The 128,429-nt window shown below is 37.6% G+C and overlaps 1 protein-coding gene and 2 pseudogenes across 4 annotated transcripts; 2 read left to right on the top strand and 1 right to left on the bottom strand.

Moving 5' to 3' along the window:
• Positions 1 to 817: 817 nt before the first annotated feature.
• LOC124101726 (palmitoyltransferase ZDHHC19-like) lies at positions 818 to 10,126 on the bottom strand (annotated as a pseudogene).
• A 110-nt stretch (positions 10,127 to 10,236) lies between these two features.
• LOC124101725 (polyadenylate-binding protein 4-like) lies at positions 10,237 to 15,686 on the top strand (annotated as a pseudogene).
• A 24,105-nt stretch (positions 15,687 to 39,791) lies between these two features.
• Osbpl11 (oxysterol binding protein like 11) lies at positions 39,792 to 119,894 on the top strand. Of its 4 annotated transcripts, none has more exons than XM_046457996.2 (14): positions 39,792 to 39,874; positions 40,575 to 40,822; positions 57,853 to 57,921; positions 62,831 to 63,006; positions 63,847 to 63,926; positions 65,412 to 65,588; positions 72,580 to 72,781; positions 77,063 to 77,208; positions 83,077 to 83,217; positions 89,144 to 89,642; positions 93,621 to 93,807; positions 109,149 to 109,331; positions 114,918 to 115,071; positions 118,214 to 119,894. In XM_046457996.2, exons 2-14 carry the CDS (start codon positions 40,626 to 40,628, stop codon positions 118,277 to 118,279), a joined length of 2,277 nt encoding a protein of 758 aa, XP_046313952.1. In that variant the 5' UTR covers positions 39,792 to 39,874; positions 40,575 to 40,625; the 3' UTR covers positions 118,280 to 119,894. The 4 variants fall into 4 exon arrangements, with proteins under 4 accessions (XP_046313952.1, XP_046313949.1, XP_046313951.1 ...); XM_046457993.2 differs by having other exon boundaries at positions 39,857 to 39,948; XM_046457995.2 differs by lacking the exon at positions 39,792 to 39,874 and adding an exon at positions 39,881 to 40,217.
• Positions 119,895 to 128,429: the final 8,535 nt, after the last annotated feature.

Below are 128,429 nucleotides of genomic sequence, written 5' to 3'. Positions count from 1 at the left end.
GATATACAACATACATGTATCAAAGACATATCTGAGTTAATTGATCCTGCAGATGCAATGTGTTTTAGAATTATTTGCTACTGATTATACATTTTAAATACTTTCTTTTGAAAGTATTTAATGTGGACACATTTGGAATGCTGTGCTATCATTAAGGTGTAAGTTCTAGTGTATTAAATAAAAGATAACACTTTCTTAATATCACCCCACGGATGAGGACAACTTGGGGTTTTCACAGTTGTAAAAAGCAATGGAACTGTTTACAAAAAGAATTTTGGTTAGAGAAAACCTGAAATAAGTTGGATTGGACTCACTATCACAGAGAAGGTTCAGGGTGGTATGACAGTGAAAACAGCACATGTGAAATATTTAATTGTGAAAAATATTCAGCTATAGAAAACATATTTTGTATATTTATGGGTAAAGATCCAAGAGAAACTTTTCCTAGTCTCAAGAATTTTTACAAATTTTAAGAAAAAAAAATGAGTTGTTCACAAATAATTGTAGTAGATGGTAAAGGTTGATCAGGACCATACTAAAGAGACAAATTAGTACTTGATAATTAGGGTTCTTCTTACAGTAGAAAGGTTTTATGGTTAGGGCCATGGTGAATGAGTTAAATGCTGTAAGCCCAAATTAAAGTCCAATTATCTAACGTCTGGTTAAGTATTTACCAAGATTCACCATATTTTTAAACCACAGAGAATGTTCTGACAACTTTATATAGATGACATGGTAAGAGGCAGGGTTAAATCTCAGGGTTATTTTTGTTATTTGATAGAGAGAGCTGCATCTTAAGAGGTGGGTCTGGAAAGGCTCAGGAGGCACCAGCAGGGCCAAGGGCAGTGGAGATCAGCAGCAGCAGGATGAGCAGCAGCAGGACGCCCAAGGCGGGTACATCCACTATGGAGCTGCGCCCAGGCTAGGAAGCCAGGCCACTGGACAGCTCCTCCCTGGCCCCTCCCCTCGGCCCGACTCCGCCCTCCCTGGCTCTTCGCCCGCGAGCCCCGCCCGCCCACCACCGTTAGGCGGTTAGCCCAGCACACCCAAGGGACACCTCACTCCACCGCGCTGTCGTCAGGCCTGTTCCTTTTCAACCTTCATTGCCCCACTCCCTGGCTCCGCTAGATTCTTAACTCCACAGTCCATCCTACCCCACCCATCTCCCTGACCCCACTAGCCTTCAACCTGTCCTTCACAGGTCCTCCCAAGTGGCTTCTCCGTCTAGCCCTGTCCACATCAGCCCTGCCCTCAGTTACCCCGCCTCTTGGCTGTCCAGCCCCTGGGCAGTCCGTCCCTCCCCACAATTCGTGTTCTTCCCACTGTGGGCCCTTGGGGCTGTGTGGACAGCCGTGGATTTGTCCAGGGAGAAGGACATGTGCCTCATGCGCTGGAGGAATATGATGCAGGTAAGCAACAGGGCACCCAGGTAGAGGCACAGGGACACGAGCAGCAGCAGGAAGATCCGGAAGTTTCGCTGACCTATGCAATTATTGACCCACTTGCAGTGGTGGTCAAACTCCTAGGGAGAGGAGGCAGGACTCAAGGGTCTATCTGGACGGGCCTCCATTGCGGCCCAAATCCAGAGGCCTCCCCCAATTGGCCCTCTAGGCCTCTTGCTCTTGGTTCTACACACTGGCATTTCCATTGTTAGAGCACAAGTTAGGATGAGGTGGCCCATCACCTGTCATGAATGAGGTCTTTAGAGACAAGACCTGCCTGGTGTCACTTCAAGCAGGATATAGAATAACTCTGGGTCTGGATTTTCTCAGATACTGGGGGGGATGAAAAGAATCTCTTGCCCAGCCAGACTTCTGCACTTGGAAACCCACGCAGGATGTGCACATGAGAGAAGAGCATTCAGAACCCAGGAAACCCTCCAACTTGGACACCCAGAGGTGGACAGGCAAAGATCCCCAGGACAGGGCAGCAGCTGGCCTAAATGTCTGGGTTTCTAATATCAGCAAGCCAGGGGATGGGACAGGTGCTGCCTTTCCTCCCCCTGACTCCACCAGGCTCAGCACAGATGAGATGCCCTTTTTCATGTCAGCACCTGTGCAAGCAAGGCCAGTCTCTCAGGTGCAGAACCAGAAGCAATAACAGATGTAAGTGACCAAGAGTGTCTGGGAGCCACTTTTAGCAGTCTGGGAAGATGGTCTCATACCCACCCCTGGCCCACATATGATGTGAGGTTCCTGGTCTTGGCCCGGTTCCCTGGGATGGGTTGGTGAGTGGACAGGAAGGAGGAGTACTCCCCTCCACACAGATGTTGCACCATGGACAGTGGAAAGTCCTTGGCGAGCAGTGGAAGTAGCACTTTGGGCACCACGGCATTTGGAATATCCTGCACACATCCCTGCCACATATGTCGTCTTGAGGGTCCTGTTAGAAGGGGTCTGGCATGAAAAGATTTAGGGGCAGTGGCAGGAAGTCTTTCCATCACTCTGGTGCTCGGGGCAGCCCCATAGCATCACTGGGCAACAAGAAGATGGGGAGGAGGTGGGCAGGGGAATCCCGGTCCCTGTTGAGCAAGCTGACCACTCAGATGGGCGGCAGTGAGAGAGAAGGGGCTGTCCAGCCTCAAGAGCTCTATTTGGAGCTCCCCCCTTAGGAATAGTGATCAGTGCTTGGAGTCGGGTGTGAAATGGGAAGGAGGAATGGTGAACTGCTGGAAGAGCCTGCTGGCCTCTCTTGCCAGCCTGCTCAGTCCTCTCTTTTAAAGCAACTGGAAAACCTCCAGGATTCTGTTTCTTCTCACCTCAGTGGCTTGGGAAATGAAGTGCCAGGGTCTAAGTAATGATGACATGGAAAGAAGGGATCCTGAGGCCACAGGTGGGGTTAGCATTTTAGAAATCACCCCTATAGGCATCAGCCCTTGGACTGCCACCTCCTTCTCCCAGGGTTTGAGGCCTTGCCTCGATGCAAGATACCAGGATCTGAGACATTTAGACCTATCAGACTGTAGAAAGTTAGGACAAAGAGAAGGCCCATAATCACTGGAAAGGACTACTGTCCATTCTGAGCCAGCCATCTGCATCCGAAACCAGAGGCAGACTCAGTTCAGGTCTGGGGCAACCCAGAGCTCCCAAGAGGCCTGGTTCACCTGAGGTAGGACTCACATGCCTTAGGGACAGATCTAAATATCCAGGCTAGAGACAAACCTCAGAGACTCCACCAAATGTCACCAGCATTATCAGTCACCCGCCGTTCCCTAAATGCACCAGGCACTCCAGATTTCTGTGCTTGCATATCAGGTTCCCTCTAACTTTATATACCCTCCTTCCCCTCCTGACCCTCTCTCTCCACTTCCCTGCCTCTTCACTATCGTTGTCTGTTTTCCATTCTTTTTGTAAGAAACCCACAACTCATATGAGAGACTCATGAGAATGCCAAGAAGAGGTACTGAAAGTGACCAGCAGCACTACATTAAATGCAGCAAACAGGCTTGGGAAAAGTCCTGAAGTCCTATTGCTTCCCCAAAGCTGTGAAATCTGTCAATGGGTTAATCCCTCTAATAAACATATCCACCCTCCCAGATACCAAAGAACGGATGTAATCTGGAAGCAGACTGGCCATTAGATTTTACCCATATGCCTGGAGGACCGAATTCAAAATATTTACTAGCTCTGGTGGATACATTCAGTGGATGGGTAGCAGCTTTTCCTTCCAGATCTGAAATGGCTGTTGAAGTTGTAAAATTTCTACTTCAGGAGGATCATTCCTTGATTTGATCTCCTTCAAAGTCTTCAAAATGATAATGGACCTGTGTTTAAGGCAAAAATAACACAAAACTCTTTCAAGCATTAGGAATTAAATATCATCTTTTTTTTTTTTTTAAAGGAATAATTCGTTTTTTTTTTTTTAAGAGAGAGTGAGAGACAGAGAGAGAGAGATAGTGAGAGAGATTTTTTTTTTTTTTTTTAATATTTATTTTTTAGTTTTTCGGCGGGCACAACATCTTTGTTTGTATGTGGTGCTGAGGATCGAACCCGGGCCGCACGCATGCCAGGCGAGCGCGCTACCACTTGAGCCACATCCCCAGCCCCTAAATATCATCTTCATTGTTCATGGAGACTTCAATCTTCAGGCAAGGTAGAAAAAACCAACGAACTTCTTAAGAGACTCTTAAGAAAATTGCTTCAGGTAACTAAAATCCCATGGGTTAAACTTCTGCCCTTGTCTCTGATAAGGCATGGAAACACTCCTGGCTGACAGGTCTAAATCCATTTGAGTCCCTGTACAGAAGGCCTTTTTAGTCCAACAATTTACTTTTAGATATTGAAATTTCTCTTAGTATCCCATGTAACTCAGTTGGCCAAGTTTTAACAGATTCTTACAGAAATTGAACAATAACTTCCTGAGGGAGATCATCAAGGACCCCCGCCCCATCTTCTGTCCAGGAAATCTTGTCCAATTGGGAGAGTCCTTACCCAGTTATCACCCTGAATACATCATACCCACCTTAAACCCTGGAGACCCTCTATAAAGTCCACCACAATGGAGGCTCCTACAGACCACTACCATAGAAGATCTCAAGTTTCTTTTTAAACAAGCTAAGTGACATGGTTTGATTTTATTGGTCTTTAATTGCAATATCATTGGTTATTGGGTTAGTAAAAACAGCTCCACAGACTGGGATCCTATCCATAAGCTATTCCTAGCCTTAACCTATTTAGGAACAATAATGCTGTTCTGTGCATTAATCTTATACATACTAAATCTAATTTTAAAAGCCTAATTATGACTACAAGCTGTGCACTATGCACAAAGATATGTCGCAGGAATCTTTCTCCTGGGAACCTGGACTGTGGTAAACACATGGACTCACGGAATGCCTTTAACTCCATCCAGCATTACACTTGTCTCACTTGTATGGACCTACGATACTAAGGTGTGGATACAAGATAACTTCAAATGCAATAGTTATAAGAAATGTGTTTTTGCTAATTGGTCTCTTTCAGCAAATGCTCTTGTGTGGAAGAGATCCCCATCTTTGCATGCCTTGGCACAGGGAAGGCTTCCTTTTACACTGGACATTATGTCAAATCTCACCTTGTCATGCTGCAATGTTTCCTCTTTGTGGCCCACTCTTCCTGCACGGTATTGTTCCTTAGCCAACAATTGCTCTGGTAATCCTGTCTTTAATGGTACTAATGAGAATGTTACTATAAACAAACCACAGACTATTTTATATACTAATGCTACAGCCATCCACAGTTGTATAGTGTGGGTGGAGTATGTTTCTGTTTTGTTCAATATGACAATGTACAGCCTCCACAAATAGAGTTCCCAGATCTTGTGTAAATGGACTCAAATTTATCAGAAACATCTGTTACGTTTTAATTTGACTTTTCCTATTTTAAAACAATGTAACTGGAGAAAAAAGAGCTTGGTATGATACCTTGCTTGGTGGAGCTGGAACTGGTTTGGGCATAGTAAATTCAATTGACCTTGAGAGCTTGGCGGGCAGACTACGCAGTGGCGGACAAGATGTGGCTCAAGTTTTGACAATTAATGGTCAATGGCTGCCCACAATGATCCTGCCTCACCAAAATGCTCTTGACTGTACAACAACTGTTAACTGCTAGAAATGATATCACTTTTAGGAAGTTATTTTCTACTTATATTCCTTTGACCCACTGGATGGCTTTATAGTCACTTAATATACAATGCTCTGATTTATTTTATACAGGGACTATACAGCATTATGAAACCTAATCAACACAAGTTTTATGTAATTTTCATGTTATACCTTTTGTTCTACATTCCTACTTTGCCTCATTTAATTGGTACCCATGCAGATGAAACAGATGTGACTTATTCTCTATCTGAATGTATTATTTGTGATCAGGGATGAGTATGTGGCTGTTAGAGTAGACAGATGGAACCCTGTCAACTTAACTATTCTTCTAATTTATGTGACCTCACTCTGTATCCTGTGCATAACTTTTCTATGCTTTTTGAAGTAATTGTTCAACATGTCTGCTTAGCAACTAATAATCGATCTGATTTAAACTTTTTAACTTAAGTTACTTCTTTTGCTGGGTGTGTAGAATTCCTAGAGGTCCTCCATTGACAGGGTGACATCTTTTACCTGACAAAGTGGATGATGTTACTCTAACATGGAACCCAAAACCATTACCTTTACCCCATATGTATATAAGTTTACAACCGTTGATAGATGTCCTTAATGAAAGTACTGTAGTTAAAGATTTGTTAATAATCAACATCAATTAAATCAATTATATAAAATACATATGCAAATTATAGCTAACAGGCTGATTGATATATCACATCTATTACTACTAATACCAACTATCATTGGAATAATTTTCTGTTTTTCTCCAACTGCATAATGATATTCTTTTGCTCTGTTTGCCTTAAAATAATATTTGCTTTAGTATTAATCTCATTTTCTTGTTGTAATATTTATCTGTATGTTAGGATCAGAAGAATGGCTATACAGATGAAACTCCACATAAATATGCTTGCCAGTTTCTACCAAGGACCTCTGGACCATTCTTAACACAGCTCTTTGCCTTGACTTCTCCTCAGGACACCCTGACTCAAGCTTTACAACGCCCCTTTCCAGCTTGAAGTAGTCAGAGCGGTCATCGTCCCAACTCCCAACAGTAGTCAGGGTGTCCTCTGAGAGGGGAAGTTGAGAGAGTGATAGAAGGGCTTAGGCAGTCAGGACAAGATGTCAAGTGAGGAGGGTCAGGGGCAGGACCAGAACAAAGGAGCATGGAGAGGATCTTCTAATGAGGTCAACTTCCTGTTGATGAAAGTGCTTATGGACACATGCAGGGGCCCAAGCAGACAGACACTTCCAAACTTGTGCTCCTAAGTGGGAGATCCAATAGAAAAACAAAAACAGATGCATGGACAGAGCGGGCACTGATCAATAATAGTGAGGAGCTCATGGACAGCGAAGGGATAAGGAAAGGAGACCATAAAAACAATAGACCAAAACTCCCCATTGGATTCTCAGCTCTGGGGCCCCTTCTTTTTGGAGAAGTTTATCTCTATATATCTCTTTTCAATAAACCTACTTCTTGCTTGCTATCTTTGTGTCCTGTTCAATTCTTTGCTGAATGGAGACAACAAACCCAGCACCCCTAGATGGTAACCCCTGCTGCGGAAATAAAGATTTTTCCTCAAAAACAATCCCCGGTTTGTTTCCTCCAAATCCTGTGTTCTTAACTCCTAAAAGTGGGAGATTTATGCCATTGTGGTAAAGAAGAGTTTTCAGTTGGGCATGGTGGCACATTCCAGTAATCCCAGTGACTCAAGAGGCTGAGGCAGGAGAATTGCAAGTTTTGAGGCCAGGCTCAGCAGATTAGCAAGGCCCTAAAAAATGTAAGACCCTGTCTCAAAATAAAAAAAGGGCTGGGAATGTACCTCAGTAGTAAAGTGCCCCTGGATTCACCCTCCAAAAGGAGCAGTTTTTCAGCTGATTAGTTTAAAACTAAGTAATGATTAACATGTCAAGTCACCAACACAAAGAATTAAAAATACCCTCTTAGGTTATTTCTCTTACACTATAAATTTACACCCATAAATATGTCTTGCTCAGGTGAAACTAGTGCACCCTCTCCTACACCCACACTCTGTCAGAATGCTGATTCTTTTAATAGAATCAACCTATGCCTCACTTTGACCTGTGTTTAAATTCCTTTTTGTATGATGTCTAGTACCCCCATGACCTGTTTTGAGATTTACCTCCATTTGGGGACCACCTTGGGGTCCTCATCCCAGTGACACAGTCAGTCTGCACTTTTAAAATTGACTTGGAAACTAGAGTTATGGTCAACCTTAGATGACAAGCCCTAATGTCAAGGGCTGTCCATTCATGGCCAGTTGGAGGAGCAGATTGCCTGGCCATAGGTAGGTCCTTCTTATCAACTTAAAATAGAGCAACCAGAAACTAAAATGAAAATGGAAACAAACAGAAAAAATGATAAGATTTTAGTTTATCTACACCAGGTACAAGTGGTGTATGCCTTCAAACATAGCCACTTGGTAGGCTTAAGAGAATCACAAGTACAAGGCCAAGCTGGGCAATTTAGTGAGGTCCTATCTTAAAAATAAAAAGGCCTGGGGAAGCACTCAGTGGTAGAGCACCCCTGGATTGAAATCCCTAATATCACACACAAAAAAAAGTACTCTAGTTTACCATTCCTCACTTGCCAATTAAACACTTGTTTCTCAAGAGCTTAATATATGAGACAGGCTGTGTGCTAACTGCTGGAGATACAGCAGCCAATAAGACAGACACGGTTTCTGTGGTGGGCAGAATGGTGATCCCCAAAGATGTCCATAAATTTTAAATTTTAGAGCCTATAAATATGTTAATTTACACAGGAAAAGGGACTGTGGAAATGTGATTAGGTCAAAGATTCTTTTTCTTTTTTCTTTGATGGTACTGGCATCAAACCAGGGCTTTTCAAATACTAGGCAAGTGCTTTACCCTTGAGCCATACACCCAGGCCAGGTTAAGAATCTTGAGATGGAAGATTATCCTGGGTTATTTGGGTGGCTTCAATGTAATCACAAGGAGTTTTATAAGAGGGAGGAAAACAAATTTAAAACCCAACCAAAGCTGAGATTAGTATAAGGCAAGTTAGGGACTAGCATTTGAAGCAAAATTAAAAAAGAGAAAAGGGAAGGGAGGCCAGAGGGTCATATTGAGAGAAGGAGTTGTGAGGAGACAAAATAGAAGAAAAATAAAATCCCATGAAAGAAATAGCAATTATTTAATATTTATTTTTTAGTTGTAGTTGGACACAATACCTTTATTTCACTTATTTTTATGTGGTTCTGGGGATCGAACCCAGGGTCTCACATGTGCGAAGCGAGTGCTCTACTGCTGAGCCACAACCCCAGCCCCAAGAAATAGCAATTTAAATAGCACCACTCTGTATGCTAAGTCCATCCATGGCCTGGAGAAGTTAGGATGAGTAATGTAATTTCTCAGTTAAGATAAGGTCCTTTAGCTGTCCTTGTTCTTCTCAGAGTATGACTATTTCACCAATCTTACATAAGATTTAGAATACTTCCAAGGTTAATTGTGACAATGCTTGATTTTTGTGTCAAACACTTTTGAACCCAACCCCTATAAAAGCGACACTGTACACATCTGCATGAGATCTGTTATGGTTTGGATATAAGGTGTCCCCCAAAAGCTCCTGTGTTAATGTGGGAATGTTCAGAGGTGAAATGATTGGACTGTGAGATCTGTAACCTAATCAGTTCATCCTAGTTTGAATGAACTAGGTGGTAACTATAGGCAGGTGGGGCTTTGGCTGGAACAGGCGATTCACTGGGGGCAATTCACCGGGGGTGGCCCTGGAAGGGTTCATCTTTTCTACAGCCCTTTCATCCTTTTTTTTTCTGTTTCCTGGCTACCATAAATGGAGCTGTGCTCCTCCACCACGCCCTTTCTCTGTGATGTTCTGTCTCACCTTGGGCCCAGAGCAATTTGGCCAACCATGAACTAAACCTCTGAAATCATGAGGCAGAATAAAATTTTCCTCCACTAAGTTATTCTTGTTGGGTATTTTGGTCACAGAGACAAAAATTTACCTAACACTATGTCCACGAATATGCTGAAACTCAGTGCAAGACCAGAAACATCAGGATACTCTATAATATTTCAGGACAGAGGAAAGGAAAAAGGAAGGATCCTGGAGAGGGTGGAAGAGAAATTCTGGCTACAGATCATTCCTAATAATGATGGTATTCTGCCTTTTCTGAGATGATATTCACAGGATAACACTACTCTTCTTACACGTAATGTGGGCCTTAAACAGTAGCCATTTGGAAGCTACCCTTTGTAGCAGCAAGTGTGGTCTCTCTGTTCTGAACATGGTATCATGCTAACAGGGTCCTCCTTTTAGGGTCCTCCTTTCCATCAGTGGGAAACACCAGTCAGCTGACTCTATCCATGTGAACTATCCATGACTCCAAAATCTGACCTGAGCCATGTGTACTTTCTTTTCCATACGTGAACTTTAAAGGGAGTGGACCTCGTTATGTCTTCTCTCAAGACCAGGGGAACTTCAGGCCTCATTTCTCCCTTTACATGCTTGGGTAGCTTGTCTCCTGGCAGGCACTTGGGTTTCATGGTCCTGGTTGATAATCATTATCAGATTTCTCTTATCCACTGCTTCCTTACCTTGACAATAGAGTTTCACTTTAATGTCAAACCAATTGCTTCTTTGGACATTTAGGGTGATGATTCTAGCAGTGGTGCATCCCTTGCCTAGGAGAAAAGGAAAAGTGAATGGTGATTCTTCTGAGGTTAAAGGTTGTGGAGTTGGCACAAATAGCTCAGAATTGCCAGATAATTTCCATTCTGACCTAGCCAACCAAGGGAATGGCTACATTAAGAGAACATCCAAGCTCTTGCCCAGCTGTTCTCAGGCTGGGTAGGGCAGAGCTGAGACCATGTTATATACCCATTGTGGGGGCCTTTTAGCCCCAGCAAAAACATCAAAGCCAGAGCTGTTCATCTGTTGTAGCAGGATAGAAACTGGGGATTAGAAGGGCCATTAGAAGGGCCATTTTAGATTGTGTGTTTGTGTGTGTGTGTGTGGTACTGAGATTGAACCCAGGGGCTCTCTACTACCGAGCTATATCATCAGCTCTCTTTTTATTTTTATTTTGAGACAGGGTCTTGCTAAATTGCCCAGGCTGGCCTCAAACTTGGATCTTCCTGCCTCAGCCTCTCAGGTCGCTGGGTTTATAGGCATGTGCCATTGCAATGGGCTTGTGAGTGTGTGGGGGAGGATGCATGGGGTACTGAAGATCAAACCCAGGGCCTTCGCACATGCTAAACAAGTGCTCTACCACTGAATTAAGTCCCTAGTCCTTAGATTTAAAGTTTCATTTCTTTTAATTTACAAATGAAGAATTTAAGGCTCCAAAAGGGAGTCTTAAATGTTCGAATCTTGAACATTTGCATTGGGGGCAGAGATAATTCAGTTATTGTCTTTTGACCTCTAATTCACTATCTATTCCTCCACACTAGTATGTCCTGAACTGTGTTCAGCGGTGCTTTGTGTTCACCGTTTTCTTTATCACCAGACTTCTGAGCCTTTACTTCACCAATACACACTCTATCTTTCTAAGAGGGGCATAGAGTTTTCAGGCTTTTCCAAACTTTTTCTATCAGATTCCTTTTTTAGATATTGTGCCTGTTTACATTCTCCAGGAGAGGATTAATGGATTTTTCATAAAGACTTATGAAATGCTGCCCTATATCTGCTGTTATTGTTATGTGCTGCACAAATAAATTTCCCACACATGATCCCTACGATTCACATTATGCAGCACTGACGCCGAGACACGGGATACTTGGCCCATGGGCAAACTTCCCTGTCATGCTGCATTGGTACTGCAGTGGACTCTCTCAGAAGGCAGATGTGGGGTGGGGTGGGGGTAGGGCCATGAGTAGAATAGGCTTAATGGTCACCTCCTCTATGCTATGCAGACTCACTTCAGAATGTATGGGTTTCAGCCTTTGCTTGACAGGCATTTATTGTGCTTCCGTGATATGTCATAGACTTAACCACTGAGGCACATCCTCAGCCTTTTCCTATATTATTTTAAGTCAGGGTCTCGCTAAGTTGCTCAGGGTCTTACTAAGATGCTGAAGCTGGCTTTGAACTTGCAATCTTCCTGCCTCAGCCTCCTGAGCAGCTGGGATTATAGGCGTGCACCACCACACCCAGCAGGACTATTTTTCTTATTCATTTCCTAGTCCTAGAGCTTATTCCAGTGCCTGGTCCATAACAGGGGATCAACAAATGTTCACTGAATGAGGTTTGACTGGGAACTAGGTGATCTTGTCAAATTTCTTTGCCTTTTGAAGTGTAAGCTTTCTTAATCTGCTCAATAAGGAAATGTTAGCTCTTCCCCAAGAATGTTATGAGAACTAAATGATAAGTGAATATAAAAGCTTTCAGCATGGCACCTGGCTAATAGGAGGCAACACCTACATATTTTCTAAGAGTGAAAGAGGATTCCAAAATGCATCTGTTCTAGCCCTCTGCTCTCATGTCATCAAAAAGTGTTGAGGGGCCAAAGTTGTGGCTCAGTGGCAGAGCGCTTGCCTAGCATGTGTGAGACACTGGATATGATCCCTGGCACCACATAAAAGAAATAAATAAATAAACAAATAAAATAAAGCTATTGTATTCATCTACAATTAATAAATATATTTTTTTAAATGTTGAGCCAATCTCCTTATTCTCCAGGCTAAATACCACTTTAGATTAAAAGAAGAAGATGGTAAGGCGGTGCTCACTATGGGAATGCATATTAGATTGGGTTTCAGTCCAGAGAACAACCCTTTCAAGGGCAAGATCTTCAGAGTGTGTTCTGCCTTGGTCACATCTAAGTAGGTGAGCACAGCTGACAGATTAAGAAAGTCAATTGCTTCTCTGACTCTCATAAAACCATCATCATTCCAGACTTCTACCACTCTCTGAATCAGGAAGGAAAGAGGAAACAGAATCAATGGTGCCAGGCATTATGTCCCAAAGATAGGGTGCTATTTCTAAACTGTCTCCCTTCAATCCTTTTTACTTTCCACTTTCAGGATAATATTCATTTGCCTTTCTAATTGGGAGTGAGGAGACAGGAAATAGGCATAATTGTGCAAGAGAAGAGAAGACAGGCTTGGATGTACTGGCTATGGTTTTATTGTAAAGAGGTGAAGTTTTCTTACCCTAAATTTTCCCTTTAAATAAGGATGGAAGCCACAGAAGGTCTTTTTTTTTTTTTTTTTCTTCTTTTGGTGCTGGGGATCAAACCCAGGGCCTTGTGCATTTGAGGCAGGCACTCTACCAACTGAGCTACATCCCCAGCCACAGAAGGTCTTAAGATCTAGCCACATGAGCCTATTCTAGTCTGATTTAGGACTAGAATTTGGCAAACTGAAGAATTCTACCCAAACCCAGGGCACAGAGCACCATCTTTTGCAGGTGTCTGTGGACACTGCTGTTCTGAACTGAACCCAATTCCTTTACTAACCCTGGAAAAGGCCAGTGATTCAAGGCCAAACTGTTGGAGCAAGGGAAAAGATTTATTTGGAAAGTTGGCAAACCAAAGATGGATAACTATCACCAACAAAGGCCATCTGCTTGAGGCACAAGGCTTATATGGCAATTTGGGGGAAGTATGTTTTGAGTCTATGAGTCTGTGGGGGAGGGTTGTAAATTCCTTCCACCTCTGTCTGCTTTTCTGATTCACATGTGGTTGTTATCTGAAAGTCACTCAGTATCCTGGTTCTGTAAATCTAGGGAAAAGTTAGTGATTAGTAAGTTCTATGACTCATATCATTTTAGTTCCTTTTCCCCGGAATAGCCAACCTTGCAGTTTAAGATACAGAATAGTGTGGAGAACAGAAAGCAGCTTTTTTTTCTGGAGAAGAGCTTTAACCTGTTTGGTGGCTTCAGTCAGAGGTGTCATCTACAGCAAAGCTGGTGGGAGACTAATGATTAATTGCTCAGCTGTGTGACCTTCCAAAATAGTGATTTTAATAGTCTATTAGGGACTCAGTGTAGAGAACTTGCTTAGCATGTGTGAGGCACTGGGTTTGATTCTCAGCACCACATATAAATAAATAAATAAAATAAAGATCCATCAATATCCAAAAAACAAAACAAACAAACCAAAAAAAACCTTAAAAATAAAAAAAGTCAACTAAATGCCTATGTTAGCTTCCATCAGCCAGCCACCACTGAGCAGACCTTGGATACCATGAACTTTGAAGTGATTAAGGGAAAACTGATCTGTATCATGTGGTCACAGAGGTATCCCTCTTTGAGAAAATCTGGACAAATCTATAGATAAGAAGGTACTTTATGAAACTTTGTCTGCTTTTGGGAACATTCTGTCCTGCAAGGTAGAGTGTGATGAGAACAGCTCTAAGGGTTTATCGCCTTTGAGACCCAAGAGGCTGTGATAAGGCAGTGGAGAAGATGAACAGCATGCCCCTCAATGACAGCAGAGTGTCTGTGGGCAGATTTAAGTCTCACAAAAAACAGGAAGCTGAGATGGGAACCAAAGCTAAAGGATTCACCAATGTTTATATCAAAAACTTTGGGAATGGGGCTGGAGATATTAGCTTAGTTGGCAAAGTGCTTGCCTAGCACGTATGAGGCCCTAGGTTCAATCTCTAGCATCACCACCAACACCACCACCAAACAAACAAACAAAGAAGCCACTTTGGGGAAGAGATAGAGGATGAGAGTCTGAAAAAGCTATTCAGACAGTTTGGTAAGATTCTGAATGTCAAGGCAATGAGAGATCCCAGTGGGAATCCAAAGGCTTTGGCTTTGTGAGTTGTGATAACCACAAGGGCTTTCAGAATTCAGTTGTAAAAAAAAAAAAAAAAACTTGTAGGATTATATTTATTTTAATTTCATTTTGACATTAATGTTAAACAAAAGTTGCCACTAAATGTATGAAACTAAGCAGTAGTAGTTAAAAGTGCATAAATGTCGGGCTGGGGTTGCAGCTCAGTGGTGGAGCACCTACCTTGCATATGTGAGGCACTGGATTCAATCCTCAGCACCACATAAAATAAATAAATAAATGAAATAAAGGTTTTGTGACCATCTACAACTAAAAGTATTTTTAAAAAGTGCTTAAATGCATCATAGCTTATTTATTTCAACAAAATGTGATGTCAGGAAAATATTTGGTCACCAATGGTAGACATTTGTTTCCATATTATTGTTAAATAACAAAAACACAATATATCATAATTATAATATATAATTAAATAAGTCATGTTTATTATATAAATATATGTGTACACACTTTCAGTTTAAACCTTGATACGTAAGAAATTTGAAATATACTACTTCAATTTTTATGATAAATAAAATGCCAAACAGAAAAAAAGAAAAGAAAACCATGAGGATGCCAATAAGGCGGTGGAAGAGATGAATGGAAAAGAAATCAGTGGGAAAGTCATATCAATAGGCCATGAACAGAAGAAAGGAGAACGACCGGGCACAATGGTGTACATCTATAATCCCAGTGGCTTGGAGGCTGAGGCAGGAGGATTGTGAGTTTAAATTCAGCCTCAGCACTTTAGCAAGGCCCTAAGCAACTCAGTGAGACCCTGTCTCTAAATGAAATACAAAAAAGGTCTGGGGATGTGGCTCAATGGTTAAGGGCCCCTGGGTTTAATTCCCAGTAAACACCACCCTCCATGAAGAAAGTAGAACAGCAGGCTGAATTAAAACAAAAACTTGAGTGCTGAAACAGAAGAGAACAAATCAATACCAGGGGGTGAATCCCTATATTAAGAACTTGGAAGACATATTGATGATGAGAAATTAAGGAAAGAGTGTTCTCCTTTTGGATCAATCACCAGTGCTAAGGTAATGTTGGAGGATGGAAGAAAGCAAAGGGTTTGGCTTCATCTGCTTCTCATCTCCTGAAGAGACACCCAAAACAGTTCCTGAAATGAATGAATACATCATGGGTTTGGGGGGAAGGAAGAGAGAAAGGCCCACCTGACCACTCAGTATATGCAGTGGTTGGCTAGAAGGAGAGCGCTCCCTGCCAAGGCCATCTTAAATCAGTTCCAACCTGCAACTGGTGGCTACTTCATGCCAGCAGTTCCGCAGCCTCTGGGAACACCTCCATATTACACACTTAACTAGTGAGCACAGATGAGGCTGGCAGCAATGTGGGAGACCTCAAGGCTTTTAAGGAATGACAAGTGCTATATGCCAGTCCATGTCTTGTCTTACTCTTCACCATCTATCTCCAATGGTAATGCTCTGGCCTCTTGTGGCCTCCTTACTGTCACTCAGAGTTGTGCCAAACCTGACACTTCATGCTGGAGTTGCTGCTGATGCTCCTCCAGCTGTGGCACCACATAAGTATTCCTCCAGCACTCACAGCCCTCATCCTGCCATACAGCAGGCACTCACCCTGCAGTCCATGTACAAGGACAAGAGCCTCTGACTGCCTCCATGCTGGCTGCAGCACCACCTCAAGAACAGAAGCAAATAATAGGAGAACATTTGTTTCCACTCGTCCAAATAATACATTCAAACCTGGCTGGAAAGATCATGGGAATGCTTCTGGAGATCAAAAATTCTGAGCCATACACATGCTGGAGTCCCGTGAGTTTCTCACTCCAAGGTGGATGATGCTGTGGTCTATAGGCTCATGATGCCAAGAAGATGGGCACTGTTGCTAGCTCTTAGACAAAGAAAGGCCAATTCAAAAGTCAAACGACCCCTTGTGGATATCAGCTCAAGGTTTGAAGACTTTCTGGTTTGTCTATGGACCTCAACATCAAGAACCACAAGTTGCACATTTATTGGGTCATTTTGAACTAAAAGGTCAATTATGAGATGCCTAGAATTTTTCAATTATAAGGCTATATTATCTGAGTTCTGCTATATCCCAGACAGTTTTATTTTTTCCCCCAGTGGGATTTGATTCCCCCCCCCAAGATGGTTTTATTTGATGTACCCAAATCTTAAGTTTCTTAACAAAGAAAAATTTTCCATAAAAAATAGTCAACTAAAGGCAAGTGAAGCTAGAGGGTTTATTTAGAATTTTTTCTCAGTGACAGTTCAACACTTATTTACTGCCTTTTTACCTTGGGCCAGGCACTGTGCTAAGAGCTGGGAAGACAATACTAATAAGATATGGTACTTGGCCTAGGACAGTGACACATACCTATAACCCCAGTGACTCAGGAGACAGAAGGATCACAATTTCAGGGCCAGCCTCAGCAACTTAGCAAGACCCTGTCTCAAAATGAAAAATAAAAAGGACTGAGGATGAAGCTCAGTGGTAAAGCGTCCCTGGGTTTAATCCCAAAACCAAAACTAAAACAAAAAGATATGGTGCCTACTCTATTGTTATCCTAATTTTACAGATGAGAAAACCAATATATAGACAAGGTAAGTAATCACCCCAGATCACAAAATAGAAACAGGGAGAACTAGACTCCAAAGCCAGAAGTCTGTTTGGTAACTTCTAGGCTACTCTGCCACTTAGGCTGATCAAATGCTCTTCTGGTACTAACAAGCCTCAAAACTGCTGGGGCTCAGAATAGAGAGTTCATTAAAAGATTCCACCAACTAAGACCAGCTCTAGCTAATGACAGTTTATATTTTTGTCTTAAAATAAGAAACTTTGGTGAAAAGACCTGCTGAACTTGCTGATGTTATATTTAAACTTTTGAGCAAATAATCTGACTCTTAGAATGACTCATCTAATACTGGGAATACAAGAGTGAGCGATCACTTGACTAAGTAATACAGGCCTCTTTGGCTGAACAAGGCACTGTAGGGAATATGATAAAAGTCACCATGCATTTCTATATTGATTCCCCAGACACTGAGGAACAGGTTTATACAGAAAAAAGAAAAAGAAGAGAATCCAGCTGGACACTGTGGTGCACACCTGTAATCCAAGGGGGTCAGGAGGCTGAGGCAGGAGAATCTCAAGTTTGAGGTCAGCCTCAGCAACTTAGCAAGACCATAAGTAATTTAGTGAGATCCTGTTTCAAAATTAAAATATAAATAAATAAAAAGAAAAAAATGAAATATAAAAAGGGCTGGGGATGTGGCTCAGTGGTAAAGCAAACCTGGATTCAATGCCCAGGACCAAAAAAGAAGCGAATTCAGACTGTAATTTATAAATGATCCATATTGGGTGGGCTAACATTAAAAACACTCTTAGGGGCAGGGGTTGTGGAGTGGTAGAGCACTCACCTAGCATGTGTGAGGCACTGGGTTTGTTTTTCAGCACCACATAAGATAAATAATTAAAGGTATTGTGTGCATCTACCACTAAAAAATATTTTTAAAAAAACACTCTTAGACTAGTGCCTGATACTTAGTGAGTCCTATGTGACTGCTCACTCAATAAATAAAATATAGACAAATAGATGTATAGGGAGACCTTGTGATGACACCCACACTAAGGTGGCTCTGAGCCTCTTTTCATATCCCTGCCCCCAAGTGGCCTTAGAAAAACTGTTTTGTGGCAGGGGGCTGGGGACTGAACCCAGGACTTGGAGCATGCTGGGCAAGGACTTGTCCATGGAGCTACATCTCCAGCCTAAAAAAGTATTCATTTCTGAACCATAGTATTCTTGCCTTAGTACTCCATTTCAGGTGTAAAATCAGGCTCTATCACTGTGCTATACCCCCAGCCCTATATTTTTATTTTTGATTGGCATATAATAATTGTACATATTTATAGGGTACAGTGTGATATTTCAATACATGTATACAGTGTATGATGATCATATCATTATTCCCATTTAATCCACAAAAAAAAAAAAAAACTTGGTCTCAGGATATGTAGTTTTCCCAAGGTCATGCAACTGTAAAATAATGAAGCCAGGATTCAAACCCAGAGTCGTCTCACTCTATTCCATGGTCTTTCAACCAGACCAGATATCTCCACTACTTAACCTTATGAAAGAGCCATGCTACTTCCAAGATGTAGACAGGAAAAGAAGGAATCAGTCTCGAAAGTAGAATAACAGCTGGGTGTAGTGGAGTATGCCTGCAATCCCAGCAACTTGGTATGCTGAGGCAAGTTCAAAGCCATCTGGGCAACTTAGTGAGGTCCTGTTTCACAATAAAAAATAAAAAAGACTGGGGGACTGGGGCTGTAGCTCAGTGGCAAAGCACTTGCCTAGCATGCACAAGGCACTTTATCCTTAGCACCATATATAAATAAAATAAAGGCATTCTGTCCATCTACAATTACAAAAAATTTTTTTAAAAAGGACTGGGGATGTAGCTCAGTGGTAGAGCATCTCTAGGTCAAACCCCATATATTTTGTAGGAAAATTCTATTCCCCTTGGAATTATGCTTTTAGCTGTCTGACTAAATGATGGATATTTTATTGGGGAGATGTTTGTCTCTGTGTGTGTGTGTGTGTGTGTGTGTATATATATATATATATATATATATATCACTGTGCTACACCTCCAGCACTGTGTTTTTATTTTTGATTGGCATATAATAATTGTACATATTTATGGGGGTATATATATATATATATATATATATATATATATATATGTTGTAGATGGGCACAATACCTTTATTTATTTATCTTTATGTGGTGCTGAGGACCGAACCCAGTGCCTCACTCATACTAGGTGAGTGCTCTACCACTGAGCCACAACCCCAGCACAGAGATGATTATCTTTCTAATTCATTTATTCAGAAAAGATTCATTGATTGGTTCAACATGTATTATTTATCATACCATGCATTTTTCTAGGTGGTATGGAAAGAAAAACAAAAAATAGTGCTCTATTCTACAACTTACATATATGTTATATTTATTTTTTTCTAAGAAAAAAATAAGCCAACTTGCCTATGGGATTTACTTTCCACTGGGGCTGTAGAGAGTATTGGAGGGTACAGAAGTGTTGGTGCTTTGAACAGTTCTAGCAATTAGTTCTGAGGCAAGTTTACATCCACATGCAGACAAAACATCCTGAAGGAATTCATTTTCTGTTAATTAATTGACAATTATTTTTTGTGTGCCAGGGATTGAACCCAGGGGTACTTAACCATGGAGCCACATTCCCATCGTTTTTTATTTTTTATTTGGAGACAGGATCTCCCTAAGTTGCTGAGGCTGGCTTTAAACTAGCGATCTTCCTACTTCAGCATCCCAAGGAGCTGGGATTACAGGTGTGCGTCTCTGCACCCAACAGGAATTCATTTTGAAATATTTTTAGATTTCAAAATTGTGTTGATAACAGGTTTATACCATAAAGATCCCATACTGTGCCTACCTGGGACAAAGCCAAATGAGAAGAGAACTGAGTATGGGGTCAAACCTGAGATAAACCTCAAAGACATAGACTGTATCTACTGAAGTACCCCAAGTCAGAAAATCTTGTGCAGCTGAGGAACACAGAGGAGTTTCATTGCTGTGAGCAGGAAGGGGCCTTCCCTCCCATTTAGGCTGATCTTGAGCATTTTACATGAGACCTCTGTGGGGAGCCGCTCTGAATGGCCACGCCTTCCACTCCTGAAGCAGGGGGCTCTGACCAATCACTACATTTCATAGTGACGTGGGCATTGTCCCAGCTGGGATAGCAAGGCGTGTCTCCAGGTGTAGGTGTACCTGCCGGGGTTGAGTTACACTTACCTGCTCCCTTGTAATCCTACCCCTTCTGCCCTTTTATGGATAGCACTTTCTAAGAACCATGCCCCCCCCAAAAAAAGCTCACTTCCAAATGTGCTTCCCTCTCTCTTCTCAGCCTCTCTTGACTTTCTCTTGATCTCCTTTTTGGGGAGCTTGAAACTGAGAGCCAGGGAAAAGCCATCATGATGCTTGTGTAAAGCTAAATCGTGACTGTATTTTATTTTGTGTCACCCCAAATTCACACGAGCCTCCCACGCTCTAAATGATTGAGTCTAGCTCAAAGCGAACAGTTAAAACTAGTGGAAAAAGCATTGTACATGTATTCATTCATTACTTTATTAATTTATTTGCATTTAACATCCAAAGAGGTCTGTCTTCAGCGGGGAATACTGCCATGAACACATCCATCAGCTCCCAAGAACATACATTCCATGGGGAAGGTGACGTGGACAAGGAGGAACCACAGCATGCACATCAGAAAAGAAACTTCATACGGTATGAGAAGAGACCAGAAGTTCTGTTGGAACATATTAGGGTGGGCTGAACTTTGCTAAGGATGAAGAAATAGTGATGCTTCAGTTTGATTTTGGAGGCGGTGGATGGACTGAAAGCAGAGAGCAGAGCCAGTGCAAAACCACGCGGCTGGGGTTTCAGAGGATCCAAAACAAGCAAAGTGTACTTGGAAAGCAGAATATAGGCATGTGAGACAAGCAGCAAATGTGAGCAGGGACAGGTCATGAAGGGCTGTTCCCTGCACCAAGGAGCTTGAAGCGAGGTAGATAAACAACGAGAAACAAACGGTAAGAATGTTTCAAGGCTGGAGGAGTAGCTTAAGGATAGAGCATGTCCTTAGCCTGTTATGAGGCCCTGGGCTCTGTCCCCAGCACCAAAAATAAAAGTAAAAGTTAGACCTAGAAATACTACAGTGATAATTGCATGTTGATAGCTCACTGAGAAAAAGTGAGAACTATTATAAAGGGGAAAAATAAAGATTGGGGACTCCTTAGAAAGGTAAGGAGATAACTCAATAGAAGTAATATGAATGTATTTTCATTATCAAACATTTATTAATAAATTTTAAGTGCTGGGGATGGAATCCAGGGCCTTGTTGCTGCTGGACAAGTGCTCTACCACTGTGCTGCAACCCCAGCCCTTATTGAAAATTTAAACAGTACAGAAGCTATTCCAAAAGTAGCCTACTAATGGCTATTCAGGTTGTTCCTAATTTTCTTATTATAAACTATAAACACGCACAATAAATTTACTGAACAAGTGCTCAATAAATTGCTTATAAAAAAGATTACTGAGACCAAACAAACAAAAAAAGATTACTGTACCAGCCATGGTGGTGCATACCTGTAATTCCAGAGACTCTGGAGGCTAATGCAGGAGGATCACAGGTTCAAGGCCAGCCTCAGCAACTTAGCAAGGCCCTGTCTCAAAAAATTAAAAGAACTGGGCTTAGTGGTAAAGTGCCCCTGGGTTCAATTCCCAATAACCCCCACCAAAAAGATAAATAAATTTAAAAGATGACTTCTTCAAATGTGTGAGTTTTTTGTTTGTCTGTTTGTTTTGGTTTTGTTTTTGTAATACTGGGGATTGAATCCAGATATGCTGTACCACTGAGCTACATCCCCAGCCCTTTTATTTGAAGTCAAAGTTTCACCAAACTGCTGATGTTGGCCTCAAAATTGTGATATTCTGGACTCAGCCTCTGGAGTCACTGATATTATGGTCATGAATCACAGCACCCAACTTAAAATAGTCTTTAAAAAAACTAGATAACCATCTTTTTTTTGGCTTAGCTAAAAACATTCTTTTAGGAGTTAAGTATAAGGTGATAAGATAATGTAGCAACGTTACTTAAGATCCAATTCACAGGGATGGGATTGTAACTGTGTGGCGGAGCGCTTGCCTATCATAGTGTAAGGCACTGGGTTCAATCCTCAGCACCACATAAAAATAAACAAATAAAATAAAGGTATCATGTCTATTTTAAAAAAATTAAAAAGAAGAGATCTAGTTAACATCAGCCAAAGCATGACTGAGATCAGGACTGCAAAGAACAGCATTCACTCTGTTAGAATATAGGCTGAAAGGGAAAATCTCCCTGGCTCTCACAGACTTGGGAAGAGAGGCACAAGGGGACATGGCATATTTTTCCTGTGAAGGCCTGGGCCTAAAGAGGAAGCTAGTGACAAAGGGGAAATTGGACTGAGGGGAAGAGAGAGTTTTTCAGAGCAATTCATCATGTGAAGCTGGTGATCCAGATGCATCCCAGGGTGACCAGGCCACCTCTGCTGCTGCAGTTAGCTGGCCATCAGTGGTACATCTTGGAAGACCATTTGATATGCAAGGTTTAAAGGAAATGCCCTCCACTTCCCTTCTCTATGGCAGCTCTCTTCCTAGTTAGTCCGTTAATCTGTGAAACAACTGAAATCCTTCCTGGGTCTGAGGTTAGGTTTGTTTGGGGGTCATATCTTCTTTGAGTTCTGTTCCAACCCCACCTTTGACACCCTGGCATTAGCTCTTTCCCTAAAATCCTGAATATATCAAGAATTTATAGGATCTTTATCACAGATCTCAGGTCTCCTATACTTTCATCATTAGAAAGACACACTATGTCTCCCACTGAAAGCTGAGGTCAGCCTTCTTGGTTCAGATTTTAGAGACAAGGATGAGGATTGGAGGTCAGTGGTGATATTAGAGATACAGCCTCACAGGAAGATGGAACCAAGGACACGCATAGAAACTTACGAGCACTGGACTAGACTAGGACTGTCTGCAGGGCTTCATCTGTAGAAGGTGAGTATGTGCAGATTTAGCAGTGGCTACTTCTCTTAACTAGTCACAGAGAGAGATTAGAAAATTCCCAAGAAGTACCTTAAAACCTTAGTGGCTGATCCATTTGTTATTTCTCTGTTCCTCTCTGTTTAGGTTATACATATGTAATATGACAGCATGTCATAAGAACAGGTGGCCAGTCTTCTTCTTTTTTTAATTTTAATTTTTAAATTTATTTTAATTAGGTATATATGACAGCAGAATGATCCATTGATTCATTGTACACAATTGTAGCACAACTTTACATTTCTATGATTGTATAGATGTAGCGTTGCACCATATGTGCAGACATACATGTACCCAGCATAATGATGTCCATCTCATTACACCATCTTTCTTACCCTCATGTCCCCTCCCCATCCCTCCCTCCCCTTTGCCCCATCAAAGTTCTTTCATTTTTCCCATGTCCCCCCCATTATGGATCAGCATCTACTTATCAGAGAGAACATTCAGCCTTTGGTTTTGGGGTATTGGCTTACTTCACTTAGCATGATATTTTCCAACTCCATCCATTTACCTGCAAATGCCATAATTTTATTCTCTTTTAATGCTGAGTAATATTCCATTGTGTATATATACCATAGTTTCTTTATCCATTCATCTATTGAAGGGCATCTAGGTTGTTTCCACAGTTTAGCTATTGTGAATTGAGCTGTTATAAACATTGATGTGGCTGTTTTAGTATAGTATGCTGATTTTAAGTCCTTTGGGTATAAACCAAGGAGTGGGATAGCTGAGTCAAATGGTAGTTCCATTCCAAATATTCTAAGGAATCTCCATACTTCTTTCCAGATTGGCTGCACTAATTTGTAGTCCCACCAGCAATGTATGAGTGTGCCTTTTCCCCCACATCCTCACCAACATTTATTGTTGTCTGTATTCTTGATAACTGCCATTCTGACTGGAGTGAGATGAAATCTTAGAGTAGTTTTGATTTGCATTTCTCTAATTGCTAGAGATGTTGAACATTTTTTCATATATTTGTTGATCAAATATGTATCTTCTTCTGAGAAGTGCCTGTTAGTTCCTTAGCCCATTTATTGATTGGGTTGTTTGTTTTTTGGTGTTAAATTTTTTGAGTTCTTTATATATGATGGAGATTAGTGCTCTATCTGGCGTGCATGTGGCAAAAATTTGTTCCCAAAATGTAGGCTCTCTCTTCACCTCATTTTTTTTCTCTCTAATAGTCTGTTTCTGTATATCTTTTTCTTTGGATTCTTCCACCAAGTTGGGTACATTTGAGGGTTAATAAATACTAGTTGCCAGGCTGCCTAGTGTAAATGCTCCAGGAACAGCCATATGAGGTTGGATAACCTGCTGCTACAGGCTGAATTGTATCCCTACAAAATTCATTTTTTTTTGTTTTGTTGTTTTGATTTTTGAGATGGGGTCTTGCTAGGTGGCCCAGATTGGTCTCCGATTCCCAGGTTCCTCCCACCTTGGCCTTCCAAGTAACAGGTGCATGCCACTGCACCTGGATCAAAATTAATACATTGAAGTCCTCTTCCCAATATCTCAGAATGTAACACTATTTGCATAAAGGGCCTTTAAATAAACATGGGTCATTAGGGTGTCTCCTAATCCAATATGACTGGTGTCCTTATAAGAAGAGGAAATTAGAACACAGGTACAGAGTGAAGACCATGTGAAGACCCAAGGAGAAGACAAACATCTACAAGCCAAGGAGACCTAAAAAATATTAATAATAAAAATAAATAAATAGATAATACCTTGATCTCAGACTTTCAGTCTTCACTCTAGAATGGAGAGAAAATGAATTTTTGTTGCTTAAGCCACCCAGCTGATACTTTGTTATAACAATCCTGCTATTTTTTAACCTCTTCTTTGCCTCAACACTGGGCTGGTAAACATGCTTTGTTTTGGTCCCCATAATATTTAATTTTTTTCTTTTCAGTGGTGGTGCTGGGGATTGAACATGGGACTTGCACATGCAAGGCAAGTGCTCTAGCACTGAGCCACATCCCAAGTCCTAATTTTTAAAAAGAGTACTGGATGGCTAGGCATAGTGACACACACCTGTAAATCCCAGCAATTTGGGAGGCTGTGGCAGGAGGATAGCAAGTTCAAGGCCAACCTCAGCAACTTGGCGAGCCCCTAAGCAACTTAGAGAGAGAGAGACTCTTTCTCAAAAACAAAACAGAACAAAACACTCAGATTTCTTCATTTTCTTGGAAAGTGTAAGATTTGGCTTCATGAGATCTTCCTGACAACAGGGCTTTGGAGTAAAATGATGGTCTTTTCTTTGTCTGGGGCATGCACTCTCCACTTACCTCCAATCCCCACCTGGCCTTCTGCATTCCTTTATGTGACTGTGTTCAGTATTTGTACACATGTCAAGTCAACTAAGAAGTCCCAAAATATGTTATGCACAAACCTTCAGAAGGTCAACACAGAATGTCTTTTCAATTGCAAAGGATACAGCAATTATGAATATAATATTTCCTTTGTATTTTGTTCAGCTAGCAAAGTCAATGCCACATTTTGATCTTTAGATCTTGATTGATAGCTGGCCATGAAACTTGGAGTGATACTATGAGAAAAGTCATTGGAGGATGGGGAGCTCAGGCTTAGAGGAAGTCAAAGATTGAAAATCAGAGGACTTGCTGAACTTGGCCTCCAGCAGCCTGACCAGTTGCTCCAAGTAATTATCTGCTTGGTATGCCAACAATACTGCATTTGCAAAAGGTAAATTAAACTGCCAGAAATAACAAGGAAATTGTTGCCTCAAGATCTCCAGAGTAGAGATCAGACACAGTATGTGACTGAGGATGCTGTCTCTCTCCTATGGTTCTCTGAAATGAAAGGATACTCTTGGACTGCAGTCTCCATGAAATGCCTTCATCTATTCTCTTCCTGGAGTCTATGAGAATTGGTTTGAGAACTGATCATTTAAATTCTAAGACATGCAGAAAGTTAAGGGTTGTATGTTTTCTCTTATATGCGGAAACTAGAGACAAAACAACAACAACAACAACAAAAAAGGAAAATAAAAAGGATATCCTTGTACCAGTGTGGTAGAGAAAGAGGACTAGGGTGATACTGCTGGTTACCAGTGACAAGTTCTGCTCCCTCAATGTTGAATGTTGAAGTATAACATTAGAGAAGCATGCTTAGGCAAGCATATAAAGCAGGGTTTATTTAAAAAATGGGTAACACAGACTTCTCCTGGGAGGAAGAAAGGGGCTATAGCTGGTATCCTGGTATCCCAACAGGTAAGGGTGTTCTGTCATTTTTATAGGTCTTAGGCTTCCTTTGTTCTTCTGCCCTCTTCCCCTTATCTTTCTCCTTCCTGACTAGACCCAGGAAATGCTTGGTGGGATGGCCAACAGGTGGGAAACAGGTGGGCTGGAGGGCTTGGGGAGGAGTGATCTGTGCAGAAAGGGGGTGTAGTTAACAATTCTCCATAGGGAGTGACAATCTCTGGGACAGGTTACCTTCGCAACAGGTTGGAGCAGGGGCAGGTTCTTGATAAGGGTGGAGGAAGGGCTCTGAAAGAATTAGCATTTCAATATCTCTCCAACTCCCCAGACCCAAATTGGCCTCCTTGTTCTGACCTGACTTGATTTACTTATCTATACTGACTGCCTCTTTTAATTCAGGCTTCAAGGGAAAGGAAGAGGGGAGGGAAAGGAGAAGGATAAAATCGAACAAAATTACGATATGTGAATGCCTGAATATGTAAAAATAAAAGTGAGTCTCTCTATTACGTATAACACATTGAATAAAATCAATTTCTTACTAAAAAGTAAAAAATAAATAAATTCTAAGACATGCAAGATATGAGCAACTATAATTGCCATAAAAAGAACAGCTTACAATGAAGGCAAAAGAGATGGAAGGAAGGAGTAGATGTTCCTCTGTGCCACATCCTTTGAACTGAGTAATTTTCCACAAGGCTGTACAACTGTCTAATTCCACTTTCAAGGCTGTAGCCATGGAAGAAAGAGAAGAAAGGAACAACTAGGAGAGAATCTACTTGCCTCTTTCTGGTGAGGAGTCAGGAAATTGAGAAAGGCATGGGCCCTATACAGATCACTTGGTCTCTTAGAATGATCTGGGGAAGAAGACTTTTTTTGCCAGTAGTTTCTGTTTTTAACTTAAACAGCTTGCCAGACCTGGAAGTGGAGCCAGGTATCATCTTTATACTTGAAATTCATCAATGCCAAAAGAAAAATTAGTCCTTCCAAGAAACAGATTTAGGAAAAGGGTATACATGGGCCCAGGTGGAAGTTGGATATGCAAGTAATGTACATTTTTTACCGGAAAAAAAAAACTATGCATATATGTATACGTATATATAGTTTGTTTGGTAGATATTTATTTTCTAAATATATATTTAAAAACCTTGAACTTGTGATCCTCCTGCCTCGGCCTCCCAAATTGCTGGGACTACAGGTGTGTGCTACTATGCCTGGCTTTGTCCTTCCATCTTAAGCAACACTAATCTCATTGTGTAATTAATCCCTTTGCTTAGAATCATTCAGTGCCACCTCTCTCTTAGGAAAAAGTCCAAATTTCCTGGCCTGGCATCTGACCTTTGGCTACCTCTCTAGAGTCATTTTGTTTATACTTTCTTTTTCTTTTCTCTCTCTCTCTCTCTCTCTCTCTCTCTGTGTTTTGGTGGCACTGGTGATTGAACCCATATAAGCTAGGCAAGTGGTCCACCACTGAGCTACACCTTCGGCCCTTGTCACACTACTTCTGAATTCTGTGCTCTGACCACCCTGGCCTTCTCTAAGTTCCACTTATACCCCTACTGTCTCATCTTTGGGTATATTCTTCTCTCTACCCAGAATAAAATTGTCCTCTTCTGCTTTAACTCATATTTGCAGTTATCAGTTTAAGTATCACTTTTCTCAAGAGGGACTTTTGTGCTGGAGTGTTTGTATAGCATGTGTGATGCACTGGGTTTGATCACCTACACTTCAAAAATAAGGGTATTGGGGGGAGGTGTATGGGGAGTTCCCTGTTCACTACACTACCTGCTCCCTTCTCCACACATCTACCTGTTCCCTTCTCCACACATTCCATACTATGTATATTTGTGTGTATCTTGCCACTTATCACACTTATTTTTATTTTATTTTACTTTTGGGAGGTACCAGGGATTGAAACCAGGGGCACTCTACCCCCAGCCTTTTTTGTTTTTGTTTTTGTATTTTATTTAAAGACATATTCTCACTGAGTTGCTTAGGGCCTTGCTAAGTTGCTGAGGCTGGCTTTGAACTTTTGATCCTCCTTCCTCAGCCTCCTGAGCTGCTGGGATTACAGGTGTGTGCTACCACCCATGGCTTGTTTTCTTTTTAATGTTGAGGATGGAACCCAGGGTTTCACACATGCTAAGTAGGTACTCTACCACTCAGCTATATCCTTGGCACTGAACCACTTATTTTTAATGCTTTCTTTGCTTTATCCATAAACTTTGAGGGCAGAGTCTATGTGTTACTTATGTTTTTATCCTTTACACCTACCATGTAAACCATGTACCATAAATATTTGTTCACTTAATGACAGCAGCAAAGATTTTCAAAGAAATAGGAAATAGCATTCACAACTTTGAATCTGAGCCCACCCTACCTTTTTCCTTTCAGCAGACCTCATTGTCGTTCAAGAAAATGGGAGCTGGGCATGGTGGTGCATACCTGTAATCCCAGCATCCCAGGAGGCTGAGACAGGAGGACCTTGATTTCAAAGCCAGACTCAGCAAAAAGCAAGGTCCTAAGCAACTCAGTGAGACTCTGTCTCTAAAAAAAATATTAAAAAAGGCTGGGGATGTGACTCAGAGTGCCCCTGAGTTCATTCCCCAGTACCAAAAAGAAAAAAAAATGAAATAAAAATAAAGAAAATGGGGCCAGGTGCAGGGGATGTGGTTCAGTGGTAGAGTGCCCTGGGTTCAATCCCTGGTACAAAAAAAAAAAGAGGCTAAATTTCTCTAGGAGAGGAGAAATCACTCTCAATAATTTCTGGGCTCCATCCGTGTAACCTGTGTAAAAATTTAACTTAAATCCATTCTCATTCCATCATGTGATCTTATCTCTTTCTTCTTGACAATGTTACCAAATGTCTAGCTCTTCAACAATAAATGTATTGTAAAAAATTTACTCTGCATGATTACTTGACTTTTCCTCTATGTTCTCTGTCTTGACAGACTCACCCATCTTCCAGCCTCTACCTAGACTACAAGTGGCTTGATTTCCTTCTTCCCCCTTCCCCTTTCCCTTGTTCTTCTTCATACTGGGGATTAAACCCTGGGGTGCTTTATCACTGAGCTAAATCCCAGTCATTTTTAATATTTTTGTTTTGAGACATGGTCTCCATAATTTGCCCAGGCTGGCTGTGAACTTCCAATTCTCCTGTCTCAGCCTTCTGAGAAGCTGTAATTATATGTGGGCACCACTACACCCAGCTATGGTTTGCATTTTAAGTGTCCTCCAAAGGCCCATGTGTTTAAGGCTTGGTTGGTCCCCAACCTGTGGCCTATGCAGGGGTGGAAAGACCTTTATGTGTTGGGACCTACTGGACGGAAGTCAGGTAACTGGAGGTGCACCCCTGAAGGTGATATGGGGACCTTTGCCCCTTCCTCTTTCTTGTTTGCTTCCTGGCTGCCATGGGGTGAGCAACCTTTACCCCTATGAGCTCTAGTCTTGATGTACCAGCACAGGCCCAAATGTAAAAGAGCCAAGTGACTGTGGACTGATTCCTTCAAAACTATGAGCTAAAATAAACTTTTCCCTTTTTTATGTTGATTTTCTCAGGTATTTTGTCACAATGACAGAAAACTGACTAACACATTTAATACTTTGAAAAATAGAGGTAAGAACCCTCCATGGAGGACTGATATTAAGGCCTGTGAGAAGATTTGATCCCTTGGCCCTGTGTAAGTGATCATATCATAAATGCCACCATCACAATTGACTCTGGGACTTCTGGAGCTGAGCAATCTCTCCCATAGAGCCAGCCTGAAAAATAGCATCCATCTGGGAGCCTGTGAATGCGAAGTGCTGGCATGCTGTGGAGGGACACGAGGTCAGGGAGGGGAAAGGGGTATTTTGCCATCTGAAAGGTCTATCATTCCTTCATTCCATAAACACAGAGGTCCACTCTGAGTCAGGTTATGTGTTGATGCTAACATTACATGCAGATCTAGTAATCTGCTCAGGGTCTGGGAGTGGGGAGAGAAGTTCTTATGAAAGAGATCATTCCTGTTCTTGTGTTATCAAAGATTGAATCATGTAAATGCAAACAGAGCCCCACATGAAACACAGGCCATAGGAGAAATTATTCAGCATCTTAGAGAAAAAGAAGACTAAAAAGAGGGCCCAAGGCAAAGCTATCAAATAGACAACCCACCATCCACAGAACCAATCTACTTTCAATTCTCTGTTGCCTTGGGTCTGTTAGTGGCAAGTTCAATTAGTTCCTTTCCTGTTGCTAGTTTCCCAATATTTCACCATCCTGAATCTCTCATGAATGGAAAAGAGACTGAGCCAAGTCTAGTTGTGCCAGGTAGAGCAGCAGAGGTATCCTCAGAATTCTTCTTTTCCTAGGCATCAAGGTCCTTTTCTAGGTGGATTTTGAGCACACCCATAAAGCACCATCACTCTCAAATAACATAAGTTTGAGAGGTGACATTTCAAAGCTTTATTTGGCTCTCTTTCATTTTTCACAAGTGGACATTCTTTATATTTGCTATTATATATGAGAAACATCAACATCTTTTCACTGGTTTGGGCCTCGTAAGTGCCGCTCATTCCCTGCCAGGGGCTTTATGGGCATATCTTCTGTCTCCCTTATCTTGATTCAAGATGCACATTTGCCTATTAAATCCTCCAAGAAGTTATACAATAAAGAAACTAGTTTTCAATCCCCAGCACCACAAAAAAAAAAAAAAGAAAAAGAAAAGAAATTAAAAGAGAAACTACTCTTACCAAAAGAACAATCACCAAAATTTTTCCAAATGTATCTAATCACAGCAAGAAATATTTAAAATTAAACTACACCTATTTTTTTCCTGCAATATTGTATGGAGCATATATTGAAAGCTGCTGTTCCAGGTGTATTTTTGGGGGGTGGGGGTGGGGGGTAGGGTGAGGAACAAAGCTTTTTCAAAAGAGAAACTAGCATACATTTTATACATCTTCTCAAATAAATCACTGCTTTCCTGTCAAATAACTCATTTCATGAGAACAATAAATTTGCATGCCATTTTGGAAGCTGATCCACATGAATGCTTCTTAGGATTCATATCTCTGTGATTTCATGCTAATAAGCATTAGTTGCTTTTTCTTTCTCTCCTTTTCCATGGTAACTCCTGGCATTTGCCACTTCAGATTTGTGCACATTTTGTTGAGCTTCTGTGAGTAAAACACTACCTGCCAAATGAGTCTAAAAATGGACAAGACGGACACATCACATTAAGGAACTTGTGCTCTCATTTTATAATACAGTTTTAAGAGCTAATTTTACTGTCTACTGGGTATTTAAACGACATACTTTGGAGTTCAATGCGGGGGGGTGGATTCAAGACAAATAATGGGAGAAAAAAATTCAGTTTTTCAAAATCTGAGCACAACAGCTCCTCAAGTTCCCTGTCTCCCTCTTTTCTCCTCTCAACCCAAGCGCAACTACCTCTATTTCTTTTACTCCCACAACAAGCTTTGAGCTTGGCAGGGAGTGCTTCCAGTGAAATGCCGCTCTCTTGGAGTCCTGGATCTGAATCAGCCCACTGGACTGGGAAATTGCTAAAGGATTTCTGCCTGCACAGGACAGGGTTAGGGAGGGTGGGAGCTCTGGTTAATTGTAAACTCTGTGAATGTGAACATTTCCTTTCCTTCCCTTTTTCCATCCTCCCTCTCTCCTGCTCTTCCTCCTTCCCTTCTCTCCCCTCCTTCCTTCCCCCTGCCTATTTTTTTTTTTTATGTTCCCATTCCTCCTGGTGTTATCTTCCTGGCGGGAGATTATTTCTGCTCCCCATGGCCTTGCTCCCTGCCCTTTTGCCCCCAGTTTCTCTTTCTCAAAAGAAAGCACGTTCTCTTGTGCTCCAGGGAAACAAATCACCCTTCCCTTGTCTGCACATCATGGTTAGAGGATATAACAGGCAGTGGTTTGCTCAGCACTAACCAGATGCCAGGCACTGTGCTAAGCACATCTAGGTGTTTTCTTATTTCATCCTATTTTTACTTTACAGATGAGAAAACTGAGGCTCACCAAAGAAACATTCTCAGATCACACACCAAATGGCAGTGCCAAGATTTGAAGTCTGATAACGTTATTGTTTAGAAAGTGCCTGTGTGAGGCAATGCAAGAATGTTCAGAGGTGAATGATTAGATTACAGAACTGTAACCCAATTGAATACATTGCATGGGTGGTCACTCTAGGCAGGTAGGGTGTGGCTGGAGGAAGTGGGTCACAGGGCGCGTGCCTTTGGGTTTTATATGTTGTCCCTAGTGAGCAGAGTTCTCTTTGCTTCCTGGCTGGTATGACCTGAGCTGCTCTCCTCTACCACATCCTTTTGCCAGGATGTTTTGCCTCACCTGAGGCCCAGAGCCATGGAGCAGGCCCACCATGAACTGAACCTCTGAAACTGTCAGCGAAATAAACTTTTCCTTCTCTAAGTTCTTCTTATAGGGTACATTGGATATAATTATAAAAAGGTGACTAAAACAGATACTAAAATGACTGTTCTTTTGTTTTGTTTTGTTACCAGGATTGAACCCAGGGGCATTTAACCACTGAGCAACAATCCTAGCCCTTTTTATTTTGAGATAGGGTCTTGCTAAATTGCTTACAGCCTCACTAAGTTGCTGAGGCTGGCTTTGAAGTTTCAATCCTCCTTCCTCAGCTCCCAAGCCACTGGGATGACAGGCATGCACCACTGTGCCTAGCATTAAAATGAATGTTCTTACCCATGTTAGTAAATTCATTCACTCATTTAATATGTGTCAAGCAATGTTCAAGTATTGAGAAATAAGGAAAAGAAAAGAATTAACTCATTCCTCATGGAGTTTACATTTAACGAGGAAACAGGCAAAGCACACACAAAAAAGTATATGATGTCAGATGTTATGAAAAAAACTAAAGCAGGGTGAAGGGATGGAGAATAATAATGGGGAAGCAACTACTGCTTTCTGTAGAGTGACCAGGGGAGGCATCTGAGGAGTTGACCTTGAAGCTGAAATGGCCCTGCACACCTGCATGTTCACTGACACCCACAAGCTGGTACTTCTGGGTACTGTTCTTAGGACTCTGCATTTACATAGATAGTTGGACAGGTCTCTTTTGATTTGACTATAGCTAAAATACTCCAGTTCATTGGGGAGACAAAACTGGCATTTTCCCACAGAAACATGTTAATGTCTTCAGAAATATGTTGGTTGACGCAACTGCAGAGCTGTCTAGCAGAAAGCTGCCCTCACCAAACACAACCATTTTATTTGACAGGTAAACCCTGCCCTTTGGATAACAACAACAGTTGTTGAGCACTGATCATGTCAGGTGTCAAACATGAATGTGCTTATGTCATTTCGTTTAGTGCTAACAACCATTCAAAGAAGGAGATTGTCTTAGTTTGGGCTGCCAAAACAAAATACCAAAGGCTGGGTGGCTTAGATAGCAACAATTTATGTTCTCACAGTTCTGGTGGCTAGAAGTCCAAGATCAAGGTGCCAGCATAGTTAGTTTCTGATGAGGGCCTTCTTCCTAGCTTGCAGGTAGTTGCCTTTTGTGTGTGTGTGTGTGTGTGTGTGTGTGTGTGTTGGCGATTGAACCTGTGTTGTAGGGACAGACGAGGCAAGGCACTGAAGATAGCAGGAAACAGTTTTATTTGGCTGCAGCCAGGTTCAGAGGGCACAGCTTTTGCTGTAATCAATCAATCCCCTGAACCCCGAGTTCAGGTAGATCCAGAATTTTATACCCAGCATGTAAGGGGAAGGGCTCAGAAGTTCCCAGTCTGCAGAAGTTCACATAAAAGCATCTTTTTCTTTCACTGTTCTGGGCAAATTAACCCTTCAAGGACAACACCTGAGAAGGGGAGAGCTTCTTCTCCCCTTTCTTTCCTCCCCCTGCCAGCTGTTACTATGGAGTCCAATTGGTAACTTCTCTTATCTTAGAAATGTTGACATCTTTATGAAGCCCAGCTCAAGGCCAGAGGCCTTGTTTACACATTTCTACAAACTACTGTACTGGATAAATTTTTGTGAAAAACTAGTAAGGGGGTGTCCAGCACCTGGACTGCAGTGCTGATATCTTCCAGGCTAGTGGCCAAGTAAAATAGGGCAACATGAAAACAGGAAGTTTATCTTTGTTGAACTCTTTTGTAGAGACTCTTTTGCTGACAGTCCTAAAATCAGCCATGGTGAAGTTTTCTGGAGAACTCCAGTTAAGATTTTTTTTTTTTGTGGAGAAAGGGGTGGTATTTCACCAGTGAACTACACTCCCATCCCTTTTTATTCACCCCTAGTCCTTTTTATTTATTTGCTACCAGGATTGAATTCAAGGGTGCTTAACCACTGAGCCACATCTTCAGTCTTTTTATTTTTTATTTTGAGACAGAGTCTCACTAGGTTGCTAGGGCCTTGCTAAATTGCTGAGCCTGGCTTTGAAACTGCAATCTTCCTGCCTCAGCCTCCTGAGCTGCTGAGATTATAAACATGCATCATCACACTGGGCCTTTTTATTTTTTATTTTAAGAGAGGATCTCGGGGCTGGGGTTGCGACTCAGTGGTAGAGCACTTGCCTAGAATGTGCGAGGCACTGGGTTTGATTCTCAGCACCACATATAAGTAAATAAATGAAATAAAGGCCTACAAACAACTTTAAAAAAAAAAAAAGAGAGAAGATCTCACTAAATTGCTGAGGCTGCCCTTGAAATTGCTTTACTGCCTGGGACCCTGGGATTACAGGTATCCTTTTTTTTGGGGGGGAGGGGGGTATTACTCAATATTTAACCCAGGAGCATTTTACCACTGAGCCCCATCCCCATCCCTTTTTATTTATCATTATTATTTTTTAAATTTTGAAACAGGGTCTTGCAGAGTTGCTTAAGGCCTTGTTAAGTTGCTGAGGCTGGCCTTGATGTTGGGATCTTCTTGCCTCAGCATCCCAAACTGCTGGGATTACAGGCATGTGCCACTGCTCCTGGCAATATCTGCCTTCTTGATATGTTGTCACACAGGAGAGAGCGTGAATATGTGTGTATGTGTGTTACAGGGGAACACCAGCTCTCTGGTATGTCTTCTTGTAAACTAATTCCAATCATGATGACCTCATCTAACCCTAATTATCTCCTAAAGGCCCCATCTCCAAATACCATCACATGGCGAGTAGGCGCAATTCTATCCATGCTACAGGTTATTAGTATTCCCATTTTATAGGTGAGAAAAAATAGACACAAAGAGATTAGTTAGGTTGCCTATCCAAGGTCTCATGTGTGGAATCTACATGTCAGTCTGACATCAGATCCTAGGGAGTGGACTACCATAAAATGCCACAGGATGCATTGATCTACATCTGGGAGGATTACTAGGGAAGGCACCTTAAACTTGGCAGAGATGCATGTGTCCTTCTTTGAAAGTTTTTGGAAAAGTACATTTTTTTTTTTTCAAATCATATCCTCTCCTTTCTCCTTAGGCACTGAATGAAAGTCAGACTCAGAAACTATTAAACACCGAAAGTTTTCATTTAAGAACAAAACAAAACAAATCATCTATCCAACCAACTCCCCTGGGTCTGATTGTATGAGCATCATGTAACCTGGTTACAATTTATTCTGTTGAGTTCCTCACACAGAATGATGAGCTGACATTCAGATTTGAAAGTTCTGGTCTGTATTTTTATTATTAATTGTTACCTGTCTTTCTAGTAGCTGTATCAGTCTGTTATGAGTTTGGTTAGCCCGAGCCAGTCTCCAAATCTCACCATTGTTGGGAGCAATGACAAAACAGTTTCAGGATCTCTAAAACTGAAAAGTACGTGTTGTCCCTTGACCTTGGATTGGCCTGTTCCTCCATCGCACTTGCCATTACTCTAATGAAGTCATTCACTCATAGGCTTCTTTTCCTTTATTAGAGTCTGGATAATCATGTATTAGTGTGGGTTACTTCTGTCACTGGCCGACCTTACTGATTATATATATATATATATATATATATATATATATATCTTCATTTCACTCAGCATTGAACTATAAATAGATACATGGCCATTACATATCATAGTTGGCTATTACAATGGCCCCCATACCATTTCCATTTTTCCTTGACAAAGGAGTTTGAATTTATTCCATATATAATGAAAAATTTGTTGGATGATTCTGAGTTTTATTTATTTATTTATTTCGTACTGGGAATTCAAACCAGGGTTCCTCTACCACTGAGCTACGTTTTGAGACAGGATATCACTAAGTTGATGAGGCTGGCCTTGAACTTGCAATCCTCATGCTTCAGCCTCCCAAGTGGCTGAGATTACAGGTGTGCTCCACCATGCCTGGCTGGTTCTGTGTTTTAAAGGGGCACAATCAGAGTTGTGATATGTCACATGCATAGGAAGTCTGCAAGTGGAGAGGCCTATAAGAACATTATTATTCTATTGCACATCCAATCCATTTGCAGTACTGTAGTCCCAACCCAGATACAGTTTGGGTCCTCTTACTTTTCTCTGTCCCCAAGGCCATCACTGTAGTCCAAGCCACTGACATTTCGATCTTATTTCCTATAATTGCCTTCTAACTAGTCTCCCGGCTTTTTCTCAATATAAAGTCAATACTTTATGTGACAGCAGATACTTTAACAATAACAATAAAGTTATTGTTAAAGTATCTGCTGCCACATAAAGTATTGACTTTATATTGCCTACCATAAATTCTCCCATTTGAAGTGCAAAATTAAGTGAGTTTTAGTGTATTCACAAAATTGTAACCATCATCACTATCTAATTTTAGAACAGTTTCATTTCCTCACCCAGTAGAACCCATACCCTTTAACAGTCATTTCTCATTCCTTCTTTCTCCTAGTTCCAGCAACAAGTAATCTACATTGTCTTTTTGTGTTTATCTGTTCTTGTCATTTTATATAAATGGAAGCACACAACATGTTACTTTTTTGTGTCTTACTCCTTTCACTTAGATTAGAATCATTCTGCCTGGCACTGTGGCTCATGCCTGTCATCCCAGCAGCTCCAGAGTCTGAGGCAGGAGGAGTACGAGCTGAAAGCAAACCTCAGCAAAAGTGAGGCACCAAGTAACTCAGTGAGACCCTGTCTCTAAATAAAATACAAAATAGGGCTGAGGATGTGACCAGTGGTCAAGTGCCCCTGAGTTAAATCCCTGGTACCAAAATAAAATAAAGCTTTCAAGGTCCATCTGTATTGTAGCATGTACCAATTCTTCATTCTTCTTCATGGCCAATTATATTCCATTGTATGGAACACTTCACATATTTGTTAAAAAGTATGAGGGTTCAAATATTTCCATATACAACAACACTGGTTATTATCTTTTTTTTTTTAACCACCCTAATGAGGTTTAAGCAGTATCTCTTTGTAGTTTTTATTTGTAGTTCCTTGATGACTAATGATATTGAGAATCTCTTAGTGTATTTATGGGCCTTTGTATAAACTTCAGATAAATGTCTATTCAGATCCTTTGCTTTTTGGGGAGCGGGGAGGTTATGGGGCACTCAATCACTGAACCACATCCCCAGCTCTTTTTTATATTTTATTTACAGACAGGGTCTTACTGAGTTGCTTAGTGCCTAAGTTGCTGAGGCATCCTTTACGCGTTTTTAAAGTGTGTTATTTATATTTTTACTATTGAATTGCAAGAGTGCTCTACATATTCTAGATATGTCCTTTATCAAATATATAATTTGCAAATATTTTCTTCCCTTCTATAGCTTGTCATTTCACTTTATACATAGTATTGATTAAAGAATAAAAGTTGCAAGTTGTGGTGGTGCATGTCTGCAATCCTAGCAACTTAGGTGGCTGAGGCACAAGGATCCTGAGTTCAAAGCCAGCTCAACAACTTAGCGAGGTCCTAAAGCAACTCAGGGAGAGCCTGTCTCAAAATAAAAAATAAAAAATTGCTGGGGTGTGGCTCACTGGTTACATACCACTGAATTCCACCCCTGGTACCAAAAAGAACCTCAAACAACAAAAAAAAAGTTTTTAATTTTCATGAAGACCAGTCTATTTTTGTTGTTGCTGTTGTTGTTGTTGCTTGGGTTTCCTAACATCCGCCCCCAACCAACCCTATAAAGGGGACTGAACCCAGGGGAACTTTACCATTGAGCTACATCTCCAGCTCTTTTTATTTTTCTATTTTGAGACAGGGTCTTCTCTAAATTGCCCAGGCTAGCCTTGGATTTGTGATCCTCCAGCCTTCACCTTTGGATTATTGGCATTTACCACTGTACCTGGCTTGCTGCTTGTTCTTTGATGTTGCATCTAAGAAAGCTTTACCTAATGTCAGGTCGTGAAGATTTATTCCTGATTTTCTTGTAAGATTTTTCTGTTTTTTATTTTTCTTCATGTAAGAGTTTTATAGTTTTAGCTCTTACATTTATGCTTTTGATATATTTTGAGTTTATTTGTGTATGGTATGAGGTAGAAGTCCAACTTTCATTCTTCTGCATGTTATCATCCAACTGTTCTAGCATCATTTGCTGAAAAGACTAGAGCTTCTAAAACTGTAAATCAGTTCACAAACCTCCTCTGATTAAAATCTTCCTTGACTTTCCATTTCCTCTGGCTCACTTCACTTTCATTTCACAAGGCTCTCTGTCATGCTCCAGGCTCCAGGTCTTTCATTTCCCAGAATAGGTAGAATTGCTTTTCCCTTAGCTTCTTCATTTTTCTTCATGTTTCACTTTAAATGTCATCTCCTTATAGATGACTTTCCTTGATGGCTCTTTTAAAGTAAGTTTCCATCCTATCTCACTTGTTTTCTATATCATACCCTCCCCCCCTTTTTTCTTTTTCCTTTTTGAGACTGTGTCTTGCTACAGCCCAGGCTGGCCCTAACTCCTATGCTCAAGTGATCCTCCTGCCTTAGCCCTCTGATTAGCTGGAACTATCGGTGCACACTACCATGCCTGGCTCTCATTCTCTTTTAATTTTTCTCCATAACCTTAATTATATCTGATTTACTTTACTGCTTTTTCATTTTGAGTATTACTTCTTTGCATCTTCCCTAGCGTTTTGCATACAGTTTACTTTAAGTTCAATTCACAAGTCATGATGGTAGAAAGTAGAATTTACAATTAGAAGGGGCTTTAGAAATCTTCTAAACAATCACTATTTTTCAAATGCAAAAACAAGGTCTAAAGAGGGTGTGGGACTAGTCTGGGTCAGGAAATCACCTAGCCTAGCCTTGGTTCTTATGGCTCTAACTTCCGAGACAGAAAACAAAATTTTTTCCATTTCTAAGACTGATTTGCCTCACTGCCAGGTTTTCCTTTTCTACAAAAGAAATGAAACAAAGAGGTGTTTTTAGTTTTCTTTTGCAAATGATTTTTTTTTTTTAAAGCTTTCTTCCTCGAAGACGTGGAAGAGTGCTTCAAATGGAAGGTTAGGACCTAGCAGGAAGATGGGAAGCCACTCAGGAGAGCACTAGCTCTGAAAAGGGGCTCCTTTGTTTCTCCCTCCTTCGCAGTTGCTTTTCTAGGTGCCGCTTCCCGCTGAGAGCTTTCTTTCCCTTCAGCCTCCTGGGCATAGCTTCCCCGAGGCTCCGCCCCCTTCAGGGCCCAGGTGCCCTAATCCAAGATGGCGCCTGGCGCTTCGGCTCTAAGGGAAGTGAGCTCACACTACTCCGGAAGGGAAGGCGGGAAGACAGCAGGCGGGTGGGTGACCCGCTGTGGGGCTGTGGGTGGGGCGGCGGCCGCGGCCCTGGTATTCCCATTTGGCTGGACAGAGGGTGAGGGATTCCCCCGCCCCTAGAAATCCAGCCGAGGACCACGACCCAGTGGCGTTGGACGAAGTCGCCCCTGAACAGCTCGCCTCTGGACGAAGGAGAGGTGGCCCGGGGAGCCGGCATCCCGCCCCCGGTGGCCTCCTTCCCGACCCTCCTCCGGGCTGCTCGCGCCAGCCCCTGTTCTGTCTCTTGTCTGCGGCGGGAACCGCCGAGCTGGCTGGACGGAATCCTCCCCTTTGAGGGTCGGCCGGAGGAGAAGAGGAGGGAGCGCGGTGGGTCAGCCCCGCAGCCCGGAGGTCAGGCCACCAGACCCTTTTCTGTGGTCCTCTGTCCTTCGCCCAGCCCTTTTAGCCCCCAAATCCGCTACCTCCCCCAAGCTCCTTCGGCTTCTCCTTTGAGTATGTCACCAAGCTTTCTTAGCTGGGTGATTTTTTTCCTTCTTGCTTTTGTCAGGAGGGAAATATATTTCTGAAGAATACCTGCTCTCAGGGCTTCCCTGCCCTCTTACAAGTTTTAACTTAAGAGGGAATGCGCATTTTGCTTTCCTGGATCATTGATGGTTCCCATTCTAGACGCAATCTGATTTAACAACTGGGATTATATTTAGCTTTTTTTTTTTTTTTTTAAAGCACCTACAAAACTCCTCTAAGGAGTTGTTCTCTCCCGCCCGCGAAGGGCAGATGGACTTTGGAGTTAAGATGCAGGGGAGTGAACCAGTGTCGACAATGAAAGTCTCCGAGAGTGAAGGAAAGCTGGAGGGCCTGGCCACAGCCGTGACCCCGAATAAGAACAGTAGCAACAGCAGCTGTGCTGGTGGAATCAGTAGTAGCAGCAGCAGCAGCAGCCGCGGTGGCAGTGCAAAAGGCTGGCAGTATAGGTATGGTCCTTCTCCAAGGTGATTTTCTGGGGTGGAGGTGGAGGTGAGTAAACTGGAGTCTGTATATTGCAGTTGAAGGGGAAAGTTTGTCCTCTGGCTTCAAGAAGCAACTGATAAATCTACTTGGACCTGGGACCTGACCGATCATTAGCAAGATTCAGTTCATTCAACAGGTATTTATTTAGGGGCTTTTGAGGAAGGCAGAAATGTATCCCTGAACTTCCTCTACAACCAGAGTTATTTCTTCCTTTAATTTAATTCTGTACTCACTTCTGTTTTTGCCTGTGTTGTAATTTGTTTACAAGCCTGCCTTCTCTGACAGACTGTGAGGACAGAACTGTTAAACTCAGCTCTCTCCAGAGGCTAACAAATACTGGGTGCACAAAACATTTGTAATAGACTCTTGCCCTCTGGATGTTTGTGACTTAGAAGAGGGGATATGCATACATAATTTGAATTCTCATAGGAATGAAAAACTTTTTGGAACAGGGAGAGAGTCTTGGAAAAGCAACAGAAGTTGCATTTTAGTTTTTGATGCTTTATACCTAAAATAGAATTAATATCTATTATTTTAAGAATGAATGAAATCAGAACGTCCCATAGTGTTGGAACTAAATGGATGAATTCTTAAGTGTTGGTTAATTGCCTGTGTGCTTAATTGTAGTCCTTTATGGCCCTTGTGCAATTTGTATTTGTGAAAAGTATGTGAAACTTGGAAGGTGTTAAAGCCAAGATTTTGTGTGGGATATATACTTACCATGAATATTATCCATATATGTGAAATATGTGTGACTGTATTAACATATCAAAGTGGAGTCATGATAACTTTTATTGGTAAATAACTGTAGGACAGAATATATTTAGTTACTGTGAGATATTTAGGCTCATTTTTGGAATCAGCATAATTTTTTTCTTTTTCTTTCTTTGTGTGTGTGTGTGTGTGTGTGTGTGTTTTTAAAGAGAGAGGGAGAGAGAGAGAATATTTAATATTTATTTTTTAGTTATCGGCGGACACAACATCTTTGTTTGTATGTGGTGCTGCGGATTGAACCCGGGCCGCGCGCATGCCAGGCAAGCGCGCTACTTGAGCCACATCCTCAGCCCCATGTGTGTGTGTTTTAATATTTATTTTTTAGTTGTAGTTGGACACAATACCTTTATTTCATTTATTTATTTTTATGTGGTGCTGAGGATCGAACCCAGGGTTTTGCACATGTGAGGCGAGCGCTCTATTGCTGAGCCACAACCCCAGCCGCTGTGTGTGTGTTTTAACACTAATCATAAAGATTATCAGTTGCTTTGAGGAATATTTTTATATAATTGAAGTAAAATTCCAGGTAGTCAGAAGTCAGTCTTCTGTTTTTAAAAAAATACCTTTATTTAATTTATTTTTTATACCTTCATTTTGTTTATTTATTTATTATGTGGTGCTGAGGATCAAACCCAGTGCCTCATAAATGCTAGATAAGAGCTCTATCACTGAGCTATACCTCCAGTCCAGAGGGTAAATCTTCTGATATCTTTAACTCTTGAAACTCAGTTTCAATTGAAATGGAAAATAAACAGATTTCTTAGCACTGGGAGAGTTGTCAAAAAGCCATCTACTTTAGTTCTCTACTTTTTGGTACTTGGGATTGAACTCGACCACTGAGCCACATCCTCAGCCCTATTTTGTATTTTATTTGGACACAGGGTCTCACTGAGTTGCTTAGCACCTCACTTTTGCTGAGGCTAGCTTTGAAGATCCTCCTGCCTCAGCCTCCCAAGATACTGGGATTACAGGTGTGTGTCACTGAATCCAGCTATTTCTCTACTTTTAATTCAGAGTCTTGTTATCCCTTATTTAGGATATTATTTAAGGGTTGCGTGATTTTCAAATTACAATCTATTAGAATCACTTACCAAAAAGTTATAGGGTAAATGTAACAGAGGAAACAGCAAATGACAATGTAAAACATTCAAAGATTTGAAAAATTAATATGCATGTACATCCTAGTATAGTTACAATGACTTAAAGTTTCCAGGGGAGTCCACTCTATTTAAGAAGGCAGAGAGCAACTAAGCTAGGAGGCATGCCTCTAATCCCAGTGACTCAGAAGGTTGAGGCAAGAAGATGGCAAATCAAGGTTAGCCTAGGCAATTTAGATCCCATCTCAAAATAAAATTTAAAAATGGGCTGGGCACAGTGGTGCATACCTGTAATCACAGTGGCTCCGGAGGCTGAGGCTGGAGGATCGCAAGTTCAAAGCCAGCCTCAGCACCTCAGTGAGGCCCTAAGCGACTCTGCGAGACCCTGTCTCAAAATAAAATATAAAAAGGCTGGGGATGTGGCTCAGTGGTTAAGTGCTTCTGAGTTCCATCCCTGGTACCAAAGTGAGGGAAGAGGAGAACCACAACACCACCAAAACAGGGTAAGGATGTAGTTAGCAGAAAAGAATACTTGCTGCTGGGCTGGGGTTGTGGCTCAGCAGTAGAGCGCTCACCTAGCAGTTGCGAGGCCCTGGGTTCGATCCTCAGCACCACATAAAAATAAACAAAGTTATTGTGTCCAAATATATATATATATATATATATATATATATATATATAAAAGAATACTTGCCTACTATGCACAAAGCTATGGTTCCAACTCTAGTGTATGTGTTGCACACACATGCACATGTAAAAGGCAGAGAACTGTGATACAGTGAACAAATTTAAGGAAAATAGCTTTTAAAACAAAAAAGAAAAAGGTGCTTCTGTATGGAAAATTTAATTATGTAGAATTCTTCAAGGATCGGACAAATAAGGCATTACTGTTGTTTTGTTTTTAAATTTTTTTAGTTGTAGATGGACACAATACCTCTGTTTTGTTTATTCATTTTTTTATGTGATGGTGAGGATCGAACCCAGTGCCTCACACATGTTAGGCGAGCGCTCTACCACTGAGCCACAACTCCAGCCCCAGCATTACTGTTTTACATCCTGAATATGTGTTTTGATTTTAATGTATTTTATTTAGGATATCAGGTAGTTTCCTCCATTGTCCTGCATTGCTTCCTCTTCCCTGGCTTCTCCTGAGATTAAGTCTGAAGATTTTAAAAACAAAGCAAGAATTACAGAACCCAGGTTTTCTAATCCTTCCTTTTAAAAACAGTTCACATTCACTGCCCCTCATTTATCACCCAACCCATGGCAGTTTGATCTGTTTTGCCTTTGAACTGAATAAATTGTTAGGTCTTTACCATGAAGATAAGAGGAATTACCAGTTACCTCCATCTGAGTAAAGCTTTCCATTGTACAAAATCATTTATAGGATAGCACCTAATTATAAAAATGTTTTAGTTTCATTGGTTTTATGAGCAGATTATGTATTATAATTAGAGCTCAAATGTGATAATTTTTTTCACTAGATTTCTTTTGAAATTATTAGATAAAGTAGGTTTGGGAAACTTTATTACTCAAAACAGTAAAGACTGAGGGTGTAGCACAGTGGTAGAGTGCTTGCCTAACATGCACAAGGCCCTGAGTTCCATCCCCAGCACCACAGGGGGGAAAAAAAGAATGATAAAGTCATTTATACTTGTACAGATTTTTTTTTTTTTTTTCAGTGCTGAAAATTGAACCCAGGGCCTTATGCTTATAAGGCAAGTACTCTACCTCTAGGCTATAGCCCTAGCCCTTGGAATTTTTCTCATCTAAGTTGTAGTGGAACAAATGCCTCCTGATTCAATAAAAAATATCTGGGGCTAACTTAATAAATTTTAAAAAGTCATAAGCCTGATCATGACTGAGCATAGTATACTATGATATTTTGGACCTTTAAGCTTTATATTATTTTGCATTATAGTAGTGGTAAATTTGTCATTGTTGGTACTTTTTATTTGGATGTTATTTTATAGTTAGGCTAAGGAATTGTCTGAAATACGTTTATGAAGATTAAACTGTAAGTTTGTGAAGGTGGGATCTCAGTGTAAATTTGTTTTTAAAAGTTGGTGGTATTCTTTGTTTATAATCTTTAGATAGATTGCAGTATATTGAAAGTTGTTTCTGAAAACTATTGGTTTGTGGATTTACTGTATCTTTTTTTTGTTTTGGTTGATATGCTGTATTTTGGGTATTTGTTTTCTTATTTGTTTGTTTACTTTTGCAGTGCTGAGGATTAAACTCATGACCTAATGCATGCTGGGCAAGTTCTCTACCACTGAACTATACCCCCAGCCCAGAAGAGAATATTCTTGATGTAAATTATACTACCTAGAGAAAAGGGAACATTTTTATGTTCTTTCCTAGCTAAGAAGTCTCCTGTATTTATTTTGCTTAATGAAGTGATTTGTGAACAGACTTATTCAGTAATAGATATTTTAAGAAAAAGAAAACTTGAATGTTTCAATTTGTTGAGACAGTGAACTAAAGAGAATTCCAGTTTCTCTGCTAATCTGGTTATGAGGACCCCTACCCTCTGACCTCTTTTCAACTTCCCAATACTAGCCTTAAACTTGTGATCCTTGTGCCTCAGCCTCCCAAATAACTTGAGATTTACAGGCTAGTGACACTCACCTAAGGAGGCGTTCTTTGTTATTATTTCTTGGATTGTGCTATCAGATAGACAACAATTAAATGCTACTGTAAATCTATTTTGGAACTAAGTATGGATTAAAGCCAGATAGAGGTATGTACTAAGATAGACATTCATTCAGATGGGGAAGATGACAGTAGGATTTTTAGTGACCTATTCTCTTGGTGTGAGATCCTTCATTGAAATGGCTACTGGGAAGATGAGACATAAAAAAATATGAGATCAGTGAAATATTGTACTAGAAAGCAATCCTTTTCTTAAACATTTTTAATATGAAATTTAATGTTGGCCTTATTTTGAGAATTAACTTTTGAAATAACAGTTTTCTGTTGAAAACAATGTGTAGAAACTGGGCACAGTGGTGCATGCCTATAATACTGGCAATTGGGGAGATTGAGGCAGGAAGATCACTTAGTGAGATTCTATCTCAAAATAAAAAATAAATAGGGCTGGGGATGGAGCTTGGTGGTAAAGCACACCTGGATTCAATCCATAGTACCCCAAAGAATAAAAAGTAAAAAGTAAAAAGAAAAAATATTTTAAGAGTTTTTCAGAGTATTGTATATATATTTTAGGCCAAAAAAGACATCTAACTAACAGAAGAACACTTACACAGAGATTTAAATTGATTTGGCCCAGGTCACTCAAGGTGCTAGTTAGTCAGAAAGTCAGAACTAGATAGATCCTCTACCCTTGGGTGCTCATTCTACAATGTAACAGCTAGTTCATACTTAAGTTTTAGAAACTTAATTTTAAATATCAGGGATATTGAAAAGCCTACTAGTCATGTCTAAACATCTTGTTGAGATGGGTAAGTTACATCCTGTGTTTGTTGGTAAACAATTGCTGCCAGGAGGCCAGTGTGAGGAGATGCCCATTTTTTTAAGTTGAGGAGTAAGAGTTAAATTAGTGCAGCTTCTTTGAAGAACAGATCAACAGTGTCTATAAAAGCTAAAAATGTGAGAATCTTTCATGTAGGAATTTCTTTGTTACCATATGTACAACTTGGTTTGTGGTAGCATTGTTTACAGTAGTAAAGGCCTGGAAACCAGTGCTCATCAGTAGGAGAACTGGTTAAATATATAACCACTATACAGTGCATTGCTAAGCAAATGTTAAATATGAATTAGAAACACTTGTAATGAAACGAAACATCCCTAAGAAGACTGTTCCATGTGAGGTATGGAACAGTGTAAATAATTGCATCCATTTGTTATATTTGTTATGAGTACTGAAGTCTCTTGTCTTTGACTCAAGAGTCTCATGTCTACTGCCAACATCCATGAATTGTGGTAGGCTAATTTGCTAGTTTGTAAGTAGGGTAAATCTCATATAGTTCCTGACAGGATACCTATTGGTGCTGAATGTTGAACCTAGGCCCTTGAGCTTGCTAAGCACGCACTCTACCACTGAGCTATACTCCAGCCAGAAATTCTTTTTTTATTTTTTATTTTTTTTAAAGTGAAGGACTTGTCCATTGTTTGTTTGTTTAATATTTATTTTTTAGTTTTTGGCACAACATCTTTGTATGTGGTGCTGAGGATCGAACCCGGGCCGCACGCATGCCAGGCGAGCGCGCTACCGCTTGAGCCACATCCCCAGCCCCAAGAAATTCTTTTTTTAAATGAAAAGAAGTAGAAGTCTCAGGGCGTTAGGTTCCAATATTCTCATTTGAAAGTGTCACGCTTGCAAAGATAAGAGAGACTTAGAAATGTGATCTAGAAAATGAGCCTTTTGCCAGCAGAAGTACTGACTTCCTAGAGTGGGAGAAAATCAATGTTTGTGAAGCACTCACCATGTTTAAGTATTCTTCAAACATATAGGGGTTGAAATATATAATCTCTTATTCTTGCTTCATTATAATCTACAAGATAGACGTTCCTAGTCCCTGTGTACAGATGAGGAAATTTAAGTATAGATGTGTTATCTGCCCAAGATCAAATTGGAATTCAAATCTAAATCTGTCTGCTGGTAATTGCATGCTCTTTTCACCATCATCAAACAGCTTTCTAACTTGGTGGAGGTGTTAGAGGTGACTTTCTACTTTGCCAGGTAGGAGTTTTTGTGCCATTTGTTTTTCAAGCTCTGTGGTCAAGTGTCTAGTTGTGAGAATCAGATTATGCACAGTGTATTCTTCTTTTTGAGTTTTTCCCCTTGGTCTAGGTGGGTGAACACTTGACAGCCCTGCTTCTCAAACTTTGTGAAATATCTCTAACAAAATTAGACAGTTGGTACCCTCAGGGCATCTAGTTTGTGATTAAGGTGGCTTGTGACTGGCTATACCTTTCTTGGAATTTTCTTGTTATCTTCAAATTTCAAAAGAATTTTATAGTCCACTCTGTAATGTCTATATCTATATATTTGTCTATCACTATACCTGTTATTCAGTTTTGGGGAGGCCAATAAATAATATTCTGTGTTCAGGACAAGCTGAGACAGAAAACTCACAATCAGGTTACAATCAAGTGGTATTTTTTCTTAGTGTGGTAAAATATAATAATATGAAATTTACCATTTAAACCATTTTAAGTGATATTTGAGTGGCATTATGTTAACATTGTTACACAACCATTCTACTGTTCATCTCCATACTTTTTTTAGTCATTCAGATGAAAACTGTCTATCCATTAAGCAAAAACTTGCCATTCCCCCTCTCTCTAGCCCCTGACAACTAGTAATCTACCTCATCTGTATGAATTTACTACTCTAAGTATTTTATTTAAGTAGAATTGTATAATATTTGTGTTTGGCTTATTTTATTTAACCTAATGCTTTTGAGGCTAACCATTTTGTTAACCATCATGTTATTTTTATTTATTTATTTTTAATCAGAGCTTTATGGTTACACATAGTAGTTGGTTTCATCCTGACAAACTCATCTATGCATGGAAATCTATTTTAGTTCACGATCCCTCCTTTTCCCTCCTGTTTCCCCTGCTCTTTTTCTCTTTCCTCTACTAGATATCTTTTTGCTCAACTATTAATTTGTATTTGATTGGTTCTTTATGTAATTTTATCCTTCCCTCTCCTTTTCCTTTAAGGAAAAGATACAGGTATCTCTCTGTATTATCTCTATTTTATTTTCTTAAAGATAATACAGAGAGATACCTGAGACAGCTTATAAAGATAAGTGATTTATTTTGGGGTTGGCCTATAATTATAGAGATTCCAGTCCAAGATCAGGGGGTATGGGCCTCTGATGAGGCCAACATCATGGCAGGAGTGGGTAGCAGAGTAAAAACCTCTTATATCACAAGCTAGGAAGCAAAAGGAAAGAATGAAGAGGAGACTAGGGTCCCCTCTAAGGACATGTTCCTAGTAACCTAAGGACCTCCCATAAGGCCCCACCTCCTAAGGTCAACAGCACTTCCTAATAGTACCCTCTGGGGATCAAGCCTTGTACACGTGGCCCTCTGGAGGACATTCAGCATCCAAACTGTAGCAACCGTTTTGTAGAATGTGCCAGATTTTCCTTCCTTTTGGAAGCTGCATAATCTTCCATTGTGTGTGTATATTTACATTGTTTCCTCCTTGGGATATTTTGAAATTGGTGTACAGGTATGTGTTTGAGTCTCTGCCATGCAGTACTTTTGTATATACCCAGAAGTGAAATTGATGGACCATATGTAATTCCATGTCTTAATTTTTTCTGAGGAACTGCCATAGTTTTCCATAGCAGTGGCACCATTTCACATTCTTACCATCAATGCATAAGGGTTCCAATTTCTCCCTATCCTCACCACAAGGGGGAGCAGTCAGGGTGGGGAGTGGTGGGAGAGGACAAGAGGTCTCAGGGCAAGTTCTCCACATGGACATGTGTGAGGAGAGAGCAAATATCTTTTTAACATTTATGTGAGTTTTGATATAAAAATGCTTTAATTTCTTACAGTCATGTAAATTTGTGCTAAAAAAAAAAAAATTGTAGTTTTTACCCTGTTCCACTAGGTACTCAGCCCAGTTTTGGGTATGTGTATTCTATTTTAGGAATTAAGGATTTATGGGAATCTCAGTTCTATATCCCCAAAAAGTATTGTTCATAGAGTCACACTGGAAAGTTCTAAAATATTTAATTTATGCTGGTGTGGGTATGTGTTCAGGGGAGCTGGGGATAGGACTCGGGTCTGGAGAATGCTAAGCAAGTGATCTACTATTGATCTATCCTCCAGTTCGCTTTTTAATTTTTATTTTCATATATTACTCAGGCTGGTGTTGAACTTCTGGCTCAAACAATCTGTCTCAGCCTCCCAAATAGCTGGGACTATTTGCATACACTACCTAGTCCTGCTCATTTCATAATGTTAATAAGTGTAAATTGCTCTGTGCCTGGTATTCCACTTATTTCAGATAATTGATCTTTTTCTTTTGGTACTGGAGTTTGAACCCAGGGACACCTTATCACTGAGCTACATCTCCAGAACTTTTAATTTTTTTATTTTGAAACAGGGTCTTGCAAAGTTGCTTAGGGCCTCCCTAAGTTGCTGAGACTGGCCTCAAACTTGCAATCCTCTTGCCTCAGCCTCCTAAATTGCTGGGATAACAGGTGTGCACCACCATACTCAGCAATTGAACATTTAAAAAATGTTTTATTTGATTGTAAAAATAATATGAAAATTGGGAAATGTAAAACATTAAAGGGAACAAGGTAAATACCACTGATAATTCTTCCATCTAGTGATAAACCACAATTGCTATTTTATGTACTTTTATTCTGTGCATACATTTTATATATTACATAACATTTTGTGACTTGCAATTTTAATGATCATAATAAACAGTACCCTTTGTTAGAAATTCATAAACATTTTAATTAGTGAATACTACTTCGTTTAGTTTGTCCCCCCTTTTATCTCCCTGCCACACACACTTCTTTTTTTTTTTTAACCACTATAAATAGTGCCATAGTGAACATAGTGGTGCATTAACTTTGTCTACAAAGTTGTGTTGTTTTTGTTTGGGTTTTTTTTTTTTTTTTAAAAAAAAACATTTTTAGCTGTAGATGGACACAGTATCTTTTATTTATTTTTTTATGTGGTGCTGAGAATTGAACCCAGTGCCTCATACATGCTAGGCAAATGCTGTACCACTGATCCACAACCCCAACCCTGTTTCAGGTTTTTGTTTTGGTCTACATTTCTAAACATTTGTTTTAGACTCATTATCTAGTAGTGAAATTTAGGCCAAAGAGCATTAACTTTTTTTTTTTTTTTTTTTTAAGACTCTTTGCAGGAGAGAGGACAGAAAAATTTTGCTTCTCTCTTTCTATCGTTTAATTCATTCAACATTTATTGAGTACCTGTTGTATCTCAGGCCATACTCTAGGTGCTAAAGGGATGAATAAGAAGTAGTCATTGCTACTGGGGAAATTAAAAAGTTAAATAAATTACAAGCTGGGCACAGTGGTACATGCCTGTAATCTCAGTGCCTTGGGAGGCTAAGGCAGGAAGATCCCAAGTTGGAGGCCAGCCTTAGCAACCTTGTGAGTGAGACCCTGTCTCAAAAGAAAAAATAAAAAGAGGATGGGGGTGAAGTTCTATGACAGAGCACCCCTGGGTTCAATTCCTAATACCAAATAAATAAATAAATAGTTCTTCCATGTCTAAATACCTAATTACAGATATTCAGAATTTGTATGTATATTGATAATGAGTGGTTGGGTTCCCTAGTTAAGCAGACTTAGAGACTTTGGGGCAACAAGTTATTCATTGAATGGAATCTTGGTGGCTAATTGGAAGGTTCACTGCAGTTAATTCCTTGAGCTGTCTGGATCTACTCTACATACACATATACCTGGGAGCAGCTCCCCCAGGATTCCAGTAGGCTGGCTCCAGTTCTTCTGGTCCATAATCAAGGAGCCACATCTGTGTTGGCTTTCTTGCTGACAGAGTCCCTAGGTGGCACAGGACATCACATGCAAGAGACAGAGAGCACACTTACAGAGTTTTTGTTTGTACAGCAGGAGGAGGTACCTATGCTGTAGCCACTACTATTACTTGATGTCAGTTGCTTTTTCCTCAGCTAAGTAAACTACTCCCTCCCTTCATCATGCTATTTATTGATTGGTTGATTGATTTATACATACATACATACATACATACATACCAGGAGTTGAACCCACTTAACCACTGAGCCACATCCCCAGCCCTTATTTGTATTTTATTTAGAGAAAGGGTCTTGCTAAGTTGCTTAGGGCTTCACTAAGTTGCTGAGGCTGGTTTTGAACTCTTAATCCTCCTGCCTCAGCCTCCTGAGCTGCTGGGATTATAGACATGCATTACCATGCCTGGCCATCATGCTCTTTATAGTCCATGAAATGAACCAAAACTATACCTTTTCAAAGGATACTTTTTGCCTCATAGAAATAGGGATTTTAACCTGTACCTTGACTGGTACCTTCTTTTTATTGACAACAGCTTGCATAAATTATTGCCTGTAGTTAAATGCTATAAGGTGTCTGTTAGGGTTCTTCCCAGGAATAGAGCCAATAGGATGTATTTATATATCTATGCCAACAGATATAGATTTGTGTCTTTTTATATGTGGGGAATTGATGGAGATTGAGATTCTGAGGAATTGGTTCATGTTATTATACACACTCAAAATACAAAGCTCTGCTAGCTGCAAGATGAAGACTGAAGAAAACTGGTGGTGTAATTTCAGCTTGAGTCTGAGGGCCTGAGACCCAGGGAAGCCAATGATTTAAATTCCTGCACAAGGCCAGGACATGACCAGTGTTCTAGTTCAGATAGGCATACAGGAAGGAAATGAATCTTCCCTCCTTCCATTTTTTTTTTTTTTATAAATACTGATTTTTTTTGTATACTGAAAAACACCTTCACAGACACCCAGAAATAGTGTTTATTATAGGAATCCTATGGCCCAATCAAGTTGACACATTAAATTAACCTTCACAGTATCTAATTCTTCTGTCTAGGCTCTGAAGCCCACCTGTTCCCCATTTCCCTCTTACTCCTGAGTCTTGAATCTTTTTACTCCTTCCTTCCCATTATGTACTTAGAACTACCCTCTTTTAAGCCCACTTCCCATCCCCTTAGCCATCCCTGTTTCTTCTAGTTGCTCTTCATTTATTGCCAGCTGGCCCTGTCCTTAGTAAAATTTCTCTAAACTGTCATCTTTGGGTTGTTAAAATCTAATAGAAATGTCTTAATCTTCTTCTTACTTATCTTTCTCTCAGTAGTACTTGGCCACAGACTTAAATCTTAAGACTCTGGTTACTGTATTCTCATAGTTTTCTACCTTCTATTTCTCAACTCCTGATCACTTGCTTCTCTTGCTTGCACTTAAGATTTTTCTTTAGAGTTCTCCTTAAACCCTGTTTCATCCCTCATAATTTACTTCCTAGGTAATCTTATTTGCCATCATGTTTTCAAATATTTTCTATGTATATATGCTGAAGACTTCGAAATTAATATCTCAGACATAAATATTGTCATCACCTTACAGGATATCTCCCTGTATATGTTCTGTAATACCCTTAAATCCAACATATTAAATTGGATTAATTGCAGAATTTTCTCTGCAACCTCTATTTCAGTAAAGGCATTAGTTACTCACCCTTGCCCTTTTTATTTTTTGTTTTGAGACTGAGTTTTCACTAGGTTGCCGAGGCTGACTTCACTTGGCAATCCTCTTGTCTCAGAGTCTTGAGAAGATGGGATTACAGGCATGCACCACTGCTCCTGACTCAATTTTGGTGGTAGTGGGATTGAACCCAGGGCCGGGCACATGCTAGGCACACAGAGCTACATTTCAGTCCTTCCATAGCATTTTTTTTTAAATACCGGGGATTGAACCCAGCATTGCTTTACTACTTAGCCACATCCCCAACTCTTTTATTTTTTATTTTGAGATAGGATCTTATTAAGTTGCTGAGTCTGATTTTGTTCTTACTATACTCCTGCCTTAGCCCCCACAGGTCTCTGGGATTACAGGTGTGTACCACTGTACCTGGCTTATAGTTTATTTTATTTTTTTAGTTTTAGTTGGACACAATACCTTTATTTTATTTTATTTTTACTGGTTGTTCAAAACATTACAAAGCTCTTGACATATCATATTTCATACATTAGATTCAAGTGGGTTATGTTTATTTATTTATTTTTATTTGGTGCTGAGGATTGAACCCAGTGCCTTGAACATGCTAGGTAAACACTCTACTGCTGAGCCCAACCCCTTATAGTTTATTTTTCAGTGTCTTAAGTTTTTTGCTTTTTTGTTTTGTTTTAGTCCTGGGGACTGAGCCCAGGGGCACTCAATCGCTGAACCACATCCTCAGTCCTTTTTTTGTATTTTTAGGACCTTGCTAAGTTGCTGAGACTGGCTTTCAACTCACAGACCTCCTGCCTCAGCCTTCTGAGCTGTGTCTTAAGTTTTTTCGACTGTCACTTCTACTTCATAGAACACGAAATAGTTTGATATAATCAGATATGTAGTGTGTTCCCACTTTCATAATTAGATTTTATTAAAATAGATACATTAAAATCTATAAAAACTGACATTTTATTTTTTCAAAAAAGACTACAATTTTAGTTTTTCTTTTTCTCCTTTTTTTTTTTAAGTTGTAGATGGACACAATACCTTTATTTTATTTATATATTTTTATGTGGTGCTGAGGATTGAACCCATAAACATGCTAGGCAAGTGCTCCACCACTGATCCACAACCCCAGCCCTCTCCTTATTTTTTATTGGTGCATTATAATTATACATGATAGTGGGATTTATTGTTACATACTTATACATGAACATGAGGTAACAGCATAATTTAATCAATATTGTTCCCTAGTATTTCTCCTTTCCTTCCTGCCCCTGGTCCTTTTCCTCTACACTACTATTTTCCCTTTGAAAATTCACCTGTTTTAAATGAGTAAAGCCGGAAGGTTGGAGGTACTATATGCTAACTCAGTCATAGGTTGAGTATCCTTTATCAGGAACATTTGGGGGGTTGGGACTGTAGCTCAGTGGCAGAGTGCTTGCCTAACATGTGTGAGGCACTGGGTTTGATTCTTAGCACCACATAAAAATAAACAAAATAAAGGCATAGTGTCCATCTACAACTACCAAAAAAAAAAAAAAAAAAAAAAGAAACACTTGGGACCAGAAATGTTTCAGGGTTCACAGCTTTCAGATTTTAGAATATTTGTATAGAGTTTATTGGTGAGCATTTCTAATCTGAAATCCTTGCATGTTTAACCTGTATCAAAGAATTTGGAGTGAACCAAAAAGATGTTGTCACATGGCTCTTTATGCTAGCCACCAGATGGCACAGTCATTCCATGTTAGCTGATTGCATTAAATAGTAGCTGTGGCTTGAGATACATAAAAAAGAGGAAGATGAGGGACAGTGCAACCAGCTGTTCCAAAGAATAGAATGTTCTTACTTTGACCCTTTGAAATCTGGGGACAGATGTTTTATTTAGTAAAAATAAGCCGAAAGTTTGTAGTTGCTTATTTGAATTTGGTCCTTTTGAGTCAGGCTTTATGCTATTATCAAATAAGCCATGACAGTATCCTTGTAATTTTTGTGAGAAAGTTAACTCTTTAGATATATGCATCGATAAAATATAACAATAAAAAATACACAAAACATTACTATATTGTGATATATAAGGGTACACTTTAGATTGTTTTAGTGTATGATATTGAAATTGTCTGCTTTTAAAAATTCATTGTTAACTACTAAATGACTGATAGTAATAACTTGGAAATGTGAATTATTGTTAGTAAAATGAAAGTAGTGACTGAGAAAAGGTAAAAGAAATGATGCATTTTCTTTGATTGCTTTTATAATTAATTTTTTTTTTTTTTTAATTTGGAGATGGACACAGTACCTTTGTTTTGTTTATTTTTATGTGGTGCCGGGGATTGAACCCAGTGCCTCACACATGCTAGGCAAGTGTTCTGCCATGGAGCTACAACCCCAGCCCCTGATTGCTTTTAAATAAAACCTTTTTTCTTCAGATATACATGTTATATGTAAGGTTTTCAAAAGATTCTCCCTATAGTTTGCATTATTTGAAGAATACATGCAGTTCTAGAACCTACAGTCCTAATTGCTTCTACTACATGCTAATGGCTATGAATTGACCCTTGTTTAGAACCAAAGACTTAGCATAAAGAACCTAGATTAAGGAGAAATTCCCTAAATAGTGAATTATGAAATATCTTGTCATTTTTTTTAATCTTTTTTTTTTAATTTTTTATTGTTGGTTGTTCAAAACATTACAAATTTCTTGACATATCATATTCCACACTTTGATTCAAGTGGGTTATGAACTCCCACCTTCACCCCATACACAGATTGCAGAATCACATCAGTTACACATCCATTGATTTACATATTGCCATACTAGTGTCTATTGTGCTCCGCTGCCTTTCCCATCCTCCACCATCCCCCCTCCCCTCCTCTCCCCTCCCCTCCCCTCCTCTCTCTCTACCCCCTCCACTGTATAACCCTGAGGGTCTCCTTCCATTTCCATGCAATTTCCCTTCTCTCTCCCCTTCCCTCCCACCTCTCATCCCTGTTAAATGTTAATCTTCTTCTCCTGCTCTTCATCCGTACTCTGTTCTTAGTTACTCTCCTTATATCAAAGAAGACATTTGGCATTTGTTTTTTAGGGATTGGCTAGCTTAGGTATCATTATGATATCATGGATTTAAAAAAAAAAAAGAAATATCTTGTCATGTTGAGGAAATATCTAATTTAGGTTATGTACTACCAGCCTTTTTGTGGATTGTTGGACAGTATAAATGTAGAGGTTATATAGTTCCAGGATAAAATGGACTAGTAAGTTTTATAGGTAAGAATAGGTTAGAGAAGATGAACTTAGGTGTTAAATACCTAAAACAGAAAACAGAGAAGGAATTCTGTGGAAAATTATTTTGAGACAGTCTCCATGGGCACTGGGATTCCTGTGATTCTCAAAGAGCTATTTAAGCCTGAACCTTGAGAAAGGTGTGGGAACCCGACAAGCAAAGTATTTCTCTGCTTCTTGAAGTACCAAAGGAACAGAAAGAAGTAACTTGGATGTGACTTGGGGATGGAAGTATAGAAACTCTAGCCAAAACCCCAAAGGGGTTTTCTAGAGAAGAATCCTTTCTTGCTAGGTGCCATGGCATATGCCTATAATCCTCGGGACTTGGGAAGGTGAGGCAGGAGGATTGTAAGTTAAAGGCCAGCCTCAGCAACTTAACAAGACCTTGTCTCAAAATAAAAAATAAAGAGGGCTGGGGCTGGTAAAGCACCTCTGCATTCAATCCCCAGTGGCCAAAAAAAAAAAAAAAAAAAAAGAGTGAGGAGAGGAAGAGGAAGGAAAGGGGTAGGGAGGGGACTTTCTTTTAGTTGCATGGTTTAGAAAATATTGAAATGAGAATTCAGCTGGTGCTGTCAGTTTTAATAACATGGCAGAATAGTGTTTAGTTATCAGAACTTTGGGCTGACATTTTAGAAACCTTTGTTTTCCTGAGATTAATGACCTGAAACCAAAAAGCACTTGAAGAGTTTCATTTAATAAACAATGTTGCTTGCTAACCATGGAATGGAAGAAAAATGCAGGGGGTGGGGGGACATGTACTCAGTGTTTACTCCAGCTACTCCAGGCACACAGAAGACTAAGGCAGAAGGATCAAAAGTTCAAGGTTGGCCTGGGCAACTTAGCAAGATACTGACTCAAAATAAAAAGAGAATAGCTAAATGGTACCCCATGCTTCCCTGGCATGTACCAAGATCCTGGGTTTGATCCTTGTTACTGGAAAACAACAACACACCCTCCAAGATTCTTTATTTTAGAAACCAAGGCTCAAAGACAGAGCTTGGCCCCTTGTATGTTCCACCAGAGTAAGGAGGCAATATTTGATCTAGATACCTTTTTTAGTTTATTTTTGAACCATAAAACTGGATTTTATTGTATAACTATTGAAGAAGTCTGACACAACATTTTAATTTATAAACAGCATACATCTCTATATGCTATGCATACATATCTATATATAGATAAGAATAGGTCAGAGAATATATGAAATTTTGTATTTGTATAATGATTTTGTTTTCAATAATTCTAATACATAATAATGTATGGTATATTACACTTGTTTTGAAGAAATCTAATAAAATAAAGTCTTATAGGTATGAAATTTGGGAAATTAAATGCCTCTGTTAACCCTTTTTTTTCCTTCTTTTTTTAAAAGTATTTATTTTTTAGTTATAGTTGGACACCTTTATTTTATTTATTTTTATGTGGTACTGAGGATCAAACCCAGATCCTCACATGTGCTAGGGGCTGAGCCACAACTCCAGCCCCTCTGTTAAACCCTTTTAACATTTTATTTCTAAAGAAAATTTGAAGCATTTATGGAAAATATCTATATCTATAGCCATTTTCAAAAGTTTGTAATTACCTTCTTGAGACTTTTAATTTTAATTGACTTTCTGTTTCTTTCTTTCTTTTTTTTAATAGTGATCACATGGAAAATGTATATGGCTATTTAATGAAGTACACCAACCTTGTCACTGGGTGGCAATACAGGTAAGTGATTGTTTATATGACATCAGTCTCTCCTAAGAAACTAGAAAAATGGGGCTGGTAGTTTTACATTCAGATATTACCTCAGTAAAAACATGACAGGAAACCTTTTAGAAAAGAATTTCTCCTGGGTTTTCTAAAGTTTGGTGACTTTATTTTCTTTCTTAGAAGGTGAGGGAGTTCAAGTGACAGCTTTAAATGCCTCAAAAGTACTCTTACGTTAGGATTAGAGTCATGTGTTTACCTGTCTTATGCTTTTTATACTTACAGAGCTTATGTTCTGAGGGGAAAGAAATAGGTATTTTATGCTGATTTCTCAAAACTTCTCTGGGACCTTGTAGAGATTAAAGAACCAGCCCAAGGTCATATAGCAATTAGCAAGTAAGAAAGCCAGCTGTGTCAAATACTTGTGGAACTGATAGTTGCAGGGCAGAGATAAAAATTAAAAAAAACTAAAAAAAACTTTTTTTGTGATGAAATACCAAAGATAGACCATTTTAACTATTATAAACTATTAGATACCATTAGATACACGTACATGTTTGTACAATTAACACCACCATTATTCATCTCCAGAACTTTTTTTATTTTTTCAAACTAAAAGTCTATATCCATTATGTAAAAACTCCCCTTCTACTGCCCCCTGGCCACTACTGTTCTACTTTTGTCTTCAATTTTGATTACTCCCAGTACCTCTTATAAGTGGAGTCACACAATATTTGTCTTTTTGTGACTTGCTATTTCACTTAGCACTATCTTCAAGACTCAACTGTGTTGTAGCCATGTGTCAGAACTTCTTTCTTTTTTAGGCTGAATAATATTCCAGTATATGTATGTAATACATTTTGTTTATCCATTCTTCTGTTGATAGACATTTGGATTGCTTTTACCTTTTGGCTATGGTGAATAATGCTGCTGTGAATAGTGGTGAATATTGGTGAATATTGGGTAATCAGTATCTGTTCAAGTCTCTGCTTTTTCTCTATACCCAGAAGTAAAGTTGGTGGGTCACATAGTAATTCTGTATTTATATATATATATATATATATATATATATATATATATATATATATATATATATATATGAAGAGGATTCCTCTTTATATAATAATAATTTATTATTATTTTTAAGGAGATGGGTTCTTGCTGTGTTGCCCAAACTTGCCTCAAACTCCTGGTTCAAGCAGTCATCTTGCCTCAGTATCCCAAGTAGCTGGGACTAGAGGCATATACTACCATGCATGGGTGGCTCATGTTTAATTTGGGAGTGAGGGACTCCAAACTGTTTTCCACAGCTACCATACTATTTTACATCCTCACCAACAATGTACAAGGATTCTAATTTCTACAACTTTGCCAATATTTATAATTCTTTGATTTTTGTTTAAAATGGTATCCCATTGGTGTGGAGTGGTATTTTATTGTGGTTTAGTGATGAAACTAGAATTTGAAATCAGATAATTCTTACCCCAAAGTCTTGTTTTTATAGACATTATTTTTTCAAAGTTGTATATGTTAGTTATATCATGCTGTTTCTTTCTTTTTTTAAAAAATTTTTTTAGTTATAGATGGACACAATATCTTTATTTATTTTTATGTGTTACTGAGCATCGAAACCAGTGCCTCACATGTGCGAGGCAGGCACTCTGCCACTGAGCTACAGCCCCAGCCCTATCATGCTGTTTCTAATTCACATTTACCTGGAGACTTCTACTTTTGGCCATGATGGAATAACAGGAGGTGGATTTGCCTTCCTACCTTAAGTAACTTGAAAATGAAAATAATATATGAAAGAATGGCTCTTGGACACTTTAGAGAGCAGTAGAAGCACTGATGAAAAATGTGATTCTTTTTTTTTTTTTAAGAGAAAAGGTTAGTCCTTGTTTAACTTGAAGGATTGTTAGGAAGGATTGAATAGAGATGGCATTATGAAGTTGGAGGTCATATGAGAGGTCAAAGCTGGGTAGGAAAATTTAGAAGACACTCCTTCCTACTAAAGTGAAAAGTAAAGTCTTTTTTTTTTTTTTTTTTTTGTGATGGTGGTATTAGAGATTGAACCCAGGGCATTCTATCACTAAGCTACATCCAAAGCCCTTTTTATTTTATTTTTATTTTGAGATAGGATCTCACTAAATTGCCCAGGCTGGCTTTGAATTTGTAGTCCTCCTGCCTCAACCTCCTGAGTAGCTGAAGTAGCTGGATTATAGTCATGTGCAACCATGTCTTAGCCTCCTGAGTAGTTAGTATTATCGGTGTGCACCTCTGCAGCATTTTTAAATGAAAAAATTTTTTAAATAAAAAAATTTCTAATTTTTTTATTTTAAAAAAGGGGGGGCATGTCAAGCCTTTCATTTGCATTTTTCCATCTCAGGTTTTTTTTTTTTTTTTTTGTGAGCTTTTGAATATTCACACATTTAAATAGTACACAGCATTTTAAGAATTCCTTGTCTTTTTTTTTGTTGTTGTTCTTGGCAGTACCAGGGATTGAAACCAGGGCCTGGCACATGCTTTTTTAAATTTATTTTGATAACAGTCTCACTAAGTTGTCCAGGCTGGTCTGGAACTGGCAGTTCTCCTGCCTAGCCTCCCAGATAGCTGGATTTATAGGTGTGCACCAGCATGCCTGGCTTATCTTTTTTCTTAATGCTATTCTTTGTTCTCTTAGGACTTTGTGCACATTAAATATTATTAAGAAAGCCTCACAAGCCTCACAATTAAGAAAGCCCCAAATAGATTTAAGCATATAAGGCTTAGTATATATAACAGGTTTTATGTTAGTTTTTTCACTTGTGCTATCAAAAGACCTAACAAGAACAATTTAGAGGAGAGAGAGTTTATTTGGCTCTCATAGTTTGAGAGGTCTCAGTTCATGGATGGCAGACTCCATTGCTCTGGGTCCAAGTGAGGCAGAACATCAGGGCAGAAGGATGTGGAGGAGGAAGGGCATCTCAGGACATGATAATCAGGAAGCACAGAGAGAGCTGAGCCCTGAGCTTCAGGGACAAAATATATACCCTGAAGGCATGCCCCCAGTCAGCAATACCCTACCTACCTACATTTACCACCTGGTTAATACATTTAAGTGGATTAATATATTGATTAGGTTAAGGCTCTCATAACCCAATTGTTTCACCTTGAAACTTTCTTGCATTGTCTCACACATGAGCTTTTGCGGGTACACATTTCCAAACCATAACAGATGGCATTTCAGATTAGTGGCAAGTTGAGGCCAGGGAAGAAGGCACAACTGTTTATATTATTGCACAAGGCCAGTGTAGCAGCACCAGAAGGTATAGGAATGAAGACAGTCCATTCCTGTTTGCGACTGAAAACACAGAGCCCTTACTCTTTGCCAGTTTGTCCAATCATAGAGGTCTCAATTTGTCACATCAACTGCTGTAGGCCCACCTTGATTAAAACTTCCTTTTCCATTTTCTGTGTATCTAGCTGGAGTTCTTTAGGCACAGCATAGTTATATTGGATCTTCAGCATAAAGCAAATAGGTGGAACGATGAGGAGGGAACAGAAAGGTTAAGAACATGTTGAAAGGCCATAGGCTTAGTAGGCCTGTCCTTTTGCTTGCTTACCCCTTTTTCCCACATCCTGCAGAGGAACTAACAAAAGCATTGCACCTGTGCTGGATACTCATGACAGTTTCTCTGTGATCCTTTATTAATTTATTTTTTTCATTTTCATTACATTTCATTTGCATTTTTCCATCTCAGTTTTTTTTTTGTGAGCTTTTGAATATTCACACATTTAAATAGTACACAGCATTTTAAGAATACCTTGTCTTTTTTTTTTTTTTTCTTGGCAGTTCCAGGGATTGAAACCAGGGCCTGGCACGTGCTTTTTTAAATTTATTTTGATAACAGTCTCACTAAGTTGTCTCAGGGCCTCATGCATACTAAGCACTCAATCACTGAACAATATAACTAGCCCTATTTTGTATTTTATTTAGAGACAGGGTCTCACTGAGTTGCTTTAGCGTTTTGCTTTTTGCTGAGGCTGGCTTTAAACTCGTCATCCTCTGAGCTTCAGCTTACCAAGCCATTGGGATTATAGTGCCACTGCACCAACAAGAGATCATTTTCTTGCTAACAGAATTTTCCAGGTTGCAAGAGTAATGTTTTTAGATTAATATGGACATAAAGGGGAGGTCATATGTCTTAGAAGTGTAAGATAATGTCAATAGCTATTTTATGTTAATTTAAATAATCCCTTCAAATCTTTGGGAAAAATAAGCACCGGCATTGAAATAGGGCAAAGTTAAATAGATGCCTGTCCCTCTGTTTTGTGTTTTTATTAAACTCACTAAACTTTGCCAAAATTTTTACTGCTAGGAAATCCATCATAGTGTTTCCAAGTGCTACTTCTGGAAATGCTTTTGAATTTTCTTTTTTTAGTAACATAACCCCATTATTTTGTTTTTATTTTATACTAGAGATTGAACTCGGGGCCTCATGCATGCTAAGGAAGCACTCTATCACTGACCTACATCTCCAGCCTCTGCCCACTTTTTTTTACATAGGGTCTTGCTAAATTGCTGTGACTGGCCTCCAACTTGGCAGTCCTCCTATCTCACCCTCCCAAGTCACTGGGATTACAGGAGTGTGCCACTGCACCTGGCTAACCCCAAGGATTTTAAGTGACTGAAATTTGCTTTGCTTTGGTTTGGCTAGGGGAAGTGATTAAAAATTATAGTTTCTTGGGGCTGGGGATGTGGCTCAAGTGGTAGCACACTCGCCTGGCATGCGTGCGGCCCGGGTTCAATCCTCAGCACCACATACAAACAAAGATGTTGTATCTGCCGAAAACTAAAAAATAAATATTAAAAATTCTCTCTCTCTCTCTTTTCTCTCTCTCTCTCTTTAAAAAAAATAAAAATTACAGTTTCTTAATATTATTACAGGTTTTTTGTCTTAAACAATGAAGCTGGGCTATTGGAATACTTTGTGAATGAACAGTCTAGAAATCAAAAACCCAGAGGTACTTTGCAGCTTGCAGGAGCTGTAATATCACCCAGTGATGAAGACTCTCACACTTTTACTGTTAATGCCGCCAGTGGGGAGCAGTATAAACTGAGAGGTACGACTGTGATATGAGAATTAATACTGTGATTTTCTTCTTTCCTTGAGAAGTTGGTGTACTTACCTGCTTTTATTTGGATTTTAGAAGTAGAAACTACTGTCATTGGTAATATAGACACAATGTTCTGGGTCTTGGAACTGCTCTTGAGAATTTATGAATCTGTTTCAGTATATAACTTTTTTCAAAGTGGGCCAGTGGTCATGTCTTTTTAGGATTGTATCCTCTCAAAAACTCTGTGCAGACAAAACGCTGATTACTGAGAAATCTAAATAATATTTTAATGTCTGCCTCAGAGGTGTTTTTGCCCCTTTACTTGATTTCATTTGTATACCCTCTTTGCAGTTTTTGTGACTAATGTATATAGTTGGTATTTATTAAAATGTCTGTATTCATTAAAATAAAGCATAATTTCTGTTTAGATATTTTAATTCGTGTAGAAATTTGTGTTTTTTCATTTAATAAATACACAAAGTATAATGGTAATGCTAAGATCTGAAAGTATTAATGATACCTCAAATCCTTAATAAAACTTATTTCTTTAATTAAGAACATTAAGAACATTTTATTGTAAGAAACCTAAGTCAGTCTCATAACCCCACCTAGCTCCATGTACACATGTGCTTTATCTTCCTTATGAAATTTCTACACTTAGCTACTATTTTCCCTAACAAGGTTGATGATTTGAGCTCTTTCCTGTTTTCCTCTAGTCAGGGAGGAAAATTTGATCTAGGGAGAGTGGAACCAATCTTTGCTTTTTAATCATCTGTTCTTTAGTTGTGGACAATTATATTCTGAAATAAAAATAAAAGGAAATAACTTAACACTTTTTTTAATCAGCCACAGATGCTAAAGAGCGACAACATTGGGTTAGCAGACTTCAGATATGTACACAGCACCACACTGAAGCCATTGGAAAGGTATGTGGATTTATAAACAGTATCAATGCACAAAATGGGAAAAGAGTGTTGTTGTCCTTTTTATCTTTAAACTGAGATACTATTTACATACCATCAAATGTATCCTTTTAAAAAGTAGAATTTCATGGTTTTGGTATATTGACCAATGTTGCAGTCATCTAATTCCACAACATTTCCATAACCTACTACAAAAACTCATACCCACCAGAAGTCCTTATTCAGCTTTTCCCAAGTCCTTGGCAAACACTATTCTGTTTCCTGTTTCCATGGATTCTATATAAAGGGAATTATACAAAATATGGCTTATTGTGTCTGGCTTTTTACCCTTGGCATAATGTTTTCAAGATTCATCTACACTGTTGCATGTACTTTGTTCTTTTTAAAAAGTGAATAATATTCCATTTTATGGATGTAACATTTTGCTTATCCACAAGCCAGCCAATGGAGATTTTAGATTGTTTCCATTTGATAGATACTATGAACTGCCAACATTTGTGTTCAGGCTTTTGGGTGAACATATGATTTCCTTTCTCTAGAGTATGTATGTAACAGTGGAATTGCTGAATTGTGTTACTTCTAACTTTTTGAAGAACTGCCAAACTTTTTAAAACACAGCACACCATTTTACATTGCCAACAATGTATGAGGGTTCCAGTTTATCCACATTCTTGCCAATACTTGTTATTGTTCTTTACGAATGAAAAATTACAGTCACCCTAGTAGGTATAAGTAAAGTAGCCTCTTATTGTGGTTTTGATTTCATTTCCCTAGTGACTAATCATGTTGAACATCTTTTCATTTGCTTATTTGTCACTCATTCATCTATCTTCTTTGGAGTATTTTTTAAATTTTTGTAAGGTGAAAATAAGTCCTAGTACTTGACATCTGAAATTAGAGATGTCTGAAAAGTAATATATGGACAGTGTGTGTAAAAGATTCAATACTTAGGTGATAACTTGACTGTTTTTTCTTTTCCATTCTTCCTTATGTTTTGCTCTACTAACTGATTTTTAAAATTGTTTGTAATTTAGGTCTGTAGTCTATTTTTCAGGAAATCTGACATAATAGTTTTTCTTATATACTACAAAATTCTACTTTTTAGTGATGACCAGAAAGCCCTAGTTTGTTCCAGAGAAACGTGCATGTTTCATCAGATGTATTAGATTACATATTGTTGAGTACCGTGTTTGTATTAATCATGATGCTTAAAAATCTGAAATCATAAAAAATTTGTTATTCTAATATACTTATAAAATGTGAAAAAGTTATTTGAGGGTATAAAACTGGAAAATTTCTGGGTAAATTTCCAGTTTACTGTGGGATATGTGAAATGCTTAAATTTTTGTCATCTTCTGAAATGTTCTTTTGTCAATTTTGAATTTAATTTTTAAAATTGTTCATGTGTAAACCTCAAGTATATGGTAGTTTGATGGTTAAGAAGCCTAAATTGGAGGAAAAAAAGAATTATTTTCCTTTGTCTAACAGAATAATCCTCCTCTGAAGTCACGGAGCTTCTCACTTGCATCTAGTGGTAGTTCTCCTATATCCCAGAGGAGACCAAGTCAAAATGCCATTTCTTTTTTTAATGTTGGACATTCCAAACTGCAATCGGTGAGCAAAAGAGCTCACTTAACTCCAGACCATCTTGTGGAAGTCAGAGAAGTAAGTATGAATTAAAATCAAGCTTAAAATGCAAAATGGTATACTGCCTGCTTGATTTTGTCACAGAATTTTTTTTTTTATATACTCTATTTTTGTCTTCTGGGGCCCTTGTTATTTTTCATTTAGTATGCTAAGATAATTCAGTAATTAATATTCTGATTATATGCAGTATCCCAAATTTTCTATCAGTTATGTGCATTTTTAAAACGTCTTTCAGTTCTCAAATAAAAGTGGACTCTTTGAACCCACAGGTACTAAACAATTGAGTTACATCCATAGCTCTTTTTATTTTTTTTATTTTAAGACAGAGTTTCACTAAGTTGCTTAGGGCCTTGCTAAAGTTGCTGAGGCTGACTTCAAACTTGTAATTGTCCTGCTTCAGCCTCTCAGACCACTGGGTTACAGGCATGCTCCAATGCGTCTGGCCTAAAAGTAGACTGTGAAAATTAATAATCAAGTAAGCTTTTTACTTGCCTGTGTGTGGTTGGGTCTTTGTCCTTGAGTCCTATTGCTTATAGCTTCTTTTCTATGAAGGCTTTAATCAACTGATCTTCTCTTTTATGCTCTAACGATTGCTTTGTTATTCTCACTGGTGCAGTGGTAATTTCTTAAAATATCCACACTACAGGGTCCTATGTCTTTAAATATACTTTTCATATCAACATGTTAATATTTAACATGTCACTTTTTGTGTATAGAGAGTATATCCCCAGAGTTTAACAACTACCTCTTAGGGAAGGACAACTATTACCTTACGAACTTGACTAGTTTAATGGTAGCCTTTCCCTGAAGTATGGCTCTAGTTATTATTTCTAGGACTTGGGTGGTGACCATTGCTTGACAATCTCTGTGACATTACCACCCCTCAACTCCATACATACATAAAAAAGTCTTAGGTGAATGCCTGTGTCTTCACTAAAGTGGTACTTTTGCATTTAAAAACACAACAGGTCAAACTTCAAGATTATGAGTGTACTGGGAACATTTCTATATGCTAATGGAATAATTCTGTGTCTGAAAAAACAATCTTTTTAGTGTGTTTACACCATTTTTGAGTCCTCCATACCATTGTTTTTTTCTTTTAAAACATAGTTTATTGCTGGATTATTTAAAAACCATCACAGGGGCTGTGGCTGTGGCTCAGTGGTAGCGCACTTGCATGGCATGTGTGAGGCACTGGGTTCAATTCTCAGCACCACATATAAATAAGTAAAGGTCTATCAACAACTAAAAAAAAAATTTTTTTTAAAAATCACTAATAAAAAAAAACATCACAGCCTAGTCTCTAGAGGCATGAAATTTTTTAGTCTTGTTTATGATGGCATCTGTTCAAGAATCTATTTTCAGTTTGTGGCTTAGATGTATTTCATTGTGGGAACTATAAGTTCTGTATGAAGGTGTGAGTTTCTGAGCTTATCTGAAATAGTTTTTATCTAAGACAATGACTGAAGATATTTGTGTTAACCAGGCATGGTGGGCCATGCCAGTAATCCTAGCGACTCAGGAGGCTGAGGCAGGAGAATTGAGAGTTCAAAGCCAGCCTCAGCAACTTAGCAAGGCACTTAGCACTCAGCGAGACCCTGTTTCTAAATAAAATACAAAACAGGGCTGGGGATGTGGCTCAGTGGTTAAGCGCCCCTGAGTTCAATCCCCAGTAACAATAAAACAACAAAAACAGATTTATATTAAGCTAAAACTGTAGATCAGCTTAAGTAAACTGAGACAACTTTTTAAATTTGCAGGAAATTTGGAAAAATAATATAGAATTTTTGTATGTTCTTTATCCAATTGTCTGTGATATTACTCTCTTAAGTAACTAGAATATAATTATCAAAATCTGGAAATTATATTAACATAATACTATTAATTATGGTCCTTACCCAAATTTTGGCAGTTTTTGTACTGATACTTTTTTCTTCTGGTTCTGGATCTTGTCCAGGATCCTGCTTTATATGTCATTATTATTTCTGTTTAGTCTCCTTCAGCATGCAATTATTTCTTAATCATGATCTTGACACTTAGGAAGACTTAATTTTTTTTTTTTTAATGGTACTGGGAATTGAACCAAGGGGTACTCTATCACTCACTTACGCTCCCCACCAGTCTTTCTTATATTTTATTTAGAGACAGGTTTCACCAAAAAGCTACGACTGGCCTTGGACTTGAGATCCTCATGTCTCAGCCTCTAAAGTACCTGGAATTATGGGCATGTGCCACTGTACCCAGCTGATCTTTTTTTTTTTCCCTTGAATTTGAAGTTGTATAATACTTTCTTGTGATTTGAATGAGATTATACATTTTGGGAAAGAATGCCACAGAAAAGATGTTGTGTCCTCAGTATGTCATATCAAAGAGTCATGATGTTGCTATGTCTTCTTACTGGTTATGTTGGCCTCAGTCACTTGTTTAGGGTGACTTCTATTCACCAACAGTTGCCATCTTTCCCTTTGTAGTTAATATCTTGGGGAGGAGATATTTTGATACCATGCAAATTTTGTTTCTCTTCTAAAAAGTGTAGAAAACTTTATATTAAACTGACTTAAGGTTCTAGGAAACAGTTCTCAAACTTTTTGGTTTCGGGATCCCTTTCATTCTTAAAAATTATTGAGGACTTCCAAGAGTATTTGTTATATATAAGTTAAGTTTATTGATATATTAGAAATCAGAACTGAGAAATTTTAAAAGTTTTATTATTTTGAACTATTGGAAGCCCATGTGTTAATATAAATAATGTTTCATGCCAAATAATGATCTTTTGCCAAAACTAACAAAATTATTACTGAAAAGAGTGGATTGTTTTTATACTTTTCCAATCTCTTCGATATCTGATTTAATACAACACAGTAGAATTCTCATATCTGCTTGTGCGCTCAATCTATTGCCATTTGTTTTTTTGGTTGAAATTTATGAAGAAAATTTGACATCATATGTGTTAGAGAAATAAGGGATGTTTCTGTAGTTTTTTCAAATAATTTTGGTTATTTATTGAAAGTGCACCAAAACTCGACAACTGATAATTTCTTAAATGTTAGAGGCAATGTGAAATCTAATAAATGTAAGTGATTTTTTTTTTTCTGTTCTATAACATGCAAGTCCACTGATCTGTCCTGTACCTTGAATAGATCTTTAAGCTGTCCATGATTTTCTAATAACATTTATTGGTCATTTGGGAGATACTAATTTATAGTCAGGTCTGGCAAATGTTGATCCATTTTGTCATTATACACGGTCTAAAATTCATAATAACATCCTCATTAGTCTTATTAGAAAAAACTTTTAAGTATTGGGAAGCTATCAAACCTATGGTGGCAGACACAGGATTTCCAAAATTCTAATTTTCATTTTAAAGCTTAAATTTTATAATTAGAACAAATAGAGTCAGTTGTCTTTTCTTTGGAAATGATAAGCTCATTTTGTTAAGTTTTGAAAAAATAGCTATTTTAGTTACCCCCAAGTTTGAATAGCCAGATTTTCTGTTAGTCATTCTTTCACATAAAAATGTTAATCTGTGGAAGGGGGGCGGGAGAAACTAGTTCAGTTTGCAACTCAGGCACAGAAGTGCTTTTTCTCTAGGCAATCTTTCTACTTTGGTATGCAACAGAAATACTTTATGAATACTTGCCATTTTTCACAGTATTTACTTTAAAAATGTGTACTCGAGTCAAGATGTAGTAAACCTGGTGATTTTTACTGCTTTTTCAAGGCCTTTTTCTGTTCTCGGGGATTGAAATCAGAGACTCTCTACCACAGGTCACTCCTAGTCCATTTTTCATTTTTTATTTTGAGATAGGGTCATCCAGTTGCCAAGTCTGCCTTCAAACTTGCCATTCTTCTGCCTCAGCCTCCCAGGTAGCTGGGATTCCAGAAATGTGCCATTGTGTCTCGCAAAACTAGCTTGCTTTCTGTGAGTGCACAGTAGTGAAGGATACAGTGATCCCTTATAGGGTTGGTGCGACCACCTTGATTCTCACTAATCTTCCACTGTTTTTACGCCCATTGCTTTTGCACCATCAGTGCAAATATTACCATATTTTAAAAGGTAAATAACTTATTCAAATTATTATGAACATAGTTTTGACTTCACCTACTCTGTGGATCTGCAGAACATACTTTGAGAATTCCTGTTTTACAAATATCCAGCTCCAGGAGATTGTAATGCAAAAATTTAATATGATTCAGAATGAGTTTAAACAAAATCTTTTTTTAAAAAAAATATTTTTTGTTGTAGTTTTACACAATACCTTTATTTTATTTATTTTTATGTGGTGCTGAGGATCGAACCCAGCACCTCGCAGGTGCTAGACGAGTGCTCTACCTCTAAGCCACAACCCCAGCCCTTAAACAGAACATTTTAATCCAAGTCCCTGCATAAGTCCATTGTTAGATTGTAAGTAACAGGAGGCAAAAATAATTGACTCATGGAGAAAAAGTTATATTGTGCTTGATATCAGATAATATAAAATATTTACCCAATTAAAATGGTCTTTTTATTATCTGCTATTTACTGTTAGTACTACTTACTGTTTCACTTTTGTTATTCAGTGCACGTTTCATGCTAGGTTTATCCTAGCCCATAGTAGCTAAAATGACATTTTTTAAAAATATACTTTTTTAGTTGTAGATGAGCACAATACCTTTATTTTGTTTATTTTTTTGAGGTGCTGAGGATCGAACCCAGTGCCTCACACATGCAAGGCACATGCTCTACCACTGAGCCACAACCCCAGCCCTAAAATGACAATTTTAATAAGTTAGACGTTAACACACAGTGATTAAAATTATGGGCCTAATCTGGTTTTCAGTCAAGCTAGATGCTATCTGATGATGTAACACTCTCTCCATATTGCCATATGTAGCAACAAAATTCAGGTTGACCAGGTTTTCAGCATTCCTGAAATTCTCTCTCTTTTCAGAAACTGGTTTTATAGTTCAGGAATAATCACTAATACAGTTTCACAGATTACTTTTCCACTTCTTTGTAAATATATAATCAGTTTGCTTTTTTGTTTTATAGAGAGCCATTACCAAATTTTAATATTTATACTTTCTTGCATCACTTCTAAAATCAGTACTATCAGGTGGCTTTTTTGAGCTATTTGCAAAAAGAAACACTCTTTTTCTTCTTTCAAGTGTTTTTGTATTGTGATTTCTGATTATTTATGTCATGAATATCTTAGTTATGATTTTTTCCCTTTATTCATCTTTTATTGACTTTTATAACAGAAAAGTATACAGAACATAAGTGACTCATAAAAATATAGATATGTTTTGCTTGCTTTTGAAATTTCTAAAACTATAATCATACAGTATATATTACTTTGGGCACATCTTCTATTTGGTTTACATTATATATTTGAGATTTACTTATGATGTTGAACATAGCTATTCCTTTCTTTTCATTACTACATAATGTTTACTACGTGAATATGCTGTAATATTTTTTTCCATTCTAGTGTTGATGAACATTTGAGTTCATGAACATATATATGTGTATCTGTTGGTTACATACTCGAGTATAGTTGTTAGATTATGAATTGTATTTATTTAACTATGGTATATAACTATGGTACATGTTGCCAAACTATATTGAAAATTGGTTATACTGGTTCATAAGTTTGAAGTATGAATAGTCCAGTTTTTTTGTAAGTGATGTTGGAAATTGAATCCAGGGCTAGTATGCTAGGCAAGTGTGCTAGATAAGTGCTCTAATACTGAGCTAGCTTCCCAACCCCATTAGACCCAAAATTTATTTACAAGAACATTTACACACAAAGTGTGTGTGTCTGTGTGTCCATGTATAAGTATGTTTATATGGATATCTTTAAACTCATACTTCTCTTTTAAAAACTCTTTCTTTTTTTTCCCCCCCCGTGAATGGCAAATGCTTGAACCTGAACTATGGCACATGTTTTTCAGGTCCTCTTCCATGCATGATTGATTTGCGTGGTAGGATTAGTTTGCATCTCTTTCTCTAGTCCTCTGATAAATAAACTGTATTAAAAATCATCTGGAACAGCAGAGACACTGAGAGCTAGGAGTCTCTCTACTATAGAGTTTCTATGTGAATTAAGCTAGTGGCCAAAGGATGGGCAATTGAGAACTTTCTGCTTATAATTCAAAGTATTTAAGCATTATAAATTTGGTTTTCATCTAAAAAATTGGGTTTCTCAGCAGTCATTGTTATTCCATTGGCTATGTTTAAAAAAGTAGACAAGACTCCTAATCAAAGCAGAGTGTATTAAATTCCTTTGACGCGAAAAGCTTATACCCAGTACTTTTGCCAAAATTCAGCCTAATGGGGCCCAAAAATTAGGTTAGGAAAGAGGAAACAAGTAAACAATCATGTTCTCATTGCAGGTTCAAATTAAGCCTCATCAAAGGTGTAGTGGAAATGGCTGACAGACGCTATTGGAAATTAATTTTACTTTGGTTTTAGTTAGTTTGTTTTTTGCAGTGCTAGGGTTCAAACTTAGGGCCTCACATGTGCTCTTCCACTAAACACCCCCATCAAATACTTTGAATGAAGTATTTGATCCTGCTATTAAAAATGTCCTTTTGGGGCCTGGGGCTGTGGCTCAGTGGCAGAGTGCTTGCCTAGCAGGTGTGAGGCACTGGGTTCAATCCTTAGCACTACATACAAAAAAATAAGCCAATAAAATAAAGGCATGCTGTCCATCTACAACTACAAAAAATATTTTTTTGATGTTTTTTTCTGATGACTTGTACAAATTTATACTGATAATAAAAAGTGGCAAGACCTTTGGGCTTTGTTGCTTCTGGAGAAAAAGTACAGTAACCAAAAGTCATAATCTTTTTTTTTTCGTTTGATAAATAACCGACCATTAAATACTCATTAACTGGAAATAGCCTAGCAAACTTAAAAATAGATTTCTCAGCCTAATATGTCCTAAAACTGCCTCAGAAGCTAAATATGATAATTAAAATGAAAGGATACATATTTCACAGAAATTATGACTGTTATTCTCCTTAGATGATGTCTCATGCTGAAGGACAACAGAGAGACTTAATTAGACGAATTGAATGCCTTCCTACTTCTGGTCTTCTGAGTTCCTTGGACCAGGATCTCTTAATGCTCAAAGCTACTTCCATGGCAACCATGAACTGCTTAAATGACTGCTTTCATATTCTCCAGTTGCAGCATGCATCACATCAGAAGGGTTCATTGCCTTCAGGTAAGTTATAGATTAAAGGTAATCCTAACATTGAGGGCCAAAACCTGGAGAGGACTACATCTATTATTGTTCTCACTCCATAAAATCTTTAAAAAGAAAAGGAAACCAGTGAACCTCTTGTTTTTTAGTTACTACAGTAACATACATCCTCATTGTGCCATTGGCTGAATCTGAAATGATTTTAGGTCTAATGCTTAGTAGCCCTGAATATTTCTTTAGAGATCTCAAGTTCCACATGTCAAAAACTAAACTCAAAACCCTTAACTCTGTATTTCTGTTAAAATTGCTGATATCACTATATTGTTCATTCAGTTGAACAAAGTAGAAAGATTGGGTTTATTTCTCAAGTTTTGATTTAGTACACTAATCATTTTTTATGCATATGTATGTAAATATTTATCAGTCACCTTTTAGATAGAAAATTAATATACATCTAGTATTTTAGAGCATCTGTTGAAATTCATTGTATTGGGAAAAAGAATATTATTTCATAGAGTATAAAAATGTTTTAATAAGTAACATTTATCTTCTATCAATGAAATGAATCAGCCTATCACATCATATTAATAATGAAACTTAGAATTAAAAACTCATTATTCCAACTAATCCCCTTACTTATAAAAGGTATTTTAGAAAGTCAGCAAGTTTCTGCTCAGGAAAATGTTTACTTTAGTCAAATGCATAATGTGTGGATTCTATCTTATGTGCCTAAATTCAGCATTTCCTAGCCAATAAACTATTTTAATAACAATTGTAAGTGTAGGTGAGGTCACTGTTGGAGAGGCAAATAAGTCCTGTATGTTTCCGTTAAGAACTCATAGTTCAATTGGGAAAGAAACATGCAAACAGTAACTGTAAAATAGTATACAAAGTGCTACTGACAATAGGAACAAAGTATGTGAGAAAATAGATGTATAGGCAAATATTTCTGATAGAAAAAGGTCTGGAAAAGCCATAAAGAAGCTACAAAGACCAGTTAATTTAGGATTGAGAGAGATAGGTAAGAAGACATTCCAAAGACAGAGAAGAACCTAAATTTGAATGGTAAATGTGGAGTGGTGCCTTGTAGAAATTGTTAGTAGTTAGTATAAATTTTATACTGTTATAAAGCAATGCACTCATTATAGAAAATTTACAAACTACCATGTAGTTCAAAGAAAAAAAAAAAAAGACATGTATTTTCTTTACCAACCAGAAACCACCACTGTTAATATAATAAAATAACCTCTTTCCCCAAGGTTTTCTTTTTATTTCCTATTTTTTATGTTACACACTTGGTCTTAGAAAATATATATGTTTGTGACTTATATTTTTTACCTAATATAAAAAATATTTTCCAAGTTTTTACCTGTTTTTAATAAGTAACATTTATTGGCTGCATTATATTCCTTAGGGACAGATGTATTTTGTTTAACTTACCTATTCCCCTATGTTGAATATTAGAAGGGTTACCTTGATCTATGAAATTTGGTTTAATTCTAGTTAGTAATACTTTGGCTAGGAAAATGAAAAAGTATATTTCCAGTCTATGCTACTTAATTTTAAAATAAAATCAAGTAGCTCAGTGCTAGGTATTGAATTAGATGCTCAATAAGTACTTGATTAAATTCTGTATAATATTAAAAATTTATAAAAATTTTATTTGTGTGATTAAATTAACCCATTTGTTTCATTGTCCCAGATGTGAAACACATACAAAAAAATATAGTATCTAATATAATTATGTAACATTATTATGTAATAACAATATCACTATAATGTAATAATATTAATTAACATAATAATGTATATAAACTCTAGATTATGATTTCCAATCTATTTTAATACACCAGTGTCAATTTTGTTGAAATATTTGCAGAATTGAAAATTTGGGACTTAAACAGGTTTAATATTCAACCTTATTTAATATACGCTCTTGTTTTTAAATGTTTCCTTCATGATCAACGAAGCATTTCTAATATAAATTTGGATTTTTTAAAACACAAAAGTGTTTAAAAGTGAAAATTGTTTTCATGCATCACAGTGTTTTCGAACACAGGTTTGTGGATATTTGGTGGGATTTAATTAATTGGCATTGATATCTCTCAATGTAAATTGCCATCTTTTCCAAGTTAGGTCTGTAAGAATTTATTCTTAAGTTACTTGAGAATGAAATATAACTTGAAAGAAAAGTTAATTACCTCCTTTTCACTCTTTTTTTTTTTTTGGAGAAAAAGGACAAAGTAGTTTTATTGTTCTGCTGGCAAAGGAGAAATACAGGAAACTCCAGCCCCAGAATCTGTGATTCTCTCTATTCAAATTTTGAGATGGCAAGAAAAATAAAATCTAAGTTTAATGTTTAGTTTGCTAAGGGTTTTGTTTGTTTGTTTTTATTTACTTAAAAACAGAAATTTGTTCTCTCACTTCTGGGGGCCAGCCTGCAGTCGAACAAGATTGAGAGTTAAGAGAATTTTCCCATGCCTCTCTTCTGGTGATGGTAATTGGCAGACTTTAGTATTCTTTGGCATGTAGAATTTTCACTCTGACCTTCACCTTTGACACCACATGACACTCTTTCTACATTTGTCTGTCTCCAAATTTCTCCTGTTTCAGAAGTCTCGGTCCATAGACAGCTGACTTCATTGCAGGGATGGGGGGTGTCAAAATGAGGCAGAGCATTGTGGTGGAATAATGTGGTAAAGTAAAGCAGGTCAGGACATGGTCACCAAAAAGCAGCAAAAGAGCTATGTAAGCAGTAAAAGAGCTATATTAGCTATATAAGGTCTTAATGTACATTCTCCAGAGACTCAGTAGTGATCCTTGATTTAGATCATTGGTTTGAGAGCATATGATTGGTTTGATAAATAGTTTTTTATGGTTTTTCAGTCAGTTAAGTGAGCTCTTAAAATGGGTCTTTTAATTAGTTCATGTGTGTTTTATTTTTCAGAAGTAAACACATCTGAATATGGATATTAAAAATAAACATTTTGCTGGGCGTGGTGGCATATGCCTGTAATCCCAGCTGCTCGGGAGGCTGAGGCAGTCTCAGCAACTTAGTAAGGCCCTGAGAAACTCAGTGAGACTCTTATCTCTAAATAAAATACAAAAATGGGCTGGGGATGTGGCTCAGTGGTTAAGTACCCCTGGGTTCAATCCCCAGTACCAAAAAGAAAAAGAAAATAGATATTTTAAGGTAGAAACAGTGTTTGCATTTCTTTTGAATTTTATTTATGTATTTACTTACTTTTAAATTTACTTTTTGTGCATTATTAGGGATTGAAACCATGACCGTATTCATGCTAAGTAGACACTACCAGTGAACTGCCTTCCCAGCTCATTTCTTTGGAATTTTAAAACAGTCTCCCTGAACTTATCTAGAGTGTTCCTCCAATCATGAATTCCCTCAATGCCAAGTAAGACTGAATAAATCAAGATGTTCTAGTAGCCTAATGAATACTTTGTAATTAATTTTTCTGCTGAAAACTTGGGTATTGTTATAGACTGAGTAAATTCCTTGCTCTTATAAATTTTTGCTATAGTAGTGTTAGTGTCCCATATTATAGCAGTCAATAACCTAGCTTCTGTGAAACCCAGATCAGCCTCTGAAATCAAATGGAACATTTTCCATTATTGATTAGGCATAGAATCCACTTTGTTAAACTAGTTGAGGGTAACAAGAGACCTTTGAGTCATTAACAGAGAAGATGACAGGTCTCCAGATGTGACCACTGTCTTTTAGTAGGTCAGCTATTATTTATTCAGTAGAAAGAAGAGTCTTTCAGTTTAAGTTATATGGTGCTTTTTTATGATTGAAAAAATAAGGACAGTATGTGCAATTTTAAAATTAGGTCCAGGGAGTTATTTTGATTGGTTATAAAATTGCAATCCCAAATGGAAACAAATTTTACTATTTCACAGTCCAGATGCCTGACCCTCTAATGCCTAATTGCATACTTTTTGATTACTAGAGGCAAATATTCTTATTGAGAGGCGAGTATATCAACTGGTTGGGAATATACTTCATGATTCACAGACTTAGCCAGGAAGTGAATTCAGTCCTATTCAGGGTTGATTTCTTTTAAATAGTATCTGATTTCGAGTTGTCAGTTGCTGTGTTGTAAAATATCCAATCATGGTGCTCATGCTAATGAGATCCAAGTCACTGTCTTTCAGGGTCATTTAACAGGTTGAATTGCTTTTAGTCTTGTAGGCTCAAAAAACAGTTGTTTATTAAAATCCATATCTGCTGAACTTTCCAGATTATGAGCAAGTTTCAGGAAAAATTTTCTCTTACCTCATCAGGAACGACAATCGAGTGGTTAGAACCAAAGGTACCTTTATCAGACCACTATAAAAATGGAGCGGATCAACCATTTGCAACTGAGCACAGTAAGCCTGTGGCAGTCCCAGAAGAGCAATCTGTTGCAGAATCTGGACTGTTAGCAAGGGTAAGGTAATATAAATATATGGTTTTGATGTGTTAAAAAAAAAAATCAGGAATCCCTGAAAAGAATCAGTTTTCTCTTTGTTATTAAAGCATTTGAGTCAATATAACACTTGCAAATTCTAAACATTATTGTTCTACTTTAAACTGCATGTGCTTCAGAAGAGGTCTCTTATATTAAACTTGAACATATTGTATTTTCCAGGTTAAATTATATATCCTTTTTAGTTTTGGTTTAATTTTATTTGATAAAAATATATTTTTAAAATTCAAATTTTGCATGCTTTTCTTTTTCTAGAAAATAAGTTATATAATTATTTGCATAGTATTTATCTCTTATTTCTTACCCATTATCTTAGCTTAACATTGTTTACTAGATGTTTACTATTATATTTATAAACTTAAAAGTTTACTACTATAGTAAGCTTTTTGATAGCATTTTATCAAACCAGTTGTTTTAAAATTACTCTACTTAAAATAGTACATGTCAGGGTTTAATATTTTAAAAAATTTTTCATTGAATATTTCTCAGAAGCCAAAGAGTATTAGTATATTCATAGATCTTCCACTATTATAAATCATATTATTATTTTTTTGCCTGTTATTTTTATGGCCACTGTAATCACGTAGATAATTTTATTTTAAGCTATTTTTACTTGACTCTCTTAAACATTTTTTCATGTGGTTCTGGCCCATAGAATTAAAGTTTGAAAGGTTATGAAATAGGCTGTTGAGTTAATGTCTCTATTGGCAAATAACTAGTTTGTTATTCTTTGTTATTATAAATAGCACTTTTTTATCTTGTTTACTTTTTTTTCCCCCTTCCCCTTTCTTTGGATTATTTTCTTAGGTTGTGTCTCAAGTAGAATTACTGAGTCAAGAGTAATGTGTGGTTTATGGTTATTTATATATTAGTAAATTTCTTTGTAAAAGAAATACATGACATGGGGACTTGCAGAGCTGGTAAAGGCATTGATTTGATGAGGCAGGCAGTGGAGGCAGAGTAGGCAGAGAAGCAGGAAAAAGAAGTAATGCATGAAATGTTTTTTTTTTCTGTAAAACTTTTTAAAAATAAGTTGAGTCAAGCAGTTAACTAGTATTTATTAAGCTATCAAGTATATGACAAGTCCAATGTTAAAAAATGAAGGAGAAGCAAAATATAGAAGATAGTTCTTTTACTGAAAAGATTTGTAATCTGCTTAGAGTCCTAACATGTATACACTGAGACTATAATATGAAGTAGTACTTTTTTCCTTAATTGATATGGTTGAGGCCATTGGGATATAGGCATTCAGAGAAAGAAAGACATATTGCATAGATTAGATGAGAAAAGCCTTGGAGACCAAGTGGGAAAGGAATTGGGCATTTGAAAGGAGACAGGATTTGAAGAGAGGAAGAGTAAGGGGAATCTCAAAACAGGGGAATAACACATGCAGGAATACTGCAGCATGTTTTTAATTTCCTGGCGGTTTTGAACTCACGATATGCTATTTTCAGACATGTGCCAATTAATTAATTAACCACTTAGCTTCAGTTTCCTCATCTGTAAAGCAGGGATGATAATAATAATACCTTATAAAATTGTGACAAGGAAGCTAGGCCTGGTGATGGATGCCTGTAATCCCAACTCTTTGGGAGGCTCAGGCGGGAGGATTGCAAATTCAAGGCCTGCCCAGGCAACTTAGCAAGACCTTGTCTCAAAAGAGAAAATTAAAAGGGCCAAGGATGTAGGTTAGTGGTAGAGAACTCCTGTACCAGTTCAATCCCTAATACCATGGGGGGTTGGGGGAAGTGATGAAGATAAAATGAATTTAGCAGAGCATATAACTTATGGGATATGGTCACTGTGTTGTCGGAGTTTACATTCATGTTGCACTCCAATGGGATGATACTCCCTGGAACACTGCTCCATAGAATACAGTGTAAATTGTGCTTCCAAAGAATATGAAAATCTTGCAGAAGAATTGAGTCATAATGGATAGATAGTGGGGTTATGGGCACAGGGAAGGATGTGATATGTAAGACTGCTATATGAAATTAAAGTATATGGTGAAATTAAAGTGTGATAGAAGGCTATGGAAGTATAAATGAAGACCGATGGATAGGCATTGTACGTTTCAAATGAAAATAAATTTGACTTGTGATTGACTGGATTGGATCAAAGACAACTCCAGGTTTTTGAACCTAAGTGACAAGATAGAATTGTGGTACTATTTACAAAGCTAGAAATTAAGAAGAAAGAGCTTTTTAAAGAGAATGTTTAATATGGTTCTGAACATATTGAATTTTACAAAGGAAGATATGTGATTGCAAATGTTTGTAAAAAGCAATTAGATGATGGAACTATAGCTTTGGAGAGAGGTCAGTACTAGAGATCTGATTATAAGTAAAAGTTAATAAACTCAGGTCAGATACTGCAGCATCTTCATTCTTCTAAAAAAGAGCACAGAGCATGTTTGTTCAGCATAGAGGCTTATGCTACAAATGGGGCACAGGGTCAGGGAGAAGAAAGATTGCTATTATTTCCAAATCTTTCAAAATTGTGCATAGAACAAGAACATAGGGTTAGGTGAAAAACATATAAGGTTAGAACCTAGGCCACAGAGTTTTTTTTTTTTTTTCTTTTTAATTTCAAAGGATATTAGATTCTACTCAGTTACTCCAGAATAGACTTTTATTGCCCAAAAGCTTCACAGATGCCTTCTTTGAAAAATAAGTGTTATATAAATTGGGGATCTACAGCACAGTAGTGGTCATTTTGCAGCTAAGTAGGAAGAATGAAGCCCATGTCAGAAATCAGGACAAAAATGAAGTTAATTTGAGTTTTGTAGACTACTATGGTTTCCCTTTGCCATGCAATCTCCAGTGCTCTGACTTCCTAGAAATTCAACAACTTTTGCTATTGTATTTGCTAACCATTGTGGGTCTGTAGGGATGTTATACATTTGACCATGTTTATTTGGTGATGTGTTTTTACCTAAGCTTTTCTTTAAGAAAGGCATGATGACCAAGAAGAGGCATTTCAAAAAGAAGGGAGAGGCTGGTGTAGTGGTGCACACATATAATCCCAGCTACTTGGCAGGAGGACTGTAAGTTCAAGGCCAGCATGGAAACTTAGCACGACCCTGTCTCCAAATTTTAAAAAAGAAGTGGTGGGTCTGAGGATGTAGCTCAGAGTTAGAATGCTCCTAGGGTTCAATCCCTAGTGTAACCAAAAACAAACAAAACAATAAAAACTTTGGATGAACTTCTAATTTCTTTTATTCACACCAAGATTTATAACTAATATTTAGTTGTTAATATAATTTCCTTTTGATTTTCTATTCTAATAAGTGAGTTTGACTATTTTCATGAGAGCTACATTCTTCTTTTTTATTTTTTTTAGTTGTAGATGGGCACAATACCTTTATTTTATTTATTTATTTTTATGTGGTGCTGAGGATCGAACCCAGTGCCTCATATGTGCCAAATGAGCTCTCTACCATTCAGGTACAACCCTAGCTCATCAAAATTATATTCTTTTGAAGAGTTATTTTGCCAGATTATATTTTCTGTAATTTAATATTATTTTCATTGGAGGAAATTCAAACCATAAATTGTAGTGTTAAAGCTATTTGGTTTTGGAGTTTTTTTGTTTGTTTTATTTTTTTGAAGCTAGGATTAGACCTAGGCCCTTATACATGCTGAGCAAATGTACTCTACCAACTGAGCTACACCCTACACCACCCCCTAAAAGTATTTGCATTATTAATCTGTGGCCTAGGTTCTAACCTTAAGTGTAAAGGTACCTTTTCAGAGGATTGGAGAACATTATTTAATAAAGACCTAGCAGGGTTTTTTCTGAGGTCTCATAATTATTTAATCCCAAATGGCAATTATATTTGGTATCCATACATAGAGAGGAAGACAATCAACTTTTCCCCATTTTATAATGAGTAAATGTTCGAGTATACTTAAACTATATTATGCAACTGATTTATCCAATATTAACAGGAAATAGTCTGACAAACTTACTAGCCATTGAAAAGATGACTTGGGAAGTCTTTGTGATCTCTTCTCAGGGTCATAAAAACAGAAGTAATTCTGACATATGGAAACAATAATTGTCTGGTCTTAACATAAGGAAATAAATTACACCATTAATTGATTTATCAGAATGTTAGTTGAAATAGATTTCCTTGGCAAAAGGGAAGTGGAAAACAAAGATAAAGGCCAAAGAATGGTCAGAAACCCATTATCTTTTAACTCTGTTACTGTGTTTTATATTTTGTTTTTAGCATCTTGAGAATATTAGATTTTTGATTTTGCATCTGAGTAAAATTGGTTTTCTTTGTCTAGCTATGCGGAACAGTTTGGTTAGGTAGCATTTGATGATGGGAGGAAAAATCAAAAGCAAAGACATTAACAAAATCATTACCTTTTAAAATTTTTCATAACTTGATACCAACTGATAACATCCTTATATAAAGCTCTCTTGCACAGAGATACTAATGAGGCTTTCCAATGAAAGATGGTACATCAACCCCACATAAACCTGTAATGTGACAGCTGATAAGATTCTATAGAATCTTAGGATGTGAAACCATTGCTTAAATAAAAATAAGTAAAAATTGTTTCTCTTAATCAGTCATTTGGAGTTAGGAGCTCCAAATTGAGAGCTAAAACATTTTCATTTTTCCAAGGGTTGTTTTTATTTTGGATGGGGGATGCTGGGGATTGAACCCAGGGCCTTGTGCAGGTGAGGCAAGTACTCTACCAACTGGGCTATATCCCCAACCCCCAAGGGTTGTTTTAGTGATCGATTGAAGAGCTGTACAGAGAATGTTTGTGGCATTATGATAGCATGAGCAACTATAGGATTTCAATATGTGGACCTAGAATTCTCTTGAACCCCAAGATTTCATCCTGACAACTTCAAGAGTGAATGAATATCAAAATACAGTTTACAGTAGAGACTTGACATGTGCTTGCAGTCATTTTATTTTATTTATGTTATGCTATTTTTACTGAGGATTGAACCCAGGGGCACTTAACCACTGAGCTATATCCCCAGCCCTTTTTATTTTTTATTTTGAGACAGGGTCCTGCTAAATTGTTTAGGGCCTCACTGAGATGCTGAGGCTGACTTTGAACTTGTGATCCTTCTGCCTCAGTCTCCCAAGTTGCTGGGATTACAGGCTGTGTGACCATGCCCAGTGCTTGCAATCATTTTAAAATTTACTTCTACACATGCTGAATCCCAGTATTATGTATAATTATAATGCACCAATAAATTCTTTTCTTTTCTTTTTTTAAAATACTGAGTGTTGAACCCAGGGGTACTTTACCACTGAGCTACATTCCCAGACCTTTTTATTTTTTATTTTGAGACAAGGTTTTCCTAATTGCTGAAGCCAGCCTTGAGCTTGTGATTCTTCGTGCTTTAGCCTCCAGAGTCTTCTGGGATCACAGGAGTGCACCACCATGGCTAGCTAAAAAATACTCTTATAGTTTTAGCTTTAAAAGAAGGAAATATTTAATTCTCAAAACTCTTAAAACTTAAATTATACATAGTGGTGAGGTCCCCAGGCAGGTAGTGAAAGCCTGAGATTCAAATGAAACATTCTTCACTCTTTTTAAAAAATTCTCTTTCTACAAAATAAATGTATTTTATATGGATGTCTATGGTAAAACCCACAAATTTTCAATTCCAGCAATAATGGGCTCTTGGAAGGAAATTTATTCCATGGCAAAATGATAGAATTTATTTTTTCAGATTATTTTTACCTATCCTTTGATTGATTTAGATTAAGTAGAAATTTCTTAAAGTCTGATGTTAAACCTTTTATTAATGGGTATTAGTAATACTAGACTTGTTCTGTTTTACATCAAGGAACCTGAAGAAGTAAATGCAGATGATGAGGTAGAAGACACCTGTGACAACAAGGAGGATGACCTGGGAGCTGTAGAAGAGCAACGCAGTGTTATCCTGCATCTCTTGTCACAGCTCAAGCTGGGCATGGACTTAACGAGAGTAAGTAATAGTATAAACTGGCTATGGAGATTGTTAAGTCAGGACCATACTGGAAACTGTTAATGTTGTCAGGGCTTGTCTTTTAGATGATTAGTTTCTTAGTCTCTTAATCAACATTCTTATTTTCATAAAAATCTAATGGTTTTTTTGGTACAGCAGGAAGTGTAATAGTAAATCCTCTTTCTGTAAAAAATAAAAGGGATCTATTGGTATACTATACTGAAAAGTCTAAGGAAAAGGATGTAATCTGCAAAAACCATAAGAAAAAAGTTGCTGAATTGGACATGACTATGTTCCAATAAAATTTTACTTTAAAAAGCAGAAGGATCTGGGTGTGGTGGTGCGTGCCTGATATCCCAGAAGACTCAGGAGGCTGAAGCATGAGGTTTATAAGTTTAAGACCAGCCAGAACAACTTAACAAGACCCTACCTCAAAATAAAAAATAAGCCAAATATGTAGCTCAGTGGTAAAGCATCCTATTGAGTCAATCCCCAGCACCCAAGGGGAAAAACAAAACAAAACAGGTCAGATTTGGCCCCAAGATTATAGTTTATAGATCTATCCTCTACAATCTTGCTAATTTAAAAGTGTGATCTAAAGGCCAGCAGTATCACCATCCCCTGGGAGTTTGTTAGAAATGCAGAATCTCAATCCCTAGTCCCAGACTTAATAGACCAGAATCTGCATCTTAATTAGATATATGATTTATATGTACATTAAAGTTGAGAAGCATTGATCTATGATTTTTAATTTTCAACCAATCTTCTTTATTCACAATTAAAATAATTAGTGTGCTTTAATTTATTTAAACAATTAATCCATAACATTAATTTTGAAAGCAAATTAGGCTTAAAGCCTATGTATCTCCATAACATTAATTCTAAAAGCAAATTAGGCTTAAAACCTGTGTATCTCAAATATTAATTACTGTGGGATTATTTACCTTGAATTACTACTGATATGATTATGCATTAATATGGAATTTCAAATTGACTTATCTGTATGTTACCCTTAAAGATTTTGTTACCCTTAAAGATAATGAAAGTTTAAGGATTATTTTCAGTGACTTGTTCATCTGAAAATGCAACTTAAATAGAAAGCATTTTGAGTTTAGCATTCACTTTAAAGCTCATAAACATCGAAAGCTTTTCTTTTTTACTTAATTTACTGTGCTTCACAGTAGGTTTTTTTTTTTTTTTTTAAATTTATTTTTATGTGGTGCTGAGGATCGAACCCAGGGCCTCACACATGCTAGGCTTTAGGTTATCACTCTATCGCTGAGCCCTAGCCCCAGCCCCTATAGTAGGTTTTAAAAGTGAACAGGTTGCTTTTCAAAGTCTACTAAGGAATAGACATTTTAGGAATTAATAAGAACTCATTAATTATTTCATTTAACCTCAGTACTTCAACTAGTATCATTTTATTCAAGAAATATCTTCATATTATTGGTCCAGCAAAGACTTTATTAGTTGTGAAATTAATAAAAATGAGTAGTCATCTGAGGGGTTTGTTTGGTATCAGTATGGTGTTTCCTATCCCTTGGTAGATTTTAGGTTTAGCAGGCATAAAAACAATGTTGAGGTTACCAAGTATAAGAACATTTGAAAAGAATGTTCTAGTAAAACTGTCTCTTCGCGTGAATACTGTACATATATACTTCTCCATATTTGTGCCATGTTAATTAAAAAGTTATGTGTTAATATTCACTGAGGACAAATTAGGAATAATCACGTAACATTTAAACGAATAGTACTTTTCAAGCAATATTAAGGAATCTGTGACTAAACTGCAGTGACACCTACCTCCTATCTAAAATATCACACCAATTAACAAATATCTACTGAGCCCATATTATATTCCAGACTCTGTGCTAAGTATTGGGACAACAAGGAAGAAGATAGCCATGGGCCCAGCCTTCATGTTTTAGTTAAGTAATATATATTTTCTCCACATGTTGTAAATGAGTAATGTACATTTTCCCTATTGGTCCTTTTTAAATAATATTATTATTATAATTAACATGTCATAGAAATTTTAAAAAAAGAAAAGAATTTCCCATCATACCACCATGCTAATATATATAGCTTTCACTTTGAAGATTCTTTTTTATTTTTATTTATAGGCAATTTGCTTCGTTTTCTTTTTCCAGTTACTATCTTTTCTTTGTTGAAATATGTTTTACACACAGAAGACTAAAGTAAGAATACTTATAAACATTCAGAGAATAATGGTAAAATGAAACCCATTTACTCATCCCTCTCACATTAAGTTATAGAACACTGACGGAATATGGAACCTCTTTGAGTGCCCCTCCCAGTTGTCACGTACTATTTCCTGAATATAGCAACTTACTTGTTTTTTGTGTTAATCATCCTCTTAGTTTTCTCTATAGTTTCACCACTTGTATTTGTACCCCATAACAACATTACTTAGTTTAGGAAGAGGTGAATTGCCAACACAAGCTTAATTAGCTTAAGAAAAGGGCTATTTTGCAATTTATAGAGGACAGCTCCCTAATGAAGGGAGGCTAAACATTTGAGTCTCTGGTTTCAGCTTCTTATAAAATATTGAGTTGATAAGAGCCCTTTTTGTAGAAGACAAAAGTTGTGAGTGAATCCTGTAAAATATATATGTCTCAGAACATTTGGTGCGAACCAGCTACCAGACTTTCAGCAAGAATGTGGGCAGAGGGAGTAAGGTGCTTAGTATTTTTTGCTTCTAAGCAAACTATGACCTACCTCCAACTCTCAGGAGCAGATTGAAGCCAGAATTCGACTGGGGGGAAATTAGTCTTCAGCCAATCCAGCAGCAGTGTGGAGTTGAGAGTATTGACTTCATCAGCAGATGGTCAACAGAAGCCAAATACAGAAACAGTTGAGACTACTTTCTCTAGGACGTTCTGTCCTCTGGTTTGGAAAGGTGATACAGTAGCAGCATGAAGTGTGTAGATGAGTCTTCCATGTCTGTCTCTTGAGGAAGAAAGTAACCCCTATCAAGACTAGAATGAAGCTCATAGTTTCTTCCGCCCTGAGTCAGAAAATCAAGACAAAAACAGGGTTAGTATGAGTTTTGTAGAAATTTCACTTTCCCTTTGCCATTTGATCTTCAAATAGCATGAATTCCTACAAATTCCATACTTGTTGCCACTATATTTGATAACCATTCTGGATTTGTCGGGGTTTTCTACATTTGTGCATGTTTAACAAAGTCACATCACTCTAATCTGAACCAGGATTTCTTTACCTTTCTAGATCTAACCCATTCTTCTTTCTTAGTTTCCTCTCATTTTGTTGAAATGAATTTCTGTGAAAGATCTGTAGAAAGGGAATGTGAAAATGTGTTTCTGAAATGTCTTTCTTATGTTGCTTTCATATTTGATTGTTAGTGTGGTTAGAATTTGTAACTTGTAAACAAATTTCACTCAGAATAATGCCTCCTTACTACAAGATTCTGGTGAAAAGACTGAAGTCATTATGAGTGTTAATCTTTTGTAACCCTTTTTGTTTCTTTTTCTCTTTGAAATTATTCTGTATCTTTTTTTATGGCTCTGAGGATTGAAAGTAACTCGCACTTTACTGGGAGCTACTTTCCCTGCCCCATTCCCTTTTTTTCTTACACAGGGTCTCCCTAAGTTGCCCAGGATGGCCTCAAACTTGTGATCCTCTTGCCTCAGCTTATTGTTCTGAATCTTGATCCAGGTTTCTTTTTACCTATTGTCTCTGGGTGCTTGCTGATCTTTTTCAATGTGGCAACTAATATTTTTCAGTTCTTTGACATTTTCTTGAATTACTTTTCTTTTTTTCTTTCTTTTTTTTTTTTTTTTTGGTACCAGGGATTAAACTCAGGTGCACTCAACCACTGAGCCATCCCCAGCTCAATTTTGTATTTTATTAGAGATAGGGTCTCACTGAGATGGCTTAGCACCTTGCCATCATTGAGGCTGGCTTTGAAGTTTGATCCTCCTGTCTCAGCCTCCCGAGCTGCTGGGATTATAGGCATGCACCACCATGCCCAGCCTTGAATTACTTTCTTAATGATTTTCTTTCTTTTTTTTCCCCTGTTCTTTCTGAAACCCTTTAATGGCCATTGAACTCCCTGTTCTGATCTATTTTTCTCTCTTCTCCCCTAATTTTTTGGAGATTTTCTTACCTCTATCTGCTAATCCTTCTCTTCAGTTTTAACATTTGTTAGCATGTTTTTAAACTTTCTGAATTTTCCTTTTTACAGAAGCCTCCCTGTTTCTTTTTTTTCTCAGTTCTCTGAAGAGATATATATATATATATATATATATATATATATATATATAATTTATTTACTTATTTATTTTTTAATACTTTCCCCCTCTTGTGAGGTTTCTGTTTATTCCATATCTGTTTCTTTATTTTGGCCTTTATATTTCTAATTAGAGATCTGGCATTTCTTGGATTTTTGTCTATGATTAAGTTTAGGGAAACAAAAAAAGCTGATTTTAAGTTTTGAACATGTGGATAATACTTGTGTTTTTTATTGTCCAGTAATCTGGATGGGTCATTTGTTGGGGAAAGTGGTATCTGAATCATTGTTTTTTTTCTCTAGGATTGGCAATTTCCTAGAAGAAAATTTTCTCATCTCCTGTGTGGTTGGTTAAACAACTGGATATTGAACAGGAAAAGAGGATGGGCAGGAGAGAGTCTCAGCATCTAACATTTAATTTACAAAGGGTTACTTACAACCCTTTTTATCAGCTGAGTGTCTGTACTCTTACAAGCCCCCTATATTTTCTAATCTAGAGAATTAACCACCTTGTTTCTTTTACTCTCTAGAAACTAAACCTCTGGACTTTATAAACAGATTTCACTCAGTCATATTTATTTTAGCACTCCTCAAAACCTCCAGATCCATAAGTACCTGGGGCTGTCAAGTTCCTGAGCTTTTTCAGGAATCTTTAATGGTAAACTGCTTAAGGTTCACTTTTCTAATTAATAAACTCCTGAATTTTGTTACTTTTTGTGTACCTTTTTGCTATCTCTGCGTTTGTCTTTATATAGAATTTATTTAATGTCATTTAAATGAGATTTCAGTAGAAAGCAAAATTAAGATGTGTGTGTTCAGTTCATCACCTGAACCTTCATCACCTGATGTCTTTTGTGTCTCATCTTCAAAACCATAATTTTGAAAGACTATAATGGTTCATTAGGTGAAAGTTCTGTATTTAAATTATCTAGAACCATGTTTAAAATGTAAATTGTTTTAATTCATTTTACATTCCTTTTCTTTCATTCATATTATTTCTTTCCTTTAAGCTAGATTTCTGTAGGAATAATTGCCATGCTAAATGGGTATGAACATCTTAGGGCTCTTGAAAAATATCACCAATTTCCTTTCACAAAGAGTTGAATCATTTTGCAGTGCTTCTCCAGTTCTAAGTGAAGTATTTAGTCTTTCTTTTCTGCCTTTAGTGTCAGAAGTTCTTCTCTTGTACTTAACATTAATTACAAGTTACAGGTTTTACTTTGGTCTGTGAACTCTTTAGTCTGTTCCCAGGAAATGGCATTTATTGCCTCTTCTCATATCTTCATCAATCACCTATAGTTTATTTTCAAGGTAAGAAAGGAGAAAAGACATGGCTCACATTTACTTTGGATTTTAAAACCATTTTCCTGATGATACTTTTATCCAGTCTAAAAGTTTGAAGATTTTTTTTTTTTTCCCTATCTGATCTTCTCAGTATCCTAAATTTGGATTTAATCTTAACCATTTGGGCAAGCTCTCATTTCCTTTTAAGCATGCTTATTTTTTACTGAGACCAAATCCTTTTTGTTTGTATCTTTGTTTTTAATATCTATTTATAATGAAATGCTTTCAAAGCATACAAATAATTGTCTATAGACGTACACATGAATTAAATTTTCCCTTTTTGGTTCATTTTTGTTATTGTTGTTTTAGGTGGTGCTCCCTACATTTATCCTAGAGAAGCGTTCCTTGCTGGAAATGTATGCAGACTTTATGTCTCATCCAGACCTATTTATAACCATCACTAACGGAGCCACAGCTGAGGACAGAATGATTCGCTTTGTTGAGTACTACCTTACCTCATTTCATGAAGGCCGTAAGGGAGCCATTGCTAAGAAACCATACAATCCTATCATTGGAGAAACATTTCACTGCTCCTGGAGGATGCCGAAAAGTGAGGTTACATCCAGTGTTGCTAGCAGCTCTTCCACCCAGGCAGTCACGAATCATACTTCTCTATCAGAAGATTCTTCAAGCCAGGTGGGATCAGACTATTACACAGTCAGATTTGTTGCTGAGCAGGTTTCCCATCATCCTCCAGTCTCAGGATTTTATGCAGAATGTGCAGAAAGGAAGATGTGTGTAAATGCACATGTCTGGACTAAAAGCAAATTCTTAGGCATGTCAATAGGTGTGACAATGGTTGGAGAAGGTAAGTAGAAAAATTGTTCTTCAATTTTTATTATCAAACTATAGGGGGCTGGGGCTGGGGTTCAGTGGCAGAGCACTTGCCTAGCATGGGTGAGGCACTGGGTTCAATCCTTAGCACTGCATACAAAAATAAGCAAATAAAATAAAGGCATGTTGTCCATCTTAAAAAAAAAAATTAAAAACTACAGTTTTTAATTTTGGGAATCTGTATAAATATTAATTACAAATTGGAAGTTTTGTGTATACTGCTTTTTTTTTGTCTGATTCCTAGTGTGTTCCAGATGTATGTTGAGGCACAAGAAAAGTGTGTATAATTTTTTTTTGGGCGGGTACAGGGTATTGAACTCAGGGGAGCTTAACTGCTGAACCACATCCCTGGCCCTTTTTAATATTTTATTTAGAGATAGAATCTCACTGAGTTGCTTAAGGCCTTGATAAGTTGCTGTGGCTGGCTTTGAACAATCAGTCCTCCTGCCTCAGCCTCCCAAGCTGCTGGGATTACAAGCGTGTACCACCACGCCCGGCAAGTAAAGTATATCTGTGGACTAATGTGAATTTTCCTTTAAAGTAAATTATTTCTGATTTTAAGTACACTGGGGATTAAATGCAGGGGCACTTTAATTTTCCCATGACATTGATGCAGCATTTTAATGACTATATAATACTCCGTGAAATGCATTTACTATCTTTTATTAAACTACTTTTCTGTATTTGGACATTGAAGTTGTTCCCTTATTTTCGTTATTATAAAAATCACAAGAAATATCTTCGAGGAAAGTTTTTATGTATATCTCTTATATTAGCAGCTACTCACGGACTATTTTAAAAATACATTGCCAAATTTTAATTCTATTTCATCAAAAAATTATGAAAAAATAATTTGAGAAAATAGTGTCTTTTGGGCAAGAATACAAAATGAAAACAAAAACCTCCACAGAAATCCTTAAAATGTTAATGAAAACATAATGACAGAAAAAAGAAAAACTGTGTGCAAAGAATAATTTGTTGTGAATGTAAACTTGCAATGTAAGCATGGCATAATTCAGCCCGACTCTTAACATTTTAAGATTGTATTATAGTTTGTAAGAAAATAGTTCATTCTCCTTTTCAGTTTTCCCTGTTGTTTAAGTTCCATTGTGATATGTTTTATCAATTTACCAATCAAGTTAATTATAACTTTTATAATATAAAAAAATTATATTTTATTAGTTAAAAAAAAAAGTTTGCCACCTTCTGAAAAATGCTCTATACCATTAGCCTTAGGCCCATTGTAGGTCAGTTTGTTTATTTTTAGATGAAAAAAACGAAGTTTAGAGTGATGGGACATGTCAAGATTATAAAGGTTGAGGCATAGCCACATTTAGAACCTCACCTTTCCACCCTCTCATCCCAAGGACAGTTGTTCTTTCCAGTTTATGTATCAGAAAGAATCTAGTAATGATAATGTTTTCCACTCCCAAAAAAGGAGAACATCTCTGTAGAAATGAGGAAAAACATTACTATGTTCACCATACTTTAATCTTTTTTTTAAATTGATTTAAAAAACAAACAAACCATGCTTTAATCTTGAAGGAGGTGTATAATAATAAAATTTTTATTATCAAAATGCTAGTATATATTCATTCATTGTGTTTTGGAAATTTAATTTCTATTGGTTACCCTCAGCAAGAAGTAAATAAAATCAGGGAATGGCATTTATGAAAATTAATTTTGTTCCCCTTATACTTTTCTTTTTTTTTAATAAGGAAACATTCATTTATTTAATAGATAAATAAGATTTTAGAATTCTGTGAATCTCAGTTATCCTAATGTTTCCATTATCACATGTATTCAAAACTGGTTGTGTATTCTTCATATTTTAAATGCTACATTTTTCACTGCTTATGCTAAATATATTCTTAGAAATGAAAAATCAAAAACCCAATTTAAAGATTACATATTTTTACAAAAGTAATAAAAATGCAGCATCCTTCCCAATTTAGCATTAAGTTATTAACCCTTAAGATATACTCAAGTGTGTTGTTTATCTTCTGACAGTTTCTGTTTTATAAATGTACTACAACCAGAAACATATTTCTTCTGAAATGGCTCAATACTTTTTATTTATTGTTGCCCTTTATGAAGACTCTAAAGAGCAATAATAAAAAAAAAAAGTTGATGTTGCTTTGGGTAGATTACATTATAATCTCAGTTTGTCTTTGGTTGTCCTAAAAACCATATAAAAATATTTATCGTGACTCTTGCCCTTTTTTTTGAACATTAAGAACAGAGTGGGCACAGTGGCATACGCCTGCAATCCTAGCGATTTGGGAGGCTGAGGCAGAAGCATCCCAAGTTGAAGCCAGCTTAGACAACTAAGGGAGACCCTGTCTCATAATTAAAAAGGACTGGTGGGAGAGCCCTTGCCTAGTGTGTGTGAGGCACTGGGTTTGATCCTCAGCCCCAAATAAAAATATATAAAAAATAAAGGTAAAAATTTTTTAAATATATAAATAAAAAGGGCTGGGGATGTAGCTCAGTAATTGAGTTCAGTCCCCAGTACTGTAAAACAAAAGAACAGTGTACTTAGTGAGCATTCATTAAGAGAGAAATGCGTGAGTTCATACTAGAAGTTCATATCCAATTAAATATTTGGTCTGATAAGACACAGGTAAAAAACTCAGGAAGGTTAATAATGTAGCTCATCTATCCTTTAGTGTCTCTTAATTTTCTAATATAGATTGAGTACTCATTAATGTAATTCCCTTTTTTAAACAATCTTTAATATAGCATCACTTAATATAGAACAAACCCCATTAGAACAATACTTGTTTAAAATCCACCACTTACACCAAGTGCTCACCAAGTGCTCACCTAGCTACTTAAGAGGCTGAGACAAGAAGATCAAAAGCTCAAGGCCAGGGGCTGAGGTTTTAGCTCAGTGGTTGAACACTTGCCTCGCATGCATGAGGCACTGGGTTTGATCCTCAGCACCACATTAAATAAAGAAAGGAGGGAGGGAGGGAAAGATATTGTGTCCATTAAAAAAAAAAAAAACAAAGTTCAGGGCCATCCTGGGCAAGTTAGCAAGATCCTATCTCAAATATAAGAGTAAAAAGGACTGGGGGTCTAGCTCAGTGATAGAGCTCCCCTGGGTTCAATCCCAAGTATCAAAAAACAAAAGCATCACTCACATCTCTTGTAGCTTCACCTTAAATATTTCAGAAATTGGCAATTTATTTTATATATTCATATATAATTTACAAATTATTAGTTTTTATGATAGAATTACATTTTTTCCTTCCTTGATATACATAGACTAGAATGAAGAACACTTTTCCCATCATATTATCTGAGTTTAAGGCCTATCGATCCCTTATTTTATTTTGTAGTATTGAGGATTGAATAGGAGCTCATGCATGCTACAACTGAAATAAATTCCCAGCCCTTTTTAATTTTATTTTTAGAGAGGGTCTTTACAGTGTTGCCCAGATTGGGCTCAAACTGAGATCCTTCTGCCTCAGCCTCCCAGTACTTAGAATTCCAGACCTGTGCCATCATACCAGCTATATATACCTTTATACAGTAGCTATTCAGTTATTCCCAAACTGCTGTGAAAAAGTTATTAGTACTAACTAGTGACCAGATCTTAACATGGTACAGTATAACATGTCCTTGAGCTCTGCCTAATGGATTTTTTTTTTGAGCATTAGCGGGAACTCAGATAGTTTCCACTATAACATTTATTAGTCCCATAAACCCCAAAGGGATAGTAAGATCATGGTGAAATAAATCTGATTCACTATACCAGGAAATGTTATCAAATGTAATTGTAAATGTAGTCAGTACCATCCAAAGTTAAATGAAGGTTAAACAAAATAATCATGTGGGAAGATAGGAATCATGTACTAGGTCATGTAGTGGACAGGAAAAAAAATAGTGAATTTTTTGGTAGCACTATGTTTCTTTAAAAAGATGTTAACCGTGATTTCATACACAGGCATCCTCAGTCTACTGGAGCATGGAGAAGAATATACTTTTTCTCTTCCTTGTGCATATGCCCGGTCAATTTTGACTGTTCCATGGGTAGAACTTGGTGGCAAAGTCAGTGTCAACTGTGCAAAAACTGGGTATTCTGCCAGCATTACCTTTCATACTAAGCCATTCTATGGTGGCAAACTGCACCGGTAAGAACATTTTAATGGTATCTGGTTCTCATTCTTCTCTTTGATCTTGTGTTATAATTCCTTATTCTTTTTCTGCTTTGTTTATGTAGATGGGATTGTATTTTTATGTTTATTTTTTGTTTAAAAATTTATCTTTCTAGACATTCTGGAAATAATAACCTAGTTTTTAAAATATTAACACTATTAACATATTGAATAGAAAATTTTCCTGATGAAGTAACTAATGACATGTAGAACAGAATTTTTAATAAATGAATATACAAATCTCTGGCCCAATTCTGCCTAAGAGGAATTATTAATACTGAGAAAACTTTCTTGATAAAATAGCTAATGATATGTAGAATAGAATTTTTAATAAGTCAATATGCAATCTCTGACCTAATGTTGCCTTGAAGGGAATTCAGATTTGGATCCAGGACTCAGTAATCATTGCTTTTGCCACAAGTTAGGGTGAAAATATGTCGAGTGTAAGAAATAGTTCAAGAAACACAACAATTAAAGTTAGTTTCTTTAGACACCAATACTGAATGCTGGCTTCTGTCTGAATTCATCTAGGAATTAGCCAGTTATAGTAGTTCTTTCCTGCTTTGTATCTTCAGCACTTCTCCAGATTACCAAAACCACATGAAGACAAATTTTCCAGTAAGATCTTCAGAAGAATACTGATTCTTTCCTTAAGTGTTTTGATGTCTATTCTGACTATCTTGCTATAAACTTTTAGGGGGGTGGGGGTAGGGATGGTACTGGGTATTGAACCTGGGGTACTTCACCACTGAGCTACTCAGCTCTTTTTTATTTTGAGACAGGGTCTTGCTAAGTTCTTGAGGTTGGCCTTGAAGTTGAAATTCTGCTTCAGCATTTCAAGTTGCTGGTATTGTAGGCATGTGCCACTGTACCCAGTTTTTCCTACAAATTTTTTTTCTCTTTCCATAGTTTTTTATTAGTATAATAATAGGATTTGTTATTATGTATTTGAACATACACATAATATTTTTTAAAGTGATGCTGAATTCTTTTTTTTATTAGAATTTTTAATATTTATTTTTTAGTTTTCAGTGAACACAACATCTTTATTTTATTTTTATGTGGTGCTGAGGATTGAACCCAGTGCCCCGTGCATGCCAGGCGAGTGCGCTACCGCTTGAGCCACATCCCCAGCCCTACACATAATATTAATAATATAATTTAGCCAATATCACTTCCCAACACTTCCTGCTCCTATAAACTTTTCATTGAAAAAAATGATATATATACAAAATTGATGCATTTTTGCCAAAGAAAAATTTAAGCACTTTGAAGTAGACACAGTATATTAGTAGGCCCAAAACCTGCCTCATGCCCTGTTAACAGTTTCTCTCCATCTCCATCTGCTTCTCTCTCGTGTTCACCACTTACACCCCTCCTACTTGAGGTGGTCTTTATACTGATTTCTAACACCATAGATTATTTTTTGCCACTTTTTCAATTCTGTGAACAAATGACATTGTACACATATATTATGTTCTCTTTCATATCTCACTTATTTTGCTCAGTGTTATATTTTTGAGATTCATCCATGTACACTTGGAGTTTATGCTCCTTACAGAGGATCACATTCCATTGTATGACTATGCCACAATCTATTTTTTTATTCTAATGTTGATGGGTATTTGAAATTTCTAAATTTTGGCTATTACAAATACTGGTACTAGAACAGTATTTGGTGAACATATGTGTGAATGTCTGTTGAGTAGATACCTAAGAATGGAATTTCTGGGTTCATAGGATTAATAAGTTGAATTTTATTAGATACTGCCAGATAATTTTAAGTGGTTATATCAAAACACACTCCAGTTGTATATGAAACCTTCATATGCATATGGCTATTTTACTTCAGTGGAAGACTGGTACTCAACAGTGTTGAAGGAAGTACAAAAAAGCTAGGTTCTGAGGCATTGAATGGGCCTTTAAAATATAGATTTCAAAACACTGAAATAGCAAATATTAACAAAATACATAAGCATAACCACTAGAGATTTTCAGAATAATTATTTTCATTTAGAGAAGATATTAATGTGATCACAATTTATTATGAGTGCTTCTTCTCACTCCTCTCATCATAGTGATCATAGGATTCAAGCCTTAAAACTAGAAGGGACTTGAAAAGTCACTAAAGCAGAGTTCACTAGATGCTTAAATCTTTTTGTAACATTTCTGGTAACTGATTTGTTCAATCTGTGTTGGAACATTTATTATTAGCACAGAATTCAATGTGTAAGGCATCCCCTCATTTATATAAAGTTAGAGCTGAAATCTATATCCTAACCCATGACATTCTTATATTGGTGAAAATGGACTTCAGAGTCTCTGCTTCAGTAGAATGTCTAGGGGAAATAAAACTGCAATAATAACTTTTCCAAATCCAGCTGTTACTGTTATATTGATAATTTTTAGGGGGACATGTAGTTTTTATTCTCTTCAGTTTATTTTCTGGATAAGAAGCTGTAGAACAATTTTAGTTGTCCATTTTGCAAAGTATTTCCAGGTTCTAAAACTTCATTCTAAGAGTATATATGTGTACGTATGTATATTTGTGTGTTTGTGTATGTGAATTCCTATACAGCTCATATTATCTAAAACAAGATTTTTTGGAAAAACACATTGTTTATATACAAACTTGTTTCTTTGATTATTTCATCTCATTTTCCCCAAATGGCTGTGAGCTTTTTGACATACCTGTTCTGTTTGGGGGCCTCCATTATAGTAAGTGATATGTACATATTTACATGTTTTTCTTGGGAAATAGGATTGAGTATGAGTTTCTTTCCTCTGGGAGATAGAGTCTTGTCTGCACTGTCAAACTGTAGCTATTCACAATAATCCTTTAACCACTACTAGTGAACTTCTTAGATATGAATCATTGGATTTGAATTTTTAGATTGTACATGATTGGTATCTCCTTTCTCCTCTAGCATAGCCCTTCATAAGTTTCAGTACAGCTATTGTAGGCTTTCATTTTTCTCTTCTGTGAGTTTAATATCTTTATTTTTTTTAATAGTCACTGGTAACATGAAGAACCAAGAGGTAGTTTTGCTATTAGCATGTTTTACCCACGTAACTGAAATGAAAATCCTAGAGGCACATGTGGGAGTAGATCAGTAGACATTAATAGCATTGTACAGTGTACAGTGTACAGTGGCAATCAGCCTAGAAGGAAATACTGAAGATTGTAAACACCAACATACATGGAAATTCGTGTCAGAACATTTAATTGTATCTAACTAAAAATCTATAAACGTACCATCATTTCTTTAACTTTCAAATTAAGTATGTTTGTTTATATTCTCATTAAGCCCTTGCCATGATTTCTTTTAATCCTGATGTAAGAATTCCACACAATATTTTTTGCCAGCTAGCATTCAAAGGCATTTTCTTTTTGGTACCACCCAAGTGGTAGTGAAAATATTCTAGATGTAGATAATTGTGGCAATTTAGCCACTGTGTACATTTATCAGCATTAATCAGGCTATACATGTAAAATGAGTATTTGTTACATGTAAATTATATTACAATAAACCTATAAAAGTAGAATAAACTGAAGTTATTGATGACATATTAAGTAAATAATGATCTTTTTACTCAGTAAAATAGTCTATGCTTTTTTTAAAAAACTCTTCAGGACCAAGGACCAAACTCAGGGCCTTGCACGTGGGCTAGGCAAGCTCACTGCCACTGAGCTAAATCCCCAACCCCTACTCTATGCCTTTTTTTTTTTTAATGTATTTATTTGTTCTAATCAGTTATACCTGACAGCAGAATGTTCTTCAATTCATTGTATACAATGGAAAACAATATTTGACTTCTTTGGTAGTACCCAAAGTAGGGTTTTATGCTTCTTGAAGACAAAATGATGTAGATTTTTCATCAGTAATATTTACTGCATACTTACTTTTATTTTCTGATCTAATCTTTGTCTTGTCATTAATCTTACTGTAGAAGTCTGAAGTACTTGCTCAATTATTTAGTAAAGGTCTTTATAACCAGACATGGTGGAGCACATCTATAATCCCAGCAACTCAGGAAGCTGAGCCAGGAGGATCACAAGTTCAAGGTTAGCCTCAGCAACTTAGCAAGACCCTGTCTCAAAATAAAAAGGGTTGAAGATGTGGTTCACTGGTTAAGCATCACTGGGTTTGATCCCTAGTACCCAAAAAATTTTTTAAAATAGATATCTCTCTAGGAAGAGATTCTATTTATGAATAGATATCTCTCTTCAATAAATAGTTATTGAAGACTTCCCTACATTCATTATCTTCAAAGTATTACTCTTCAGTGTGAATTCTCACAAGTTTTGCAAGTATGGCCCTATGAATAAAGAATTTCCCACTCTGATTTCATTCAGCTGTGTCTTTAGTATAAATTTTCTGGTGCTCATTAAGAGACTCTCTCCTGTCAAAGACTTCTCTGCCTTCATTACTTTAGGGCTTTCTCCCCAGTATTAGTTGTCTTGAATTTGTTAAGGTGAAAGCTTCCTCTGAAGGCTCTTCCACAATGATTTCAGAAATAGCATTTCCCCCCTTTGAGTCTGGAGACTGCCATTCTTTGAATCCTTTTCTAGGCATCCTGTCCTAGATCAGGAGCCCCAAGTTTCTGTGCTATACAGGTGCTAAAAAAAATCATAGGGACAACTCTTAAGAAACCAGAAAGCCAGGAAATGATACATGATCTCTTGACATTGATGAGGACCTTTGCTTAGACTGTGTTGGAACTTATTATATTCCTACCTCAGACTCATGAGCCACTGGGATTACAGGTTTGTTTCATCTCACAGTGAGTGTCATGTGACTCCTTTTTAAAAAAATTTTTAGTTGTAGATGGACAAATACCTTTATTTGGTTCTATTTTTTTGTTTTATTTTTATGCAATGCTGAGGATAAAATCCAGCGCCCTGCACGTGCTAGGCAAGCACTCTACTGCTAAGCCACAACCTCAGCTCCTCATATGGCTCCTTTCTTAAGCATCTGACTGTCCTTTGCTCAGTTGCTTCTCTGTGAAAACACGGCAATGAGAAGAAGATGGATTCTTGTCTTTCTAAAGCAGTCCTATGTCTGATGCGCTTGATGCAATCACACGACCTATGCACTAGTACAGAAAAACCCAGGGCCTTGCACAGACCAGGTCTCTACCATTTAATTACATCCTCAGCTTCTTGAGTCTTACTGTTCAAATATTGGATCAACTACAGAATGTTCTTGCAGATGTGATTTGGTTCTTGCTGCACCAATAAGAGACTTCAGGGTCAAAGGCAGTCCTGACTCTGTGCTGAGAAGTCTATGGCTACACAGCTTTCCAGAGGGATCTGTATGCCTGTCTAGCACATCAGTTCCAACCACATTCAGGTTCATATGGTTTGGGTATTTCTGCATTGCAGCTGTTGAAACAGTTTTCCATGGGTCGAAGATATGCTCCAAGGTCCAGAGCTCAATGGTGCCAGCGTCCCAATCCCTGTTCCAGATGTGCTGGGGGACAATGAGGCACTGAGGCATAATGTCCTGCCCCCCCCCCCCCTGCACATACACACACACCTGGCAGGATGCACAGCCTGCAGAAGCCATCAGGTCCCAAGAGAGGATGTCCCAAAGTGCAGCCCCTTAAATGTTTATATTTTCCTAATTAATTGTTTTCTTATATGTTAAGTCTTCATTTAAATATTTAGTGCTTTATTTTTATTTTAATTTATAGTTTTGTTTCTGAATACAAACATTTTTAACATTGATCATTACTATATATGCTTATTTTAGAATATTTTTATTTGTAGATAGACATAATACCTTTCTTTTTTAAATTTATTTTTATGTGGTGCTGAGGATCAAACCCAGTGTTAGGCAAACACTCTACCATGTGAGCTATAGCCCTAGCCCCTATATATGCTTCTAATGAAAATTGAAGCACAATTATTATAAAAGGAAAAGAACCAGATTATTTATTGTTTTTACCTAGAGAGTTTTAAGCCTGTGTTCAGTAACTTGTTATTACACAGTAACTATAGAAGATACTCAAACTGGTTTACCACTGAAAGAAGATCTATCAGCAAACATTGTGTTAGGGAGGTATATAGATCCATTATTTCCATTCTTACCATTCTTGCTGTAATGCACTACATTTGAAGCATTGGGAAACTCTGATGTTTCATTTCCATTTTTTCCCTCCATCCCATCCCACCCTGCAATATCTTTTTCCTTTGGATCTAATGCTGCATAAATATGCATTGTCTCATGCCTGGATGCTGTGCTGAGCGGTAACAAGTTGTTGCTTTTGTTATCTGTTATAGAGCTGCTTACTTTAAATTAGTAGATCCTGAATAGCTTTTCTTGCATGTCTAACATAAAAGCATTTCATGTAAAAAATAAAATAATAGCAACTATCAAAGTGGAAAAAAATAAAAAGAAATAGCATTTCCCTCCTTGAGTTTTCTGATATCAATAAAGCTGGAGCTCTCTGACTGAAGCCTTAACCACATTCATTACATGTTTAGAGTTTCTGGACTATATGAATTTTCCTGTTTTAGCATTAAGCTAAATCTCTGGCTGAGTACTCTCCAACATTAATGACATGTTTTCTCTCCAGCATGAACTCTTTGGTGTTGGAGAGGAAGAACCACACTTAATACATTTTTAGGATTTTCTCTCATATGAATTATATTATCTAAGGGCGGGATATTGATTAAAGGTCACACGTAACACATTTCTTGAGTTTTTGTCCAGTATAAATTCTTTCATGTTGTTGAAGAAATGCACAATGAGAGTTGCCTTTCAGTTTCCACCTTAGTTAGTTTTTCCCCAATATGCTTAATGAGGGCTGGGGTTGTGGCTGAGTGGTAGAGCACTTGCCTGGTACGAATGAGGTGCCCTGGGTCTGAGCCCCAACACCAACACAAAACCAAACCAAAGTATGAATGTGCTTTATTTTTATAAATTTTTAAAATAAAAATAAAGCTTTTCCATAGGCATTTTCTCCAGTGTGAGTTCTCTCATATCTATATGGTGTAAATAATGACTGTAAAATTCTTCAAAATCATTATAATTCCTCAATAAGGTTTTTCTCCTGTGAACTCTACTGGGTCAGTTAAGAAAGAAAATCCTTTTTAAGGATTTCTAAGATTTATTCTATCCTATGGGTTATCATGTGTTACACTAATATTGAGCCATGAATGGAAACTTCATATTCATTACAATTCCAAAGGTACTTTTCCTATTCTAAATCTACTAAGAAGGAAATAAGCTGTTAAAGCCTTGTCCACAAATATTCATTTGTATTTGCACAAAGGAATTCTTTGATATTCTTTTTCCCACATTTAGTACCCTTAGTGTTAACTCTATTGCATGTTAGAATTTTCTTCTTTTCCAACAACTTAACTACATAGCTATTCTGATTAATTTTTAACCCTTAGTTGCATTTTGAACACTTGATATATTGTTTGTATTTATGCAAGTATCCCTTTATAAGAACTTAGGTGTAGCAGGTGTGGTGGCGCACGCCTGTAATACCAGTGGCACGGGAGGCTGATACAAGAGGATTGTGAGTTCAAAGCCGGCTTCAGGAACTTAGCAAAGCCCTGAGCTACTTAGCTGTCTCTAAATAAAATACAAAAAAGAATTGAGATGTGGTTCAGTGATTAAGCATTCCTGGTTTCAATCCCTGGTATAAAATAAAATAAAGGGCAAATAATAGTAACTTGGGAAAATATGCCACTAAAAAGAATTTATAGTTTTAAGCTCAACTTTTTTCCCTAAATTCAAAATAGCCAAACCTTTTTCATGAGTCATTGTTTTATATTACCTTAAATTATGATATATATAAATTATAAGAAATGAATATATTTCTGGGACTCCCTAATGTAGAGAATCAGAATTCATCCCTTCAGATCTTATCTTTGCTATGATAGGTAACTCCTTCTGGAAAATTATCCTGCATAGAAATTTGCTCTTGGTTTTTAAGTTCTGCTTCAGTGGCAGGTGTAGAATGGAGTGAGGGTGGGTAGTGAGCTGAGATTAGAAGTTAGGATAGCAGTTGGGCATTCAGAACTGAAAGACTTCAAGAAGTAACTAAAAGGATGTAGAGGGGAAAACAAAGTGTCCATAGTAACTTAGGCTGATGTCCTGGTTATCTACAGCTACTAATAAACTTTAAAACAACAATTTGTTATTATCTCTCACAATCCTGAGGGTCGCGTAGACTTCAACTGGGTTATTCCAGTTGGCAAATTTCATGTGGTTGTTGCCAGATGTTAGCTGGGGCTTCAGTCATCTAAAGGTTCAACCTGGCTGGAGATCTAAGGTAGCTGACTCACATGAGAGGTAGTTGATTGGCCTTTGGCCAAGTGGGTAGCTGGGGCTGTCATTCAGAGGACCTACATGAACTTTCCCATGTGACTTGGGCTTTTCCCATCCTGGCAACTTGAAGTTAGGTTTCTAGAGGCATGATCCCAAAGCAAGCATTCTAAAAGCTGTACTGTAGTGGGGATTGAATTGTACTGGGGACATATGTAGCTCTGAGCTACATCTTCAGTCTTTTTTATTTTGAGACAGTCTCACTAAATTTTTAAGACTGGCCTCGAACTTATGAACCTCCTCCCTTTGCCTCCCGAATAGCTTGGATTTCAAGAGTGTACTACCACACCTGGCCTTTACTGGCATTTGATATCTATTTTTCTTTTTTATTTCTTTTTTTTAAAGACTACGAATAAAGGCTGGGGATGTAGCCCAATGGTTGAGCACTTGCCTAGCATGTAGGAGGCCCTGAGTTCAATCCTAGGACTGCAAAAAAACAAAAAACAAAAAAACAAAAAAAAAACATGCTTACGACCAAAATCATTAATATTATCAGGTGGACATCCTCATTTTTGTTAATGAGCAGATATTATATTTACCTCCTTATTTGTCTGTTTGTTATTATCTACCACCTTATTGGCTTCTTTACCTTCCCTACCATTTATCTTCAATGCACATTTGTTGGTCTTATAAATTGGAAGTGTAACACTTTCTTCCAGCATAGTGTGCATGCAAGCATCCTCTTTCTCTCCTTGGCACTCACTGTTTCCCCAATTCTTTAAGGAATAATTATAGCTGATTCCAAAGTTTCCTCATCTTCTCTATTCTGCCATCTCTGAAAACGAGTGATTTTACAAGATTGATGTTAGAAATGTTTCCTATTCTTAACACCTTTTCTTATTTGATTTTATAAAATTTGTAACTTCTTTTATGCCTTTATTTAATGGTCATACCTCCCTCCTTAGAGATAGCCTAGTTTTTTATAGCTGTCTGCAATTGGAGCAGACGCATTATCTGCTGTCTGTATTTGGTATAAATATATTATATTCCACCTGACTTCCCTTACTTCCTCATTTTCCACAGCTATCTCTGATGTGACCAAGTGAGCCTACTTAATATTCATGGTTTCCTATCCATTTTCTGGTCCCATTTTCCATGTTTGCTTAGGATGATTATTACATATATGATAATTATCTGAAAGTAAAATATGTATCGTGTGATATAGTATCATCAAGATTTTAGGATGATTTATGTATATACAACTGTATACTAGAGATATGGAGAAATAAATACTCTCTCTGCCATCAGGAAGCTTTCAGTTTCCTGTTAAAACCCAGGATACTTCTCATGGAAAGCATTTTTTAGGGAAAACTCATATAATAGACAGTTAGAAATAAAGTCTGTCATTATAATAACCATAAAGATAGCAAAGGACAGACATACTGTGGAGCTAGGATTAGATAATTGCTGTACCTAAAATAAGTTTTAGCTCTGACTCATCTGTTAAAAAAAGAAACATGAGGGCTGGAGTTGTGGCTCAGCGTAGAGCACTCACCTAGAACACACAAGGCACCGGGCTTGATCCTCAGCATTACATAAAAATAAATAAATAAAATATTGTGTCCAACTACAACTAAGGAAGAAAAATTTAAAAAAAAAGAAAGAAACATGATGCTCAACATACTTCTCATTTTCTGATAAAGGAAGCATATCACTTTTTCAAGAAAGAAACTATTTTCCTGGCACTGATTCCAATGGAGTTTGTTACACATATGCTTACATAGTGGCATTGAATGACATAACAGATAGTGTCTTCTTCAATACTTTTTCATAAAGTGTAGTTACCCTTCCATAAGAGTATTGAGTCTCAAAAATGTAAAAGGTTGTGGAATTTTCAGAAATAGACAAGTTCTAGTTGTCTATTAGAAAGTGAGAAAGCAGGGGCTGGGGATGTGGCTCAAGTGGTAGTGCACTCACCTGGCATGCGTGAGGCACTGGATTTGATTCTCAGCACCACATAAAAATAAAAAATAGAGATATTGTGTCCACCTAAAACTAAAAAAGAAAATATTAAAAAAAAAAGAAAGAAGGCAACTGCTTTGTTATCATTTATCCTCGCTTTAGTGATGAATAGTATAATGGTTTAAAATTTAGCTTTTTGGTAAGTATCTTGAGGATAGTACATTCTCTATTCTGTCTCATTTATTGTTACAAGATTTACAGGCTTTAGATATTATTGAATATTTTTAATAAAGAGGACCTGTCAGGGGCTGGGGTTGTGGCTCAGCAGTAGAGCACTCACCTAAGCATGTAAGGCACTCACTGGGTTCAATCCTCAACGCCACATAAAAATAAATAAATAAAATAAAAGTTTTGTGTCCAACTATTAAAAAAAATACTAAAAAATATTTTTTTAAAAAAGAGGACCTGTCAGTTGCCTCTGCAATAAGTGATCCCCAGTTTTGAGAACTTACCTCATAGTGGGTGTATTAAAATGTTAGCATCTAAATAGTTCTCATGGGTAGCCAACGTCTCAACCTGTTAGAGTTATTTAATGTCTTTATTTGAATGTTTGCCTTTGGTTTTGGAAGTTTATAGAACTGTTTTATAATGTATACTTAGCCATTCGATCAAATTGTTTCTTAAAATCATGCTTGCCTTCATAAAGATACTTATCAAAAGCAATGGTTAAATGAAGAGTAGAATTTATTTGAAGTATATTCATTTCAAACCATAACAGTCATGTATAAAACTAAAAGACAAACTAATAACCCAGTTATTGTCAGGTAAGATAAATGGCTGCTCTTAAGAATCACAGAGCCTAGCATGAAAAGACATATCAAAGTTGACATGCCAGAAAAACCACAGCTTTTGATCACAGCTTTAACTTTTTGTCGCCTGAGTGGCCACATGTAAAAATATACTTAAAACAAGTAAATAATTTTTTTATAAACATTATCTAAAGTCTCTCAGCCTTGTTGAGGGAGAGGTCCATTTTATAGATGAGGAAATTGAGACTCTTTAAGGCCCTCAGCAGAACTAGTCTCTCTGATTCATATACCATGATCTTTTTGCTTGGACTGTAATGCTTTTAAAGAATTGCGAAATTTTTCTCATTTCTCCCCAAATTAGGAAACATTTGCATAAACTAACTTTTTTTTTTTTTAAGTTGTGTATGGACTCAATGCCTTCATTTGTTTTTATGTGGTGCTAGGATTGAACCCCGTGCCTCACACTTGTGGGGCAAGTGCTCTACCACTGAGCCACAACCCCAGCCCTAAATTCCTAAACTTTATACTGTGTTTGGGCAGGAAGCCCAGACTACTACGAAGAAGCAGAGTGACAGAGTTGGTTGGCTGTGAGCAGAGCTGAACTTCATTTCTTTGGGTATTTCTCTAATTTCCCTTTGTCTTGTAAAATAATTCTCCAATACCACTGCTACAAAATCATGGTTATGTCAGTCTTGAGGTCAAGTTGTTTTGAGGAAACTTGTACCTCCAAGTACTGTAAAGACTTGAACTTTAGAGTTCATTTGGATCTATATTTAAATCCTGACTCTACTGTTTACTAGCTGTGTGATTTGGGGCCGTTAATCTAAATTTTTGACCCTTTGTTTCCTCATCTACAGAAATAGAATAGTTATAAGCCTTGAAAAATAAATTATGCAATATGTTAGCCTATTGTAAATGTTCAGCAAATGCCAGAAACCTCTTGTGTATGTTTTTGTTCCCACTTACTCATTCTGGGTGGTGATATTAATTTGAACATATCATTTAAGCTCTTTGAGAATTAATCTTCTCATTCATCAATTGATACATTTATTAAACACCTATTTACTAGACACTCTGCTAAGTACTAATTGGGCATTCAGAGATGAAACCCATTCCATGCTTGATGAGAGTACATAGTCTTTTGGGAGGGTATGGCAAACTCAGAATAACAGTACCATATGATTAGTATGGGCTTAGGCCAGAAGATAAGATATGGCTTCTAAAGAAAGGTGGTGCTTGAATTGAGTCTTGAAGGATATTCTAGGAGTATAACCAGAAAGGAAAGATGTTTCAAGTAGAGGGATTAATATGTTGGTATGTAAAATGAGTTAGATGAAAATCGTTGTGGAAGTTCTTTGTGTATTTTGAATTAGACCAGAGGGTGGCAGTCTATAGCCTTTCAGCCAAATCTGGTCTGGCATGTTTGTGTAAATACATATTTATTGGAACACAGCCTCGTCCGTTATTTTACTTGATATCTCTGAATGTTTTCATTCTACAATGATAAAGTTTAGTAGCTGTGAAGAGATAGTCTGACCTGAGAATCCAAAGAATTTTCTTTCTGGTACCTTATAGAAGTTTGTCAACACTTTATTAAATGGTTGTGAAGAATTGTTTTTAGTAAATTGAGGTGAAGTCCTTCTTTCTTCTTGTGTTCCTTTGCAGGTTCCTCATAACCTGCCTCTGGTATGTGTGGCTTCTGACCCCTTCCCCAGTTCTCTTTGTGCTGCTTTTGCTGTGCATGTGTTCTAAGCACTGTATAACCCAGCATTTATGAGCAAAGACCTGATTATTTATTCAGTGGAAAGGCTTGTGAGAGATAAGGATAATGGCAGTAAAAGAAAGATCAAGTAAGCCAGGTGTGGTCATGCTCACCTGTAGACCCAGCTACTTGGGAGGCCGAAGCAGGAATGGTTTGATTCCAGTCTGAACAGCATTAGCAAGACCCTGTCTTTAAAAAAAAAAAAAGATCAAGTAAGACAAGTAAGAAATAGATTATTATTCCTCAGTTCTGAAAATGTAATTCTGGGTTGGATGGAGAAGGGAAAACATGTGTGTGCAGTGTCATCTCATGTGCTATTTGGTTAGAGATAAGTTTTCAAGGAAGTGGAGGATATTGGCAAGTGGGATCAGAAGAATTGGAAGAACATCATGAGAAACATTCAGTCTGTCAAGAAATCCTTAGCAGTTCAATTATTTAAGTTTATATACCTCAAAGCACAACCCAAAGTTCCCACCTTATGTAAGCAAATAGATGATAGTCATGATGTGTCCAGTGACTTACAATTACTCCGTTTGCTCTTGCATTCTAAGCCCTTTTATACCTTGATCTCTAAGATTCGGCTCTTAGGTCATTTATTTGTTGATCTCTTCATACCTCTTCTTTGAGCTTGAGTTTGCATACAAACTGACTAAAAACTGGGGGCTCCCTAAATTCCACTTTGTCTTTCGTGTTCTCTTGGCTTATACCTAACAAATGCTCATTAGGAGTCCTGTGCTGATGCCTTTGGTCTATTAAGTTCTCTTTTGAAACCAGATAAACCATATAATCTCTGGAACACTAATTAGATCTTAACCTTTGCCATTGTTGCCTGAGTTTTGACCCTGTTTTAATCTAACCCTATCTAATCTGATCTGTGTCCTAATATTTCATTAAAAATTATAGACCTAGTCTTAGCAATTTAGCAAGACCCTGCCTTTAAAAAAGAAAGACTGGACTGGGATTATAGCTCAGTGGTAGTGCACCTGTACCCTTGTGTTTAATCCCTAGTACCAACCCCACCCCCAAAAAAGAAAAGAACTCGACAATTATGTGTAACGATAATGCCATAATAAAAAAATAATTAGGCCTATTCCTATTCTAGCCTTCATTTGAGCTGTATCAGTACAACTGTCTTTTTGTTAAACAGCCAGATAATTCTTCATTAAAATTGAACAACAGTGTTTAAGGTCTCTCTGAGTTTTATATTGATAGTGAAATTTTTTATACAACAGTGCATTTTTAATTTTTCTGTTTTAGACAAAGGATTTAAAAATGTTTAATGTATCCTTTTATATTTTCCATACTTATTGATTTGTCTAGATTATATGTTTAATTTAAAATTACGTTTATATGGTGTTTTAGTCAGCTTTTTCAGGGCTGTGACCGAAAGACCTGATGAGAACAATTAGAGGAGGAAAAGTTTATCTGGGGAGCTGGGGTTGTGGCTGAGCAGTAGAGCGCTGACTTAGTATGTATGAGGCCCTGGGTTCGATCCTCAGCACCACATAAATAAATTTTTTTTAAAATTTATTTTGGAGATTCTGGGTTTCAGAGGTCTCAGTCCATAGGTGGTCAACTCCATTTCTTGGGCACCTGAGATGAGGCAGGACATCACGGCAGAAAGTATGTGGTATAGGAACACAACTCAGGACGTGATGATCAGGAAGGAGAGAGAGAGACAGATGTTGTCTCCACGGACAAAATATAAACCCCAAAGGCACAGTCCTAATTACCCACCTCCTCCAGCCACACCTTGCTGTTTACCACTCAGTTAATTCCTGTCAGGGATGAATTCACTGATTAGGTTAAGGCTCTCCTAACCCAATCCTTTCAATTCTCAACTTTCTTGAATTGTTTCACACATGAGCTTTTGGGGGAAACCTGACACCTAAACCATAACATTTGGTTTAAATACAAAACTTGATATATCCAGAACTCCAGATTTTTAAATAGGACTCGTAAAAATAAATTGAATAGATTATAGTGTCCAAACATTTTAGACTGTAATACAGAAGGAAATGTTTAAGATCATACTTTATTTATGGTAATGAAGTCTGTGGTTTGATGCCTATTATTCTTTTTGGAGGTTTGCAGCAGGTACTGTTGATTTAACCCAGGGGCAATTTACTCCTGAGCCACATCTCCAGCACTTTTTATTTTTTGAGACAGTGTCTCACTAAGTTGCTGAGGCTACCTTGAACTTGAGATCTTCTTTTGTAGCCTCCCGAGCCACGAGGATTACAGACGTATGCCACCATGTCTGGCCTTGATGCCTAATATTCTATCTAAAGACTAAAATTGATGTTTGAAAAGAAATTATCTAGGAAAGTGTTATAAAATTTACAAGGAGTTTGTTTGATGCCCACTAATTTAAATGAGCTCTGTAACTTTTTTAAATTGAATATGCAGGGTGTGTTCTTGGGCTTCAGAACCTAAGAAATAAATTTAGTATCACTTATCACTTATTAGAATATATCTTTATTTTCTGCCTGCTTCTAGGGTTACAGCTGAAGTAAAGCATAACATTACCAACACTGTGGTATGCAGAGTGCAAGGGGAATGGAATAGTGTTCTCGAGTTCACTTATAGCAATGGAGAGACAAAGTATGTGGACCTGACTAAATTGGCCGTAACAAAGAAAAGAGTAAGACCGCTGGAGAAGCAGGATCCATTTGAATCTAGGTATGTCGTCCTTTTTTTTTTTTTTTTTTTAATATATATATTTTTAGTTGTTGATGGGCTGCCGCAGTCTGGCTGGGTAAAATAACCGGGGGGTGACAAGCAACTTGTGAAGATTGAAACAGCGGGAGCCGCTTTATTACGGGATAGCAGAGGTATATATACTTAACTAATTACACACAGCTTAACTTAATTAACATCATCTAGATACAGCAGTCAGTCATTAAGGAATCCTCATCATCTTAATGACTCACTGGCATTACTTCCTCCTGGCAAAGTGCCAGGCGCCATCTTGACTTGATTGTGGCCCTCAACAATGGGCCTTTACTTTATTTATTTATTTATATATGGTGCTGAGAATCAAACCCAGTGCTTCACACATGCTAGGCAAGCATTCTATCACTAAGCCACAACCCCAGCCCCAGTACATTATCTTTGCTTCCATCCAGGAAACTCAGAAGCTCTGGATCTTAATCTAGGCCTTTTAAGTAATTTGTGACCTCGGATAAGTCACTGTACCAGTTTGCATCAGCTTCCTTCTCATCTAAATTAAAAGGATTAAAGTGATCTGATGCATTTAAACCTCTTACCAACTAATGCATTATATCAAATATTTGTAAACTGAACAAAAATATTAACAATATTAAAGAATCAAAGGATTACTATCATTATAAAAGCTCTTACTAAACTGAACAAAAATATTAACAACATTAAAGAATCTAGGATTACTATCATCATCATAAAAGCTCTTACAAATCATTAGCAAAAAGGAGGACACCTCAATAGGAAAATGGACAAAGAATGCAGAGTATAATTCACAGATACAGAAATGCCCACTGGAGAAGTCAGAATGGCAGTTATCAAGAATACAAGCAATAATAAGTGTTGGAAAGGATGTGGGGGAAAAGGTACACTCATACATTGCTGGTGAGACTGCAAATTGGTGTAACCACTTTGGAAAGCAGTGTGCAGATTCCTCAGAAAACTTGGAATGGAACCACCATTTGACTCAGCTCTCCCACTCCTTGGTCTACACCCAAAAGACTTAAAATCAGCATACTATAGTGACACAGCCATACCAATGTTTATAGAAGCTGAATTCACAGTAGCTAAACTGTGCAACCAACCTAGATGCCTATCAGTAGACGAATGGATAAATGGATATATACTGTGGTATATATACCACAGTGGAATATTACTCAGCATTAAAAGAGAATAAAATTATGGCATTTGCAGGTAAATAGATGAAGTTGGAGGATCTCATGCTAAGTGAAGTAAGCAAATCCCAAAAAACTAAAGGCTGAATGTTTTCTCTGATTAGTGGATGCTGATCTGTGATGGGGGTAGGGCATAGGAAGAATGGAGGAACTTTGGATTGGGCAAAGGGGAGGGGTTATGATGTTAGGAAAGATGGTGGAATGAGATGGACATCATTACCCCAGGTACATGTATGATTGCATGAATGGTGCGTCTCTACAATGTATACAACCAGAGAATTGAAATGTTGCATTCCGTTTGTGTATGATAAATTGAAATGCATTCTGCTATCAGATACAACTAAGTAGAACAAAAAAAAAGAAAAAAGAAATGCCCACTGGGGAGAGAAACCATTTGAAGAGATAAAATTAATCAATAAAACAAATGCAAGTAGTCATATTCTTCTGCCTTAGCCTCCTGAGCCTCTGGGATTACAGGTGTGTCCCACTGTGCCTGGCAGTTTCATTGATTTTTAAGTGTTTTTAAAAATTGGTTTCTGCTCTTTTTTATTTCATTTTTTTCTAGTTGGTCATCATTTGCTAATATTTTTTCTAATTACTTAAACTGGCCGTTAAACCAGTGGTGAGAAAACCTTTCCTGTAAAATAATAAAGAATAAATTTAAGGGCCAGATGGCTTCTGCCACAAATATTCAACTCTGATGTTGCAGCATGAAAACAACAGACACAAATAGATAATAAGTAAACAGTTGGATCTTGTTATGTTAAGTTAAAAATTTATGTACTAAAAGGCCAGAGTTTAACCCTTGGGTTGGTTTTCATTTTTTTTTTCTTTCTTAAACATTTAATGCTATATATTTTCCTCTAAGGACTGTTTTATTTATATTCTACAAGTTTTGATGTTTTCATTTTGAAATATTTTCTGGTTTCCCTCATGAGTGATTGATAGACTGATTTTTTGCAGTGCTGGGGATTGATTCTAGGGCCTTACATACTTTAGGCAAGTCCTCTACACTGAGCTATATCCCCAGGTCCTTTTTTTTTTAATTTTTTTTGACTTATGAAATTATTTTAAAATATTATTGATAATTTCCAAATACTTGGAGGTTTTCCAGAAATCTTTTCATTATTCATTTCTAAGTTAATTTCATTTTGGTCAAAGAATGTTGTTTTAGTCAGCTATTTCACCGCTATAACTAACACGGTTGTAGCAGAGGAAATGTTTATATGAGGGCTCACAGTTTCAGAGGTCTTAGTCCATAGAAGGCCAGTTTCATTCTTCAAGGCTCAAGGTGAGGCTGAACATCATGGCAGAATAGTGTGGCAGAGGGAAGCAGCTCACATGATTAGGAAGTAGAGAGGACCCTACTTGCCAGATACAAATATATACCCTAAAGACATGCCCCCAATTCCCACCTCCTCCGTCCACACCCTACCCCTTCAGTTTACCACTCAGTGAATCCCTATCAAGGGATTAATTAATCACTGATTGAGTTAAGATTCTCACAACATAGTAATTTTTCCACTGAACCTTCTTGCATTGTCTTACATGTGAGCTTTGGGGGATATCTCACATCCAAACCATAACAAATGTACTTTGTATGATTTAATACTTTAAATTTGTTTTTAATCCTTTAGATTTTTTTTTTAAGTATCTTTATTTATTTTTATGTGGTGCTGAGGATCGAACCTGCACATCCTAGGCAAGCACTCTACCACTAAGCCATAACCCCCAGCCCCTTAGATTTGTTTTATGACCCTGAATGTTTTCTATCTTGGTAACAGTTTCATGTGTACTTGACACAAATGTGCTTTCTGTTGATATTGGGTGAGTGTCCTATTAATGTTACTTAGGTCAAGCAAATTCGCAGTAATTTTCATGTTCTCTATATCCTTACTGTAATTTATTCTATCAACTGAGATCAGTTATTGGAATTCCAATTATTATTAAATATTTTTCCTTGCAGTTCTGCAAGTTACTTTATTTTACTGGAAACCCTGTTGTTAGGGGTATACACATTGATAATTGGTTTGTATTCTTGATGTATTGATCCTTGATCATTATAAAATGTTCTTCTGTCAGTAGTAGTCCTTACTTTGAAATGTACTTTAACATTAAAATTTCCACATTTTTTAAAAAAACACAACTTTATATATAAAGATATGTATTTCCACATTTTTTAAAAACACAACTTCATATATAAAGATATGTTTTATAAATTTATTAACCTGTTTCATTATAGATTCAACTGTATTGGTAACTTTCCTGGGTGTTACAATCATTACCATAATCATTTTTATAATCTTTTCCTCCTACCTTAAGGTACTTCTCATCCATTTACAGTTAACTTCATTCTTATCCCCAGATCCATGTAATCACTAATCTACTTTCTATCTCTGTAAATTTGTCTTTTCTATATATTTTCTATAAATAGAATCCTATAATCAGTATGCCATCTATTATGCTCTGCCTTCTTTCTTTAGCGTAATATTTTTGAGGGTTATCTGTGATGTAAAGCATGTATCAGTTCACTCCTTTTTATTGCTAAACTATGTGTATCCCATTGTGTGGATATATTATCTTTTACATATCTATTCAGCAGTTGATAGACATTTCCAGTTTTAAGCTGTGATGAATAATATTGTTGTGAAAACTTTGTACAGATTTGTGTGAATACACTTTGTTTTCTTGGATAAATATTACACGTACAGTTGCTGGGTTGTATGGTAGTTTTATGTTTAAATGTTGGAAAAACTGCCAAACTGTTTTCCAAAATAATTATACCATTTTACATTCCTACCAGCAATGTATTAAGGTTCTAATTTCTCCATATCTATGCTAATAGAGTCTGTATTATTTGGTTTGTTGGGGGGTTGTTTGTTTGTTTGGGTCCTGGGGATTGATCTTAGGGGCACTCATTCACTACTGAGTCACATCCCTAAACCTATTTTGTATTTTATTTAGAGACAGTGTCTCACTGAGTTGCTTACGCCTCACTGTTGCTGAGGCTGGCTTTAAACTTGCAATCCTCCTGGCTCAGCCTCCTGAACCTCTGGGATTACAGGTGTGCGCCACTGCACCGGGCTGTATTATTTCTTATACCCATTCTAGTGGTATGAAATAAAAATGGTTTTAATTTATATTAATGAATGGTATTGACCATATTTTCAAGGGCTTGTTAGCTATCTCTCTTCATTATGAAATGTGTTTATATATATTTTACCCATTTTTTTCTATTGAATTGTCTGTCTTCCTTTGGGGTTGTAGGAGATCTGTGTAAATTCTAGATTAAAATTCTTTATTGTATATGTATTCTACAACTTTTTTCCTAGTCTCCTACTCTTCTTTTTTGTATGTGACTGGTGGGTGAGATTGAACCCAGGGGCACTTCATGAGCCACATATTTTGAGACAGGGTCTCTCTAAGTTGCTTAGTATCTCACTAAGTTGTTGAAGCCTCTAAATTTCAATCCTCCTGCCTCACCCGCCTGAGCTGCGGGATTACAGGCATGCAGCACTGCATTCAGCATTTTTTTTATTGTGTTTTTTTCAATATAAGTTTTTACTTTTGATAAGGTAGTATTATCATTGGGTTTTATGAATTGTGGTTTTGGTATTGTACCTAAGAAATCTCTTGAAGTCTCAAAGATTTTCTCCTATAAGCTTCTCTTTGGTGTTTTAATGTTAAAAGCCTTACATTGAAGTCTATAATCCTCTTTGAGTTAATTTCTATCAGTGGTGTGATATGAGGATCTAATGAGTTCAGCTGTTTGCATGCATGTCCAGTTGTCCCAGTACCATTTGTTGAACAGACTATTCTTCCCTGAAAGAATTGTTCTGGTATTTTTCATTTGCTTGAGGTTTCAACTTCTCCCTCCCTATGGCCTGTAAATTCTCTAGGCAATAAGTTGAAGCACTCATAGGATTCCCCTCATTAGTTTGCTTCTCTCAGAGACCACTGTGCAACACTGACTTTTGTGCAATACTGAAAACCAGTCCTGTTATTTCATCATGTTCAAAAATACAAATGGGCCAGGCATACTGGTGCACCCCTATAATCTCAGCAGCTCAGGAGGCTAAGGAAGGAGGATTGTAAATTCAAAGCCAACTCCAGCAACTTAGACCACAGTACCAAAAAGAAAGAAAAGAAGAGAGGAAAGAAAGAAAATTATTTTTAATTTTAAAAGAAGCAAAAGCAACCTGAATATCAACCTTAGGGCCATAGTGTCAGTACTGTGGTAATTCATAGGCATAAAATTGCAGATCTGATTTAGCAAATGCAATTTTTAGAAATCATTGTAATTTTGAGGCTATCACCCTATTTAATTATCTTTTAAAAAACAAATGTGAAATATACAGTTTTTGGATTTTAGGCGATTATGGAAAAATGTGACAGACTCTCTGAGGGAATCTGAAATTGATAAGGCCACAGAGCATAAACGAACACTGGAAGAACGGCAGAGGACAGAAGAAAGGCACCGTACTGAAACAGGCACACCTTGGAAAACCAAATATTTTATTAAAGAGGTATGTTCTATAGGAATTCAGGCTAAAATTCATATCTCTGCTTAGAACTTTGGCTTACCAGGCTTTGTTGAATTGCTATCACTTATAAATTTTATTTTATTAATTTGTTTACTAATATGTGGTGCTGAGGATTGAACCCAGGGCCTCACACATGCCAGGCAAGTGCTCTACCACTGAGCCATAACTTATACATTTTATTTTTAAAAATTAATGTCCCTCTACTCTCCCTCTGAGATAAATAGACAGATAGATAGATAGAATAGAGATAAAATAGAGAGATATAGATAGATGGATCTTCCATTTTTTCCCCATTTGCTATTAAACACTTCCCATTAGAATCTATTGGTTTTATCTTCTTAAGTGAATGTTTCAAATTTCCTGTATGTAACACAAATAGGTAGTGTATATGCTAAGTTTGACCCTAGAATGTACCTTGGATAGTTCATTTGCCATTTCTAAGCTAAGTTTCCCCAGCTATAAAATGTGAGTAAATAAGCACATTGTAAAGATCAAAAAAGAAAATGTGTACAAGGGCAGGCATTTGAAGGCACAGCCTTTGAGGACATACCGAAAAGAGCTCTGTCCCTTCCTAGGTGAAGTTGGGCAATTCATTTAGCTTCCCATAGCCTCCATTTCTTCATCTATAAAGTGAAGTGATCAGACAGCATGTCTTCTCTTCTAAATCTAACATTCTATAATGTGATTAGCTGACATCTTTTTGGAACGACATGAATTACAATTTATCCACCAGGTGATTTAATTAACAACCTTGTGGTTGCTATTGTGAAGGCGAAATTACTGTGACAGGAAGGAAGACTTTATTCAAGTAGCTCAGTTGGTAGAGCGTTTGCCTTACATGTATAAGGCACTGGGTTCAATCCTCAGCACCACATAAAAATAAATAAATAAAATAACGGTATTGGGTATGTCTACAACTAATATATATATATATTTTAAAGATTAGTGCAGTAGAAGATAGATTGCACTCAGTTTTGAAAACAGTAGTAACAAGTGGGGAATTTGAGTTAGTTGGGGTGAAGGGATGGATGGAAAATTATTAAGAGGTACTTATTTATTTTTGAGAGTGAAGTGGGAAGGCTTAATTGGATATCAAGGGTGGTGTATTTTCAGTAAATTGGTCCTCAGGATTCTTTGCTAAAACTGGGCTCAGTAGGTCAAGGATTGAGGCTTACTCAAGAAGACAACTCAAAGGAGCCTGACTAGTTTGGTTAAGGAAGGAATCCTTGTCACATGAGCCAAATAATTGCCATCCTTAAATGATTTTTTGGAAGAAGGTAAATAGAGTAAATACATAAAAAGTATTTTTAAAAATACAAATAAATTGACAGGTGGCCCTGGGAGGTGATCAGTCTCTCATTCTGTCCTTAGGGACAGGCCTTTCTGTAATCCTGGGTCCCGGTACCTTACCTTTTCCAGAGACTACACAGGAATTTTGTCCCACTCTCCAGAGAGTCTGGGTGCTGGAAGCTGCTCTATCCAGCGCAGGCTCTCTAGGTGAAGGAGATCCCAGAATTCTCTGGTGGAGCCGTCCTGTTTGGTCTTAGGGGCACAACGGACTTCAGCGTGAACCACCCGCCACACAGGTCTCTCAAGACCAGCACCGTCATCACGTTCTGGCCAATACACCAGAAATATTAGTAGTTAGATCCTAGGAAAGTTCTTTACAATCCAAAAGGCAGAGTCTCGATGAGTTGCTTAGGACCTCATTGAGTTGCTGATGCTGACCTTGAACTCATGATCATCCGGTGGCAGCCTCTGGAGCTGCTGGGGTTACAGGTGTGTTCCACCATGCTCAACCTTAAACACAGTTTTTCAGGGTGATTTTTTGGTAGCTGAGACCACTGTGAAGCAACAGCACTTTGTACTCACATAGTTTATCATGAATTTTGCACTGCAGATCACCTTGCAGTTGCTTTCATTTGTTACTAAAATCATCCTTTGTGACTTATGAAGTTCATCTAATTCCTAGCATGATGGGACATGCCAGATTTCTCTTACTCCTTCTTTTATTTTAATAACAAACATTTCACATAATTTATTAAATGGTTGTTTGTTTTCTGTATCTCAGACAAATGTAAGCTTCCAGAGGACAGAAATGTGTTGTCCATTTTTGTTCTCTGTTGAATCCAAAGCACCTACAGCAATACCTGGAACTATAAATATTTGTTGTTGCAATTAATTAGTAGAACACACAAAGGATATGAGAAAGATTCCTAAGGGCCAGGATGGAGTTGCGTATCTCAGAGTAACCATGTATCATAAAGTATTTTTGTGGAATAAGTGCCCCTAGCTCCAAATCAAAGTATTATTTTTACTACATTAAGGAAAATTTATTTTTCACTTCCTAATTTGTAAATGCTTGTATTTTGGATTCTATTACTTTCTGTTTGTAGAATACTGCCTCAGCCCTCTCCCATGAGCAGTTTGAAACTAGTCTTACTTCCTAAATAAAATTGAGTTGGCTCCTATTAAAATAAATAAATAAATACAAATAAATTGAAGGACACACAGGGGTATAGACATAGGTTCACATCTGACTCTGCCTAGTCCTATAAACAATGAACTATGATCTTCGCTACCCTGATCTTAACTCTGCTAAGTTCTTACCCAGTGAGCCAAAGCATACATTCACTATAGCTCTTCTTTCTTCACTTTACTCTTCTCCCATTTTTAGTTCACTCTTTGACTCTGTCTCCTTCCAGTATCCTATTCATAGGACCCCAAAAAGTCAGAAAGAACCAAAAAACAACATTTGGGTAGTATAGATGCCAGATAGGAAAACAGCTAATACCTTCATGACATTTCTTTGTGATCCACCAGTGGCCCATAATTGAGAGAGCCTCAATCTGTAGCATCTTGGCAAAAATGGCAGAATTGCTGCACATGACTCCTAAAAAAAAAAAAAAAAATGTCCATAGGTCACAACCTAGGTTCTCCTGTACTAGATCTCACACAATTCTAGCTAAACTGACATCTTAAGCACAGACGCTTTATTACTTCACAAAACGTTGTCTTATTAAATGAGAAAATAGAACTCCATTTCAGTGACGATGTAGTTCTAGTTTTGGTTTTAATTTTGAAAATATTAGCTGAATTGTTCTTCCCCTTCTCCTTATTTCAGGGAGATGGCTGGGTTTATCACAAACCCCTTTGGAAGGTAATTTCAACAGCACAAGCAGCAGAGTGACACATGCTCTCTTAAGACTTGACCAAATGAGGTTCTTCTCTGTTTACCCTCAACCTTCCCGGACTGGATTCATTGCACTGAGTGACCTGCTTCCTGATTGCACAGATGAAAACTAACTGAACATGAATATACCTACTTGGGCACTATTATACTGCAGCAAGACCAAAGTGTTAAAGAAACACGAGGGACCTCTCACCAACCTGTTCATGTGATGTGAGCAATACCATCTTAAAACCTTTTACCTGAATTTTAGATGATTAATCTTTCATCTAGTTCCTGGTCCTTAAAGCTGTTTGAATACCTATTTTTGCATAGGGGCATCGGATACACACAACAGTGAGGACTCAGTGACTTTGATTTCTTTGTAGTGAAAAGTGAAGTGTCTTCCAGAGTTTGTGTTTTGCTTTCTATCCATAACTGAAGTATTTACTACTCTTATAAACCAACCAAGAGGAGGAAGAACATGACCCAGAAGTGGATTCAGCCATTGTGCCTGAAATCAGTGTTATTAAAAAAAAAAAAAAAAAATCACCAGATTGTAGTAACAAGGCATTCTTTTTCTTCAAAAAGACTGTGTGCCTGTGTCTGAGGAACTTATCCATTATCCACCTCTGTTGGAACTCTTTTAAAAAGAATATTTATAAATTGATTAGAATTATAACCATGGAGAATTTTTTCTTCTGAGCATTTTAATATACTTGAAAACAACCTTGACTTGAAAAATTTCAGAACATTTTTCAATATCTAGTTTTATTAAATATTACACTTGAGAGACAATTTTTTAAATGTGTTCATGTCAATATGATGAGATTTTGGCCTTTTAAGAACTAAGGCATTAAAGAAAATAGCAAATATTGAAAAATAAAGCTGTTACTTTTTTCCTTATCTTTTTTTCATTTGTAGGTTAATATTCAGTATTATGTACTATCCCTCTGAATAAGTTTGCTTATCTTACCTCTGTTCATTCAAAAGTTAAAACAAATGACTATTTGTATTTGTCAGTAATTCAGTTATACATGTATATGTGACTGAACACATGGAATGTATGGTTTTATTTTATTTTCAAGTAAACTTAAATGCTGAGGAAAGTATGAAATAAAAAGATATCAGGAAGTTGTATTCAGGTACAAATCTTTTTTAAAATCAGTATTTTATTGAGGTTGAAGAATTGCTGGCAATTAAAAGAATAGCTCTAATTATGGTTTTCATCATTCAGTCAAGTATTTATTGAGTACCTGCTTATGGTGCTCAGCACTTGTTACTGCAAGCTACCTTAATTTTCCAAGAGTGGTGCCTTACTCTGTTTCTTCTGATGTGGTCTTCCAATCAGTGTGCATAATATGTACCTGTTATTCATCAGCCATGGTAGATGGCTGTGTCTGTTGCATCATCATAAGAAGTTTAATAAGCTTTGTGCTCTGATAAATTGTGTTCTGTTGGAGAGGTGATAGTAGGATGAAAATTACAAAACAATTTTTTCAACAAATTGTAAATTGTACACCATTTTAATGATTCCCTTTCATTTTTGCTGTGAAATGCACTGAAAACTCTCAAAGTGAGCTACAGTTCATGTGTTGAGAAAATTGAAAAATAATAAAAAAGTAGAGAGCAATGATGCATTTGTCTGTTTTATGAATAGAAAGAAAAGGGAAATTTTATTTAGTAGAATTATTGCCCTGCTCATCGGGGAACCATCAATTTTTCTCTTTAAATCCTTACCTTCAGGAATCTCCAACTTAGCGAGTAATTTAATGAAAAATTAAAATGTTTAGCCGATTTGCTTATGTCTATTCCTAGTAGCTCAGGAGGCTGAGGCAGAAGGATCACAAGTTTGAAGTGAGCCTCACTTGGCAACTTAGTGAGACCCTATATAAAAAACTAAAATGTTTGCTGGGCACAATGGCGCACGCCTATAACACCAGCAGCTTGGGAGGCTGAGGCAGGAGGATTGTGAGTTCAAAGCCAACTCTAGCAAGTTAGTGAGGTACTAAGCAACTCAGCAAAAATCTGTCTCTAAATAAAATATTTAAAAGGGCTGGAGATGGGGAGGCTGGGGTTGTGGCTCAGTGGTGGAGCACTCGCCTAGCACCTATGAGGCCCTGGGTTCAATCCTCAGCACCACATATAAATAAATAAAATAAAGGTATTGTGTTTAACTACAACAAAAAAAAAATAAATAAATATTTTTTAAAAAGTTATAAAAAGGGCCGGAGGTGGGGCTGGGGCTGTGGTCAGCGGTAGCGCACTTGCCTAGCATGTGTGAAGCACTAGGTTTGATTCTCAGCAACACATATAAATTGAAAAAAAAAAAAAAAAAAACAGAAAGAAAGAAAGAAAGGTCTATCAACAACTAAAAAATTTTTAAAAATTTAAAAATTAAAAAAGGGATGGGGATGTGCCTCAGTGGTTAAATGCCCCTGGATTCAATGCCCAGTACCAAAAATAAATAAATAAATAGGAAATGTTTTACGTTCAAATGTACTGGATCAAGGATATAAAATGTGAAGCCAGAGCTTTTTGTTTTGTTGTTTGAACCATTCAAGTGCCCGTTTATTTCTTTGGATTGTTGAGCCTTTTTAAGAATTATTGAAAACAAGTTTTTAAACGCTTTAAGAAATTATACACTTAAGAGTAATTGTAGTCTCTCCCTGTTATTGAGCCAAATTCTTTAAGAGCAATGACTGAGTACTACTTGATGACAATTGTTTACCTTATCCCTATCTTGACATCCCATTGCTCTCCTACAGCCAGGGAGGTCCCAGAGTGAAGAAGAAGCAATATCTGCTTCCAGAAGCTGCAGTTTATTCCCCTCAAAAGAGCTCGAAGGGGCTGGGGATATAACTCAGTTGGTAGAGTGCTTGCCTTACATGCACAAGGCTCTGGGTTCGATCTCCAGCACCACCAAAAAAAAAAAGAAAAAGAAAAAAAAAAAGAAGAAGAAGAAGGAAAAAAAAAGAGCTAGGAATTTGGTTTGGATTATGTATCTTCACCTTGTTATTGTTTAGCCAGGAAAACAGAACTTTATATAGAGTGTTACATATTTGAGTCTCTTTCTTTTGGGCCAAATTTTAAATGTACACTTCCCTCTGGTGAATAGAAGTTGTATTAAGAAGTCCAAGACTAGACTGAGCCAGGTGTGGTGGCACATGCCTGTAGTCCCAGCAAATTTGTAGACTGAGGTAGGATTATCACGAGTTTGAGGCCAGCCTGGTTAACTTAGTGAGACCATGTCTTAAAAAAAAAAAAAATGGGTCTGGTGGGAATGTAGCTTTGGGGTAGAACACACCTGGGTTCAATCCCTAGTACCACCAAAAAAAAAAAAAAAAAAATTCCAAGCCTGAGTAATATAATGTTGCAGCCATTTCTTTGCTTTTGTTTATTTACCATTTTTATAATACTTATCAACCTGTACCTTTTGTGAAATATTTGTATTTAAGTCCCAAGGTCATTTTCCAATTAATTGGATTTTTAATACATTGTTTTTAAGCCCCCAATGTTAATTTAAGATTGTGTACTCAGTGAGACATGGCATATACATATGGATTCACTGAACTCTGCAAGCTATAGCCACCATTACCCCATTACCTCTAATACCTGATTTTCACCAAGATTGGGAGGGAAAAAAAGCATTGAATCCCTCGCCCCTTAATTCTAGCACTTATACTTTCCTTCTACTATAAACATCTGGGACTTGGATAACTACCTGATACAGATTAATTCTTAGAAATTATTAAATAAGCCTAAAATTTTGCTAAATATACTGCCTTTACATGAGGGCTAACTTCTGTTCCGTGTTCCCCCAGAGAAAGGAATATTGGTGATTACTTTAGGAGCTACTTTGGAAGGACCTTTTATAGCTACTAATTGTATTGAATAGAACATTGAGTTGGGATTTACCAGGGATAGTACAGGGATAGTGGGAAAATAAATTATTACCAGATTAGGAATAAAGAAGACATCCGGGGAACTCACCTGTAATCCTAGCAACTGGGAGGGCTGAGGCAGGAGGATAACAAGTTTGAAACCAGCCTCTGCAATTTAGTGAGGTCCTAAGGGACTTATCAATACCCTGTCTCAAAATGAACAATAACAATGGCTGGGGATGTGACTCAGCACCCAGCATGGGCGGGGGTTGGGGGTAGAGGGAACTAACTGACACACCTCATATATATGAAAATTCTAATAAAATATAAATTCTAGGGCTGGGGCTATAACTCAATGGCAGAGCGCTTTCCTAGCATGTGTGAGACACTGGGTTTGATCCTTAGCACCACATAAAATAAAGGCATTCTGTCCATCTACAACTAATTTTTTTTAACCATACGATTTATTTTTATTTTTTTTTAGTCATACATGACAGCAGAATGTATTTTGACATATAATACATACATGGAATGTACATACATCAATCTGCCCTTCCTATCCCCCCTACTCTTCCCCTCCTCTCCCAATCTCTCTATCCAATCTAATGTGACACACTTTTTTTTTCTTTTTCTCATCACAACATCATATATGTATTCTGTATAACAATGAGGTTCTCCTTCCATCTTCCATGCAACTCCCCTTCTCCCTCTTTTTCCCTCCCACCTCTCTTCCCTATTACAACTGTAATTTTTTTAAATATATATATGTGTGAATTCTAGCAGTATAAAATCCTGCAAAAGAAATGCTTAGCTATTAAAGCATTTTCCCAGGTTTTTATTTGATGTTTGCAACAAATTAAATTGGAAAATCAGTAATCGCTGTTCAAACTTTAGTGGCACTCCCCCTGGGGAATAAGAAAAAGATCTCCACAAGTAGAACAAAAGGACAAAAGATTGAAAATAGGAAATAGGAGAGAACTGAGGGGGTTGCAGTAAGAAAAAGCAACAGAATGGAAGTTTTTTTGTTTTGTTTTTTTTTAATTTCCCAGAAAAATGGCATGAATCCAACTGAAAATGCTGCATATACCTTCATGTGAAAGGAAAAATCAAAGCCCAACAAAAGCACGTCATTGTGAAATTTCGTAACACTAAGAATAAAGACGAAATTCTAAAACCAGTGACACTACTTCTTGATAACTCCACTAAGAGCTAAAAGGCAAAAGAGCACTATCTCCCATTTGCCTAGAATTTTATCCAAACAATGACTCTTCCATGTAAAATTTTTAAATGTTTTACTCCAGTTTTTCTGGAAGCTATTAAAGTACATGCTCCAACAGAATGTTAAGAGGGTGAGTAGAAGCAGAAATTAGGAAGATAAGAAAAATAGGGTCCAACAGAGAAAAGAGGCCAAGAGGCATCTACCCTACCATCTCTAGACAGCCTCTCATCAGCTGCTCCAACAGCTATTTTATCTGTGGACATCACTGACAAGAAAGTTCTTTGAACCAAAATCTGTCTCACTATTGGTCTTGGTACTGACTATTCATACAAGACAGGATGGATGGCTTATGTTGCACACAACAGTGCTTCAAGTTTTGAGCACCACAATCTTTTTAAAGTTTATTTGGCTGTTCTTCTTCTAATACAGTTTTGTCCCATGAGCAGTCTCTTGAGAACACACTGTATGTCAGTGTTAGGTGGGCTACTTGGAAAAGACAATGTTGCAAGAAGAGTCTTGTTTAAGACCATGTATGTCTTTTTAATGGCTTTATTAATACATAATGGAATTAAAATAAATGCATTTTTAGGTACTCAATTTGACATGTTTTCAATTTGGCATATGTTCACCCATGATTGTTTTCACCACGATCATAATAATGAGAATATTTATCTTCAAAAGTTTACTCTTGCCTTTTGACATCTCTCCTTCCACCTCTCCCCTCTTGCCATCCCTATTCTATTTCCAGGAAACCACATTTTTTTCTTCTTTATTTTTATTTTATTATTTTGTTTTATTTTATTTTATTGGTATTGGGGATTGAACCCAGGGGCACTTTATCACTGAGCTGCATCCCCAGTCCTTTTTATTATTTATTTTGAGACCGGGGCTCACTAAATTGTGAGGCTGGCCTAGAACTTGCCATCCTCCTCTCTTAACCTCCCACTTGGCTAGGATCATAGGTGTGCATCACTGCACTTGGCTTGTATTGTCTTCTAAAGTTGCTATAACTGTTAGACCAGGATGCAAGAAAAGACCACTGACTCCAATTAAAATCAAATTAAAGCAAGCTTATTATTTCGACCAGCCAGGCTGCCTTGCCCATCAAAATTGTGGGAGCCAAGGACAGCGGCGAGACTTCTTTGTGGACCAGTTTTATAGCCCAAAAAGTTACACAAAGGGGGGTTACAGATAAAAACACTCTGAGGAGCATAACACAAGTTTACATTTTTGCTGGCCCCGGCATCAGAATTTATGGAGATCTTAGAGACTCAGAGAGGGTCGTTATCCGGCCAGGGAAGGCCAGAATTTATGAGGCGTCACTAAGGTTTAGGAAAGGGTTGTTATCTGGTCAGGGAAAACCAGACATGGGTGAGTTCAGGGCACGGGAAGGCATTCCAAATAGGTTCAGAATTTGCAGTAATTTATAGTAAAGCCGAAATTATCTTTTCATGGTTTTGTGGCGAGATGCCCAATTTTAAGAAAAGATCAGGTTGGGTCTATCAATAACAAACCACCACAAACTGAGTGGCTTAAAACAACAGAAATCTATTCCCTCACAATTTTGGAAGCCAAAGAAAATGAAATGAAGTATGGATAGGGCTATGCTCTTTCTGGGAGGAAAATCTGTTCTTTGGCTCCTAGTTTCAAGGATCTTGCTGGGCACAGTGGTGCATGCCTGTAATCCGAGTAACTCAGGAGGCTAAGGCACGTGGATTGCAAGTTCAAAGCCTGCCTTAGCAACTTAACAAGGTCCTGTCTCAAAAAAAATAAAAATAACTGGGGATGTATCTCAGTGGTGGAATACATCTGGGTTCAATCCCAGTACAAAAAAAAAAAAAAAAGTAACAAATGAAAGCTTACCTTTGAGTTCACCCTTCATTCCCTTCTCAAAACATTAACAGTGTGGTATGTTAATACCCCTCTACCACATGAGCATGCATACATGTGGCAGATAGCAAAAAATAAAAATACTGCCATTACCAGAGTTTCCCCTTCTTTACTTTCTCCCACCACCTGCTTGAAGGGCAATTCCTTGTTGAACAGATCAGGGTTATGAGCTTAAAACTTCCAATGGTTCTTGGTTTCCCTTGGGATAGAAGCCAAATTCTAGTTAAGGTTTACAAGACTCACTGCATTCAGCCCAAATTTCCCCTTTTGAACAGAGTGCTCACTCCCCTCCTCCCAGGAAGCCTGGGTTAGCTGCATGCTGAACTTCTCACATTCTCTGAATGAGGCAGCCCCTTTTTAGACTGTGCAGTTCTAGGTAGAAAACTCATCCCCACCTTTCTGCAAGCAATCTCCTGATTCTTGATCAAAAGCCTAGGCTTTCCTTCCCTTTCCCAGTAATCCCAAGCAAAAAGACTTTGCTCCTCCACCGTTGTGAGCACTCCTTTGTGCTTCTGCCTCCCACTGCACCAATTCACCTCCCTCTCTGCCTAGGAACTACTGCACAGCTGGGATCTTTCCCTGCCCCCAGTTCAAGGACAGTTGCACATGTAGTCATGAGGCAGAGTTCCCTAGCAGGTGTCAGGAAGACATTCCTGGGCAGACCTCATCCTTCCCCAAGCAGGAAACAAACTCCTCTTCCTCCATCCCTCCAGGAAAGGATATGCCTATCCTAGGAGCTTTGCTGGCTGGGGGACCTTCAGGAGTCAGGTGCTTTCTGTCTCTCAATTGTAGTTTGGGACTTAGAGCTTTGTCTCAACCATGGTCTTCCACCAACAAGTTAATAGTGACTGTGAGGTTTAACTGTCTCTCTGGGCTTCTCTCTCCACATCTGAAATGCAGGGGGGCAGCTTTGAGGGTCTCTCAACTAATACCCTATTTTGACTTATTTATAAGGGAATAGGTCACCCTCCACTCCCATCCCCACACGATCCCCACCACCCCCGGGATGAAGATGGTGGTTTCTAAATTATGCAGCTGACTCACGCTTCTGCTGGTTGAGCTTTCTTCTCTAATCAGGGGAGGAGAGTAAGTTTTCTCATAGCTGTTCCCTGGCAGATGATGAAACCAGCATACCTTAGCTTCACTTCCTTTTAGTAGACTTAAAAAATCCCCAATTTTAGAGGTCACAAAGGAAGCAACATATGATTAGACTCCCACTAGCCTTGTTGTAGAAAGGCTACCACCTCTGAGGCATGGGGCATGATGGTAATGGTTGGCTGCACTGTTTTCCAGGCAACCTGGCTCAAACCAGGTGAAACCACTGATCCATCACTTGGGCTGGTGCAAGTATCCAATGGGTGACTTCTTTGTATTACAAGGCCCCAAACTGCACCCTCAGATCATGCTAAGACAGGGATAACAGGGATGAGAATCAGGGCCTAGTGTCCTCTCCCCAGTGTGAAGATTGAATACCTGAGAAACAGAGAGGCAAGGATGGAATGCAAGTTTTATTTAAAGGATTGAACAGAGATAGACTTCTCCTGAGAGGAAGAAGGGGCATCAGAGCTGGGTGTCCCAAGAAGTGGGAGTGTCCTGCCCCTTTTATACATTTTAAAATTTCTTTGTTCTTGTGCCTTCTCCTCCCCCATCCTGCCCACTTGACCCAAAAGGTGGAGTGATCCAAGGGTGGGAAGGAAGCCATCCAGGGTGCCAACAGGACGGGAGAGCCCAGGAGGCATTCATAACAACCCCTACAACTCCCTGCAGGGAGGAATAATTCCCTGGAGGCAGGTAACCATAACAACACTTAGAGGAAGGGGAAGTGCTCTGGAGGTATTAGCATTTTTCTTTCCTTTTGAATCAGCCCCAGCTTCCTGACCCAATTATTCATTACCTACACTGTCTTTTTGCCCCTTCTCAATGCCATCAGACCTGATCTATGTTTTTTTTTCTGGCACTAGGGATTGAACTCAGGGGCACTCATCCACCATGCCACATCCCCAGCCTTATTTTTTTTTAAATCATTTTTGTTTTTTAATTGTAGATAAACACAATACCTTTATTTATTTATTTTATGTGGTGCTGAAAATTGAACCCAGTGCCTCACACATGCAAGGCAAGCGCTCTACTACTACAACCCCAGCCCACCAGCCCTATTTTGTATTTTATTTAGAGATAGGATCTCACCGAGTTGCTTAGCACCTCACCATTGCTGAGGCTGTCTTTGAACTCGCCATCTTCCCGCCTTAGCCTCCTGAGCCATTGGGATTTCAGGCATGTGCCATCGCGCCCAGCCCTGATCGATGTTTAATCAATTTAATTTCCTTGGCTAGGAACAGTGATGTATGCCTATAAATCCAGAAACTTGGAGGACTGAGGCAAAAGGATCCTAAGATCAAAGCCAGCCTCAGCAACTTCCTGAGAACCTGTCTCAAAATAAAAAGGGCTGGGGATATACCTAGTTGCCCCTAGGTTCAATCCCCAGTCCAAAAAAAGGGAGGGGGGGGACTCCATATGTGCAGTTGCTGCATCTCAGCACAGACTTCTCAGTCGGTGGCAGCAGTTCTAGAGTGAAATTGATGTCACATGGATCACAGGCCAGAGAAGCCACAAGTGTTTGGCCAATTTCAGCTCCAATTGAGATGGGAAAATGGTTTCTGCCCCTCACCAAGACTTATGGTGGGAAGAATTCACTAAACACAGAGGGTTTCAGGTGCTGAGTGGCCAATAAAATCTCACATGTCAGTATAATAGAAACCCAGTTACTTTATAATACACAGCTCAGGGGGAGGCTGTTGAGGGATAGGACAGGAACTCAACCATGTCACAAGTTGTGTCTGGGTAGCATGGCTTATTGCTTACAGGGTCCCAAGCAGCACCCAGGCGGCAGGTCTAGCTTCAAGAAAGAAAGAAGGGGGGCAGAGCTCTACCAACTGCATCATTTTCTCTTTGATTGAAAAGGCAAAAGCTTTCCCAGAAATCCTCCATAGACATTTGCACGTGTCTTTTTTTTTAATATTTATTTTTTAGGTGTAGATGAACACAATATAATGCCTTTATTTTTATGTGGTGCTGAGGATCGAACCCGAGTTCCGCCCGTGCTAGGCGAGCGCTCTACCGCTGAGCCAAAATCCCAGCCCCTTGCATGCCTCTGTTTAACCAGAATTGTGTCATAAAG

Source organism: Marmota monax, unplaced genomic scaffold (assembly GCF_021218885.2).
Source record: "Marmota monax isolate L192 unplaced genomic scaffold, Marmota_monax_Labrador192_F-V1.1 WCK01_AAM20220418_F8-fsc00052, whole genome shotgun sequence".
In the NCBI taxonomy this organism is placed as follows: Eukaryota; Metazoa; Chordata; class Mammalia; order Rodentia; family Sciuridae; genus Marmota; species Marmota monax.
The sequence above is the reverse complement of the archived record's forward strand: the minus strand, read 5'-3'. Positions and strand labels throughout refer to the sequence as shown.

What these genes read in the sequence shown, in the direction of transcription:
- Osbpl11 (XM_046457996.2), top strand. Translation starts at nt 40,626, where the DNA reads ATGGACTTTGGAGTTAAGATGCAGGGGAGTGAACCAGTGTCGACAATG. An exon ending in ATCTTGTGGAAGTCAGAGAA is followed by an intron (nt 65,589 to 72,579) that starts GTAAGTATGAAT and finishes TATTCTCCTTAG; the next exon opens with ATGATGTCTCATGCTGAAGG. An exon ending in CAGGATCCATTTGAATCTAG is followed by an intron (nt 109,332 to 114,917) that starts GTATGTCGTCCT and finishes TTTGGATTTTAG; the next exon opens with GCGATTATGGAAAAATGTGA.